Genomic DNA, 137,800 nt, shown 5'->3' with positions numbered 1-137,800 from the left:
CTTCCCAGAGGATAGACATACATACTATGTGAGATTATTACAGTATTTTAAATTATATGAGTACAGTAATCAATTGTTTTAGAAATATGTTCACTAAAATTCACCAAAATTATATTATTGTGTGTCTCTGAATAAAGGCTTTTTTCATCTGTTTGTGACCAATGCTACTTTACGTTTTTCTTACCGTGATTTAATGAATTTGCCTGCTGGACTTTCACTATACATTCAGTTCTGTTCTCCCCATGCATGGCTGGGCAGTGAGAGCCCAGAAAAGAAGCATACAATGAAATGATTACTTCAAATGTCAGTAAAATATATAGCCTACACTGCAAGTAGTCCTGACTGAAACAACCATCGATTAAAACCATTTTATCTCTTAAAATCACCAATGTCACTCAAAGCCAATTAATTAGCAACAACTTATTCAGTTATTTATTGAAATACAATGAGAAACACTGCAAACTGAATTGCTTGTCACATTCTTAAAAAAAGATCCCTCCAATCCAACAGGTCCCAGACTTGCTCAATGGGGTTGAGATCCGGGCTCTTCACTGGCCTTGGCAGAACACTGATATTCCTGTCTTGCAGGAAATCATGCACAGAACAAGCAGCAGAACAAGCTGCAAAGCACAGAGAAGACAGGAAGCTTCAAAATGTTGTTACCCATTTATTTGCATTTCACCTACAGAGCAGAAATATTCTTCTAAAAGTCTTAATTTCTGTTCTACAGAAGAAAGAAAGCCATTCACATAAGGGATGCCAGGAGGGTGAGTAAATTATGAGCAAATTTTCATGGGATGACTCTGTGTTTTTCGAGTCAGAAGAAAGGTCACTTTAGTGTCCTAAGTTTTTATAAATGTGACCTTAATTGTCTACTGTCTGTAAGCTGTAAGCATAGGTGGAAATCGCCCCCCCCCCCCATCTGAGGGTTGTCCCCCCCTAAAATATCATTAAAATATGTGTATTGTAAATAATATAATGATATATTCTTTAAATAATTGTTTAAGAAATAAAATAATACAAATGCAAACGGGGCAACAACAAAAAAAAACCTTGGTGTCCCCTTCAAAAATTGCTCTTGAGAATTGTTATGTTTATTGTCCCCCCCAACATTTTGATGAAATTTTCGCCCCTGGCTGTAAGTGTCTTAACGACCGTTCCACAGGTGCATGTTCAATGTTAAAAGTTATTTGTATTTTTTACAAAATTATCTTTAAAATACAGTGTCCTGAAAAACTGACTTTTGTTTTTGTTGAGTTTACAAATGTCCCACTTATTTGTTGCTGGGAATTATCACAGTACTTTTATATCAGGTCTTATCTCACTTGATATAAAATGAAATATCTAATGAAATATCCAGTTGGAGAAATACTCATACAAACACAGTTTCCTCAAGTTTGCAGGCAAAACTTCAACTGGATGTTGCATTGAAAATGGAGAAGACTTAAATGACAAAAAGCTGGTGGATGACATTTTCTTGTATTGTAGAAAACAACTGCAGCTGAATATCAGGAACACCTGAGTCTGACTATCAATGAGGCACAGAACGCAACAGTACATCTGAGCAGATGACTAAAAATATGTAACGGAAATGATCAGAATGGACAGCTATACTAGCTTTGATATATATTTACTGAAGACAGATATTGAAGCACCATCTCCACAACAGTTATCTGCATATATGAACACCGTGCTCTAGGAAGTGATAGTGGAGATCTCTCTTGGCATCAGCGATCAGACTTTTATTATGCCATCTCTCTTGTTAAGCCTATATTACAGGACGCAGATAGAGTATTAACAGAAATGTATAGAATTGTTTCTATAATAATTGATTACTGTACTCATATTACTATAAATACTGTAATAATCTCCACTGTAGTAAGTCAGTCAATCCTTTGGTAAATTACTACAACCTTTAGAATGTGAAATTATCATTTTTGTGAATATTTTTCTATAATAATTGATTACTGTACTCATATAATTGATCATACTGTAATGATCTCACCTGTAGTAAGTCAGTCAATCATCTGGGAAGTTATCACAACCTTTAGAATGAGAAAATAACATTTTGTTGATTTTTGTCTAAAATAATTGATTACTGTACACATATTATTATAAATACTGTAATAATCTGACCTGTAGTAAATGTGTTTATCCTCTGAGAAATTACTACAACCTTTAGAATGGGAAATTATCATTTTGGTGATTTTTAGCAAATATACTTTTTTTCTTACAATAATTGAGTAGGGGCCTACTGTACTCTCGTCTATCCTCTTGGAAGTTATTACAGCCTTTTAGAATGAGAAACTAACATGTTGGTGAAGTTTATTGTGTGGAGTTTTCAGACGGTCCCTAATTGTGCAACTATCGAATTTAAAACCAACTTTACCTCGCAACAACATCAAGGCAGGCGCCGATCGGTCTGCTACTCGACCAATGACTTCATACTCAAGTCAGCTGACCTGTGCCATGTGATCGAAAAGCTCGCATGCGGAACTACAGACTGATAAACACCACTTTCCTCATTTGATAGACATGATGACACTCCTCGTTTTACACGTTATGTGTTAATGACTGTTGCCCATTTGTCATTAATCTGTGATCATCTTCCAATAATAATCGCTGCGCTGGGAAGTGCCTTCTCTTTTTTTTTTTCTTTTCTTTTTTTTTTTTTTTTTATGACAGCTCTGTTGATCAATATCTGTAAACATTATTGATTACTTATGTAATATCTTAGTAGAACCTTAAGATGAAGGACATTATTTTATTGTTTCTCATAACGCTGATTGTCTGCGCGCGCACGGGGTCTGGTGGTGAGTTCAATGTTTTTACATACAACAATATGGTATCACAAATTGAGGACGAAGAATGGATATTATTAATGCAGTTTCAATGTTTGTAGATGCAGAAGTGTCCATCAAAGCTCCAGCAACCGTTGATCTACAGGAAACATCTTCACAAAACATCACTATTACACTGAGGTATGCCGATAAATCGAGATTTGTTTATTATTTAGAGGGCACAGCAGGAGTCCGCATAAAATTTGAAAGAAAAACGAATATTTAAATTTTTTAGTTTCATTTGTAATCTAAGATATTAATTAAATAAGTTTAAAATGCATTTTTGCACAATTTTACCAACTGTGTTAAAAGTTATTCTATAACAAAATACACAGTCAATGTAATAAAATGCCAAGTTTAAAATATTCTGTATAATATTTTAATGTAATTTAATATGGTTTTGCTTTAAGACAATGGCAAAATATAATGCAATTAATAATTAATTCAGCAAAGACCATGTAATGTCACAGTTGCTGTATTTCTAACTCAGTAAAAATGGGTTATACATTCAAATATATAGCTGCCTGTAAATTTAAGGAAGGATGTCTCCGCAAGAAGATCATCATATTTGGGGGTCCTTGGCATAAAAAAAGTTTAAAATCCCCTGGTTTAAGGGGGCCTGTGTAGCTCAGAGATTAAAGAGTGTGCTGAGTGACTCCAGAAAGGTCTCCTAAGCAACCAAATTGGCCCTGATGCTTGGGAGGGTAGAGTCACATGGAGTAACCTCCTCGTGGTCGCTATAATGTGTGGTTCTCGCTCTTGGTGGGGCGCATGGTGAGTTGTGCGTCGATGCCGCGGAGAATAGTAAGAAGCCTCCATACGTGCTATGTCTCCGCGGTAACACGCTCAACAAGCCACGTGATGAGATTCGCGGACTGACGGTCTCAGACTTGGAGGCAACTGAGATTTGTACTCCGCCACTCAGATTGAGTCACCACACCACCACGAGGTCATTGGGAATTGGACATTCCAAAGTGGGGAGAAAGGGGGTGAAAATAATAATAAAATTAAAAAAACCCTGGTCAAGTGTACCAGGCGTTACTAAGTAAATAGTAAATCTAATTGATGGTCATGTGTATAGATAAATAATTTATGTGGTCTTTTATTTACATTTATTCGTTTGGCTGACGCTTTTATCCAAAGCGACTTACAAAATGAGGAAGGATACAACAAAAGATTCATCGGATTTGTTTTCTTTCACAGCACACCATTGAACACATCCATAACAATCTATTTCAACATCACATATAAATCAAGAAATGTCTCTTCAGTAATTCAACTTCCTAATGAGGTATTTACACATATCACCAGGGATGACTGTAACATGTTTTGTCTAATTACAATTTATTCTGAATTTATAGTCTCAGATATCTCCAATTTTTGCATTGAGCTGTAATAGTTTATACTTGTATGGATACTTGTTGGAGTAATTTGTAATAAAAGTGGAAAAAGCACTAATATCCATATTACACTAGGGATGCACATGATAACATTGACCATCATGTCTCTTATCATCATCCTTAACATAAAAAAAAATGTAGTCAAGAAATTTTCATCATACATTTTCAGTAACTACATTATACTAGTATAATAATATTTGGTTTTAATGAACAATTTTAATGAAGAAACTTTCAAGTTCTACTTTGGCATACCGTCTAAAATATACCTATTATAGGCTATGAGTTACTTTATGTTGACTCCACCCATAAAATCTGAATCCACCTTTACAATTCCTGCAGACTAAAGCCCTTTAAGCTGCTAGTAGCCTAAAGGAGAAACACTTGGCCTACAAGAGGATAACCTAAGTTTAAGATATGAAGGATTAGTTTAAAGAAACACAGAATGATTTGAATGTTTATGTAAATGGGATGAATTATCCCATTAATATTTCTCCATTTAGGCAAAGATTAAGCAACTACATGTGTTCTCTGTCCTGCACAGGTTGTCGTGCCAGCAAAAAACACATCTGTGTCTTTTGAAGTGCATGCAAAGGGGGTTGGTCAGGTGACCGCTTACCTTTACAGCAATGACACTCGCATAAAAAGGTGTGTTGTAAACCAGATTTTGTTAATCTGTCACCATTTGAAAACAACATTTGATAAATATTGCATAAGTGATGTTCTGCTGTAGGTTTCTATTAGTTGGGCATTCTTCATAATGCAAATAAGATGTGGCATCTATTTCACATTTCCATGTTGTTATTTTTTGTTGTCAGTTATGGCATGAAGTCACATGTGTAAATGTGTTACAGCTAGAGATGCTGAAATTTGCGGGGACATCACTGTATGCTCAGTGGAACATATTCTCTTGTCAACAGCATTCTTGCACTTTGTAACAACAATTCTGTCTTTGATTTGTAGATGGTTAACTCGTGTTTTCAAGCAAAATCTTTTTTTTTTCAGCTTTGAAACTCGAATCAGATTCTTGATTGTCAGAAGCAACGTCCTTTTTATCATCAACCAAATCATTGGCTGGATTTACTTCCTGGCCTGGTCTGTGTCGTTCTACCCACAAGCAATTGAGAACTGGAAACGACGCAGGTAAAGCTTATTTTCCTTGAGAAGCGAGTATTTATTGTGAATGAAATGCTGATTCGATGAATTACGTGCATGTTTCGTGTCATACAGTGTTGTGGGCCTCAACTTTGACTTCCTCGCTCTCAACCTGACTGGATTCATTGCTTACAGTGTGTTCAATGTTGGTTTGTTCTGGGTGCCGTATATACAAGTGAGAACACTTGACACAGCTGCAGTTTTAATGTCACATTCATTTGTGTTATATCTGTTGATTATCTTTTGCAAGACAATTGAAATGCACTAAATGTCACAATGTTTATTCATGGCTTGCTCTTGCAAAATGATTTCTTAATCCCAAGTGTTAACTTGAAATCAGGATTGACTCTATTTATTTTTGTAAGCATGTTCCAGATGGGAGACACCTTTGAATTAACTTCACTTTTTGGCTGATGTCACTCAGCCCTCTTACTGTATTTTTCAACCTTGCCCTCCAAACACCTGTCATTTAGAGACTTTTCATGATCCAATCAAATCCCTATGGATAAAATCAAGCCCTGTCCTTCTTTTTTCTTGCTGAAAATCCAGTTTTTTTTTTCTTTAATATGATTTACAAAAACCTATACTGGTCTAAAATAGGTCTCAAAAACTGTTGAGACTTGAGACTAATGCAATTTATTACTAGCTTAATATCTAATTTAGTACCAACCGTACTGAAGTAGAAAACTTGCCATTGTTTGCCGAAAATGTTCTTAATAGATCTATATAAATGGTGTGTCTAAAGGAGGAGTTTTTGACTAAAGATCCAAATGGGGTCATTCCTGTCGACGCCAATGATGTTTTCTTCAGTCTTCATGCTGTCGTTCTCACTCTCGTCTATATCTGCCAGTGTGCCATCTATGAGGTAAATATTAACATGTCATAATTTAGGAATGTGGAACAATATCTCCTAAATATTTTAACTTGAGAGATTATCCTGTTTTGAGGGGGAGAAAAAAAAATCTATTTAGTAGATAAGCAAATTGTATTGTTGTACTTATGTTATATTTATTTATTTTTTTAGAGAGGTGGGCAAAAGGTTTCCAAATTGGCCATTGGGTTATTAGTGATTGGCTGGACCTTTGCGTTTGTCTCCCTGTTTGTTGCTGTGGCACGGAAGATCTCCTGGCTAGAGTATCTGTACTACTTCTCTTATATTAAACTGGGAGTCACACTTGTGAAATACATTCCTCAGGTATATCCCTTCCATCTCATATTGCAACAGCACCAAATGTTAACATTTAAAGACAACATTAAATGTATTTCACGATGCCTTTAACTTCTATAACCTGAAATGTTTCCGAATTAAACCGTTTTCATAAAGATGTAATGTAGGATAGAATTTACATTGTTTGGTGATCTACTCCTTTAAGGATGATAGCTTATCATAGACCATTGTAGTTGACTTTGATGCAATACTAAAAATAGTGATTTCACATTTCCCATATTGTGGTAACAAATTTGTACTAATATTTGTACTTGTGGCTTGTAACAGAAGGTTTGAGGAAGAGCTTCCAATGAGTCAGATATAGTACAGGATAGAATTAAAACTGAAGTGCTTTATATATGCTTTTGCTGCAAATTTTATAATGTTCTTTTATCAAACATTGCAGGTTTATATGAACTACCGCAGGCAGAGCACAGAGGGATGGAGCATTGGTAATGTGCTGCTGGACTTCACAGGGGGCAGTTTTAGTTTACTTCAGATGTTCTTTCAGGCCTATAACAATGGTGAGACCACACAAACATATCTTAAAATATACAGACCTCCAATTATACAATGCATAATACTTAGATTTTTATTCTAAATCTCACTCTGTTTTAATTTGTTTATGTGTTTTTCTTCAGATAAATGGAAGTTTATATTTGGAGATCCAACAAAGTTTGGATTGGGTGTCTGTTCCATCTTTTTTGATGTTGTGTTCATCATACAGCATTATTGTCTGTATAGAAACAGAGAACAACATTACCATGACTTGAATGATGAGCAGATTATCAGACATGGAGTATGATCACCTCACCACTGGCCTTAAAACATGACAGAACATGTTAATAGAGATTCTGGTTTAACATGTGTCGTCTTAGTAAAGGTTTGATGGATCTAAAAGTGTGAACCATAACTCAAAGGGAAATATGTATATCTTACACCAGAACCTTCATTGTTTGAATGCACATCTAGTTTTATATTAATCTATATATATATATATATATATATATATATATATATATATATATATATATATATATATTATATTTATATGGCTGATTGCCATAAATTGTTACTGTCTCGACTAAATAATTGCTCTTACAAAAATTACGGCATACTTGCCACAAATTCGCCACAGATAATTTTCACATGCAAATGAGCTTTGCAGAAGAAGAGCTTCAAACTTATGTCAAACATTTGCGGTGAATAACAAGCTCATTTGCATGTGATTGTAATGAGCGGCAAATTTGTGGCTAGTTTAGTTTTTTCTTTTTTTTTGTTTTCTTTTTTTTTACTGTTTTAAATTAAATTAATAAATTGTTGAATGAAACACTTAAGCAGATTTGTGTGATTTTTTTTTAAATTTTTTTATCATATATCCTGTAGCATGGTACACTAGCAAAGGTCATGGGTTAGATTCCTGAGAAACACACTTAGGCTACTGATAAGAATGTATAGTCCACAAGCAATGGCGTAGATTTGGTCTGAATATTGAGGGGGACCAAATGTGTGTTGGCCTTAAATGTGACAGAAAAAATTGCAAGGGTGTCAAAATGATCACATCTATGTTTTTGTGTCAAAAGGATCACGCTATTATATTTAATCTCGTCCATCTAAATTTAAATAGCAATCATGCATCAAAAAGATCGCATTAGCCTACTATGCTTTTGTGTCCAAATTATTCCAGTCATTTTATGTCTAATGATCCCTCACATTGCAAGATGTCACTTTTGGCACTTTGGATTCTATGAAGAGGAAAAAAGATGCACGATCTGAAATGACATCAAGATGTCAATGACAAGGTCAGCATATATTTCAGAATCAGAATGAGCTTTATTGACAAGTATGCTTACACATACAAGGAATTTGTCTTAGTGACAGAAGCTTCAGTGCACAAACAATACAACGTCAAGACAGATAATAATACAAAAATAGAATAAAAATAAGATGTCAATACAAATTATAAGTATACACAAATTATAAGAATATAGGCTATAGAAATACACAATAAGACTAATACACACACACTGGTATGGAGCCAGAAATATGACAAAACAATTTGAATTTGAATTATAGACATTTGAATTATAAGTGTGATTTTTGCCAAATTTAATATTACGTTGTATTTTAAATAGGTTTGAATTTGAATTTTTTAAACTAATCCTGGACATTTCATATTTAATCAAATTGAATTGTTTTTTTTTTTATGGCACAATTTTATAAATATGTATTTTCAAACAGCACATTTTTTTGTTCTGAATTCTTACACTGTAAATATCCCGTTTTAAAAAATACAGCTTCAAGTTTTCAAGATGAACATTTTTTCAACAATTCAGAACACTAAATTCAATATTCTAAAATTCAGATCTACAGAAAGTGGGTCAGAGATCAAGCTTCCGTGTTCCACAGGGAAGAGTAGAGGGTCTCGGAAAAGCCGAACGGAGCAATTTAGAATATTGAATTTGGTGTTCTGAATTTCTTCTTCATCTAGAAAACTTGAAGCTGTATTTTTTAAAACAGAATATTTACAGTGTAAGAATTCAAAACCAAAAATTTGCTGTTTGAAAATACATATTTATAAAATTGTGCCATAAAAAAAAAAACAATTCAATTTGGTTAAATATGAAATGTCCAGGATTGGAGTTTAAAAAATTCAAACCTATTTAAAATACAACATAATATTTAATTTGGCAAAATCACACTTTTAATTCAAATTCCAAAGTCTATAATTCAAATTTACACAATTCAAATTATATTGTGTATGTAACCATACACTGGCGGCCAAAAGTTTGGTATAATGTACAGATTTTGCTCTTATGGAAAGAAACTGTTACTTTTATTCACCAAAGTGGTATTCAACTGATCACAATGTATAGTCATTAATAATGTGAAAATTTACTATTACAATTTGAAAAAAAAAGTTCAGAACTTAAACTACTTTAAAGAGGTCTCATCAAAAAATACTCCATGTGCATCAATGACAACTTTTTAGATCCTTGGTATTCTAGCTGTCAGTTTGTCCAGATACTCGGGTAACATTTCACCCCGCACTTCCTGTAGCACTCGCCGTAGATGCAGCTGTCTTGTCAGGCACTTCTCACACACCTTACAGTCTAGCTGATCCCACAAAAGCTCAATTTGGTTAAGATCCATAACACTCTTTTCCAATTATCTGTTGTCCAGTGTCGGTGTTTCTTTGTACACTCTAACCTTTTGTTTTTCCTGTTTCAAAAGTGTTTTTTTCACCAATTCTTCCCATAAGTCCTGCACGCCTGAGTCTTCTCTTTACTGTTCAATGAAGCTGTCAGCTGAGGAGATGTATCTATTTCTCAAACTAGAGACTCTGATGTACTTATCCTCTTGTTTAGTTGCATCTGGGCCATCCACATCTCTTTCTGTCCTTGTTAGAGCCTGTTTTCCTTTGTCTTTGAAGACTGTAGTGTACATCTTTGTATGAAATCTTCAGTTTTTTTTTGGCAATTTCAAGCATTGTATAATCTTCAGTCCTCAAAACAATGATTGACTGATGAGTTGATGAGAAATCTGTTTCTTTTTTGCCATTTGTGACCTAATAATGACAATAAGACATGCCAGTCGATTGCATAATGTGGCAACTCAAAACAAACACATAGACAATGTTAAGCTTCATTTAATGAACCAAATAGCTTTCAACTGTGTTTAATATAATGGCAAGTGATTTTTAGTACCAAATTAGCAATTTAGTATAATTAATCAAGGATAGGATGTTGGAGGGATGGCTGCTGGAAATAGGACCTGTCTAGATTTTTTTTTTTTTTTTTTTGAGGAATAGTGATGGTGCTGTTTTTTTACATCAGTAATGTCATTAAAGTACCAATTTCATTCCGAAACAAAAGTTTTTCTTTCTACTCTGCCAGAGCTCTCTCTAAAAAGTGACACCTTACCCTATTGTTGACTTGTGGATTCAAAGTCTGAATAACTTTGGCTGGTGTCCCTCAAGCTTTGTCCTCCAAAAGATGTACACCAATCCAGTGTTTTCACTGTACTTCAAGTGCTTCATGGTCTTGGTTATATACAAGTCCATCAAACTGATGGAAGGATTTTTCTTGCCTTGAACCGCATCTCAAGTTTTTATTTTCTTAACAGAAGTTAACTCTGGAGACTGGTGTTAAGCGGCATCAGTAGATGTGGCCTCTGAGAGCAGAAATGTGTGGACACCTGGCTGTTCTGCCACTGTGTAAATTTTGCAATACATTTTCCCCCAGGAGACTGGCTCAATGTGATGGATGGACTGAGTGCCAGAAACAGCTGTGGTATTGGCCCACCTGTCATCCAGCTTGTGCTGCTCTGTGAAATCGCTGATGTCCATGGATGTGATCAGTTCAATGTTTGGGCAACTTCTGGCAGTCTACAAATGTGCAGCATCTGTAACAAGGATTGCCTGTCTGCAGAGAACATCTGTATTATCTGCCCATTTTACTGTTGCCCCCACACCATCTATAGCACCTTTGCCATGGCTTGTAGCTACACTTAAATTTGAGAACATCTCCTGGAAAGTAGTTGACAAGAAACACCAGATGAACTTATTTTTAAATTGAGAAGCAGCACCATCACTGAATATGTGAAGCTGTCTCATCCCAGGATGTTTCTCTTGAACATGTTCTGTGATCTTGGTGAAGAATGTTGCCACAGTCCTGTTGTCATGTTGCAAGCTGTCACTCACAATGGCATGACTCTGGATCTCCATCAGACCATAGAACAGATATACATTTTGTGAACCATTTCTGATCCCAGTGTGCAGATTGGATTTGACCTTCGTAGGTAGCTGGATAGTTTATTCAGCTTTGCAGCACCACAGTTTCATTGTTTGACTTTGATTGGGATTTATTTGTCTGAAAAGAGGCACTTTGTTTTCTTTTGGTGAAACAGTGCTGCAAAAACTTAGAACAGTCTGCCTTGAAAAAATGAAAAATATCACCCAGTGTGCCATTCTTTTGTACCTAACATGGCAGCTCTCCTGTTGCATCCCATGTATGCCAGGTGACCTTAATTTGTTAGTCTTCTTCAGGGATGTGGCAGAGCATTTCCAAGAGCTCATTATTTTTGCACTCAGCACACTGAACTAACATGCAATTATCTGTTTGGACTACAGCCTTAATAAAATTCTGGGTGCTTTGAAATACTTATCTTGGCATCACATGATGCACACAATCCAGGGCTAATTTTACATTTTGGCGTGTCTGAACATAGGAGTATGCGGGATTGCCGGAGCTCAGCAAACTTTGATTTCCCAATTGCAGACTCTGGATTCTCGCTCTCTTGTCTCTCTCTCTCTCTCTCTCTCTCTCTCTCTCCACCATGTGAAAAAAAAAGGTGATTATCCACATGATTTGATATGAAGCGTCTGTAACGTTCACATCCAATGCATTATTATGAGTGTTTAAAGAAAGGACTGAGACAATTTGTTCATCATACTGATCATTGACAAAGGTTAGCTTTGTACAGGAAGTATAAACTAATTTGAATGAATATTGTTTGAGTGATATAAACTTAACCTCTAAAAGGTTACGGGCGTGACACAGCGCTGAAACAAACTGCGACCTAATAAATGTGGCTCTTTTAAATTAATCAAAAAGCACTGCTATGACAAAATAACTGTTTTATACGTCTTCATATCTTTCTGGAAAATTATATATCCTGATAGCACATGAATGTCACCCAGACTATGTGCTGTGTGTTTCCTCTCGGATGTCAATAAGACATTCAGCAGTTTATGATTAAGATTGTTTGTAAATCTGGTCTTTTTAAGATGTTTAGCAGATGTTAATTAGATTATGATGCTTTCCAGATGAAAAGATATAAAACAGACTTCTCTGAAATGCACCATGTAAAACTTTGTTTGGGCTTGCTGTAAGTAATATGCTATTTTTCATATTCTGTTTATGTTTCATGAAATAATAAGTGATAATGGTTGTCCCCAATAACATACAAACACAGATTTCTTTTGCCCCATGTTCTTAATGAAACACAAAGAGAATATGGGAAATGGCATGTGATTACTTACAGCAGATGCTCTCGATTAAACCCACAAAATAACGTAACAGGTTTAAATAATCCTTACACAGAGACACGTGGTTGGTTTGCAACACTAGTCTGGCCCTAACTGACACACGCTGTGTCTGAAATCGTGGAGTGAATGAATTGAGTGAGTGAATTCGGACGTATAATGCGTACATTGTTGTATTTATTATTATGTTTTAGTGTATTATTATGTTTAACTCCAATCCACCTAGCATTGGTTAACGTTTCTGGGCGCAGAGATGAGAAAACCCTGGGAACATAGCACCCTCATGTGACCATAAAACAGCACAAAATTATCATAAGCTAAATGTGAAAACCGAATTTTTTCATCATCCACTAAATTATAATTTCCACTGTGTGCAGTCTCCTGAGTTACAATAATATCACCTCAGTGAATTATTTAGTAAACCAAGAATTCTTTAGTTTAATGATGAAATAAAACTCCACATCATAACATCATCTATATAAATAAATTGCTAAATGTTCAAATGTATTTGTATGATTTTGGCTCACTATATTTTAGTAACAATACAGTCAGCATGAAATAAAACACTGCAGCGCACACGCTCTCTCCTGGCTCCTCAGTCCTCCCCGCAGTGGATTATGGACAATAAACGGCAGTCGAGTGTACATCCGATGTACACTCTAATTCAGATTGCATTGTGGGTAAGAATGAGTGAACAAATTTAGGGAACGAGATGTAGGGAACGAATTCGGACACCACAACAAAATGGCCGAGACCCGAAATAGTGCACCGTTTAGTGGATGGGGCGGTTTCGGACACAGTTTAAGAATTCTGACGCTACTACAAAATGGCCGACACCTGAAGTAGTGCACTAGATAGTTGATAGGGGTTGATTTTGGCCACAGCGACATGCTGTGTGAGAGTATGGCAGGCACACTGCTGCTTAAGGCCGCCCGAGTCTCTTGCTGAAGGAAAGAAGCTGCAGGCAATCAGAGATTCTCCGCAGCAAGCAAATGAACTGTAACAAATTATCTGCGAAAATATCGGCAGTAATTCCATTATCGGCGCTATAATAATATTACATTTTTTCCGGTTATTGGCCAATAATATATCGGCCGCTGATATATCGTCCATCCTTATTTAAAATGATTTTACATCCAAATGTTTAAGCCTCTATAACTTAGGCAAGTGGATTATTTTCACAACACACATAGTTTCAAAGCAGCTTTACAGAAAATTATGCTATAACAGTAAAGGAAGTTGTAATGTCTTTAATGTCATCATTGGGCGGTTTGATAAAAATGTGATTTTTGGAGGCCTGGGTAGTTCAGCGAGTATTGACGCTGACTAGTACCACCCCTGTAGTCGTGAGTTTGAATCCAGGGTGTGCTGAGTGACTCCTGCCAGGCCTGCTAAGCAACAAAATTGGCAAGGTTGCTAGGGAGGATAGAGTCACATGGGGCAACCTCCTCGTGGTCGCTATAATGTGGTTCTTAGTCTCGATGGAGTGTGTGGTGAGTTGGGCGTGGATGCCACGGAGAATAGCGTGAAGCCTCCACACGCGGTATGTTTCTGCGGTAATGCACTCAACAAGCCATGTGAAAAATGTTATTGTTGATTGTGCCTTAAAAAAAGTTAATATTTTATAGTTTATAATAGTAAATCGCTACAAGTTTAGCCTTGGCATGTCAAAGGAGTTGGCCATTTCCACTACAGAATTCTACTAAACCCAATACAGAATTGAGATGTGTTGGAAATAACAATGTGGTGGCAATTTTCATGCCTTAAAGGAAAATGTTACAAAAATGGCATGAATCTCCTGTGATGCATGTAAAGTATGTACACTGTTGGACATTGTTAGTAGAAAGAAAAACAACACTAGTGAAAGTGTGTAAATGTTTTAACAAGACTTTACTGTCTAGAAATCCACAGTGCTAAAAGTGCCCAAAGTTGAAGAAACACCCATGAATGGGTGTAATATATAATAGCATTAACATTCTTTTGAAACTGATATCTCTAACACTTGCTCGGCACTAACTTCTTTATTAGAATGATAATTGAAAGTGTGTTAAACTATTTGTACATTGGTTTAATTATTATTTTCTTAATTGTAGCTGTGTGGTAAGGTGCTTATCGGCATCGGGCACACCGAGTGTGCTTTGTGATCCATGATAGAAGCTTTTGGATATTTCTGGAATGGAGTTTCCAGGATCTTCAAAGGAATTGACATCCAACTTCTGAGGCTGCTGATAAAGCAGTTTATCTTCTCAGTCATATTTGTTACACCCCTATGAAGTCAAACTTAAGATATGGCAGAAATACTATTCAGAGCTGGATGGAAACAATCATATCAATCACAGTATTTCTTGTACTTGAGATACAGGCAATGATTGTACACTTCAAGTTATCATTCTCCTCCAAAACACTACAGAGATTGTTTTAGTACTGCTAAGTATACAATTTAAATAGTTGTTTATGAAGATTGTTTTTTTTTATGTCATACTGCTGTTTTGAAAGTATTTCTTACATTAGGAATCTTATAAATCAGTCTATAGCTGCACTTCCATGTTATAAAAAAAACAGCAGTGTCATCTCAATATCCTGAATTCTGTCATATTGCATCATGAGTTCCTGCAGGTATCTTGTTAGACCCCATAGACATACATCCAGTACAAGGATATCTGCAGTACATTTGTTAAAATATGTTTTGTGTTTACAGTAGAAGTAATTTTAGGATGTAATGACAGTTGATTATTATTATTTAGTAGTTTAATAATGCAAGCAATTTTTGTCCAATATCTAGCAAATCTTTTCTCCCCCCTGAAAACATTCAGTTATGTCAGCATTGCAGAGCTAACAAGTTACTTTCCAAAGAATAAGTAATATTTATTTGTAAGTTATTTGAGTTACTTTTTTAAATATGATTTTATTTCATAATGCATTTATTTTAATCTGTTATCATACAGGGTCATGTGAATGGTACAACAGAAATTGAATGACATTTGCCATGTTAGTAAAAGAAAGGCAAAACACCCCATTCATTTGGAAACATATCATGGTTTATTATCTAAGGCAAAGCAGATGTAAATAAGCAACACTGATCATTTTCAATACACATCTAGCAGCAGTCTTGTGGACTGCACCATTACAAAAGGTGAACAAACAGCACTTCTAGACAAGTGTCACACATTCATTCTCAGTCCTTTTTGGGGACCAGACATGTTAACAGCATTAAGAGTACAAATATACACTCGCCAAGAACTTTACTATGAACAATATTATCCTAATAAAGTGCCCAACATGGTTTTGTAGCCCATCCACTGAAATGTTCGATGTGTTGTGCATTCTGAGACGCTATTCTGCTCACTGCAATTGTATAGAGCGGTTATCTGAGTTACCATAGCCTTTCTGTCAGCTCAAACCAGTCTGGCCATTTTTTGTTAATAAATAATTTAAGTGGTAGAACACAATGTGTACAGATAGAAGATAAACAATCTGAATCATAGATTGTTAAGGGTGTCCTCCAAGGATCTATGTTGGGGCCCTTTTTTAAAAACTATTTATATAAACAGTCTCGATCACAACATTCAAAATGTAAACTTCCAGTTTTATGCTGATGACACTTTTATGTATTGCAGTGCTTCCTCAAAGCAGTAAGCCTTGCATAAACTACAATCAGCTTTTGATGTCATTCAGTTATGGCTTTACATATGTTATTTTAAAGTTCAAAGATAATAGTAAATAATCTAACTTCTCTTCAGTCTTTCAAAGGCAATGTGATTGGGTCAGTGAAAGAGTACAAATATCTTGGCATTACTATTGACGATACATTATCTTTTAGCTCTTACATTACTCAGCTAAAGAAAAAAATAAAGAAAATAAAGCTAGGGTTTTATTTTAGAAACAAGCTTTTTTTCATTTAATGTAAGAAAGAACTGGTCTCTGCTACTTTTTTTTTATATGGGGATGTTGTTTATCAGTTTGCTCTATCTTAGCTTCTTTCTTCTCTGGATGCTGTGTATCACGGAGCTTTAAGATTCATATCGAATTGCAAACCCTCAACACATCATTGCACTCTGCATAATAGAGTAGCTTGGCCTTCTTTGCCAATAATCCACAATTATTATTATTATTATTATTTGTCGTTTTCACTGTATTTAATTATTCTAGATAACTACGCTTTGCATCTATTTTTCACGTTTTCTTTTTTACATTATTAAAACTTAAAAATGTAATTATGTAAAATGTATTTATGTAATAAAATATTACACCACGTGCGCGCTAGTCAGTCGCGTCAAATATCAGAAGGATTGTGGGTAGATAGCGGAAGAAAAATGGCCGGGTTGTCAGAAGAAGGTAAGTGTCATTTGTGTCAGAAATACCCGTGTAACTTCTCACAGACGTTTAATGTGTGGAATTAAGCATGTTGTGATGAATATAAGAGGTTTTTGAGTTTAAGGACTGTGTGTTTGTTAATGGTGGTATGTTTAGTGAAGCAGGATTAGCGGAGCGTCTAAACGCACTGGCCTTATTCAGAGATATAACAAATGTAACATGCAGGTAGATTTATTTTTATTCATTTACAACTGTGTATAGTATTTTTATATTTATTAACAGTTGTGTGAAATGTCTGCTCTTTAGTTTTGAATTTTGACAGGCGCATATGAATGATTATAGTGTCATATATATTTTAACTCTAGCTGTTTTTTGGTAGTTTCCATCTGTATATTGTAAGATTTTATTCAGGTGGATTGTGGCAGGAGTTGGTGCTCCTGCCCCATATTTAAAACATTTCAAAACTCATTCGCTTTAGAGAACCGCATCAGAGATGCAAACTATACTCACCTTTCAGCTAAAGTCATCTTTTCTGAAGCTTTCTGAATTGTTTCTAATTGTCCTTATTAAAATACATTTAAATGTTACTGTAAGCTTAGAAACTTAAACAAAAAAAATAAAAAATAAATAAATCTGTAAATAACAAATCAACTGAAAATATACATCTGTAACACCTGCTATGACTTTATTAAAATTTTCACCTCTTTATTTAGAGAGTCTGATACCTGTAGCTCTTACCCAATTCACTGCAAAGTTTACACTGAGATTATGCATGCATTTTAAAACCCTTCCTCTTGATCTTTACTGGTAGTGGGACACGTTGAATATTAATAACATATTAACAAACTTTATTGTGTTTTGCAACGGATCATTGGTAAATATGCATTACTTCAGATAGACAGTGACCTTAATATATGTAAATGTAATGACATTTTCATATATTCATATTTAAATTTTCATGACCAACTGATCTGTTAAGTGTTAAATAATGTTTGGTAATGATTTATGGAAGGTATTATAAAGTTGTAATGGATGGAGAATATTAATAATAATAAAAAATCAATTCACTATGGTGCCATATTTTGTTTAGTGTTTTCTCTGTGATGGTCTGGGACAAAGAAGGTTGATTTCATCCTAAAGTGGGACTCAGACAGCAGCATGGAAGATAAGAATGGTGAGTTGTGTTTTGTGTTGGCAAACAAATTAAGGGGGGATCTCTTTGCATCAACTTTAGTTATATGAAAGGAATAGTACAAATTGTTATCTTTTCATTTACTAACCCTCATTCCATCCCAGAGGTGTATGACTTGAAGTATTTTAGAAGAATATCTCAGCTCTGTATGCTAATTCAATACAAGTGAATTTAGGCCAGAACTTTGAAGCTCCAAGAAGCACTTAAATGTAGCATAAAAGCAATCGATGTGACTCTTGTATTTTTATTTGTGTTCTTAAGATGAAAGGAAGTCATCCACATCTGGGATTTCAAAGGGGGGTGTAAATGATGGGAGAATTTTCAGAACTTTTCCCTTAGTGATATGTTATTGGTGATTTAGAAAAGTCTGATTTGCTTTCTCAGAATCATTCAGTAATACTCGGCTGAACGTTTGGTTTAAATAGGTCATTTGGAGCATCAAATCCTGTAACTGGAGGAGATCTGTGAAATATAAATGATGGAAAGTCAGTCATACATCTCGGCAAGAGGAGCTGTCCTCAAGATTAGATAAAAATAGATGGAGGCAAATGAGGGCAGAAGTGTTTCAGTTGGTTTTCAGTCCACTTGTGAGGATGTATAATCAGTTGCTCTGAACTGATTGCTTTCATCTTCTGGCCTTTGTTTATGAAAACAATGAATCTTTTATTCATGCAATGACTGGGCAGAGGCTTACTTATTCTGAAGTATTAAACTAACATATTTATACATCCAGCCCTCAGGTGGATTCACAGAAAGAGCCATTACAAATAAAAGGCTCTTATTGCTAATTTTTTTTAAATGCATCATATATAGTATTGTGGCCACTCAGTGTGATGGAATAAGTCAAAATCTTTTAACTTTCAGAGAAACCTGCTGTTGCTCCTCCGGTTTTTGTGTTCCAAAAAGATACAGCACAAAAGGTAAGACCAGCATATCTGTGCTTACTGCATGATTCAGACCTGATCACTGCTGTCCAATATTGGCTCTAAAACATTGATTCTCTCTCAAGAGGTCAGCAGAGGGATCCAGCACAGAGGATGGAGAGGGTGAGCTTTGAATGTTTTTGCTGTCTATGGAAACATTGATGTAAAGTGTGAGATATGTCTGGACAAAAATGTTACTTACAGCATCTTTATAATGCAATCTATATTGCTCTCTGTTTTCGTCCCAGACTCTGATAAAGAAGATGGCAGTTACTGCCCTGCGTCTAAGAGAGGAAGAACATCGCCTTTCACACAGTCCCCACCCGCCCAATCCGGTAATCCGGAGATTTACATCTAGAAAATAAGTGTGGGATAATATATTTCCACTTTGCGTCAGGGACGTGAGCGCCTTGAGATAATGACCGGCTAACTACATTATCCCGTTTCTTACACGACTGCTTACCAAATAAATAAATAAAAGGACATGAAATATTGATTTGAGTTTGGAGATCGGTTACCTGGGACTGTAATTATACTGTCTAGTAGTCATTATAAACAAATATTTGACTGCAGAATGCTACGATTGACCAATCAGAATCACATATTCTAGAAAGCCATGTTAATGATCACAGATCTGTACAGTTTATTAAGGGTGTTTTCACACTTTCTTTTTTTTGCAGTTTCTAAGAATAATGTTTTCATGCCATCCAGTTCTTGTCAATCACCAACTTCAAACTCCGACTCAGATGCAGAACCTGGTAATATTTGGTTTTTCAAATGTAATTGGAAGTATACTTGTGCATGTCCTCACTTTTTTCATGGTTTTGCCTCTGTTTTTCTTCTTTTGATCAGAGGAGAGGATGGTGGGGTTTTGTCTGAAGCCCCCCACATTGATCCACGGCCAGGCTCCAAGTGCTGGTGAGTCTGTCTTCAAACATCTGTTGTTTTTCACAGATTGTTGATTAATGTCCAGTGTTGATGTTGTCATAAGTTATAAACTCTCTGGGCCTGACAGTTGCATCCAGAGGGGTTCCATTTCTGTTGACCATTCCTGATGTGTTAATAGCAGTCATGTTTGATTTGTTTCAGGTGTCCCGAACCCGAAACCCAAAGAAGCTCAGCGCAGCATCCTGCGACCTCCAGTGCTGCAAGCCCCACCGGCCCGAACTCTCCCTCGGAGTGGTGAGTTCATACAGAATATCAACTCGGATAGATCAAGTGAAAAATATCAGTAAAAATATTTTTTTTCAAGGTTTGAAATATACATTTAATTTTGAAATTGTTTTAATATGCCTAGTTTAAACTTGCAGATGTTTTGTTAAGCAGTGTTTTATGTTCTAAGCCTGGCTTCCAATTAACCCTTACACACTTTAGCAGTTAGAAAAGCTGAAATCATTCAGAATATTCAATCAGTAAAAATTCTATGAAATCAGTTGGATAATTGCAATCACATTTTATACTGGTGTGGAGGAAAACAGATCCATCATACTGAATTTACTTCTGCTGCACATGTTCAGATTTCACATGCGTCTCATATGTTGTCACTAAATTGCTTGAATTTTTCAAAGTGGTCTTCATTTAGCCTTTATTTAAATGGCTAGTGAAAAATATCACTTCTAGAATTTTTGCTTTTATTTGAAGTGCAAAAAAACCCCACATTCAATGTAATGGGTAATAACAGGAACTAGGATTTGCTTTTCCCCACGGTAAACTAGGGGTGTGCGATATAAATTGTGTTTGTTCAGATCGTGATGTTGCACGTTAGATTGCGGTATGACAGAAGTTAAAAATGAGCGAAGAAACGGCGAGAGGAGAAGATCGTCAAACACCCCCGCAACCCACGCTAGATTTAATTGCTAGACGTGGGTCATCATCAATAGCATGGAGGTGGTTTGGTTTTGAAAGGTCAGATCCTAGTCAAAAGACGGCAAACTGCGGAAAGTCAGTTACAGTTAAAAGCAGCTCAACGACCAACCTGTTTCAACATCTTCGAACTACACATCGCACTGAATGTGAGGAATATGAAAAGCTTTGCGAGTCAACTGAACACAACACTCCTGCAGCTGACAGGGTAAAAGCAAAAAAACACACTCGACAAACGTTGGCCGAATCATTTAGCAAAAAAGTTCCTTGCAACAGATGGCAAGAAATGACAAACGATGTCACCAATTACATCGCAAAAGACATGATACCAATTCAAGTGGTTGAGAGAGATGGTTTTAAACAACTTTTGAAGACTTTAGACCCAAGATACACACTGCCTGGGCTTTTTTTTTTTTTTGCATCTTTGACTTTAGGCTAAATTTTACAGAAGGGTGTAATTTGTTTACAAATACAATATTTTTTTTATTTTTTTCTTGTGCTGTGTTTGAAAGAAGTTTGCATTTGGTGACTTATTACAATGTCATATTTTTGCTTCTTGCTTTTATGCTGCACAGTTCACCTTACAGCAGAGCAGTGTTTTGTATTGTTCTTACTTGAATGCTTGAGTTTTAAATAATAAAGACCTCTTTTCCTTCAATATATTGTTTCAATTAATAATATCAACTATCAATATTAAAATTATCTATCTATCAAAATATCATCTGTTTATCGTTATCGGCAAAATTCCAGAAAATATCGCGATAATTCTTTGTCAATATCGCACACCCCTACGGTAAACCACTTCCTGTAGTTAACCGCCGTTGCTGACTGTGATCAAAGTATTAAGTCTAAGCTGTGGGTGTAAAGGAATTCTTGAAACTTAAATTTTTTTAGAGATTGGGCAGTGTTTGAAATCACATAGGATGATCGTTTTGCACTGCATTTTTGTTAAGTAACATTTAGAACTGGATAATATTTAAAGCTTCGAGGTGCAGACATAAAAGATAATTTAGGTACCTCGAAAGTCCTGTAAAAGTGCTTGAATTTCTCTTGTACAAACCCTGAATTATCTGAAACTGCAAAATTCTGTTGTTTAATCTCTTCACAGACACAAGCAACAGAAGTTCAAATGGACTAACAAACTCCTTGGAAGCAGAAGGTGAAAGTATCTCAGTGGTCTCGAATGCTGGCACAGAGGATAATAACATGTCATTGGTAAGGCATGACTGACTCATGCTGTACTTCTAGTTATATTGACTTTTTAGTAAGACATTATTTAAAAAAAAAAAATGTTCTCCTAATTTGGAAGGCCCAATTCCCACTACTTAGTAGGTTCTCGTGGTGGTGCTTTTACTCACCTCAATCCGGGTGGCGGAGAACAAGTCTCAGTTGCCTCCGCTTCTGAGACTGCCAATCCACGCATCTTATCACATGACTCACTGCGTAGACTCCGCGTGTGGAGGCTTATGCTACCCTCCGCGATCCACGCACAATTTACCACGTTCCTCATTGAGAGAGAGAACAACTAATAGTGACCACGAGGAGGTTTCCCCATGTGACTAACCTCCCTATCAACCGAGCCAATTTGGTTGCTTAGGAAACCTGTCTGGAGTCACTCAGCACACCCTGGATTCAATCTTGTGGCTCCAGGGGTGTTAGCAAGTCATTCTTAAAATAATTGTTGTCAAGCACTGTGACAAGAAGCACCAAGTTCAAAAAAAAAAAGACAAAATAATGATAGTACTAGTCACCGCTTTATTAGGAACACATGTACACCTACATATTCATGTGATTTATCACATGAATATGTAGCCAATCGCTTGGTAGCAGTGAAATGCATAAAATCATTCAGATAATTATCACATCAACCATCAGAATGGGGAAAAATGTGATCTCAGTGGTTTCGACCGTGGCATGCTTGTTGGAGCCAGACGGGCTGGTTTGAGGATTTCTGTAACTGCTGATCTCCTGGGATTTTCACACACAACAGTCTCTAGAGTTTACTCAGAATGGTGCCAAAAACATCCAGTGAGAGGCAGTTCTGCGGACAGAAATGCCTTGATGATGAGAGGTCAACGGAGAATGGCCTGACTGGTTTGAACTGACCTGTAAGGCTACGGTAACTCAGATAACCCCTCTGTACAATTGTAGTGAGCAGAATAACATCTCAGAATGCACAATAAGGTGGATGGGCTACAGCAGCAGAAGACCACGTTGGGTTCCACTTCTGTCAGCCAAGAACAGAAAGCTGAGACTGCAATGGGTCTTCCATCTGTGTGCCTCAGCAGAAATCAAGATTCATCAGCTATGTTTTTCCAGTCTTTAACTGTCTAGTTTTAGTGAGCCTGTGCCCACTGCAACCTCAGCTTTCTGTTCTTGGCTGAAACCGACTCAAGGTTCGACTTGTTGTGCATTCTGAGATGCTATTCTGCGCACTACAACACACTACAGGTGTACCTAATAAAGTGGTTGGTGAGTGGATATCATAATGTTTATGTTCTGTGCTTTATAGAATCTATATCAGTGGTACTCAACTGGGATTTCATTTTGTCAGGACACAGACTTTACACCTTTATACCAAAATTGTTTATTGTGCAATAATATACAAAAAAAATGTTCTTTGAGGAACATGGAGGTTTAGTAATATTGCCAGGGCTACAACAGCTAGTGAAATGTGTGAAAAGCACTATATAAAGAAAAATTACGTAACTTCTTTATTAATTAGTTGGATATGCGCACTGTGACTAGAAAAGCCTCCATCAGTGACGTCACTTTACAGTAGTGAAAAATAAATTTCTATTAAAAAAAATACAAATGTGCAAGTTGTCCAAAGCATACTGTATGTGCACTTTATATCAAACACTTTTTTGCACAAAGCACGTTGTCAACCTGTTGAAGTGTTCCCCTTCAATAATCTTGACTGAATTATAGATTAATTAATTATCAAAATATATTAAAGCATGTTATATGCCCTTAATGACAGTGGCCTAATTTGACTAGCTTTTACCAGTTAAAATTGTTGCAAAATTTTGTAGAGTCCGATTGGACACACATTTGACAACCGCAACAAATGATGTTGGAAACATTTGGATGCATTGTATCCACATTAGGTTTGATTTACTTGTTTGCAACTCATGTTTCTATTTTTCTAGCAGATAGCATTGCATGTTTGTAATCTGTTGATTACATCACATAGGAGTCTGATGTAAAAGCAGTTTTAAAGTGACTCTGTATAAGAGCATCTTTAAAGTAAATGTAAATTTCTCCTCCCTTTTAAAATTGATCAGCCTATTTATTTTTCTGACCTAACTATGCACAATTGTATGGTTAGTTGCATTGTATTCATTGTATTTAGGATTGTTTTATGCTATTCGTCATGACCCTATCAAAACAGACCTGCAACCCATCAGTTGAGAACCACTGCAATATGCCAACGTCTGCATGCTTGAACGCAGCATGGGCTACGGTCCAATGGGCAGATGTGTCTTAGTGTTATTTGACAGCTTTGGCTTCCAGAAAACTGACATCTAGTTCTAAATGTCTTAGTTGTTTTGGCTGACCCAGTAACTCTAGTTAAATCTCATGAATGTGATGAGAATACATGCAATCTGGCAACACATTTAAACTTAAATTGCCTTTTGTTCTGTCTCTTGAGGTGAAGAACAGCAGAAACTTTGGTGAAAAAATGTGTGACAAACCCATAGAACATGGTGCCCTGATTGAGTCCATGTTTGTATTTGGACAGAATATGAATGACATAGCGAAGGTTTGATTCAACTGAATCTGACATTCTCTGTGTTATTGACTCATTCATTGAAATTTCTGCAAATCTGATTTTGAAACCCCATGAAGTCAAAATTCAAGTTTTGTAGCTTTTAGTCCATGTTCTTTGGCCTTGAGGTAATCTATGTGTATGCTAGTGTGTGCTTAAAACTATTAGTAATAATACGTATTTAGAAGTGATGGTGTTTCTCTTCCCTGAAAACGTACTAATAATATTGATGACTCCTGTACTCTTGCCTTTTTAAAATACTCTCTGGAATAAGAATGTCCCTCCTCCTAAATCCCAAATCATTCTTCAGTGTTCTGCATTTTGTTGATGGCAAAATTTACGTAATTCGCTTTATATGAAAATGCTTGCATTAGTGTCAAAACCGAAGTATACTTGGTGCACAATACCACTTACATCTGACTAGCATTAGCAAGTAGCAAATCATGGTTCACAACTTAAGTCTGTTGGTCATTAAATAAAGACAAGCCTTTCCCTTTTTTCAGCCCCAACTACCTGTTTAAATAGGAAAAAGTACACAATGGAAAGAAAACCTGGCTTGTCAAGTGATTTCATGGCATCTTTAATGTTTTATTATTGCAGATCTCTTTAATTATCTTAAATGTAAAGAATGGACTGTGGTTGTTTTCCTATTTTAAGTTAGATTTCCATTCTTTATTCTACAGGTGGGTAAAAGTTGTGACTCATCTGAGAGGGAAAATACAGATTGTCCTTCAGAAACTTCAGTGGAAGCAAATTACTTTTTACAGTACATCAATTTCAGGTACTGCGGTTTAAATGTTTATGCTTGTTTAAAGAATTTTTACAGGTCGCCTCCAGCATAAACCTGTAACAGATCTTGGCACCGATATTCTTTCTTGTAGTGAACAGAAAGCTGACAACAGCAGTGCCAACTGTGCGAAGTTTGTTTTTGGACAGAACATGTTGGAACGTGTTTTGGTAAAGCAATAAATTCCTTAGTAAACCTTGAAATGTTTGACAGAATTTGGCTTGCTCAAGCAAATCATAGATCACAGTTCCAGAGCCCATTACTCAGTCACACCCTTATCTCATGGCCACAGGCTCTGCCGAAATGCAGCTCTGATCCGAGAGGGGGCAGCAGCGAGCCACAGCCAGAGATTGGGCTCTTCAGCCAGCTTTCCTCCTCGCAAGATCACAGCCTAGAGAAGAGTACGTATTTCAGACCACAGAAACAAACCTGAGATTGAGGTGTGAAGTCACAAGTTTTCAGCACACAATACATTTTTTCAGTCCTCACTTCAAGTGATGCAACAAAAATCAACAAAAATACAGCCATCCCGAAGATATTTCATGTTTAATATTTAGTTGTGTGGCTTGAGATTCTAGACCAGTGACATTTCACTGTGGGCTAAATCAAATTGTTTTTTTACTTTTGTGATAATTGTGTTCCCTGTCAAAAATGGCTGCCCATTGGAAAATAAGTGATTAGTCTACAAAATGTAGAAATATTAAGTTTTCAGGAGCATTCCAATCCTTTAGATGAGCACATATGTGGATGTGTGTTTGCACACACACAAAGTCCTCAGACATGTTCATACACACACTTACAACTACACACACATACTGTGTTTATCTATCCCTTTAAGGTATACTGTAATTTAAAGTTTGTGCTGCTTTTTCCAAAATATTCTCTAATGCGCTGTAGGTGACAACACAAAAGAGTCTCTTGAAGAGTCTGCAGCACGGCATGAAGCACACAAAACTCAGAAGTGTTTATTAGAGCGAGTTGAGGTCAAGACAGGAGAGGAGTCTGAGAGCAATGTGCTACAGGTAAGAGCAACCCTCAGAACAAATCAATACACATGAGCATGATAAAGACACATGAGAAGATGATGCGGTGGTGTGGTGTGTGTTTTCAGATGCAATGCAAGTTGTTTGTGTTTGAGATGGTGTCTCAGTCTTGGGTGGAGAGAGGATGTGGAGTGCTACGGCTCAATGATATGGCATCTGCTGAATACGGCACCTTACAGTCCAGACTGGGTAATGTAATGCTAATCTGTAACAGGCCTGGGTTATCTATGCCTGCTAACAGTCACTCGTAGCTGTTGTTTTCATGTCTTCGTGAAGTTGTAATTTAACATATTTTAGCAAAATGAACCATTGATTGACCCATTTGGGTTTTCCATTGGCTGTTAATATTATAGTATTATTCTGTCATTTTAGAATTTGGTTGGCGAATGACCAATATACAGGATATTTTATGATAAATAATGTAGACAGATTCTTGCTGAAATTAAATGTGTACACCTTATTTTAAACAATTACTGAACGTTCACAAAAAAACAAACAAACAAACTGAAAACCGATTATCATCCACTGACAAAGCTGTTTGTAAACGTCACAAGGGGGAGCTAATACTCCTGTTAATTGTGCATGTTATCAGACAATTCTGTTAATCTAAAACCTATCAGACAATGCTGTTAATCTCAAAATAGCTCCATATCGACCGGTTGGTCAGCCTGACAAATTAATTTAAGTCTATCATCACATAAAACCTTTATTTTACAAATATTCACAAAGCATTTTGTTTATCACTATGTAAAACATAAGCTTTTCAAATATGTGTTTAAAGACCCCATACAATTACTTGAGAGTTTTCTTTTTTTGTGTTGACATATTTCACTGATCTTGAGAAAGGGGACAAAACATGTCCTACATACAAAAGTCCTCTTATGTTAAAAAGGAAAAATATAATGATATAAATATTGTAACATTTAAATCTTAAGGAAATGTGTACACTTGGGCATTTATTACTTATATTTTTAAATAATTTAATTTGAATTGTTTTAAATGCATGCTGTATACTTGGAAGCAAATGTAACAACCTGTCCTCAGCAAGAGGTCACAATGTTAAACTGCCAAACAAAATGTTTAAAAATGCATCACATTTATGAATATGAAATGAAAGGTATGGATCTGCAAGATATGAAACAATACAAAGAAAACTTTTAAATTATATTTTCCATAAAAAGTTTTATTTTTTTTGGGAATGCCCAATTCCAAACGCGTCCTCGTGTCGGCGTAATGACTCCCCTCAATCCATGTGGATTAGCATTGCACTTGTGGAGGCTTCCTGCTATTCTCCATGTGCCCCACCGAAAGCGAGAACCACATTATGGTGACCATGAAAAGATTACCCCATGTGACTCTACCCTCCCTAGCAACCGTGCCAATTTGGTTGCTTAGGAGACCTGGGTGGAGTCACTCAGCACGCACTGGATTCGAACTCACGACTCCAGGTGTGGTAGTCAGTGTCAATACTCGCTGAGCTACCCAGGCCCCCGATCTAAGTATTGTGTTTTTTCATATTTTAAACAAACAATGTTGAAGTCTATGTGGTTACAGCTTCTACATGTCAACTTCGTCATCCCACTGTCATCATTTCTGTAAAGAATTGTAAAATAATTTTGACATTTGAGTATTTTTTGAGGCAGCTTCGACTGAGGGGGAAAAAACAAAATGGTTCCAGTGTACAACACATGGTTTAGATGGAAAATATTCAATTTTGTCAAAACAGAAAAATAAAATATTAATAGAATGTATTTTTATCACTTAACTCCTTTCCTGAAGACCATTATTAGATAATGAAGACTTTACACTCTTGTTGGATGGATTAAATTAAAATAGTATGCTATTTAGTATGTCGGACAGAGTTGAACCAAATCACAGTAAGATGTGTTGTAAAGTGAATAAATGTCAATTTTAAGAAAAAAGCATTTTTATAAAAACCTGTTCCCTTACATGGTTCGTTAGCTGAGACCTTTGTTGACAAATATATCCATTTCAAATAAATGTTGTATTAAAAAAAATTATAACTAAGGGACAAAACTGGTTTTAAATCTTATCTCAAGAATCAGTGAGGACATATCAAAGGGATCATCTTTTTCAAGAGCCATTCACCTTTAACTGACATCAGAAGCATGAATCATCATGTAGAGAAAAATAAAACATTCTTTGTGTAAACTTGTCTATTTGTATGGCTTTAGCTCTACATGATGGTTGGAAGGGTATTACATTGCATGTAGCATGTTTCGTATAGAAACCGCGTATTCACCGTGCAAGTTACGCAATGCAAATTACGCAGATATATAATAAATAGCGCGTCATTTCGTTCAAGTTCAACTGTTCATTTGCTTCACTTTGCAGTTGTAAATTGTTCCATAAATGTAGTGGATATATTGATTAACCTCACATACTGGAGTAATAGATTAAATGATTCCATATCTATTATCATCTTTATACAGATTCTCAAGATGTTTTTAACTTCTGTTTATATATTACTCTGTTAATATCTTTCAGTATCTTTTTTTATTGTCATATTTTTGTCAACAGTATGATTTGAATAAAATCATTTAATTATCATCAAGATGCGCCTTTTTCTCGTCTGTGTTATCGTAATAAAATAAAAAAAAACTTTTGTCAACGAACGTTTTCGTCAGTGATTTTGTCGATTAGATTAACACTGGCCCAGTAGTGGTAAGCAGTGAGATGGCGAGCAGAGAGCCAATCATAAAAGTGGGTGTTTACTCTCAGGTCTTAAAGCAGAAGAGGCACCAAAAGAGCTGTTTCTGAATGAGGGTGGAAAATGATCATGTTTTACAAAAATATTAAATAAATAAAAAAATACTAATATTATAAGTGAACCCTAAGGAACATATTAAAATAAAAAGGCATGTCATAAGCCTTTAAGTGTATCCTCAGGCTTTGTTCACACTGAAGGGTAAATTTAGATTTTTTTTTTTTTTTAATCTGATTATTATTTTCTGTTCAGACTGCAGTTGCTTTTGCTTGCACATTCACATTAGTCGTCATAGTAATGATGCAAACTTATGTATGTTCACTATACATTAGAGTTTAGCAATGTTTTGCCATTGATTATGTTTTTCATGAGGGCTGTATTAAAATATAAACACATTAATCACAGACAGCTTACGAAATGGGAGAGGTGGCATATGCAATATTTGTTGGTGCATTGATGCATATGGGACGCCTATTGACCTTTATTTGAGCGGGCATCCAAATGTCCCATATTGAAGCATGCTTAAATGGTCGGATGACGAGATGCTTGAAGGGAACCCCCATCCTGTGTTGAAGCCCTCAAAATGCTCAAGTGTTAAGTGATCATGCCTATGCTCTGTTCCTCTCAAAGGCTGTACCTTCCACTGCGTCCCTTTCGAAGAGGTCATTTTGAACTCACTTTTAAGTAATTGTTATTGAAAATTCTGTTTGTAACTATACAGCATGGCCATCATTTTTGGCATTTGGAATGCAGTAAATGTCTTATCATAAAATCTGATGAAGCAATCCGGTGTGCACCACAGATGTAGAAAAAAACACATGAAATACGATCTGACAGTTCAGACTGAGGCACATTTAACAAAAATTTGCAGGCATGTGATTGTACATTTTCCTGCTTTTTTTGTGCTTGGAGCATGTTAATTTCATCATATACATAATTTTATTTATCAAATGTTGTATATGTTAACAGATAATGCACTAGGAACTAACATGACCTTCCAGTTAAAAATTGTATTTAACCAAAGTTATCAAAAATAAAAAAAATGCTGTAAAATATTGTTAATTGTTCATTATATTTTAATGTATTAATAAGTAAAACCTTATTGTACAGTGTTAACAATTATTCTTGACAAACACGGCTATTGTTGATCCGCACAAAACTACCCAAACAGAGCGCAGAAGTTATAAATATATAGCCAACGTTTGAGAAGGGATCATTTTGACAAGCTTTGCGATTTGGATTGAAATACACTTCCTGGCCAAAAAAAGTTGCATACGCTAATATTTAGTTGGGACCACCTTTTAGTTTCTTAGTGGCATTGTTTCGACAACCTTATGCAACGTCACAACATTTATTTCAATCCAGAGTTGCATACATTTTTGGCTGAGATCTTGTATTGATGATGGGAGAGTCAAACCACTCCGTAAAGTCGGAGTTTTTTTATTTATTTTTTTTATTCGTTTTTGGGATTTTCTCCCAGTATCGAATTCCCAATGTGTTCAAGTCCTCGTGGTGTAGTGACGCACCTCAAATCCCCAAATCACAGCTGCCTCTGTGTCTGAGACCGTCAACCCGCGCATCTTATTACGTAGCTTGGCATGTGTTGAGGCTCCATCCCATCCACCATGACATCCACGCACAACTCACCACACGCCCCACTGAGAGCGAACCACATTATAGCGATCACGAGGAGGTTACCCCGTATGACTCTACCCTCCCTAGCAACTGGGCCAATTTGGTTGCTTGGGAGACCTGGCTGGAGCACACCCTGGGATTTGAACTAGTGAACTCCAGGGGTTGTAGCCAGTTTATTTACCACTGAGTTACCCAGGCCCTGATTTGCCCCTTCCTAAACACAGTAACATCTTTTCCACAACCACGGGATACTCGAGATGGATTGATTGAGTCCGAGTCACAAGTCCAATTTTGATGGACTTGTCACAGACTCTGATGCATTTTAATCCCTGATGGGATTTTTTTCAGAGTCCATGGCATTTGATTTGTGATGCAATGAACAAAATGAAGAAATAAAAATAACAAAGCTTTTATTATTTACAAAAATAAATTGACACTGTCTGCAAGCAGTTGTAGCACCCCCCTGATGTCGTCAATATAGCAATATTTTGTTTCACTGTGTTGAGCAAACACACCTGCAGAGCGGCACACTCAGTAACATTCAAGCGTATTGGTTGACTATGGCAACTGCTGTATAACAGATTACCGAGGTGGCTGGCACGGCGAACACAAACACAGGTATGTAGCCAATGTACTAGAAACTACAAGGCAATTTCGCACGGCACGGGACCTGACAACTTGTAAAATCGCATGCTGCGTTTGTGCAGCCATGACGGTACTACGCATCGTGGTTTCATCGTGGTTAGCTTAAGTCAAGTCACCCACATCTCGTCTCTAACAGTTTACTAAAACAACATGCCAAAATATATATATTTTTTAAAATATTATTAATATTGGCCTATTAAATCTTTTTAGGCGTAATGTATCCACACATAGGCATCTGTAGTCTCGTGGTCCACGCAGTAACTTAAACTGTTTCTTGATGATTTAACTGTAACTTTTTAAATAGTCTGGGAAAAAAATTATTGCCAAAGCAGACTGCAACTCAGAAAAACAATAAATAGGTGCCGTTTACCTGTTCTTCAATTTTAAAAGCATTGACGAGCTTCTTAATGTTTGTGGCAGGGTGGAGGGCGGGGCCAGGTCGTGATCCTACACACCCTGTCCCGTATTCGGCTAATTATGCCTCCGTGAGGGGTAAAGGTCGACTGCAGGGGATCTGCGGGAGAGAGAGATCGTTAACGGACATGTCCGTCATGTGTGTGTTTGTGTCTTCTTTTAGGTTTATCATTAAACTATTATTTATATTGAAAAGCCGGTTCTCGCCTCCTCCTTTCCATTGAATAACGTTACAATGTTCTTTTACAGTTTTGCACAATGAAATATGAAGTTATTGTTCATATGTTTTGTTTATAAATGAATTATAGATTGGGTGACCAGACGTCTCTGTTTATTACACAGGACAGTCCTGGTTTTTGGTATATCTAGACTGAACATTTTCAAATATCTGCACCGTATCTACAGGGTTTTATGATTATACAGATGAACGGTTAGATATGTGAAGATAAATTTCACTGCAGATATCACGTCAGTAACGCTGGAATTGCAGCTAGCGATTTTGAACCTGTTAGCAACTGGGGAAACGGTTCAAACCTGTTTTATATCCAACTGTTTTATTTCTCGATGAATTAAAATAAACCTGTCTTGAATGAAGTCCTGATGGGAGCCTATCTATGTTCCTTGGGTCCTAAGTTTCCCAGTTCAATATTCTGTAAACACACATTAACCCTACTATTTCACGTTCAGATATTTCATAAATATTAACCTTAACTCTAACCCAAACCCTATAAATCTGGGGAACATAGGACCCTTTGTCATGTGTTCATTATGTGTCATATAATTTTGGGGAACATAGGATCCTGGGAACATAGGAATCAGAAGAAGCAGCTATGAAGTCTTTGAGTGAAGTTGTTCTGAAGAAAGGTTGAATGACACTTTTTGGGGGGGGGTGAAAAATGCTTATAGAGAATGCACTGGACAGGAAATTGACACCCCCCTGGGAAAAAACGGAATTCAAGATCACATCCTTTAATCGTACTGTAAAATTGGATTTTGTGTTTTTGTCCTATTCAGACTACAGAAACCTAAACGGATTTGAGTCAGCCAAAAAAAATCCGATTTTTTTTTTTTGTGAACATGGCTTTCTGTTTACTGAGAACTGACCCGAGTGTTATTTTTTGTTTGTGTGTTCCAGTCATGAGGACACAGGGAAGTCTTCGAGTGATCCTCAACACAAAGATTTGGTCTCAGATGCAGGTGGATAAAGCCAGTGAGAAGAGTCTAAGAATATCAGCTATGGACAAAGAGGAGCAGGGCATCAAAGTCTTCCTAATTTCTGTAAGATTTGTCAGTTAACTACTTGCCTGACACAGATCTGATTCATAATTTCAGAATGTGAACAGATTCACTCAAGTGTTGTGTTATTATTTGCGTTTTGGTCTTATGTGGTCTCATCTCTTGTCTCAGTCCAGCTCTAAGGATGCTGCCCAGTTGTATGCAGCCTTGCATCATCGTATTCTGGCACTGCGGAACATTGGTGGTAAAGAGTCTAATGCCCCTTCAGCTTTTCCTGCGGGTGAGGTCATCTGCTTCAGCGACGATGACGAGTCCCGCACACCCCCTGCAGTAGCTACACCTGCATCAGGTAATCTTTCATACCAAAGCAAAAGATGAGTGTCTTCAGTGGGGTGTTGTAGCAAATACCTCTAGTTATAAGGTAGTGCAAAACTCTATTTTAAAGTGGTCACGACATGCCTTTTTTATTTATTTTATTAATATGTTCTTTGAGGTTCGTTTTAGAGATGCGCCAATACCTGGATTGTTTCCGATACTGATGTTTTTAGACTGGTTGGTATCGGTCCGACGAGCACAATTCAAATCAATCCATATCACATGTGATAGCTCTGTGAATCACAAAAGGCTGTGTTTAATAAGTTTTGCATGTGTATGCATGTGCAGCGCGTGAGTGAATGGCACGGCTTTGTTGACACACATACATTGCAAATGCAGGCTGTTGATGTGCTCGTGGCCCTCAAAGCCAATAGTATTAACACCAGCATTTATATCATTATACATATTATTTTTTGTATTGGTCTTTTAAGACTTGACAGTAAATACTCACTGTTATGATTGTCTCTACTCTTGACTGACCTGCTCTCTCCTTGCCATCTCACTGCTCACCACTACTGGGCAGGGCAATGGAAGTAATGAGGTAAAGTAGGATGTGAATTTGTAGAGGTGATCAGATGCAAATGTCAGTGGGACATCACAATGTGGAGGAAATGGAGAATGATTCGTTTTGGCAGCTTGGTTTCAACAAATGCTCTTTTTGCAGTAAGAAGGAAGTTTTGAATTCTGAAACTTACAGTATGTTTTTATTATACAATGGCCTGAATTTTTTAAAAGGTCAAGGAAAATTGTAATCTTCATGTCATGATCCCTTAAAGATAAGTTTTGTTTATAAACATTCAGTTATTCAAATTGCGTTTTAGTTTTTTAACAAGTAATGTTTTTTAGTTTATTATTTGAAGTAAAATGTGGAAATTGTTCAGCTGTGTGACTGGATTCTGCATGAACTGTGAAATACAGAAACTCTTGTTTTTAAACATCAAGTAAGACATTTTCAAGCTCTTTAGTTAAGAAGAGAGAGAGAGAGAGAGAGAGAGAGAGAATTTTCAGCAGTAATAAGCATTAAATAACTTAAAGCTTTACTTATTTGTGAGAATGCTAGCATATGGAAGTCTAACCGTAGCTGTATATGCCCCCAATTTTACAATTGTAGCTATACTACATCTAAAACTAATTTATACAGCATTTTGCTAATTATTTTATAATTATTCATGCAGCTTTTATGACCTTGTTAATTGAGAGGCTACATATAATATTTTTTACTTTTAAAAAAGAATCATTTGACACCTAAGGAACAAATGGAAATCTTTTTTTGAAAAATAAAGTTAATTAAAAGTGGGGATCCATTTAAAATAAAAGGTGACTAATTACAGCATATAACTTTTACATGTATATCATATCATCTTGATGTTGGGGAAAAAAGCTTCAAGTCCCAGTCCATTTGTCAGCTACCCAGTTATCTATGCAATCTGTCATGTGCCTATTCTTCATCAGGTAATCCAGAGGCAGGTGTGCATCCATCCACAGGGGACAAATAGTGCTGAATCTGCTGCTGATTCCAAGCCCACAATGCCTCACTGCAGTCCTCTTACTATGCAGGTGTTTATCTCTAAACTTAATCTGTGGGTATACTGTAGTCGTATGCTCCTTAGTTTATTAGATTATTTTTTTATTTATAGAACTGGACATGTAACAATCTCAATGTCATCATATTGATGAGAACAAGCTTTTGTTTTAGTTTGAGTGAACAGTCACATGCAAGCAGTATTTTTTATTTTTTTGTGTGTGTGAGGTTTGATTTCTTTCATACAGTACAAAACATGGCTGTGTATTTTCCCATTTCAACTTCCATCAATGGTCTCAAATGTCTAGAAATGGTTCAGAATCAGAAACCTTTACAATGCAGCCCTGAATTGAGGTATAACCCATTTAGTTCACATTTGTTCAGTCTCTTCATTTAACTTGTGCTGCACATCAGATATTATTTTGCTTTTAATCATCATTAAAGTGTGGTTGTAACTCCAACTTGTACTCTTAGTTTAAATGGTTGTTATTAGAGGAGTGAACCTCATGTTAAGGCCACACCTCTCACACAAAAGAACAGTTGTACATTGTAGTACATTTACAGTACTGTAAATTGTCATACTTGAAACAAGGTCAATGCAAAAGTACTTTTTCCACACACATTATATTTTTATTAATATGTTCTGTATATTAGTTAGTATTGTACATGGTTTAGGAGACCAAATATTATAGTATATAAAATATGTTACTATAGAAATGTATTCTTCTTGTAAAAAATACGTTCCATATTGTCTGTTACAGGTTGGTTTGTGTGGTGGGGATATAATGTTTTTTTTTTTTTTTTTTGAATGAGGAGCTTCCGCCATTAGATCAGCAAAATGTAGATTATATGCATGGTTCTCACTGTATCGAGGGAATTTTGTTAACAACATTACAGATCTGTAGGTTTTCAGGGATTTTTTTTATTTTATTATTATTTTTTTTATATAAAGTTGAGCAATGTTTTCTTTGAAAGAACTGAATCGCATTTGAAAATCTGCAATTTTTTTTTTTATATTTTTTATTTTAAATAAAACATTTGAAAAATGTTATGGCAATTAATCACATTGCCCCCTCCCCCCATTCTAAGTAACCTTGTGATAAGACAACGTAATGTATAGAAAATATGTTGATTCTAAAGTATATATACACATCACAGGAGTATTTGTTGTGCTTCCTTTTAGTTTATGCTGATTTAAAAAAAATATTTAATGATTTTAAAAAAGCCCGGAAAGCTGATTTAAAAAAAAAATATTTAGGGATTTATTTAATTTTTCTTTTGATTCTGTGGTAAAATATGTCTCAAACAATTATTTGTGAGATTCACTCATTATACTTTTTCAAGATTTGTTTGGAAGAAACTAAACCTAGTTCATCTTCATTTATTGAAGGCAGTTGATCATCCAGTGTGGATCAGACTCGTGACTCATGAGGTACATTACTGCCTAACAACTTGTGTGACTCTCACGCAGTTAAGCCAAAAAACGGCTTTCCCCCTCTGAATAATGTATGCTGCTGAACTATTATATGCCCAATACACTGCCAGTGTTTGGTACTCATTTGTAGCATATTTTAATAATACAAAATGTGACTATGGGAAACAGTGTGTAATACAGTTCTCCATGTAAATGGAGGGACTCTTTGTGCAGCTGAAGAGCAGGATGCATAGCAACAGTTTGACTGTTAAGTAATGTGTAGCTGTTTTTCACCTAAATGTGTTTAAACCAGTGGAACAGGTTACTACCCAAGTAGTTTTATAGTAGTATACTCTAAAAAGATGTTCATTTGAAAACATATTTTAATTACAATATTGTACAAAATAAAACTAGAGATATATTTAGATATGTTGGTCAATATGCTAAGAAGACAGATTTAGCAATGAAATTTGAAGTTGTAATTTTTAGTCACATTACCATTTAGATTTTTAGTGTTTAGATTTTACTTTTTACCAACTATAGCACCTAAATTATTGTTGTTTTGTATTCATATGTATGTTGTCCTTTCTCTTCCTCTTTACATTCTGTTTCTCCACTTCAGAATGAATGTGTATATTGGCCCCTAAAATTGTCTAAATTGCTTTGCATTAGAAAACAAGATGAAACAAAGTATGCTAGACATTTAGAATTGAGCTTTTTCCATTTTTCAGTTACTTCAATTTTCCTTGTATTTTAAACCAACTGGTCCCACTGTGATTTTAGTGGATGTATGAAGTCAGTTCACACAAGTGCTCTAGCAGATTAAATAGTTTTGTCTCCATTTTGAACAATCTACATATTGTATTATAATTTTATAAATTCTTTTTGTGAAATGTTTTGCTTGCAAATGTGTTGTGCTATAGTTCTTTACAAAAATGGACCCTTGGTTTGATATTTTGTTATAAATTGCAAAGACTTTAATTTGTTTTTAAGTGTGACCGAAGTGTCCAAATATGTTTGTGGGGCCGCTATATGTCCATAAAAGGTTTCTATTGTTAGATGTTTCCCATCAATATGAAAGCATGTAAATTGGCAGAACTAAAGGTTTACGAAACCGATGTTTGCATAGGAAGAGTTGATTGATGTAAATGTTTATTTACATTGTGTGTTGCAGCACATGTACTGCAGCATACACTCCTGGTCTTTTATTGTTCCATGTTGGGTTGTTTGTGTAAACCTCAGAGAGACTGTGAACACACGGGTGCTATTTCTGGTCCAGAATCACTCAACTGCACTGGTCTTGTGGTTTTAATATACAATTTCACTCTGATGGAAGTGATTTAGAGATGATTTAGAAGGGCTAGGCTGCTATTGGACTTAAGCATCTGTTGACTTCACTGGGATAATTATCATCTTCTTTTTTTTTTATCATAATTTGGAAAAGTGTAATGATTGTCAAATGTTGTTGTCAGTGTGGTCAGTAATAGACATTGCTGTTTTCCATGAACCATGTGGCAAGTTGAACCATTATAAAACATAAACCTGGAATGTTCAAATAATCTTGTCCTTTTTTCTCTAGAAGTTTTCTTTTGGCCATCGAGCATCCTAGTCGTATTTTGTTTAGAAGAATCTCTATAAACACTTCTTTATTCCACCGTCGCATCTAATGGTCTTGCATTGAAATCTGTTGCTGCTTTTAATAGACAAATTCTTCTACCACGTGAAAACCTTCGTATTTAGATCAAACTATTTGTTTCATAAAGTTTTTTTTTTCTTTTTTTTTTTCAAAGAACACGTTTTTGTCCAAAATAACTAATACGAGCGCTTTCAAAAAAATGTAAGTGGTACATTTCTGCTTTTTAACCCTCTGGAATGCCCCCAAAGATTTCCACTGTAAGTGCATTTATACTATAAACACCATTTCTGTTTTTTACAAACTAAGGGAGGAATCTAAAATGTCTGCGGTCATCAACAGCACGTCACAGATACTGTCCATATACTGTGGAGCTTAACTTGTATTGAACACATAGCATTACTATAAAGTTGTTACGGTAGCTATTTGAGCATCCACATTGCATTTATACTTGTTTCTGAAAAACAGATTGTTGTACAAGTCCTGAGGTGGTCTGCCTTGAATGCATCTTGGAGGGCATTAACACTTGCTCTTTTCATATCGGAAAGCTGTACGATTAGTAAAACTGCAACTGCTAAGACATTTGAGCAAAATGTTTTTAGCCCCTCTGTCATCAGGAATTTTCCTCATGATTAATTTGTCCGTGTCTGAGCCCCAGAGGGAAGTGCTAGCTGGATTCGGCCAGTATTCAAATTACATTAAGAAACACCTGAACCTCTTTGGCAATGGACTTTGTTTTCAACAGATTTGTTCTGCATTTGTTGGTTGATCAAGTTACAGATTATGTAAAAGGAATGGAACATTTGTTCATGTTGCATTTTCAGTAAGAATCGTATGTTCAGGACTGAGAAAAATATACTTTTACTGACCTTAAGTTAGTCATGTTATTGTGTCATTTGTGTTTTTGTTATTGGCTTAAACAATTAATAAACTCGTGAGGAGGAGGTAATTTATGATATTTAAACTATTGCTCTTGGCCATTACCATGTAATTAACAAACCATAAATAGCAGTTTTCAGATATTGCATTATAGGTTTAATACATTTAAAGTGTAATCTAATATACTGTAGATCTTTTTGAGAAGTGGCATTCTTAGCCATTCACCTAATGAGGCCAGATCTGAAAAGTGTATTTACAACCACCAGCTGTTTTTCACATAGTATTAAATGATCTGCTGTTTTAGTTCCTTAAGCACCTTCAGCCTAGTGAACTTTATTATGTAATCAAGCAGTTGAACAAAAACTATTAAATAAATCTACATCATTACAATATTATAGAGAAACTTTTATGGATCTTATTTAAAATTTTTGCAACGCAATTAGAGAATAAATATTTACTGAAGGTACTGTAAATAAAATAGAGGTGACTGGGGCTAGTTTTCATAAATTTCATTTAATAGTTATTTTATATTTTTCAAAATCAATTTCTGCATAGGCACAGACCTTCAAGTATGGATACAAGTTGACCTGATGTGACGACTTGCCCCAATAGAACCCACTTTTTAATAGCCTATTATAGGATTTTCAGCAAAGTTTAAACTGTAAAACAATGACAAAAAACTAAATTCATGAAATAAAATGTAAAGGGTAACATACAGAAATTTTGTTTTAACCAGCAAATATTGTATTTAATAAATTGTATACATTTCTAACATTTAAAACACATGTGACAGCTTGCCCCAACCTCTCAGTTAGTAAAGGGATAGTTCACCCAAAAATAAAAATTAGGCTACTCTTTTACTCACCCTCTTGCCATCCCAGATGTGTATGACTTTCTTTCTTCTGCAGAACACATATAATGATTTATAGAAGAATATTTCAGCTCTGTAGGTCCTAACAGTGCAAGTAAATGGTGACCAGAACTCAGAAGTTCCAAAAAGGACATAAAGGCAGCATACAAGTAATCCATAAGACTCCAGTGGTTAAATCCATATATTCACAAGCAATATAATAGGTGTGGGTGAGAAACAGATCAATATTGAAGTCATTTTTTACTATCAAGCTCCACCTTTGACCAGCACCAGCCAGTAGGTGGCTGAATGTGAAAGTGAAAGTGTAGATTTTCAGTAAAAATAAATAAATAATTCTCACACATACCTATCATTTCACTTCCGAAGATAATGATTTTAAACCATTAAAGGTTCTGGACACCATTCAGTTGCATTGTATCGACCTACAGAGCGGAAATATTCTTTTAAAAATCGTTGTGTTTTGCAGAAGAAAGAAAGTCATACACATCTGGGATGGCATGTTGGTGAGTTAATGATAAGAGAATTTTCATTTTTTGGGTCACTGTAAATGCATTAATTTGACATAAAACTTGAGCTGTGAAAGTTTTGGTTCTACCTTTATTGAATAGGTGACCCTTGCCTTAATGTATCCCACTGTGGTTTTATTGTGTTCACTACTTTACCCAAATGTCATAGTAGAAATATTATATTGGAATTTTAGTTGTAGAACAGTATTTACAGAAAATATTCAAATTTAAATGTTTGAAAAGACACACAAAACCAGTGCTAGTGTAAACTGAGATAATGCACTTGTGACAACTTCCCCATGTGACAACTAGCCCAAATCTCACCTATGTAATCATTATATGAGCATATACTGTATATAATTAAGTGATTAAGTGATCTGAGAATCTGCAGGTACAACAACAATACAATATGTTTGACAAACACATTTTAGTGTTTAAAATATTAAACCTATTATAGGAGTTGCACAGAGAAGTTTTACTTCCCAATGAGGCTTTTCTGTAACTTTTCACAGTTTTGAAATTCTTCACTCATTCTGGAAGGCTTCAGTTGAGTTTATTTGAACAGTGAGGTTGTGATATTTTGTTATGGTTTTTGCATGTGTGCAGCCAGATGAATGCTGAAATTTAGGTGAAATGTGAGGAATACTTTCCCTTGAACATTTCAAAAGATATGCAAGTGTCTCATGTTAACAAGTTTAGGACAATAAACATCTAAGTTCCATTTGTAGGAAAGTCTTTACAAATATACAATATTCCACAAAAATCACATCAGTTAAGTGCACAGACAATTATCTCATCAAGAGAAATTTCCCCCCCAAAACTGATGTTATTCCACACCCGTATGACTCTTATTTCCTTGGAACATAAGATCATGTTCAGTCACCATTAATTTCCATTACATGGAAACAAATGCAATGAAAGAGAATGTGACTAAAGCTTGCATGCTGCCTAATGTCTATGACAACAATTTCTATGATATGTGATGACACTTTTAATTTTTGAACTATCCCTTCAAACAAGGCACTGAGCTTAAAGTCATCACATTGTAACTACTATTTTTTGTTACTTATTAACAGACATCAATGCAAATAAGCAAAATCTGTATGCACAAATTGTATGTCCTGTAACTATTGGTTCTCAGAAAGCCGAAAAGTTTACAGGAGTTCAGATGCAAATGTGTTTCCATTATAAATGTAGCTCCTCATTTTTTCTCTTTTAGACAAAACAAGGTGGTTGAAGCCTCCGTGCCATATTTTGCTTCTTTTTAAAATACGTTTGTGTACACTGACTCAATCATGTCCAATGAGCATAATAGGTAAATGAGCAGCATCTCTCACCACTGACTGTGGCTTTCCTCACCGTCCCCACATAAACAAATCCAGTGAACCACAGAAAATGTTCTCTGGATGAATCGCCAAGAGCCATGGATTCAGTTAAATGTTTTTTTTTTTTTTTTGGAGGCATATTATTTAACTCACTGCTGAATATTAAGTTATGGAAATGTTATACAACCCCAATTCTGAAAAAGTTGGAACAATATGAAAAATGCTTATAAAAACAAAACCGAGTGATTTGTATATTATATTCACCCTTTGCTATATTAAAAGCTCTACAACTACACATTATATGATGTTTTACCCTGTTAATTTGAGTCTCTATATATTTTTTTAAATGTACAGTAATTTCAAATCAGATGATTGCAACAGGCTCTAAAAAAGTTGGGACAGTCGAGTGTTTACACAATGGTAAAACATCACCATTTCTTCTAATTACACTTATTAAGCATTTGGGCGCTGAAGACACAAGTTTGTTATGTTTAGAAAGTGGAATTTTTCCACATTCATCCATTGGTAGGTCTTGAGCTGCACATTTGTATGGGATCTTCATTGCCATCTAATGTGCTTCATAATGCACCACACATTCGCAATTTAAGACAGGTCAGGACTTCAAGAAGGCCAATCTAGCACCTGCACTCTCTGTTTACACAGCCATGCAATTGTAATCCAGGCAGTATGTACAAAATGTTTACATATCTGTCTGCATTCATGGTGTTCTCACAGATGTGCAAGTTACCCATGCCATGGGCACTGTCACACCCCTGACCCATACAGACACTGGCTTATAGACCTGATGCTAAAAACAGCTTGGATGATCCTTTTCCTCTTTGGCCCAGATGGCTGTGTTTTTCAAAAACTTTCTGGAAATGTGGACTCTTCGGACCAAAAAACACTTCTACTTTTCATCTTAGATGAGATCGAGCCCAGAGAAGTCGAGCCTAGAGAATTCGGCAGCACTTCTGGACAGTGTTGATGTATGGCTTCTGCTTTGCACAGTTTAACTTGCGTCTCTGGATGCAGCGGTGAGTGGCGTTGACTAACAAAAGTTTAATAAAGATATCCCAAGCCCATGTTCATGATATCCATTACAGATGAATGACATTTTTTAAGACTGTGATGTCTAAGGGATCAGAGATCACAAGCATTCAGAAGTGGTTTTTGTCTTGCTCTTTACGCACCGAGATTTGACCAGATTCCTTGAATCTTTTAATTATATTGTGCACTGTAGAGGGTAAAATGCCCAAAATACATCCAATTTGTCTTTGGGGAACATTATTGTTCCATTATACAATGTGCTGGATTATTTGCTGAAGTATCTCTTTGTAAATTGACAAGTCTCGAACGATCCTTGCTATTGAAGGACTAGGCTGTTTTTTGAGGCTCCTTATACAGAATACAGTACTATGACACAATTGCATATCTGTTTAACATCTTCTGTTTCACATTGCCTTGTTATTTTAACGTGTCAGATTGATGTTAGTCTTAAACTGCCCATCTCAACTTTTTTTGGAGTGTGTTGCAGTCATCTGATTTGAAATTACTTTACATTTAAAAAACGAACAAACAATAACATTCACAAGGTTAAACATAATATTATGTGTAGTTGTGGTGCTTTCAATATAGCAAAGGGTGAATATAAATTACAAATCACTCCTTTTTGTTTTTATTAGCATTTTTCATACAGTCCCAACTTTTTCCGAATTGGGGTTGTAGATACAGTTAGATTACTGCATTTAATGTACCCAAGTGCTTTTAGAAAAGAAACACTGTTATAAATAGCATATCTTAACACAGTTTTATGGGATTTGGCTTCTGTTCCATTAGTCTGGTAACTGGTTGGAAGCCTATTGCTCACATTCCACCACAGTCTCAACCATGATTTATATGCTAAACTGCAATGTGTTTTAATGAGTCACATCCAATTAACAAAGCATTAGCTGGAATGGGAAAAGCTGAGATTTAATATTTGCTGGTGTTTTTTTTCTTTCCAGGAGATAAAACAGCAGTTGTAAGATAAAGAAGGAAAAGGAGACCTCTTTACACCCTCTTTGCATGTGAAATAAATTACAGTGCTGTGCTACACTCACACACAGGCTGCGGGTTTGCTGTCAGGTCCAATATAGTTTATAACACAGCCCTCTATATTGCAAGTAAATTACTTGCATTTGCGAGTACATTTTGCACTATGCGACTAAAATATGTCCATTATTAACACTGGCTATTAAATATTAACATTTCACTTACCTGTGATTTGAGTTGTGTAGTGTCAAAGAACCACAATCCTTTTACTAAATAAAAAGCAGCCGATTAAGAAGCCGCGTTCAGTCTCGTCTTTCCCTGCATGCTGTCTTATGATCGCACAGGAAAATGAATTTGTGTCATTTAGTTGAATTCCAAAATGCACCGTGGATATCACCAGAGTAGCTCTATGAGAGCGTGTGAAGATGTGTCTCAAGTGTTCTGATGGGTGCACCGTCTACCGAAGCTCATGCCAAACTCCCACGAAGATTTAAACAAGGTATAAACTGATTAATTTAACAGTGAACACAAAGCACTCTGGTTTCACTTTAATTGAACGACCATGTAATGGCAAATATTCCTCGTCATTGTGGGTTCAATCACACAGTGTTAATGACACACAGTGACACAAAGGAGAAGCCCACCTACTCAATTTCTGTGGCGATGATAAAATTAATCTCAAAATCTTCCTTCATGTGAAATAAGGGCTTGTGGTTTAAACGGAGTGCTTTAAAATAATGTGTTAAAGTGTGAAGAAGGCCCCTTTCTTTGTTTGCGTAAATCTTTCTCAGTTGCATTATGCTTATATGTCAAAAAGTCTGGCTAGTAAAATAAAAAACATACCAGCCAGTGGTGATTCTTTCTCCAACATGACTGTAGAAGTTTGTAACCGCCTCTTTGCAAATTGGACTGCAAATCACTGAGACTGGACAGGCCAAGTTTCAGAACACTACATAGGCATGTTGACATAGACAGTTGTTAAAGGTCTACTCATTTTTTTCCTCATTAAAAAAGCTTTACATCCAAAGAAATGAATAGTACTTTTGGAAAATATGTTTAAAGTCATGTACACGCACATGGGACAGTCATTTCAGTAGCCTAATAAAAACATGGACCTTTATTATACATGGATCTGTGCTGACTTATGTTGAGATCACATGACCATCCGAATACTAGATTCAGTACCGCAGCTCCCTATACGCATACTACGCAGTCTGCATGGGACATCAACTCCCCAAGGGGCTCCATCTTACTCTAGGATGGCACCAGAAAGTCCACCGGCTGCCCTTACTCACACGGTATACATTATTCAATGACCCGAAAGCAGTTGCAGAACACAGACGATCGCTTCACGCTCATATCACGTGAACCCCTATCACCCCCCACCTGGAACTCTGAGTATGGCATCAATTTGGCAAGCAGGGTCCCTGACTAGATTTATATCAGTAATCCAAAATCCAAATCCTGGACAGCTTTGCTCATGGAATAAATTAATCAAGGCTGATTGTGAAAAGGGCATTTCTTCAGTGGCACTGGTAACCAAAAGATATTGCTTTTGATATTGCAAATGAGAAAAACTCAGAAACGCAGAATTGAGTCAAAATGTTATAATTTGAGCTCAGTGTTATGATTGAAAACCTCTTCATGCAGAGTAGTCACACAGAATGCTTTAAAAAGAAACACAATCAAAGCACAAATAACCTTTAATTACAGGTACTTTAAACTTGATGCGGTACAGGAAATGACTCACAGCATGTTTAGTCTCTCTGGGCTCACCCGAGTGACCAGTTTGATTCAGACATTGTATTATGGTAGAATAGAGTCAAGGCAAACAGACGGCCCTGGCAGTGATAGATTATGTTTGTGTTGAGAAGATAACGTAACACACTCACTGGTCAAAGTAGTTTAACGTCCAAATTACCTAAATCAGTTCCTGGAAGCAGAGTTTTGTTACAGTGTGATCATCCATCAAGCCAAAAAATGGTTATGTACCATGGATATTCATTACAAAGTCTAGAAGGTCTGAAGCCACCTTTTGCACTTCTCTCAATGGACAACCGAGGGCGCTCAGCACATGGCCAATCAGTACCGCACTTTCTGTAGATTCATTAACTTTTGTGTTTGAAATGTTTAAAAATAAGGCCTGGATTGTTTAATTTATATTACAGATTATAGGCCATGCTGCATTAGGCTATAACAACATAACTCTACCTTATCCTTGGATAAGCAATATAAAAATAGAAAAGTCTTTTCCAGTCATAAATGAGACCCAGTGTTAAAAGGCTCTCCCAAAAGGGCTCAACAATAATGATGGCCTTACGGCCCTGGGCCAACGTGAGCGAGATTTGGACCAGTTAAAGGGACAGTTCACCCAAAAATGAAAATTCTCTCCCAGATGTGTATGACTTTCTTTCTTCTGCTGAACACAAAGATATTTAGAAGAATATCACAATGCAAGTGAATGGTGACCAACATTTTGAAGCTCCAAAATCCCAATAAAGCAGCATAAAAGTAATCTGCACAACTCCAGTGGTTAAAACATATCTTCAGAAGTGATATGATGAGTGTGGGCGAGGAACAGATCAATATTAATGTACGTTTTTACCTATACATTTCCACTTTCACATTCTTCTTTTGTTTTTGTCGATTCATAGTCTTTGTACATATCGCCACCTACTGGGCAGGGAGGAGAATATATGGTAAAAAAGGACTTATATTGTCACGGTGCGGGGAAGACAGGACAAAAGGAGAGGAAAACAAATCCCCTGAGAAGCGGGTAGAAATTGAGGAGGACGACTCCACAATCCTGGGCTCCAGTTGTTGATGACACCGCACATCTGGATATATGCCAGGTTATAACGCTCTTCTCCATCATTTGATGATTATTTAATTATATTCTGCTGATATGATCGGTTGAAAATGTTCACAAACATCTCTTTTAAATAAAATGTATTTCACTGCCTACTTTGGCGGTAATAGTGCGATCTAAACTTTTGTGTGCTGAAATACCACACGCAAATGTGGTTCAACTGTTTAGTGAATCTACCCCACTGTGTTTTATTCCCTTTAACTGAAAACATTACTTTTTTGTGAAAATGAGTACAAACTGAGAAAGAAAGGGAATCACAGTGTTATTTGAATGCATCAATCCTTTCACAGTCAGTTTGTAGGAACAGACAACACAATCTAATTGATCTATTTTCATCCTCTAATTGACTTTTCACACTGTAAATTGTTTACCCAGGGTAATTTTTAAACACTGGGTTACTTATATTATCTTGGGGTTTGATTTTTACACTACATTTGTAAACCCTTCTATTTGCATATTTATGAGGTTAATAACATTGATTGGACAAGGAGGCTAAATCATGCGATAAATCATGGCCTCATATTTATTCAAATACCTATTTAATGTAGTATGTACAATAAATAACAGATTTTTTAAAATATAAAAAATCTGATGTATTTTTTAATATTTGTCATTTGTAACAAATGTATTATTTTACAAAATATAGGCAATGCATTTGATTACAGCTAGGACATGTTTACTACAGGGGGTCATCTTAGTGTTTTTCTTGAGTGTGCGTGCGTGCATGTGTGTGCTAAACTAAATTAACAGATGTTTCCTTTTTCCCTCATAATAATATTTAGGATGATACATCATCATCCTGTACTTGCTAAACTCACAGAAATATATTTGAATTTATCAGTAAAACATTCTTAAGGGGAGCATCTTCCCCCATCTTCCCTTATAACATCTGCTTATATTTTAAATGATTGCACAAACTATTCAGTAATGGGTAGCTATTGATTTAATTGTAGTTTAATTGCATTTGTATTTTTCACTTGAGCAACTTAAAAATGTAAACTATAAAAAAAAATCATAAATCACACAGGGTTTCTTTTAAAGCAGTTTATTAAACATTTATATATTGAATATAATACATTTGGCACAAAAATAAAAATAAATAATATGTTCTTGTTAAGTCAGTGATTCTACATTTGAATAAATTAACAAACCATTACTTTAATAAATATACATAAATTGTTATATAGATGCATTGCATCAATGTTTATTGCAGTTGGTCAACCGGGTCCAACAGTGCTCGAAATGAAAGGCTGTGTCAGGTTGTGGGTGGTAACTGAGGTCAGATAAACTCTTTGGTGACTGCAATCACTCCCAAAAATATTGTAATAGTTAAAACATGTTATTTTTTGAATCTATTATTGGAAAGTAGATAGATGTCGTTTTGCACCATGAGTTAATTCCATATGATATTTGATCAAAAACGTGGATAAAGGAGGGTATGATATATCTTCTAGGGTGAAATGACCACTTCATAGCAGTATTTCTATTTCAGCAAGCTAGCCAAATTTTCAACCATATACCATGCATTATGCATTATGTCAAAGTACAGGAGTTTATTGCACAAATCTCTAAATCTGATATATACCTGTGTGTGTGTGTGTATGTATGTATATATAAACAATATAAAAAACAAAATGTGTGTGTTTGCGCGTGTGGGTGGGTTAGGGTGGTTTAGGGTGGACATTTTTTAGGTAACAAACTGGTAATTACAAGGGTATTATGCTATAAATGTGGCTTATGAGGTCATTTCTAGTGTTCCCATAATTCAAGTCACTTAAAAAACATACTAAATTATGTTTTTTTGAAAATGTAAAAATGCAGAACGTTTTTTGTGAGGGTTAGGAGACCCTTTAGGGGATAGGATCTATAGTTTATACAGTATAAAAATCATTATGTCTTTGGAGAGTCCTCATAAGGATAGCCACACCAACATGTGTGTGCATACATTTTTATTACATTTGTTACAGTAGCACAAATTGTATACACCTTTGTAAGCACATAGGTTGATGAGTTTTAAGGCCGGGTGCTTGTGAGAGCTTAAGTCCTCTCCTGTAATTACATCAGTGCTCTAATGATTAGACTTACATGCGGCTTAAAGGGTCAATCATCTGCTTGCTGAGTGCAAAACAGCATCTTTAACTGTCATTTAGATGAGTCGGTCTGCCATAGATGTGAGTTCATTAAAAAACGAATTATTTTCCTGGTCCCAGAGAAAACAATGGTGAAGTGATTGGTGTGTGTCATTTCATCAGATTTGTAGTCTGAAAGTTGACATCATGCCAATGCAAGTGTCTTACTGGAGTTGCAATTCCAATGTAGTACATTTTATATTGTAGTAGCATAATTTTGAAGTCATCACAAACATTATTGGCTAGAGGGCTAAAACATGACAACATGAAGTCACCCTAAACTATGCTTGTCTACTGCCTGATTACAGGAGAGTATTTCAGCCCAGTGTAGGGTTAAAGTCAGGACACAGTTTTATATAAAGTCTCTAGCCTCGTTCAATATTTTTTGCAGGTTGAGGCATGACATGCACATAGGAACATAGAGGTATGTTCTTCCCACTTTAGTTCTCAATATTTTTGGCCATGTGGGATTGACAGAAGCTAAGTGGATTAGATTCATCTGCAATTGGATTTACACAAATAAAGTGGATTTGGTCAGGTTAACTAAGGGACGACATCGTGCAGGGATTTCCTGCCACAACTCTGAGAATACACGCACTCCTTCTGAGAGGTTACCTTTAAACGCCAATATAACTGGTTCTGACTAGTACAACAGCTTATGTCCTGTGCAGAGACATAGACATTTCAGTTTTAGCATGATTGCTGTGAATATTGCTCTAAGCTCTATTACGATGGACCTCAGAGGATGAACTGATGCCAACTCCAACCATAAGACATGGGATACTTCATATGCCATTGCCTGAACCTAGGATTTAGGATAGACCTCACCAAAATTAACGGCTGAATGAACTGCGAAGCACCTCACTGATCTCAGCCTGCATCACCTTTGTCTATTGATGGAAACACTCTTAATAAATTGCCATCAATAGCCTTCATCAGCCAACTATCAAAGGACAATACATCAATGTGAACTTCTGCAGATAATCCAGGATGAACTTCAAAGACATTAGACATTAATCTTACAGTTCATACAAAATATTTGTTTAAACACTGTCCTTTAACACTTACTTAGTTTACTAATTTTAAACCATTGCATATAAATAACTAATATTGGCATAATATTAATGTTGTTAGCCAGAGGGGAACTGGCCACCACAGAGAGTCTGGTTTCTCTCAAGGTTATTTTCTCCATTAACCAACATCTTATGGAGTTTTGTGTTCCTTGCCACAGTTGCCGTCGGTTTGCTCACTGGGTTTCTAAATAAAATTATAATTGAATTACTAATTTTTATAAACACTTCATAATTGTATTTAATCAAACTACACAATGATGACTCTATAGAGACTTTATAGATATTACTGTATCATTTTCTGTTAATGCATGATTTTCTGTAAAGCTGCTTTGAAACGATGTGTGTTGTGAAAGGTGCTATATAAATAAAAATGACTTGACTGTGTCCAAAGTTTCAGCAGTCATTTTCTGTGAAGAACAGAGAGATGACTGAAGTTGGTGTTTGTAGGGATGAAAGCCATCTGACAATGAGAGGACCCTTCAGCTTCTGGAAGGGATGCAGTGAGAGCTGCTGATTTTCTTCCTTCTAGGCCCTTTCCACTGGTGGTACTAAAGACCGTTTTAGATATACTTTTCCCGGGACTAGTACATTGCTTTCGCACCTCAGGACATATAGTTCCTCTAAGCTGTTTTAGGTGACATTTTCTGAGGAACAGCTCAAAGATCTCAGTGCCTTTTTGAAGGCAAAGTATGCCTGTTTTTGCAAAACCATGTTTCAAAATTTTTGGAAAAGGACAATTCAGACATTTCCAACGCATGAAACAAAAAAATACAAAATAAAAACCTGGAGAACCTCGAAATTGTAGTAATGTTTCATAAAGAACTGATGTCTAGCCAAATATATATATATATATATATATCAAATAAATAAATATTGGGATCACTTCCTTAAAGGGGAATGAGGATGTTTACTTGATTGGGTGTGCCATTGTGCCTTTGCTTTGTTTACCAATGCTCTGATGATACACAACTCAGCATCCATCCAACATTTCAAGCTATTTGAAATAGACCTATGAAGACAGTATAAACAAGATAGACAGCAGCATCTCATTTGGAACAATGGATCATGTTTGCTTATTACGTTTTCAGTCTTTCTTCATATGGACTGGCATAAGTCTCTGACAGTCCTAATACAGTGTTAGTTTCTCAATATTTCTCACGAAGGCAAAGACACACATTGTCAGCTCTTTGTGCTTTAAGCACATGTGAGAGAAAGAATTCCAGATGCAACTATGTTTCTGTTGCAGCTTTATGTGCAGAAATAATTCCATAAAAAATGTGTCTGTTTGTTTGAGCATCCCGAGCCTCAGCTGAGCAACTTTTGCTTAACCAATGTTAAGGAAACCTGCTTGAAAACAGTATTTGATCATTATTTTTGCCATTCCGTTTGGTGTTTTTATTTTTTGTCCTTTTATGTCTTCTAAATGTTTGGGTATTTGTTGAGTTTTGACACTCAATGTCAGACACATCCACACTCCTGAGCTGAAAACTCGTGAATTGTGTTGTATCGATAAGAGTTATCGAGGAAGAAGATGTTCTCCTCGTACGCGGTGGGCCGACAGCAGGGGCTGTGGCGAGCCTTCTCCCTCTGTTCCCTGGTGAGCAGCCTTGAGCGTTTCATAAATGCTAACGCAAGGTCATAGTTTCTGCGGCTAGCGGAACACTTCCCGCTGCAGTAATGGAAGACTATAGTCTCGTCACTGACGTAGCCAAGCCCAAGCTGACTGACCGTCACTTCCACTTCCCGAAGCGAGCACGGTTTGGTCTGCTTTTTTGCACGTTTAGTCCTTTTGCTTTGTTGGGCTTCTCTACGGGCTTTTCTCTCCACCAGCGTCCCTATCACCTGCTTCAGCTCACCCTCTGTGAAGCTCTGGAACATCTCCATGACTGAGATTGAAAAAAAAGAAAGAAGAGGAAACCAAGTTTAGAATGTCAAGACAATAAAACTGTTGAATTGATACCTATGTAACTGGCACTTTCATTCACACTGAGAACAGATGAATCAAATATGACAATCTGATGTAAACTGTGAGTTCTGGGTGCCCTAAGTCAGTGGTTCCCAACCTTTGGACATATTTAACAATCCGTGACCCCTCCCCATATATATATATATATATATATATATATATATATATATTAATGCTATGCACATAAACACACACACACACACACACACACACACACACACACACACACACACACACACACACACACTGTGTATAGTAACTCAATTTAGTTTTAAGTTTTTAATGACATTTTATTACATGAATACACAGGAAATGTTCCTTTCAACTTCAAATGTTTCCTTTTAGCCTAATATTTTCATTTTTACACAACTAGTAAAACGCAGTTGTTTCTCTTTTTTTTCAGGATTTTGTGTATAAACATAGAACACTGAATGTTATGACGTAATGTTAAATATGCACGGTAGAATGCTGTATGTAGCCTACTTATATGCATGCATGCACAGATCCTTATTTTTTACAAGGCTAATCATAATGTCTTTTCATCTTGCTTGGTTTCATGCTGTCGTTTGCCAGTTTTTCATCACAAAAGACACATTCTGGCCGAGACTTGTCTTGGCCTTCAATAAAACCAAAATGTATGTAGGTTTTGTCATAGTGTCTTAACTTTTTCTTCGCCTCTGATGAAGAATCACCGCATTTACGTTTCTCTGCCATTTTCCTTTTCATTTTGCCGTTACTATGACAACAAGCACACTGGGCAAGTGACGGTGTGTGCGCAAAATTTAAATAATTATTTTATATAAGAGATAATTTTTGACTGCCTTATCTTGGCATTGTAAGCATATGATTTTTTATTTTTTTTATTTGAAAAAATATTTTTATATAAAATTATTAGTGGAACATTTTATGCATCTTTATTCACCTCAAAGCATATCCGCTCCCGCGCCCCCCCTGTGAACTCTGGCGCCCCCCTGAGGGGGGCGCGGACCCCAGGTTGGGAACCAATGCCCTAAGTCATAAGCACAAAGTCAAGGGGCATGGCCATGAAGTTTTGGTATTTTCATGCAAGCATGCGCTAAGTCTAGGCGCAAGTGGATTTGGTGAAATCGAGCATGCAGATCGCTAATAGGTTGGATCGAGTGCATTTTTATTTCATATCCTATTATATAGACCATTCCCTCAAGCACCAATTATATAAACAAAGACAGCACATTCATAAGAGGTTGGTAGTGTAAATGGATGGTCTGCAATGAAAAAGATGAATTGAAAATTACATTATTTTGTGCATAAACTGCATTCTTGATAAATTTCAGGCATATTTCTATGACAGTGACAGGCTTCTTTTAAATGCATTAAATTTGATTCTCGTCAGGATTTAGATGTACGCTCCATTAAAATATAGAGAATGTAAGTATTATTAATTACTGACACATAAATAATGGCTAGTATTAACAGTGATTGTATCAGTATGCAATTTGCTTCTACCGTTCGATTTAGATTTTTTTTATTTTATTCATTTATTTAAACACACAAAATTAAACCAAAAATTTGTTCTAAATTCGAATTACACTTCCATCTAAATGAAAATATTATCAAAATAACAAAGCAATAAAATCATACCAAATCTAAACATTTCACCCTCTCCATCTTCTTCCACCAGTCACTTTTGCAGTGAAATAAAAATCTCTCTACGACCATAGGTTGAAAAATACCAATATAAATTAGATCATAAATACAACTGTAAATATAACAATAATTATAATTGAAAAATAAACCATGACCCACATCTCACAACTCTCATACATTTTTGTTTAATAAAAATTGGCAGTGATTGCCAGAGACTTATTTTGATGGTCCACAATATTTTCAGAACTTGGACATGAACCACCTGCAGGTGGAATCTCCAAACTGCAAATGCAGGGACTGAGTTTAAACTTTGCGCTGAGATAAGACATGGTTTTGAAACGTCTTAGAGTAACAACCTATTTCTCAGGAAAATGGAAATTGCGCTTTTTGCCACTTCACTACCATACAATACACCCACAGTTTGCACACATACACCCACAGATTGCGCGGACACTTAGCACTTAGAATTAGCGCTCTCACGAAAATTGGATAAGACGTTGCGTACGGTCGTAGCACGTAGCACTGCGCTTTGTGTGCTCACGAAAATAGAGCCCTGCATTTTAACCAAGCAGTTCCCTAACTATGGTGGGAATTTGGGGTGGGGTTGTCTGAACATTGGGAGATGGAGGGAGTGTTTGAGAATGTTTTTTTGTAATTCTGTTTGGTGTCACTAGTGATGCAGAAACTGCTTACATTAGCTTGATACCGTCAAGATAGAAAAATTGAATTCTCTCATGGGATATTCAACAGTTTTTGTAAAAACTACAAGACAAGAGGATAATCTGTCATATTATAAAAACTCTGTCTTACATTCTGAGACAAAAGAGTTTTCTTCTGCAGCTGATCTGACTCTCCGCTGCCTCCCACCTGACCCAGCGGAAGCTGAGGAGTTGGAGGGTGAAAATAAGGACGACGATGATGATAACAGAGATGAGGATGAAGCTCTGTTGTGGGGAGGAAGAGGCGGGGCTCTGGAAGAGCGTGTGGCTTTAAACAGGATAAGGTGGATTGCAGCACCACAGAGAATCAGGGCGATGGCAGCAAACTTCCATAACTTCATCTTAGATTGAGGAAAAGCATTGGGTCCCTGCAAAACAAACATGTGTGAGACCCATGATACATACCACAAAACTAGTTTTGCATTTGCTAATGGATTTACCAGTTCAGCAAAATAATACTATTCAAGTTTTAGGTAAGGTTTCAGGCTTTTTTGTGAAGATGAAATGTTACATGAAAGCCGCTCTGTTTCATGTAGTCAGGAAATTTGGCAATTCAGCATGCAAATGTTACAATGACGTAAGTGGAGAGACAAAAGTGGGGAGATTTTAAATAGTTTTAAAGGGTTACAAAAAACAGATATAGATATAGAGTTGTCATATACTGTAAAGCTACCTCGGCAACCCTGATGTGCTTTTTCAGTTTTTGAAGTCATTAACTCAGCAGGGACTCCCGGCGGTCATGGGATTAACGACCTCCTGCTGGCAGATGCTAGTGCTCGCTTTGTCTCCATCAGCTTGGCTAGCATAAATGTAAATATATTTATGCATTTGGCAGACGCTTTTATCCAAAGCGACTTACAGAGCACTTATTACAGGGACAATCCCCCTGGAGCAACCTGGAGTTAAGTGCCTTGCTCAAGGACACAATGGTGGTGGGTGTGGGACTTGAACCAGCGTCCTTCTGATTAACAGATAGCAGATTACCAGTTATGTGCTTAGACCACTAAGAAGTGTAATACTTTGGGTTTAGAACAAACCCTAATGTTTGAGGAATATATACAGTACTTCCTTGCAAGTACTGCAATAAATAATTCCCAAAAATGCTTTTCCTGGTATTAAATCTACGATTTTGTAATCACACATTTGGGATGTTGTTCAAATCAGCGTTGAGATTCATTATTTTTTTATCTTTTCTATTATTTGGACACATTTTCAACCAGCTGCACCAATAACTGACATTGATGTTTGACACTGCTATTCTCAAAAATGGTTCCAAGGTTAGTAATCTAACAGTTACAGGGCTCAATCGTTCCCTAAAAGTCTGCCAACTAACAAACGCCAAACAAACTTTTAACATCTTTATTGTGTTTTCTAAAACACTCAACTACAAATGAGCAGTCTCGTGCAAACCAAGTTGTTCTTTCAAAGATTTCATTCACAGATGTTTGCACAAGTGGTTTTGCCATCCACAACGTTTTTTGCTCCTCTGTTGATCTCATTCCGGTTGCAGGGCTCCAAGCACTCACAGGTGTGGATTGTCCAAGCAGGCACGATGCCATACAGCCAAAATCATCTGTGTCAAGAACACACAAGTGCTTAAGTTTATTGTTTTACTATTTCAACATTTCAGATGGGGATGAAATAGGGAATTCCAACCAAAACAGAGTGCATGTACGCAATTCATTGTGTTATGCAGATTACAACGTTCTCCTTTGGCTATTTTACAATGCACACATGAAAACTATATCAGTAGATTTTCTTCTGTGATTTCCCTTCATCCACATAAAGATTTATTTTACCTTGTTTGCTCACTCAGACACACTTCAAACAGGTAAGTTTATTTTGTGAGTGAGACATTTTAAGGATTAGAGGCCTTTTAAAGCACTCTGTTACGTTAAATATCAAGAAAATCTCGACCCAATACAAACCATATTTCATGCTAGTGAATAATACTGAATACCATTTTCATTTTCCATGGTTTTCCATTGCACTTCATGGTACTTCAAAGAAGAGGTTGACCTTTTGCCAATACTTAAATAAACCGATTTAAAAACTTTCTTAACATTAAAAAAATTATTTGTCTGTCCGTACTGTGAAGTGCACAGACAGAGGCAACAAATGAATAAAGTTCAAAGTGAACAAAATACCTGATGCAGTTTATAGTGCAACCAAAATCCCAACCAAAAATTAAGATTTGGTGCGTAATATGAGACTTTTACTTTTAACAAGCCTAAAATACACCTTATATTAAAACTTAATATGCACTCTTACAATCATCTACAATGTATTCCAATATAAACTCTATAAAGTAATCATTGTCATATGTCAAATATGAGCAGTAATTAATCAACAGGTGATCATCAGCAATCATAATTGTCTGATTTTACAGGATTCACGTATGATATAAAAACAATTACATAAAAAGGACTTTCTTTTCCCTTTCCTAGAAACACCATCAGTCAAAATGAATAGGAACTTGACAATCAATAAAGGTTATATAGATAAACGTTTAGCAACTTCATTGCTTCAAAGTTGTCTTTTTTTAAATAACATATATTAATAATTGTGCATTGGTTCATAAAAAGTGATGGTGACATAGACTTGGCTCCACTACAATGCTCTAGGGTGAGAAATTGCCACCATAAATACCACAGAAATTCATAATTTTGGGGTAAAAATTTACTCATAATATTTTTATTTCAAAGATCTAATGGCTTTTAATATTCTATTACAGTCCTAGTAATATGGCATAAAACACAAGTTGATGTATTTATGCTTCCCCTGGGAGACATTATCAGGAACCATGGAATTAGTTTTCAATGTTATGCTGATGATACCCAACTTTATTTTTCTTCAAATCCCATTGAAATTTCACAATTTTCCAAACTAGCAGAGTGTATATATATGATATCAAAGATTGAATGGCTAGAAATTTCTACTAATTAATCTTTCTTTAAAAAATTCTCTTAATTACTTACAAAGATTTGAATGGTTTAGCTCCACAGTACTTAAGTGACCTGCTATAATCCATCATGTTCACTATGATCGCAACTTTCCAGCCTGCTAACAATACAGAGAATATCAAAATCCAAAAAAGGAGGGAGATCAATTTCCTAAACTATGGAATAGTCTTCCTAGCAGTGTTCGGGACGCAGACACACTCTCTCAGTTTAAGTCTAGACTAGAGATCTGCACAGGCCTTAAAAAGAAACCCGAACCTGACGCGCCGACACGGCCAATGGCTAAGAACCCAAGAAAGGCTTCAAAGCGCCCCTGAGACGGGCGAGCCAGGAACCCGCTGCACAGCAGCTGGTAAGCACACCACTCCATCTCCCGGTGGAGGGCCAGGCGGACAATAATTATTTACCTATTCTGTTGATTTTGCCTCACCCCCAAGAGGCTACAGTACCCACATTTTCAGCAAAAGGGTGGTTCCCTAACTTCCTGGGTCACACATTCGGTATCCACATCCGTTGTTATCACGACCGCTGGGCACCGTTCCTTTATGGCAGGTTTAGCGCTGTGGCAAAATCATGCCTGCCACAGGATGGTCGCGACAGGCCGCGAGGACAATTTCCCTCCTCCCCCATCCCAGACTGCTCCTACGGTGGGTATATGGAGCCAGGTAAGTGCTTCGATGCCCCCGGACTCAGCACGGCATGAAGGGCACGTACTTCCACATCTTGGTTTTACCTCATCACAGGCCCTTCCTACGGTTAGCTTTTGAGGGCCGGGCATACCAGTACAAAGTCCTCCCCTTCGGTCTGTCCCTGTCACCTCGCGCCATCACGAAGGTTGCCTTACCGTTAAGGGAAGTGGGCCTTAGTGTCCTCAACTATCTCGACGACTGGCTGATTCTAGCTTACTCGTGGGACTTGTTGTGTGCACACAGGGACCTGGTGCTCAGGAACCTCAGCCGATTTGGGCTGTGGGTCAACTAGGATAAGAGCAAGCTCTCCCTGGTTCAGAGGATCTCTTTTCTCAGCGTGGAGTTAGACTCAGTCTCGATGATGGCGTGCCTCACGAGTGAGCGTGTGCAGTCCGTGCTAAACTGTCTGAGAACATTCAGATGGAAAATACCTGTCCCACTGATACAATTTCAGAGGCTTCTGGGGCATATGGCATCCTCGGCGGCAGTCACGCCCCTCAGATTGATGCATATGAGACCATTTCAACACTGGCTTCAGAATCGAGTCCCGAGATGGGCATGGAGCCACGGGGCACACCGCATGCTCGTCACGCCGGTCTGCTGATGTCTGTTCAGCCCTTGGACCGACCAAGCATTTCTACGGACAGGGGTTCCCCTAGAGCAGGTCGGCAGATGCGTCGTGGTTATGATGGAATAAAACTAGTGTTATTAACAACTAATTTTTGTTAGTGCTATTCACCTTGATTTTAACATTAGCCTGATTAAACACATAAAATTGATTAATTTAGGCTTTTTGTATTAAAGGGGTCATGGTATGCCATTTTTTTAATTATTTTAATATGTTCCTTTAGGTTTACTTATAATATTAGTACAGTTTTATGTACAAAAACAGTCATATATTAAAAAAAAAAATCTATATATATATATATATATATATATATATATATATATATATATATATATATATATATATATATCCTTCACCCTCAATTTGACCCTCTGTCAGAAATGCTTGGTTTTGATGCTGCATCTCCTTTAAGACTTGATAGTAAATGTGTACTGTTATGAATGGCTCTCTGCCCTTGACTGAATGCTCACTCTGCTAATCGCTACTGAGCGGGGCTATGGAAGTGAAAAGGCAAAGTATGTGATCGTGGAGGTGGTCAGATGCTAATGTCTGCCAGTGTGACATTACAATGTGGAGAAAGCATTCAACAAATGCTCTTTTTGCAGTGAGGAGGAAGTTATAAGTTCTGAAACTTATAGTACAGTGACCTCTTATGTCAAAAGATCAAGGAAATTTTGAATTCTAATGTCATGACCTCTTTAAATTGAGTGTCTTTTCCTTTGTTGCAAATGTAACATATAGAAACACACAGCTGGTCCTTTTGCTCGTCACATAACAAAACAAGGAACATTCATGCCATATGCTTGTAACTGCTCATGCCAATAGATGTGCCTTTGGTATTCTTGCCTTTAAAACACTGAATTGTTATAGACTTTATTGATCTAGTTTCTGTAAGATCTTGTAAGAATGTCCAATAGGGACTGGGGGTACCAAACAATTCAGAAGGTGAAATCAGGAAATTCCTATATTAAAGAGAATAAGAACTTCAGCAGACAGTACTCTCTCAAAACACTTCACCAGGTGTTACTAGAGTGCACTATACTCTTGGTCTGGCCCAGTAGAACTTGAAAGGAGGAAGATGTGGACCTACAAGGCTTGTGTTTGGACTTTGTCATAATTATCCTGCCAATATTTTGATGTTCTGTTTGTTAATATATGATGTGCCATTATATAAAACATGCAGCTTTTAAGACAGTAGTACCTAACCCCTTTTAAAAAGAAGAGTGTGAAAAAGAAATCAAATAAATTATGCTATGATGATAAATGTGCACTTGTTTCAATATTCTTTTGTGGGCCAATTTTTTTAAAATGTGATTACAAAAAATACTACAACATCTGAGGGACTTGCACATCTAAGGGCTGGCTCCCATTGCCCCAACAAACAGCAAAATTTAAAATATTTTCATGTGAATTTAGAAAGTTGAGGAATAACTATAATTTTCACCAACTGTTGGTGTTTGTTGGGTCATTGTAAACAAGCCTTTACAATGCCAAATGTTTATGGGAGGGGAAAGAGTTGAGAGAATGCTCACACTTGTGGCTAAACATTTCAATTATAGGATGCTTAAATCCTTGAGAAAGCTCTGACATAGCTTTTGCTGGATGGGAATGTGTAAGCTGCATTTTGAGGGTGTGGAAAGTGCCAGTGAAATTTCTGAAAGCACAACTGGATCAGCCTCTGAAAAACATTTTCTCAACTTGGTCTAATGAAGTAACATCCCTTTCATTTACATTTACCTTAATATTTATGCATTTGGCAGATGCAAGTTATCCAAAGCAACTTACAGTGCATTCAGGGTATACAGTTTATCAGATTGTGTTTTCACTGGGAAGCAAACCCATGACCTTGTCATTGCTAGCATCATGTTCTACCAGTTTCACAATCCCTGTGTTTTCACTCAGTGTACTTGCAATGCACCATCCCATTGAAATCATTAGATTTGTATCATTCTCTGATGCAGTGAAAACTCTTTTTTAAAAACTTATCCTGATGCATTATTGCACTCTGAAATGTATCAGAACACAATTTATAATGCAAGTACCACAAGTTACGCAACACAAGTTGGCAATCTCAGGATTGCTATAGCAGGTAGTAGAGTCTTCTTCTAGAGTCAGTTTTCTCTTTCGGACCAACTAATGTCATGGCAGCTGTGTGTGGCAGAAATTCTTGCTGTTAGTTATTTCAATCTTTCCTTTCTTTCTTTCTTTCTTTCTTTCTTTCTTTCTTTCTTTCTTTCTTTCTTTCTTTCTAGGTCAACTAGTAGAGCATGGCTTCAGCAACACCATACTCCTGGGTAAAATTATCAGGAAACGTGTAAAAATGATTCACATGCTGTGACCAAACAGTGATATCAAAGCTTAAAAAAAATGTATCTGGCTTAATTTATTTTTGGAACACATGTATTAATTGTAGTTATTCCTGGAGCAAATGGGAATTGACAAAGGGTTTACATGGATAATTGTTCATGATACTGCTCACAGCAGGGAAGTGTGTTACAGACAGAGGAAGTAGAAAGAGAAGAGAGAAGAAAGAAGCACTCAATAAGTTAAAGACTATTCTTTCAGTCTTGTCTAAACAAAACATAACTAATAGCCCTAAATTAAATTTAGAAAAACTTCTTCTTTGTTTTATTCTCAGACACAGTGAGAACTCCAGCCAGGATACACCCTACACAAATCACACTATTAAGCACAATGTCTCCTTATTAGGAAGCAGAGAATTGTTCTGAGGGTCCTTTTGGAAGCAATGGCATTCTAAATGTATTCTTTTCAAGGGAAGTGGACTTGAGCAGATCTGTGTTTATAGAACAATCAAAAATAAATTGTCTAGTCAAGTGGGCTCTCAGAAATTACAAGATGCTAGAATAGTGTCCTAAGAGCCACTTATCCTATGAGCGAGTTCCTCAGACTTCTGAGAAAATAGAAAACATCCTCTACCTCGCGGTCCCTGTTGTGTATGTCTGTGTGATTGTTGAAGCATGGTTAATGTAATTTCCTTGTTTTCAGCTAAACATTTTACAAGTCTTGACTGCATATGCTCCTTAAACTCAAGGTCTTCAGGGAAACAACTGCTGCCAAGGGTGTTGTTTCATCTTGGGTGGGACTTGAAAAGAAAGGCGCGTTCTGGTGTTCTTCAACTGACATATTTAATATTGATCTTTTCATTACTGTATTAAAGTATAAAATAATGATGACTGGATTTGTAAAGTTCTTCAGTACCAACTTTGATGTTGGCTTGTGAAAGCCTGGCCTGAAACTCAAGACTTTAAAGCAACTTTTCTATGTGCAGTTCTCATGCATTCAGAGCTCCTCTGATCTGGGAGCCAGTTTGATTTGCTGTACTATCTCAAACAGCAAACCAGAAACTTTCTTATAACTTACTTCATACTTTCAAGGTGCATAAATAAATGAATTAATGAATAAATAAATATATGAATGATGAATAAATAAATATATGAAGGATGAATATACACGTTCTTTGTGTTTATTCTGCCTATTGGCTGGAGTTTGTTTTATCGATTTTCTTCTGTTATGTAATTCTGTCTCACAAAATTTGTATAGAGGCACTGGACTTGAGCAATCCGACAGAAAAGTTGTCGCTGGGGCACTTGTAGACGTACATGGACTTTTTGAGTTTAGAGGGATGGACGCCGGTTGGTGCTGTCGTGGTTAATGCGCTTGTTTTTTATTTTTCTGTTTGTTTGGTTTGGGGCGTGGTTCGGGGTTTGACTGTTGCACTAATGTTGGAATGTGGTCTTTATAATCTTGTTTTTGACACAATATAAATTTTTTCTAACATGTAAAAATGTCAAATGTTAACATGAATGGTTAGTCCCAATGTGAATGGGTTGGGGCACCCCATAAAAAGAAGGAAAGTTATTTCTCTTCTTAAACGTAAGAAATATGATATAGTGTTTCTTCAAGAAATGCATATTTCCCCACAGGAAGATGAACAATTTGGAACTGGGGTGGACGTGTTTTCTTTAGTGCTGGCTCAAGTAAGAGCAGGGGAGTCAATACATTGATAAGTAAGCATATACAATTCAAATGTCTCAAACAGATTAAAAATAAATTAGGAGAGTCATTATTGTTTTAGCAGAAATTCAGGGTCAAAGGTTGATTTTGGGATCAAAATTAATCTTGAAGGGATGTTGCAAGCCGCTGGCACCCCTCATGATATAATATTAGGAGGATACTTTAAACTTTTGATGAATCCAGTCCTTGATCATAGTGAAGCAAAAGTGTGCAAGCCCCCTAGAGCAACATCACCCACTTAAGAGGATGTGTAAATATCTTGGTCTTACAGATATTTGGAGACTTTTGAACCCATCTGTTTGGGACTTTATGTTTTTTGATCCATCCATAAGATCTATTCTAGAATAGTTATTAGATATTCATAGTAGATATTCATTTAATCTGTCATGGATTGCTCAATTGGAAATATTTTTGTCTCAGATCATGCCCTGGTGAGTTTAGAGGTGTTGCCACATACAGAGAAAAAGAAATCATATAGTTGGCGCTTTAATGTATCCCTATTGCAAAATCTTGAATTCCAACAAATGTTTAAGGCTGAAATCAATGAGTATATGCAGACCACCTGGTCCTCAGTATCCTCTATTGGCATAGCTTGGGAGGCACTTAAGGTGGTTCATAGGGGTCAGATCATGCAGTATGCCTTATTCATCAAAAAGTCCAAAGCATTAGAACTTGTGGAGTTGAAGGGAATATTAAAGGTGCTGTGGCAGTGCTGAAGTGCAGAATGTCATCTGATGTCCTCAGAGAATTGACCCTATTGAAATACAGATATAATACTATTTTGTTGTGAAAGGTGGGGTTTTGGCTATTCAGGGAAAGACAGTCATTATTTTAGTTAGGGGACAAAGCAGAGAAGCTTTTGGCTACATTTATAAAGCAGAGAGAGTATTTTTCTAACATTTCCTCAGTGAAATCATCTGGTGGTGAAATTTGTACCTTGGCCATTTATAATAATAATGCTTTTAAAGAATTCTGACTTGATCTTTATAGTTCCACATCTTTGTCTACTGATGAAGATATTAGAAACTTTGTGGAACCATTAGAACTCTCTAAACGGATGACTAAGATAACCTTGGAGGAGCCGGGGCCAGATGGCTTTGCCACTGATTATTTTAGATCTTATGCTACAGAATTGGCTCCACTTTTGCTAGAAGTTTATATGGAATCATTAAAGAATGGAAAGCTGCCGCCAATCATGACACATGCATGGATCATTCTGATACTTAAAAATGAAAAAGATCCAAGCGAAGTTACATAAAGTTACCATCCAATTTCCCTGATCCAGTTGGAAGTTAAAATATTGTTAAAAATTCTGGCTAACCGATTGAGTAAAGTTATGACATCTCTAATCCATATAGATCAGGTGGGGTTTATTCGGGGCCGCAGCTCTTCTTATAACGTTAGGCATTTCATTTGTATCACCTCTTTCACCATTATGGTTCTGTCTTGCCCTGGAACCATTAACACCTTCGACAAGAAGGGAAGATGATTTTCCAGGGGTGGTGGTGGGAGCTGTGTCTCATAAGCTTTTGCTTTACGCTGATGATATTTTATTATTTGTCTCCGACCCCACTAGAACTATGCCTTGCCTCCAAAGAATTATTAATTCATTTTCTAAGTTCTCAGGATACAGAGTCAATTGGTGTAAATCTGAAGCTTTGGCACTGGCAGCATTCTGCCCAGAAATGGCGTAACAGCCGGACGCTTTCAGTGGCCCAATAAGGGCATTAAGTATTTGGCCAGTTTATTCTCAGCAAATATGTCTGATTTAGTTAGAGGTAATTTTGACCCCTTAATAAAAAGGTTTTCGAGCGATGTGGGCAGGTGGGCTTCATTATATTTATCTATGATTAGGAATGATAAAGTTATTAAAATGAGTTTGTAAAGGATCTCCTCCAAGGGATGACACTTGAAGCAGTGGCTCGGAGGTGAGGTTCTTTATTTCCACAATTTGCACGTGCCAACAGCACTTTTACAAACATACATATTATTCACACACACACACAGTAATTCTCTCGTCAGTCTCCCTCTCTCGATGGAGGCCCTCTGGCTGCCTTTTATGCCGCTCTCCCCATGCTTGCTGAAATTAGAGACAGGTGTTAGACATAATTTAGCTCAGGTGTAAGCGCCCTTACTGCTTTTCTCTCCCGGACGGGCGCTTGACCACGCCCCCGCTGCCACAGAGTTGTATTCCAAAATAGTATCCCCTCTCTTATTTCAAGCAATTTGATAGGACAGCGAAGTCCTTCATTTGTAATGGTAAGCATCCCAGATTACATTTCAATAAGTTACATAGGCCGATTGACAAAGGTGTTGTTTTATTGTTATGCATTCGGTCTCAGACATTTGACTCATTGGTCTCTTACACCTGAGAGAGCCCCTCCCTGGTTTTGTATTGAACAGGAAGTTCTGGCCCCTATTTCGCCATTGCAAAGCCTTTCTATAAAACTAACCGGAGTAGTTAAGTTGCACCCCGTTGTTTCGCATATGCACTCGGTGCGGACAAAAGTGTCCGGAGTGTTTAATTCAGACTTTTATTTAAATGTTGCCTTGAACATATAGCTGAACCCCAAATAATGTATTAATATGTCCCCTTTCAGCGTGGATTGTGAGGGGGTTTAGTGACCTAGGGTAGCAGCTTTTGAAGAGGTGGCATCCAGAAGACTGGAGAATTTAGACTTGTTTGTGGAGAAATGGGGCAAATATCTGGCTTTTTGGAGGGCTCTCAGGGAGGGACAGTGGTGAGAGAGGTGTAGTGGATGTGTGTGATTATTATATATATATTTTTGTTGTTTTGTTTTTTTGTTTGTTTGTGTGTCTATAATTATGTGACCACTGGGGTGTTGTTGGCAATTGTGAGGGTTAAATCTTGATTCTGTTTGTATAAGTTTTTCTTTTCATTTAATAGATGAAACAATAAAAAATTGGAATCACAAAAGGGTGCTTTCTCCCATCTCTGCACTGGTGCACTGCAGAGATCACCCCTGTGTGCTTCGGCAGAACCAGAGTATATTCTATAATTTTTCAAACCTAAAAGAGTATATTCTAAAAGAACTGCACACAATGGGACGTCTTTTAAAAGACTCATCTTTTTAAAGATGCCCTTCCGTTTGTGTGTTATTCCTGGGTGCGGTCGTTATCTTTCGACTTCAGATGGCCATGATCGCTTTCTTTCGTGCCTGGGTGCTTCCCACATGGCGACATCCTCGTGGATGTGTCATGTCCTCATTGCGAGGACATGACCATGGCAACGTTGCGGTTGTGACTCGCTTTCGTAAGAAATCACACCACCACAGGGGCTTCCTGCCTCAGTCCTTCTAACTACGGGTATGAGGCCAGCGCGGCTAGCACTCGGGGCGATTTGGGGACCCCAATGGGTCCACCTCCACTGGGTAAATCCCCACGGACCTCCCATTCCCCAGAACGCTCGTTTGCTCTGGTTAGGATTCTGGATAAGTGGGCCGGCTTGTCTCAGGTCAGTTCGACCGCTTGTTCAGTGCCCACAAAGGTGATGAGCTTTCGAGTGCAGCATCGGAGAGCGGTCTCATCCAGTCAGCCGCGGAAACCTCTGCTGGGCTTCCCTCTTCAGGCGCGGTCGCCCAGTAACAGGCGGACACGGAGATGATGGACATGCTTTCCCAGGCAGGTGTGAGTTTCAGGATAGAGTGGATCCCTCCGCTCTCCCCTGAACCCTTGTGGCTCGACGATTGGTTTTTGGGCTTGCCGCACCGCTCACAGCCCCGACCCGCCAAGAGAAGCTCCTACTGGCGTCTCTTTTCACGTTTTTGGAGTTCGTCTCATGAATGAGTGTGGACAGTTGGTGCTGAACTGTTTGAAGGCGTTCAGACAGAAGACAGCATTCAGTTCCACTAAAACAGTTTCAGAGGCTCCAGGGGCATATGGCATCCTCAGCGGTGGCCACATTCGTCGGGTTGATGCATATGAGACCACTTCAGCACTGGCTCCAGACTCAAGTCCTGAGATGGGCATTGCACCACGGGACACCACGTGGCCATCACGCCAATCTGTCAGCGCCTTTTAAGCCCTTGGAGTGACCTCACATTTCTACGGGAGGTGTTCCCCTAGAACAGGTCTTCAGGCACATCGTGGTTACAACCGACAGGCATATGGCTATGTTGGCACATCAACTGCCTCGAGTTGTTGGCAATACTGCTCGCCCTGTGGAGGTTCCGGCCATTGATCCAGGGCAAGCATGTGTTGGCTCAGACAGACAACACAACAACGGTAGCATATATAAACCATCAAGGCGGTTTACACTCCTGTCATATGTCACTACTCGTCAGCCGTCTCCTCTAGAGGAGGAGGAGCACCTCATGTCGCTTTGAGCCACTCACATCCCAGGCAATCTCATCACAACAGCGGATGTGCTGTCACGACAGGTTACCCGCAAGGGAGAGTGGAGACTCCACCCTTAGGTGGTCCAGCTGATCTAGAGTCGAATCGGGCAGGCACAGGTAGACCTGTTCGCCGCCCCAGAATCCTCCCACTGCCAACTTTGGTATGCCATGACTGAGGCACCCCTCGGTATAGATGCGCTGGCACGCAGCTAGCCCCCTGGACTGCGCAAATATGCATTTCCCCCAGTGATCCTACTTGCACAGACCTTGTGCAAGGTCAGGAAAGAAGCAGGTCATCCTAGTAGCACCCTACTGGCCCACCCAGACTTGGTTCTTGGACCTCACGCTCCTCGTGTCAGCCCCTCCCTGGCAAATTCCACTGAGGAAGGACCTTCTTTCTCAGGGACGGGGCACCATCTGGCACCCGCAACCAGAGCTCTGGAACCTCCATGCCTGTGCCTTTGAGCAGCTCTTTGTCTGCTTTGGAAGACAGAGAAAGGAAGCGCTGTCTCCAAACAGAGGATCGCCCACTGGATCGTTTATGCCATAGCTATGGCATACCACGCTCAGCACGTACTGCCACCTGCAGGGCTACGAGCCCATTCTACTAGGAGTGTGGCTGCCTCCTGGGCGCTGACCAGTGGTGCCTCTCTAACAGACATTTGCAGAGCAGCAGGCTGGGCAACACCAAACACCTTTGCGAGGTTCTACAATCTCTGGGTTGAGCCGGTTTCGTCCCGTGTCTTAGCAGGAATGAACAGGTAAGGCCGGGACAGTCGGCCGGGTGTATCGCTTGCGTATAGCGACTTTCACCTTAACCGAGCTGAAGCCGTGCGCTCTTGACTCCAAGTAGTGTTCACAAAATGTTTTCCCTGGACGACTTCCTCCTAGCCCTGTGGCAGATGAGTTTACAGAGAAACTCGCTGATGGCTCAGTACACGTCCTATCTAAGCCCTGTACTGGGGTAGGTGCTCCGCATGTGCTGGTTCCCCATGGGTAACCCTTTGTGACATATATCTGCCGCAGTAACCTTTCCCTGTTGGTAAAAAAAATGTCACTCCTTTTGGGGAAAAAAAAGAAGAAAAAAAAGAGGGAAAGGGCACCACTGGGCTAACCTGCCCCTACTGTTTGGGCAGTCCACTTGTCCCCGAATGGTCATTCGATGCTCATAGCAGCGTTGAGGGAGGTTACGGGTCGGCCTGGTACACTGGCTATGGGGCACACAGTAGTCTGCCCGTCTGTGGGCAAACAGTCCAACATCAGTCAGCCTACTGCTGTGGGCCTTGTGTTTTGTTGCCCTGTGATTTTCAGCACTGTGTTTGGTTACTCCACAGATCTAGGGTTAAGCTAAGTGGACTTTCACAGACACTAAACTACAGTAAGACACTGACTTAAAATGAACAGATGCCTCTTAAATTAAATAGACCCAATCTGATGTTTATCAGCTGTATGGTGTATGGCTTAATTTCAGGATGTTGTTTGTTTTTTTGGTTAGGGATGTGAAAGAAACATAAGAGCTCTATACTGATCATGTTTATGAATTACAAATGCATGAAACATTCATGAGACATGCATGCACAAGATGTTTCATACTGCATTGTTTAAACCAGTTAAATGATACTTAAAAATAAAATAAAAAAGAAATCTCTGAAATAGCACCCGAGGGAACCATTTGGTTTAATTAGTCTTCAAGAGGCATCTTGAACATCTTGTTTAAAGTCTCTTAAACATCTTGAAATTTGGGGGAAAATGAAAACTCTCAACAGACACAGGAAAAACTGTAATGACTTTAGTTAATTTGACCAAATCTTATAATATAATACAAAATATAATATTTTAATCAGAAAGAGATTTATTGGCCAAGTGTTTATTCGTACTTGCATTGACAGAACAATTAGACAGAACAATAAAATAGCAATAGATCAATGAAAAATGCTTTTACATTTTTAATAACACTTATTAATCTTGGTTGAAGTTATTTTCTACAGTTACTAATACAAATAGAACCTTATTGAAAGTGTTACCGATATGTGCAAAGGGGAATGTGAGGTCAAGTTACCCAGCTAAAAATTACACATCATCAAAACACTGTCAATCCGATTCCATTGATCCTGCAGACATTGAAATTCACTCTTATTGATTGCTCAAGATGGCCATTTTCCACTCAAAAGAGGTTAGTAGAGTGAAGAATGCCTGAAGATGAATTCATTCTTAAGAACTTTTAAACACAACAACAACAAAACCTCCACTCTATCGGCGATTGAACTCTGAAGAAGTGCCCTCTATGCTGTTCTCATCTCTAAAGGGATGTCCACACAGAATACATTCTTAGTTGAAGCTGTGTTTCTATTGGCAAACTGTCATAAACATCCATGGGCAGATGGTATTTAATCTAGATGGTGATGGATGGATGTGTTGAGGTATGGAATGACTCATTTGGGCTTTTCTGTGTTTAATCAAATGGTCCTTCATTCAAACCATAAGACACTGCAGTCATTTACATATATGAAATCTGAAAACTAAAGCTATGTTCTCACAGCAGCTGAATGTGGTTGTCAGTTGCCTGTTTGAAGTACTAAATGCAGTTCGGTTTGGTTAGTTTTGAGAATGTCAACCACATTCTATAACTTAAACGACATCCTTTTATTATCAAGATTCGCAAGCGAATTTTGAGAACAAGTTTGGTTGATGTGCAACTTGTTGTCTGTTGCATCATTGACATGATGTGACAAGTTTTTACATGAGTGTTTATGAAATATTTTTACCAAACCAGATCGCTTAGTAGTAATAACATACATAGCTGGAGCAATATCAGTTTTCCAACTAAACAAAGGGCAAACAAAAACACAGCTTTTCAGCAGACACTCTGGGCTCTCGCTCTCTCACACTTTGAGTACTGGCCCTTTTATTTCCCCCCTCTCTCACTGCGAACACAGACACAAGCAATTACCAGCAATTAATCTCAGGTGAGAACCCTTACCTCTTACTCTTTTTCCAGACAAACGCTCAATCATGCCCTTGCCTTTGCACCTGTAGTAAATTATTCTCTGATCGCCCCAGTGTGTAGAGTTGCTCTGTGAAGTTCCCTCCTCCCAATTTTCCTTCATGACGTCTAACACACCACGGGGCTTACGCCCATATAATGATTCAAATGGGGAAAACCTAGTGGAGGCTTGCGGGACCTCTCACACTGCAAATAGCAGGGGTTCGAGCCACTTATCCCAGTTCTGAGCATCTTCTTGCATGAACATACAAATCTAATTCTTTAAGGTCTTTTTAAATCGTTTGACCAATCAAATAATTTGTATAGCTTGCGTAGTGTACGTGATATAAAAGCAATGCCCTGATCGGTGAGGATTTCTTTCAGAATCTCCACTCGGGAGATAATTCTGAAGAGTGTCTCCACAACACTACATGCTGACATGTTGCACAGAGGTCCTGCTTCTGGATATCGCGTGGCATAATCCACCAGGACTAATGTATAGCGATGCCCACATGCTGTTCATTCTAATGGTCCGATGAGGGAGTGGCCGGTGTATTCCACAGCTGATATTCACAGCATGCTGCACACCACCGAGGAACATCCCCGTGAATGCCCGGCCAATAGAAACAGAGTTTTCCCCTGTGCCAAGTGACCTGCCACTGTCCTGATTATAATGAGCTGCCTAGAAAAACATTTCCCGATGACTCTTTGGTATCAACAACTGGGTCATATTTTCGTTTTGTCTGAGCATCCTGTGTCACTCTATACAACTGATAATTTACCATTGAAAAATATGGACATGCGAGTGCGATGCACGGCTGAAGGCATGACTATCAATCACTATCACTTGGTCAAATACGTGCTTCAGGGTTTTTTCTCGCAACTGCTCTAAAGGGAAATCCTCTATCGGGAATTCCCTAAGGTTGGGGGAGGATGACACTTCCCCTTCCCTGGCGTCAGCCTGATGCGGATGCAGATGCCCAGGTCACACCTCCCCAGCCAGCGCGTCGCCCATTTTACACCGATTCACTTTCTTACAGGACCCATCCACACACCTTTCAATAATAATTGAAAAACAGGCCAATTAGTTCCCAAAATTAGTGGATGGGTGAAGCAAGGACAAACCACCGCCTCAGCATTATGCTTTTGTCCCAGGAACATTATTGTGACAGTCACAACTAGATAATCCTCAATATCCCTGTGCACAAACCTCACCTTCACCCGATTATTGGCATACAATGCCCCGTTTTGAACCAATCATTGATGAATGGAGTTTTGATTACAACCTGAATCCACCAAGGCTTGGTATGAACCCCCCTTGACACTCACCGGTATCTGGTACGTCCCTGCTTGATCGGGGGCTTCTGTAGATATCCAGAGATACTGATAGCACGAATATCCCCAAATCCCCATTCTGCTTTAAGGCATTTGCAGGCAACCAGGTTATTAATCTATGGGACCAAATAAATAAATAAAGTGGACTTTGAAAAAAATTGAAATAATGTGAAATATAGAATGTCCTTATAATCTGTTATGTGTAGAGTAAGTAGCCTGAAATGGTGACAGCAACTCATTAAGTGTTTTGTGCTCAAGATGTCAGCCAACTTGCAAAGTCAAGCAAAAAAAATTATTACTTTTATCCATTTATTAATTACTTTATTTGTCAGTTATGAATTGTCAAATTTGATTTAGTCTTTTACAAAAATGGGGAAAAAGAAGGAAATATAGAAAGTATATCCTCAAAATCTGTTCTGCGAAGACTAACCAGCCTCTAATGATGAGTACTGTGATATGAAAGCCATTAACTGTTCTTCCAGCCAACATTACAATTACACACAAACACGGGCAATTAAAATATATGTAAGTGAAAACACGTGCAAACTATTACCCCAAAAAACATCAAAGAGGAATGTGGAATTAGCTTTTTCACCTGTTTTCAAAAGCAGCTATTCATGTACAGTCCTTTGAATGTTTACTGTGCAGGTTCTTTTCTAAAATCCTTCAGATACACAACTTTAAAAGAAGTAATCAATGAGAATACCGCTTGAAAAATATGTTTATCCTGCAGATTCCTCCGTAATGATTCAGAAGCGTGAGAGAAATGCTCTCTCTTAGAGAGGCACAGACATTCAACAAAATGCTGCTGCAAGCGAAGGTCCAGGAGGGCCTGGTGTTGGGCCTGGTGGATGCTGGCCAGGGACCTGAAGGCACTCTCCAGTGGCAACGACTCCATGTTAGCATATTCTCTTCCTCTTTTTGTCAGCTTTCGGCACCAGTGTATCAAGTTCAAGGAATGAGGAAGCGGGAGACGGCGATTCCAATGCTGGACACAATTTTTATTTTTAACAAACCAGATCGCTTAATAGCGATAACAAAAAAAGACAGAATAATATCCGTTTTCCAACAAAACAAAGGGCAAACATAAACGCAGCTTTTCATCAGAAACTCTAGCTGGCCAACACACAAACAGCTTTTTGGCTTGGATCTCTCTCTCTCTCACACACACACTCGGAGGAATAGCATTTCATTTCCCCCATCTCTCACTGCAAACACAGAAACAAGCAATTACCAGGAATTAATCTCAGGTGAGAACCCTTACCGCTCACTCTCTTTCCAGATGAACACTCGACCATGCCTTCACCTCCACAACTTAACTTTTGCTCTGTTTCACTCACAATACCATCTTATGACATCAAAACACTTACTATAGAACATGACTTGTATGGCGATCAATATAATGCTTGCATTACATAACCAACTATGTTTACATGCTTATTTGAATGTAATGAAGTTGCACAGTATAGCTCAACTGAGAAGAGATTAGCACTTGCAATGTGATTGACTGGGATACAAGCCTAAGGTGTCATAAAAGCACTGCAGAATTATGTAGCTGCTTTAGCAATTGCATTTTTCATCTCACATTTTCTTTTATGTCACTATCAATTGGGTTTATGTTCAAGGTTTAGGGTAGGGATGTAGGTTTTGTTTATTTAAAACTCAATAGTGCATAAACTTAAAAAACACGTCTGTTTTTCATCTCACATTTGCTTTTATAAAATTATCAGTTAGGTTTAGGTTCAATGTGTAGGGTAGGGAGATAAGTTTTATTATTATAAAACTTGACAGACTGTTAACCTTAAAAACTTAATCTGGGGGGCCCGGGTAGCTCAGTGAGTAAAGACGCTGACTACCATCCCTGGAGTTCGCGAGTTCGAATCCCAGGGCACGCTGAGTGACTCCAGCCAGGTCTCCTAAGCAACCAAATTGGCCTGGTTGCTAAGGAGGATAGAGTCACATTGGGTAACTTCCTCGTGGTCACTATAATGTGGTTTGCTCTTGGTGGGACATGTGGTGAGTTGTGCAAGGATGTCTCCGTGGCAATGCGGTCAACAGGCCATGTGATAAGATGCACAGTTTGACGGTCTCAGACGCGGAGGCATCTGAGATTCATCCTCTGCCACCTGTACTGAGGAAGTCACTACCCCACCACGAGGACAGTGCATTGCTAATTGAGCATTCCAAACTGGGGAGAAAAAGGGGAGAAAATCTGAAAAAAAAACGGCATATGTTCAGGAGAACATTTAACTTGCTTTTGGTGCCACACAGTGGACATTTCCACTTCGGAACAACCGCGTTACATGTAATGAACAACATAATGTCATTTTGCAAAAACATCATCACATGTCATTTTCATGAGATCAATCTGATCACTATGTGCACAAATAATACTCAAGGCTAAAGTAAGTTAGAGAAGAGGATTGACTTGAGTTGCCTGTCCATACAGACATTATTCAAACTGTGAATATAGCCTATGAGATTGTAATTGCCAAAGATAATTTATTTATAATGGGGGTTCCCTCCTAATAGTGAGCAAGGTATCAACAGTGTTCATAGGCAACCTGTGAGCAGCCACAGGAGTTTGTCCTCTAGAGGGAAAGCCTTTCTTCTAGCTGTCTGTTCAGGGACCAAGATGCATCCTACTAGCTTGTGTAGGTGGAATTCAGCCCATGTTCCTCTGGGCTCCTCAGATGGACTGAGTTGTGTTAGAGAGGTTGCTGTCTTTATCTTATGCCATTTAGATTACAGCCCACACAACAGAAACTATCTCTCAGGAAGGACATATAAGACCACACTGGCATGTTTGAATGGCGTTGTTGTTTTAAGTTGTTTTAGAAATGAAGGACAAAGATAGACGATTCATGATGATTCTGGGATGTTCATGACTATGCCATTTTCACAGGAATGATGCACATGACAAATCCTCAATGGTGATTTTATCTGTTATTTCAGATCACCTGATTCCAAAAGATATTCAACCAAGCTTGACTGCAAATTGCTCTTGCAAACAGTAAATTCACAGATTCAGTTAAAGATATTATTTGGAAAAAACTAAATAGAATGAAATCATACTACAACAAATAAACATTCAAAAATGATGTTTGTCCATTTTAGCCCATTACTGTGTGTGAGAAAATCTCAGTTCTTAAGCTGCAGTTAAGCTGAAAGAACAGGATGTGTTCTTACCGTCTGCCCGGCTTATCCAGACTCCACAGCGTGTCTGTTCAGCTGACCTCTGAATAAAAATGGTATTGACCAATATTCCAGCCCTTTCTCTCTGGAAGAGTGAAGGAAAGTTGAAGTTTCTCTTTCTCACTCTAATATGGATGAATTCTGCACTCCAGAGTGTTTATGAAGAATTGGGGGCTCATCCAGAGATGCACTGCATTCCTTACTTACAAGCTTCTGTAGATATCCAGGGATACTGATAGCACGAATATCCCCAAATTCCCATTCTGCTTTAAGGCATTTGCAGGCAGCCAGGTTATTAATCTATGGGACCAAATAAATAAATAAATAAAGTGGACTTTTGAAAAAATGGGAAACAATGTAAAATATAGACTGTCCTTATAATCTGTTATGTGAAGAGTAAGTAGTCTGAAATGGTGACAGCAACTCATTAAGTGTTTTGTGCTCAAGATGTCAGCCAAGTCCAGCAAACACATTTTTAACTTTTATTAATTACTTTATTTGTCAGTTATGTATAGTCACATTTTATTTTATTTTTTACAAAAATTGAGAAAAAGAAGGAAATATAGAAGAATTTACTCAAAATCTCTTTTGCGAAGAGTAACCAGCCTATAATGAGTAATGTGATATGAAAGCCATTAACTACCAGCCGACATTACACTTACACACAAACACGGGCAATTAAAATATATGTCTACCATCTGTAAGTGAAAACACATGCAAAAAATTACCCCAAAAAACATTAAAGAGGAATTTGGATTTAGCTTTTTTACCTGTTTACAAAAGCAGCTATTCATGTACAGTCCTTTGAATGTTTACTGTGCAGGTTCTTTCCTAACACCCTTCTGATACACAACTTTAGAAGATGTAATCACTGAGAATACCGCTTGAAAAAGATGTTTATCCTGCAGATTCCTCTGTAATGATTCAGAATCAGGAGTGAAACTGGTATTGCTGAAGTCCCTATTGAAGCGAAAATTCATCATGCTCTCTCTTAGAGAGGCACAGATATGTTTCCATGAAGCCAAAATTGTCCTTCTTCGAGAAGGACTCTCAAACCCCTCCAGACCTGAATTCCATCACTTTTGCTGTTGTTATCTAAAGCTGAGTCTTCAAGTGTGTGACACAATCCCCACGCCTCATTACAGAAGGAGATTACGAACCCATAGCCATGTACCTGTCCAACGTTTCCTTTTTTCTGGCTGACACTGAACACCACCTTCTCCTTGATCCTTTCCACACCAGAGGATTAGAAGCCTTCAGCAGCTGCTACCTGGTGTGACACATAATGAAGTAGTCCTGACAGCCTAATCAAAGAGACACTATTTATTTCCATTCCACGGCAAGATGACAGTGTCTGACTCTGAGAGCAGCACTGGGACATTCGAGATGGTTTTTGTGTACTGCTGGAGAGGGCTGGGTGTCTAGAAGTGAGGGAGGGAGGAGGAGGAGGAGGGGGTGATGTTAGGGCGAGTGGCATGGGTTTTACCTCTTCGTTACCTCCCCCTCCTAATACCAGATGTATCCATACACATAAGCTCCACCAACTGCCCATTGCAGACTACTCATTTACTTTTACATTTATTGATTTATCAGAAGCTTTTATCTAAAGAGATGTATAAATGAGGAATACATGAATGCATTTTGTCTAATTATCTGAGATCTATACCACCGTTTAGTTTTTTCTTCATTTTCTTTTTCACAATTGTCTTTTTTTCCAGTATATGTTCATTGTTGGTTAATGGGATATCAAGCAATCTAAAGGAGACTATAATGTCCACACTTTTAATCACTTCATCTAAAAAAACAAAATCGTTTGGTTAATATATTGAAACTATGTTTAATTTAAAGAAAAATGTGTTCATGAACAACCATATGAAACCACTTTTTGAATGTAATTTTTTTTCGTAATTTGCCCTTTATTAGATTGAATTTTATTACAAAACATTTAAGCTCTTAAAAATGTTATAAAGGCAGCATAAAAGTAATCCAGATGACTCAAGTGGTCTAATCCATGTCTTCTTAAACAGTACAAGGTTATGCTGCCTTTATGTCCTTTTGAAGCTTGAAAGTATTGGATTCCATTGACTTACATGGCATAATCACATCATGCATCTTCCAATTATCTTGAAAATATGAAAATATAAGAAAGAAAGACATACAAGTTCAAAGAATCAAAAGAGTAAGTAAATGATGAGAGGATTATAATTTTTAGGCAAACTAATCCTTTAATATACAGGGTTTATTCAAACTTTGTGTTGATACTTTCAATCTTATGTGTACTATCTATTGTTTTTGTTGTTGCTTTTTCTCATACACATAACACTTTCAGACATTTAAGATTAAAGGATAGCACTTTATAATGAGACAATATTTGTTAACATTAGATAATGCATTAGGTATCATGGTATGCATTAGGTATGCATTAACTAACAATGAACAATTTTTTACAGTATTATTAATCTTTGTTAATAAAAATACAATTGTTCATTGTTAGGTCATGATAGTTCATAGTGCATTAAATAATGTTAACATATACATCTTTTGATTTAAAACATTTGTTAGTATACGTTAAAATTAACATTAATCACAATGTATACAGTAAATGCTGTAAAAGTATTGTTCATGTTAATTAATGTTGTTAAATAATGTTAACTAATGCAACCTTAACCCTAAGTTAAAGGTTCAAAATCTCCCATTGACTTACATGAATAGAATATTTGATATACAATGCATTAATAAGGTATTCAGTATTCAGATGTTGCAGCCTTATGCTAAAATGCTTTACATTTTTATTTTCACATCAATCTACACCCATACCCCATAATAACAAAGCAAAAAAACTGATTTTCATATATTTGCAAATTTATTGAAAAAGAAAAAACTGAAATATGACATTGACATAATTATTCACTTTGTTATGACACTTGAAATTTAACTCGGGTGCATCCATTTCTCTGGATAATCTATGAGATTTTTCTACACTTTTTTTGGAGTCCACCTGTGGCAAATTCAATTGATTGGACATGATTTGGAAAGGCACACGCAACTCTTTATACATTCCTATCAGAGCAAAAACCAAGCCATGAGCTCTGCTTGCAGAGCTCAGAGACAGGATTGTGTTGAGGCACAGATCTGGGGAAGGTTACAAAAGATTTCGGCTGCATTGAAGGTTCCCAAGAGCGCAGTGGCCTCAATAATTCTTAAATGGAAATTTGGAACAACCAGGACTCTTCCTAGACCTGAACTCAGATGAACAAGAACCAGATGGTCACTCTGGTTTAGCTTCAGATATCATGTGTGGAGATGGGAGAAACTATCAGAAGGACAACCATCACTGCAACACTCCACTGATCTGGGCTTTATGGCAGAGTGGAAGGACGGAAGCCTCTCCTCAGTGCAAGACACATGAAAGCCCACTTTGAATTTGCGAAAAAGCACCTAAAGGACTGTCAGACTGTGAGAAACCAGATTCTCTGGTCTGGTGAAAGGAAGATTGAATTTTTTGGCCTCAATTCCAAGCATCATGACTGGAGGAAACTAGGCACCACTCATTACCTGCAATATCATCCCATGATGATAGTGAAACTTTGTAATATGGCACTTTTTGTACCACTGTCTCCCTAAGATGATTCGCTGATGTTCTTCCTCTTTTGTAAGTCGCTTTGGATAAAAGCGTCTGCCAAATGAATAAATGTAAATGTAAATCCCAACAGTGAAGCATGGTGGTGGTAGCATCATGCTGTGGGGGTGTTTTTCAGCAGCAGGGACTGGGGGACTGGTCAGGGTTGAAGGAAAGTTGAACACTGCAGAATACAGAGATATCTTAATGAAAACCTGGTCCAGAGCAATCAGGACCTCAGACTGGGCCGAAGGTTCACCTTCCAACAGGACAATGACCCTAAGCACACAGCCAAGACAACGCAAGAGTGACTTAGGGACAACTTTGTGAATGTCCTTGAATGGCCCAATCAGAATACCGGACTTTAACCCAATCAAATGTCTCTGGAGAGACCTGAAAATGGCTGTCCACTGACAATCCCCATCCAAACTAATGGGGCTTTTCCACTGCATGGTACAACTCGACTCGACCCTACTTGCTTTTTTTGGGTATTCCACTGTGGATAGTACCTGGTACCTAATACTTTTTTTTAGCACCACCTCGGTCGAGGTTTCAAACGAGCCGAGCCGATACTAAATGTGACGTCAAAATCCTGCAGATCACTGATTGGTCTGGGAGAATTGTCACTACCAGCGTCACTGGATTTCCAACACGCGACATCAACCCACTAGTTTTAAAGATAGCAACAGCGATAACAATATCATTTGTTCAAGTGACTTTCGAATTATGAAAAAATAAATGGCTGTGCGCAAAACCATGCCATTTTTAATAAACGAGGTGCAGACGGTCCACTTGTTAGCAATAAGCAAAACGAAAAAGTCTCTCAGGAAGTGTCTCAGACCTACCAACAGTGTAGGGAAAAGGTAAAAAAAAATGTAAAGTGACTACAGAATCATCAAGGAAAAGTGGAAGTGGTTCGACCAAATGGACGCTATCTAAACCAGTGAGTAATGGGAGGGAGAGTGCCCTGGACTCGATGGCCAAGATGGAGGATGGTATGTTTTGTTATGTTAACGCTATACTCTGCTAGATAGCTTCACTTTATTTAGTTGAGCTTGATTCTAAAACAACCAGGCCAATTTAACTGTTACACTTGTGTAAAATCACCATGCAACAACTACTTTATGAAGCACAATGAGCTAGTAGCTAGTAGCGGTTGTGTTATAGTTTTGGTCAGTTTGTGTCGTTTTAAGATGATGTCACGGCAGTAGAGGCGGCGCAACTATGACGATCAGCCTATAATCCCACCCACGATGAGGGGCACTAAACTACAGTGGAAATGCAAGCTCTGAAAAGTAAAGCGAGTAGAGTTGATGCGAGTCGAGCCATAACGTGCAGTGGAAAAGTGCCTTAACAGAGCTTGAGAGGATCTGCTGGGAAAATTCCCCCAAATTCAGGTGTGCAAAGCTTGTCGCATCATACCAAAAAAGACTTGAGGCTGTAATCGCTACCAAAGGTGCTTCAACTAAGTACTGGGTTAAGGGTCTGAATACTTAAGTCAGTGTGATATTTGAGTTTTTCTTTTAATAATTTTGCAAAGTTATCAAAAATATGTTTTTTTCTTTGTCATTATGGAGTATGGAGTGTAGATTGATGTGAAAATAATAGATAATGTAAAGCACTTTAGCATAAGGCTGCAACAAATCTGAATACTTTATGAATGCACTTGATATAACCAATTATACAATCCTTGCACTGCAAGGTGATTATATGTTGATTCTTTTGTGCAGTCCAGACATGTACTGTGCGTCATGATGGTAAAAGGGGCTCTGATGCGGAACTTAATTTGCCCAGAACCAAAGTCTAAAACCTAAGCTTACCTTAAGTTATTGATATAACAGAGCTGACTGTACTACAATCTTTTTGGTAGATGAAATACATTGTTAGGTTAAAAATACTTAATAAACAATCATGGATGGGCCAGACTGAGGATGTGGAGAACTCTATGAATGACAGGCTTTGCTCTTCTGTGGAAATCCAAGCTTTCGTCAGCAACTATTCAGTCCTTGCAGGCCTATTAATGACTGCAGCCAGTCTTAAACTATCAGGACATCAAAGTGAATGACAGTAGTTCTCAGAAAAGAGCAGAAACTTCTGAGCCTTGAGAAAATGGAACTCAAAGACCAAAGAATGTTTAAGTGCTAAAAAGTAAAAACACAATTGCCAAGGTTAAATACCTAAATTAAATCACCAGTCTCTCCCAGACAAGTCTCGATTCAACATGTTTAGAACATTATTCATCATATGTAGTCTATAAAGAAAGTGATGGTTGTTTATTACTGTTCCCATTGAAGCTAATTCAGCCTGATGGCTGATCTCTGGGGATTGGTGTTAAGCCATTTTGGTAGACAGGGGCCATTGTGGGCATCGTCCATTTATAAATTCCTCTAAAGCCAAGGTATATTGGTTTTGGTATTGGGAGTGCTATGTTTGCTTTCCTTTGGTTTTCCTTTAGACTGAATAATTTACTGAAAAAATCCCTCCTTTAGAATGTTTTAGAGCAGGGACATGCACAGATATTTTGAGGGGCAGGGGCTCTAAACATTTTTGGTTAAACCTTTTCTTCAAATTTGTCCATTGGACTGGTTGGGTGTGCGACCACCATTACTTCTTCGCTATATTTATTTATTTTGTTTGACATTTTAATGCTTAACTACGCCAATTAATGACACTTTTATCAATGGAGTAGGTAGGCCTGTTAATGTACAATTATGATAACATAAATATTAAAATTACATAAATGTTATATAAATATAACTACATTAAATATTATTCTAAATATTAAAATAAAATATTATTAGGTTTCATTCTCTGGTTCAAAAGATTTAATTGTGTATAAGAAATAAATTAGTAATTCATTGTATTAAACAGAAGAATGAGCAACTGTAAGAAGATTCAAAATCTTTTCCAAACATTCTTGGTATTTACAGGGAAGTAATTGGTCTGCACTTATATAGCGCTTTTTAACCTTAACTGTTTTCAAAGCGCTTGAAACTGTGACTCATTCACACACACACACTCACACACCAATGACGACAGAGCTGCCATGCAAGACGCTAGTTTGCCATTGGGACCAAATTGGGGTTCAGTGTCTTGCCCAAAGACACTTCGGCATGTGGAGCCTTGTGGACCAGGAATCGAACCGCCAACCCTGTGATTAGTGGCCAACCCGCTCTACCACCTGAAAAAAAAATAATAAAAAAAAATAATAATAAAATATATATATATATATTAAACAGTATTATATTGTGACAACCGCCAGAGGAAGGGACGGAAACAGGCGTCAGCTTAAGGGGTAAGCTTTTTATTTCTCTATTAATTATACACAATATCGGTGTTGTAGGTTTTTTCCTTGGACGGGTTGTCGGGCCCCTCATGCTCCGTCGCTGCTGCACTTTTATGCCGCTCTCCTCATGTTACTGAAATTAGACACAGGTGTTAGTCATCATTTTAGCTCAGGTGTGAGCGCCCTTACCGCTTTTCTGACCCGGACGGGCGCTTGACCACGCCCGCTGCCACATATATATATATATATATATATATATATATATATATATAATACTGTTGTTAATTTAATTATTGAGAATTATTAAATATCATGTCTGACTTTATGCAAACTGACTCAAACAATACACATTTAATTTTCATAATAAAATTTGTTTAACTAGATTAAATAAATAATACAATAAAACTTCATACAGGGTTTTATTTTATTTATTTATTTTTTAAAGATTACACAATTCAGTTTGATGGAATTTTGTTAAGAAATTCCATCCATCTCTTTAGCCACTTATTCTATTTAGGGTCACGGGTAGAACTGGAACCTATCCCAGCTGTCTTGGGCCAAAAGCGGGGAAACACCCTGGACAGGTGACCAATACATTATAGGGCAACACATACACATCAAACACTTTCACACTCTCACACCTACAGGAAATTCAGAGTCTCCTATTAACCTGCATGTCTTTAGACTGCAGGGTACACCGGAGCATCAGTAGGAAACCCACATGAACACTCAAACTTCACACAGAAAGGCATCGATTGTGCTGGGACTCAAACCGGTGACCTTCTTGCTGGTGAATGGTGAGTCACCGTGCTACCCCTTTCTTCTGTGGAACACAAAAGGATATTCTGCAGAATGTCCTTTTCCATATAATAAAGGTAAATATTGACTGGGACTGTAAAGCTCCCTAAAGGATAAAAAAAAAAGCACCATAAATGATACATGTTTGAATAGGCCAAAATGATTTGAAATAGTCAGCTGTTTAATGTTACAGATTGGCCCCATTCACTTTCATTGACTTAACCCAGATATTTGTGGCGGGTTTTAAGAAAAGGAGGGGCAGGGGGCCTGGGTAGCTCAGTGAGTATTGACGCAGACTACCACCCCTGGGGTCGCGTGTTCAAATCCTGAGTGTGCTGAGTGACTTCGACCAGGTCTCACATGCAACCAAATTAGCCCGGTTGCTAGGAAGGGTAGAGTCACATGGGGTAACCTCCTCGTGGTCACGATTAGAGGTTCTCGCTCTCATACTTGTCCTCCGCCACCCGGATTGAGGGGAGTAACCGTGCCACCACTTGCAAATCGAAAGTAATTTTTGTGTTAATCAGAATTATGCCACAAATGCTGTCAATTGAGCTTAACTTGTATTCAACCCGGAGTATTCACTTCAAGACACACTGCGCCAGGCTTGATGTCAATGATGATAGGTCACCAGAACCAATGTTGAGTCTTCCCCACACAAAGCTATCCTATGCCTTCATTAGACGTATAGTTAACAACAGGGTTGCCAACAGTCCCATATTAGCTGGGACATCCAGAATTCTGGCTGAAATGGAGGTGTCCTGTATGGGATTCTATATGTCTGGCCCAGCCCATCTGCTTGGACAGTGAGCACCCCATATTTGTGTGGCAAAAATTTTGCTACCTTAATTAGCATCCAAGTTGTATGTATTGTTAAGTAAACAATTTCTTTAATTCCCACTTTGGAGAAAGGAAAAACTCGTGCTGTACTACAATAAATACTTACACAAATGCATCTTGCGCTGTGTGCTTGTTTCCGTAAAATGATGTGATCTGGGGGAAAACACACACACACACACACACACACACACACACACACACACACACACACACACACACACACACACACACACACACAAAAAGGGCCACTGTAGCCAGAGGCCCATGGGGAACTGAACACTTTTACATTCCAACACTCTTTATTACCTCCATCAGTTTATCATCCATTATTAAGATGAAGAGACAGACCTCCCTCTCTCTGTCGGGAGGTCAGATTGAGGCTTGGCCACAGAACAGGGACCAGGTGAGGCTGGGAAGGCTGCGGTGGTGTAAACACTAGAGTAAACCATGAGTGCGGTCTCACAGCTGTGCAGGGCGCTAACAACTGAAGTAAAAACAAAAAAATGGAATATTCAGCCACAACCAGGAGTTTGTTTCACTACTATTGCCTAATAATGAAATAACTGTTACCATTAGAGCTTGAAAATATTTGGTAGATGCATTTACAGGAGAAGTAAACCCATAAAGATCTCCACTATCTAGCATTAGCAAGGAAAACTACAAATGTTGGATGGCGTGAATGTTCCAAATATTCCAGTACCCTGGCTTCGGTCCCATCATCAAGATACTGAGAACCATCATCTCCCATCAGACACTTTTGCATCTGTTCAAACATGTTTACCTGCTCCTGTGGCATGGACAGACACCAACTAGGGTTGCCAAATTTCTACCAGCCAAATATGGGACAACTATGGGACAAAAATGCAACACTCATACACAAGATGCTGAGAAAAACAGCAAGATGTACCACAGTGGTCAAAAAGGTCCATCTAGAGCATGCTTTCATAGGAACACAATTGAAAAATAGAGCGGATTGACACTAAACCATGTTCGGCGGCCCCCAGCGTGTAAAATCAAAAACTATTTAAGAGAATTCAATCAGGGAAGTTTCAATCAAACTTCTATCAATCTTCACTTTTAATAAACACAACCATTTGCAAAAAGAACGAAGCTGCAATCAACGGTGACATTATTTTTACCGTTAAGCATTTTCTTCCCCGTAGCCTAATAGCCTTTTCCATTTTAAACGCTCTACAAAACGTGCTTTCCATTTAATATTCATCAGTGTGTAAACAGTATAGGTGATATCACTAAAACATACATTTGCCCTTTCACATTAAGTCTTAGTATGTTTTAAGCAACCATGTGTTATAATCAGAGGTGGACAGTAATGAAATACATTTACTTGTGTACTGTACTTAAGTACACTTTTTGAGTATCTGTACTTTCCACTCCACTACATTTCTATCAAGTTCCTCGAGTAGAAAGTCGTTGCTTTGCAGCAGCTATTTAGCTATGTAAACCTTTAATTTCTTATGAAAGCTCGAAATGATCTGTGCTTTAGAGCTAAAGTTTCAGTATGAAGTAAGGTCGGTCAAATATTTTTTAGGGATTTGCCCGCCAAGTTGCCATAGCCTTGTGGATATACTGCTAACGCATAGGTAAGGTTTGACAATGCGTTAATGTTAGTTAGCATGCAAAAGCGTGAATTCAAATGTAAATGAGCTTAAGATTTAAATAAGTTAATATCTTGTAACTTTTCTAGTTTTTTTGTTGTTGTAGTTGTTACCTTGCATAACTACTATAGAGCTGCACGATTAAATCATAAAAATATCGCAATATCGATTCAAACACCCACACGATCTCTTTCCTAAATGATAAAGTTCCGCCTGTCTATTGTCTTTGTCAAAAATCATACCGGAACATTCAAATCTGCGTTGGTGCTGTCACTGAGCCAGAGAGATGTATAGGTATGAAACAGCTTCATAAACGTCTTTTCTAGTCCTGGACTTACAGCCAAAGTAAGGTCATGTCTGTATTTACATCAATTTCACAAATGTGGATGAATGTATACACACAGATGTGTGCACACTGCCAGAGCTGTGTGAAAACACTACTATGCTGCTTTTGTGGGGGTGGCTAGGAGTGTTAAACAAACAAATTAAGATGACTATGGATTTTTTTGTCAATTCAGTTGTTTCATTTCTATAGGTTTAGTAACATTCTAAAAGCTCTTTATTCCGCAGATACAACAAGCTATTCAGTGTATTCAGTAGGTTGCTTCAGAGCAGGGGCGGATTTAGGCATGGGCGACATGGGCACTCGGCCAGGGTCAGCAACTTTGGGGCGTTCTCTTTTACAATCGCATAACAATCGTAAAAATTACAAATGCAAATGCGCATATACAATAAAATTTCATGTCATGTCATGGAATGTTTTGGAATCACAATGTTGGGAAACAATTATCATGCACTCGAAAGTTATATTTTTGACCAAATTTTCTTGCTTTTAATGGACAAAACGACAGAAGACAAGCGCTGATTTTCATTGATCTTACTTGATCTTTCCCTCGGCTGCCTCTGTCAAGTGTAGCCTCTGCGTAAAGCAGCAGCTGATATCTCACACATCACGTGAAAGATATCTATGTTTTAGGTCAATTTTTCTCATTGTTAGAATTGTTCCCAGCAGTTTGGGTCTGAGACACCAAAATACAGGACAAACGGCATCCTGTATGGATTTATTATGGAACGCAATTTTGTTAGCTTAAATATGGGATGATTCCATATTATAAGGGATGGTTGGCAACCCTATCAGCAGCATGGGAGATCCAGGTTCTCATCCTGCATTTAAACCAGCAAGTTATCGGGATTGTAATTGCAATTTGGAGATTAAATTTCCCTCTAAGATTACATTTTCACTCCATTGGCAGTTAGACTCAGGGTTGGGGTTTGAGTTTGGGGGTAGAGTTAATAAAATAGTAATTTCTCTTCACTGTATTACATTCTTTACAGCTTCAAACAACTCACAAACAACTGGTCAAGCTTGCATTGCTCTGAAGTTTGGAGGAATTTACTTACATTTTTCTTGGCTTACAAAAGCATACATCAACATAATGTAAAACAAAGTCATCAATTATTATTTCCATATTTTTAATTGTGTGAAATAATGCTTCATTTCTGTCATGATGACAAAAAAGCAGCTGGTGTTGTAACAAAATATCCTACACATACAGACAAATAATGAACACTTCAGAACATTGTAGTCAATCTCCAGGTTCTATCAGTGTTGAACCTAATTTTATTGGACCATTAAAATCAAATTAATTTCTCACTTTTTTATTATTATAATTTCAGTGAAATTCCTTTTTACACAACAACCAAAAGCATATTTTCTCTAAGGAAATTATGGTGGGAATGTTATTTCCACCATCATTACCTTAGGGAAAAGATGCAGTCCATTATTCAAATGTTGACCTTTCGTGTGGTCAATATTGGGGCATATTGTCATAGTGGAAAGTTGTCACAATGGGAACCTGTTATTATATCATGTAGGCTTCCGACCAACATTTGAACAGTTATGAAGCAAACACGACTGATGAAACAACAAACATGTAAATGGTAAGATACAAAAAATATGAAACCATTGTTTTGGCTTCAACAGATATTGTAATTAATCAATTGCATAAAATTACAACATATAAATCATGTGCCCTGCTCTGCTCCTGACCTGAAATTTTTTGGAACTATTCCTGACCTAGAAAACTAGATTATGAAACGACTCGCATCTTGCTTTAATGTAAATTCCTTATGTTTATATACCACACTGACAACATCACTGTTCTACTGTACATTTTGAGCAAAAGTGCTTTAATTGGCCTAAAACTGATGTTAAGATCAAGAGTGTATATAATGAGACCTGTTAAAACTAGTGTAGCTCTGTATACATCATTTGGAGTGGGTGCTTCACAACATGTGTTACTGAGAAGATAAACAAGTTAATTTCAGTTTTTTGTTTCTTAGAATTCAGTGTTATGAAATGTATTTTAGATGTTATCACTACATAAGCAGTGATTTCTCAGAGTTTTCTAAAACTTCTCCAAAATATTGTGTTCAAAAGAGAGCTACATGAACATTCTGGGTGCACTATAAAAAGTGTATATGTGCAGTTACCTTAATGGAATATTCCAGATTCAAAACAAGTCAAGCTCAATAGACAGCATTTGTGGCATAATGTTATTTACCACAAAAATGTATATTGACTTGTCCCTAAATTTCTTAAAAAAAAAAAAAGGAGAAATCTGGGTTACATGAGGCACTTACAATGGAAGTGAATGGGGCCAATCTGTAAACAATAAAATAGTCTCTGTTTCAATAGTATAGCCGATGTATTAGATGTAAACAATATGCGTGTTAACCTGATGTTAGTGTGATAAAATCACTTACTAACCTTTTCTGTGTTAAGTTATATCCAATTTTACAACTTTGTTGGCATGGCGACGTAACACCATAAACCTTAAAACAACCGTAAAAAATTATATAAACAACGTTATATCTCAAATAATACATGAGTTTTAACAGAAGAATTAATGTATGTGCTTTTATAAAATAATAAGCTTCCCATTTCTGCCTTTAAACCTTCAAAAAAATTGGCCTAATTCACTTCCATTGTAAGTGCCTCACTGTAAACCATTTTTTAAATAAAGAAAAGTAGGGACAAGTTGAGATTATTTGTTATGGTAATCAACATTATTCCACAAATGCTGTCAATTGAGCTTAACTTCTACTGAACTCGGAATATTCCTTTTAAGGAGTTATTTCTGCTTGATCTGGCCCATAAAATGACTTTCTTTGATTTAACTTCATGAAGTCAGATCGATTCAGTCATATTACATAATATCTTTGACTTGAATAAAATAAATGTATGTATTAATTTAAATTAATGGTCTCTTCTTGAAGCTAATTTGACCAAACTTGACCAAATATTGCTACAGTGTGTTGTGGTTAAAGTTGGAGCTGGGTGGTTTGATTCCTGCCAGGAGTGTGCCATGAACCATTACCATTGACCACTTTCAGATATACAGTTAACCACAGGTTGCACCAGAGGAACTGTCACTGTAATAATTTCCTGGTGATGTACACAAATTACAGAAATGAATTCCACCGGCTCTGGCTGTGAAGCGATAAAACCAAGCTAAAATCTGAAGGTTTCCAATGAATTGTTTGCAAATCTTACAGTGATAATCTCAGTTTCAGCTTTATCACACAAAACCATTAGAACCCTCTCAAGAAATCCTGATTATATCTAAAGGTTTTTGGCTATTCATCTTCAACAGACTTCAGGCTTTTACAGAGATAAAAACAGATTTACAGAGATATTGTGTTGCAAAAAGGGTCAAAGACTCTGCATTAGTCCTATTGTGAACAGCAAAAAACAGATGTTTTTGGTATCAGCGTCAAATCGCTTTGTCATACGAGAATGTGATGACAGATTTATAATTATTTTAACACAAGCCATTATTAATAAAGCAGTTCTTCAGGCAGAGTCTTTAAAAAGCATTTTGTACACCAATATAGCAATGATGAAGAATATATCAAATCGAACATCTGTTCTGCATTAGGAACATTTTGTACCATATTCCCCCTTCTATTAGTTGACAAATATTCAGAGATTTGTGCTTTGTTTCTAAATTCACAGTAATGTTTACATACACTGAAAGGATCCTCTTGGCATTTTTAAAGTATTCACAAGTTCATGCTACCAGGGCAGCCAAAAGAGACAATAATATTGCACTGGCCTAGAAAAATCCCTACACAGGCTGCATGAAGAACAGATGTAATTGTCTTTGGTAGATGTATGCATGGCAAATCTACTCAGCATGACCAAATGCATAAATTATAATAAGCCAAACATTAAGGTAAGTTCTCTTTATTGCATTACTGAATATCATTTTTCCTTGTGTCCTCTCAAGTGATTACAAACTGATCTGAGGGGTTCTGGAAAAGAAGTCTGCTTTCAGTACTGGATATACATATCTACAAAATGGTCTGTGTTTTCGAGACATGAGATTGGGAAGAGAAGCCTTTAAAAGAGCTATAATCTCACCCGTAGGGACATATGCCTCATCACTTTCTGCAGACGTTGCATCCCACATGTTTGTGTGCGGGGATATGTGCGTTCAGATGAGTTTGGATTGTGAGTGCTCAAATTTGAGAAGTTTGGTTTCAGTGTATTGGATTCCCTACACTCAGCACTCTGTAAATTATTCAGCTGTGGAACTGGCATGGTTTAGAGTTTTACCAATTTCATTATTTATCACTCTTGAACTAAACAAACTCTTCTTTTATATCGAGATGTGGATGATGGTTCTTTGGTAGGGTGGTCCCGTTTTCCCCGGGACAGTCCCGTATTTAAGCACTTTTTCTAGTGTTCCATATTTCCCCTCTCCTAAATTTCTCTATCACCATAAGTATTCTAATCAAATGTAGCCAAGGATACGGATTGTAAAACCAATAAAATCACACCGCGATATTTGAAGAACGTGATTGGATTAAACTGTCCAATCACAATCCCCTGTCAACAGATGTCCAGTAAGTGAACTTATTGAAGAGTCAGTTTGTAAGTGTACACAGATGAAATTGCGGCTGGAAAAATGTCAAGGACGCGTGCATGTACATTTAATGAGGATCTTCAAAAAGAGTTTACATTTCTAAAAAATTGGTCACAGACAGAGCCTAGTAAAGTCAGATTTGTGGAGCTTGCATTTCCATCGCCCATGGAGGACACACCGACGTTGTGCAGCATATTCATACAAAAAAGCATGTGGATACTGCTAAAATATGTGTGCCACCCACACCAAATGTTAGCGATTTTTTGGTGTAGCTAAGTTCCGAATCTGACAAGGTGCACGCAAGTGAAGGACATTTTTCTTATCATTCTGTTGTGCACGGTTATAGCTTTGCACATTCATGACCTGAGAAATGTCATGCAGGCCAGGCTAGAGGAATCATTCATACCCTCTGACATTAAAAAGCAGTCGGATGCCCCGGTTGAAGCTGGTGACATGAGAGTGGATGATTTATTTTGTGCAGAGAGAAACTTTTATTCAGCATCGCTCATTGGAGAACACAGAAATACTTGAGTGGGCCCTACTGAGAGACATCCCAGAGTGGAAAGACATTCAGAGCAGCCTCAGACTCTTCTAATCCAGAATCCCCGCTCTCAGTTTGATTGACGAAACCATGCTCTTTGATGAGTTTAAAAAGTTGTCACTTGTTGGATCATTGAGTGGAACATGAACAATACGGCCAAGTCTGTCATGGACAGATGTTTTTTGTGAGCTGGAGAGCAAGACCATTAACATCGGAGTCTTTGCCATGGTTGTGGAGTTTGTTTTATGCCTGCCTATGTCATCTGCATCTGTGGAGCGTGTATTCTCATTAATGATTACAGCATGGACCTAAATAAATCTCAACTCAGTGTAACATTCATGAAGGTAATGCTCTTCGTACATCTTAATTTTGGGCTGGACTGCTCTGCATTTTACGATAAACTCTTGAAAGACAAGCGCACACTGATCAAATTTCTGCCAGTGAAAAGTATAAGGTGACAACAGTCACAGATGCAGATGCACCCTCGACTTTGCATTGATTGAGGTTTGTAGTAATGACATAATATGTTGTCTTCCAGTCAACAGCACTGTCATCTGAATGGGCTTAATCATAGTAGGCTGGCATTTATAGTAACAGTGCCCTAATTTCTTATCTTTCACTGGCCCTTTGAGATGCGCACAGCCATTCATTCTCATTTATTCTGTGAGGGGTATTATTAAATGTTCCAATCAAGTCAAAGTTAGCACTTTACAGCTATCTAGTTCCCATAGGTTCGAAACATACTCTACCCAAGGATATAAACACTTCTAGTTATTCAATCTGAATTGCATATGTTGTTCCATTCCAACATTTTTCAGAAAGCAGTACTTTTTGCTGTTCGTTGTTGCTCACTCAGACAGGTTTTAAGAAATGTGACAATTAATTGAGATTTCCATAAACAGCATTATTGTCAGTCAAATCTGCTAATAAAATAGAAGAATTGAATGTATATTAGACTAATAGTACTTTAGCTTTAGCTTGAATGAATTGTGACATAATCGTTTCTCTTTTCTTCCAGAAATGATTATGCAGTAACATGATTACAAACTGTCCAAAACTGTCAAACACACACTAGACTTCCACAAACTTACATAAGACAAACTTACAAGTACTTGTCTGATAATTTGGAGGATGGCAACAGTTGCTAGGGTAGGATTTGTCAATAATGTTTTTAAGGTAGGGCTTATCGTCATAATGCAACACAAGTGTAACGATGCCGGCAGGCAATGACAGGCAGACGAAGAGACAATGGTAAAGTGACGAGTCAGAGTGCAGTTTCTTTCCAAAACGTGACATCCAAAAAAACCATAACCATGAACAACTAGACTTGAAATGACTTGACTAAAGACTGACATAAACAAAACATGACTCGACTGGACTTGGCTTGTCTACACAAAATACAACTGTGACAGGGTGGAGGGTGGGCCCGGGTCGTGATTATACACACCCGGTCCCTTATCAGGCTAATTAAGCCTCCGAGAGGTATAAAGGCCGATTGCGGACGGTGGTGCGACGAGAGAGAGAGATCGTTTACGGACATGTCTGTCGTGTGTGTGTTTGTCTTCTGTTTAAGTTAATCATTAAAATAATATTTATGTCGTCAAGCCAGTTCTCACCTCCTCCTTTCCATTGAACTGCTTTACAACAACAAAGTTACATACACAATACCTGATGAAGGACAATAGAAAACATGAGGGCTTAAATGCTTGGACATGAGAGAACACATGACAAAGATGACCAATGACAAGTCTAAACTATAAACAAGATAACAATACTAAATGAACTTAAACCAATGAAAAGACAAGAAAGTAATCAAACAATGAACCAATGAAAAGACGACACATGAACAGGGGAAACATATGAAAAGAACACTTGAGGGAACAGGAAATCACATGACATGACAACAGGAACAAATTTTTCCAAATAAGACATGAAAAACATGAACCAACAGAATAAACAGGACAGCAAGTACCCATTGCAGGTAATTCTATCTATACCCTATTAATGTAAAAATGGTCAATGTATTCCTTGAGGTCATATATTTGTAAAATATGATCATTTTCCACCTTCATTCTGACCCACTGTCAGAATTGCTTGGTTTTGGTGCTGCTGCTCCTTTAAGACTTGATATTATACGGCCACTGTTATGAATGCCTCTTGACTCACCTGCTGTCCTTTGCCATTTTACTGCTCACTACAACAATTGATCAATACAACAGTTTCTATTATCTGAAATAACTTTTAATATGTGAAACGTTTTATGTTTCAATGTATTTCGCCCTAATCAGCCTTGCATATCTATAATGGAAAGCAAGGCATTTCCCCTCCCCATCTCATTCGCTCTCACGATCGCACACGCACACGCACACACACACACACACACACACACACACTATCCTCCGTTGCTAGTTCTAAAGTGACATTTTCGAATTAGCAATGAAGGTTTGAGCTGTATCAGAGCAAGACACTGAAACCGAGGTGGAAGAAAGTAGTTCCACTCATAACAGTGTTTTCTGGACAAAAACCAGTAAATGTCTTGAGATAAAACCCTGAACGATGTATTAAGGTGTGGTAACTGTGGTATAAGTGGAATAATAGACTCCAGTCCATTGAATTATTGAAAAATAATACACACCCACATTGCATTACCACCTCGGGTGTGCATTATTTTTCAATAATTCAGTGGCCCGTCATCACTTATGTCTTACAAATATGATGCTTCAAAACAATACATGAAGTAATCCAGCAGTGTAATGCAATTGTTCTGTGTCTCTGAATTGTTTGACATTCAAGATAGGATAGATAAAAATATATATATATATATATTTATTTCATGTTTTACTTATTATATTTAATCTGCAACACATTGCAAACTTCACACATTCAATTGCGATTATGATAGTGAAATATATAATTTTGGCTTACATTAAATAGTCATTACTACATACGCATCATACAGTATACTGTAAAACATCAGTGGATCTCCATACGAAAGACCTGTGATCTTCAACGCCACGCTGCTTCTTCTCTCAAATACAGTAGGAATCATTATGGGGTAGCATAAATCAAATGAAATAATGAATTAATGGAATGAGGAATGTGTATGCCATGACAACTGTAACATGATTGACAGGTTGGTGTGGTCGTGCATGTGACAATGTGACCAAGTGGTCTGTGGTTTCAAGACACAATTTCATGATGTGACAGCATGTCTCAGTACTTGTACACTCTCTGGTTACACACTCAAATGTGTGCACTTTTCCATAACAAATAAGTAGATACTCTAGTAAATAATTACTTGACCGTCGGGACTACAGTTAATGAGTTAATGGTTACAACAAGGGGTGGAAAAGATCCTACATGACATAAAAAATCTTTGTCACCGGGACAGACTATTCAAGTGACCAGTGAGCTTTTTCTTTTACTTAAGATCTGACACCAGGTTTATCTGAACGTTTTCATCTACAATCACACTCAGCTGCATATCATCACAAACGCTGAATGTAATCCATAGTGATTCTGTCACCAAGCGTTTTTCCATTCTAAAATTAGTCAAAACACATCTGAAAGTGGAGGCACAATAGTCTGTTTTTATTTAAATAATTTCTTTGATCACTGAAAGCTACACATGGACATACGTATAATACACAAGTATCGAGGGGATAAATACACTATCACAAGCAGAATCACAATCAGAATCAGAGCCATAGAGAGAGAGAGTGTGTTAAGGTGAGTTGGTATGTCTTTCACCCCCCCACACACAATTCTTAATGGAAAATGTGTCATCACAGTAAAACAGTCTGCATGAGTGACAACCTCAGCCAAAATCAAGTTCATGCCTGCCAGTGTGTTGGGGGTAGTTATGCGACGGCTTGCTGCGCTGGCTACGAGGCACACGGAGGTTTGCCCGTCTCGCACCGCTTGTCTGCGTAACTCGGTTCAGCTCTGTGGCGTTTTCCATGGGACCCCTAGTGTCAACACAGCGACACAACGTCGACTGAGTGACAGACGGGGAACGTCTCGGTTACTGACGTAACCTCCGTTCCCTGATGGAGGGAACGAGACGTTGTGTTCCCGCTAGCCACAATACTGAACCATCCGCTGAAAGCGCCGGGTCTTTGGCTCGGCTCCTCAATGCGATACCTGATGTGTATTTGCAGCGTCACTCTTTTTATACCCGTATGTCCGGGAGAGTGGCATGCAAATTCCACACGCCAATTCTCATTGGCCTTTTCTCAAAATCAGAGATGGCCGTGCTCCGCAGGAGCGACCCCTTGTGTCAACTCAGCGACACAACGTCTCGTTCCCTCCATCAGGGAACGGAGGTTACGTCAGTAACCGAGACGTTTTTGATTGTCTGTCAGTGTAAATTCCAACATTCAACTGTGAGTGTAAATTTCTACTTACAAGTACAAATAAATATTATAGGAATATTCCAGGTTCAATACAAGTTAAGCTCAATCTACTGCATTTGTGGTATAATATTGATTAGCAAAAAAATGTATTTGGACTTCTTTTTTTATTTTTATTTTATAAAGAGCAAAAATTGAGATTGCAGTGAAGCACTTATAATGGACGTGAATGTGGTGCGACTTTTTTTTTACGTTTATAATACTATTTTCTTTCTCAAATGTATAGCCACAAGACATAAACAATATTAGTGCAAACATGTTTTAGAGTGATAAAATCACTTACCTTTTCTGTTATACATGTAATTAAACAGAATATTTAATGTAAGTGCTTTTACAAAATTACAAGCTTCCAGTTTCTGCCTTTTAAATAAAAGGAGAGACAGTCGAAATACTTTTTTTGTGGTAATTAACACAATGCCAAAAATGCTGTCGATAGAACTCAACTTGTATTGAACCCATATGCTTTTTTTTTTTTTTTACCTTCGTAATAGCTTTCTTTTGTGTGTTCATCAATGCCTGATAGAATCACTTAACAGCTCAAGTTGTCTTGTAGACTTCTTCTAAAATACCTCCTTTTGTATTCTGCAGAAGAGAGAAATCATTATGGAATTGGAACTATATGAGTGTAAGTAAATAATGACAGAATTTTCTTTTTTTAAATCTATTTCAAATGTTCTTACATCATTACAATCTATCTTGAAAGGATTCTCCCTTAGAGGGGGTTTCTCTTTTAATTAGGAAGATAATAGTTCATGGTTTCAATAAATGTACACTCTAGATGTCCATTAGGTTAAGTAGATCGAGAACGTCAATAACACTGTCCATCACTCACTCACAGCAAAACATCACCAGTAGACATAAGTAACTGTAAATCTTTATTCTTTGTCAATAAAAGTTTCATTAAAGACAAATCTTGAACCTCTCCGGCTGAATAAATTACTCTTGCTGTAATTATGAGGCCACTAGAGTGGCTTATCAACATGCGAGTCATAATGGAGAGAACGTGCACTGATATCAGAAATACTTCGTTCATCTCCTCCATTAATGCAAAGTGCCTATATCTTGGGTCAGGGTTGAGCAGATTGTTTATGAAGAATAGACAGCCTGAAAGAGCTCTCTCTCTCTCTCTCTCTCTCTCTCTTGTTTTCTCAGAGAGGTTTATTGCAATGAGAAACTGCAGAATTGGACCCTGACACAGAAGAATGATGCTCCTGACGCACAATAGCTCTGGGTCGATGGTAACTGTTTTTGGTCCTCCGCTGAGACAGAAGGAGTTTCTACATTTAAAATGCCGAGTGAGCTGCTCTCTTGCATCTCCTAATGCACCAGAAGACGGATGCAGTCTTTCAGCCAAACCTTGCAACATTTTGATTTGAAATTCAGCACTTCTGACATAGATGAACCATTTCAACTTATGCTTTCTTTAGAAGGGATTTCAAGTCAGTGAGCTAATCAATAAAAGTAGAGTGACAAAAGAAAATTCACATCAGCTTCTTTTTCATGCAAACTCATTAGAATGGAACAAGAGGACACAAGAAACTGCAGGACTGATCCATTATAAAACAGTCAACTGCTTGTGTTAAAGCTGAAGTGTCATTTTTTGCACCACTAGTGGCACCAATTTGAACTGAAAAAATAATGCTTTCATACTGGTTTCATAAACACCTAAAGTACATAAAGACAGCATAAAAGTAATCTAGAGTCTCTAGTGGTTAAACCCATGTCTTCATAAGCAATATGATAGGTGTGGGTAGTATAAATCTCAACCTTTGACCAGCCCAACCAGTAGGTGGTGATATGCACTATTAATGCGAATCGCCAAAAAACAAAAGAATCATGTGTTAGTGAAAGTGGAGATTTATAGTAAAAAAAAAAGGACTAAAATATTGATATGCTTCTTAACCACTCATCATATCACCTCTGAAGATATATAAAGTCAAGTTCTCTCAAAACACTAAATAGCTATAATGTCTATAGGTTGATTTTGATGCTAATTTGATCTATTATTTTTTTAAATTTGAATATTGATGTAGCTAATGAATATCCATGAAATGTACACATTTCTTTTGAGACAAAATACTTATTTATAATTTTCAGTTTTGTGTATGATCATTAAATCAAAAATTGTTCAATTACTGTCCAAGTGAAAGGATAGTATTTGGTGTAAAACGCGTCCTCTGTTGCAGGAGCTAAAGGCCCTTATTAAACACGTTGCTTTTTAAAGTAGGGTAAATAGATTTGTTATGAAAAATGTAAAAAATGGGCTCACATTGACTCTTATAGAATACTTGAGATGTAATAAAATGAAATAGTAGTTTAGTTATTTTGGGTAAGCATCATCTTAATTTACTACTCAAAAAAATCATCTTGCTGTCTCAAAATTATTTGCATTAGATGAAAAATTGTGCCCTATAATTATTGCCCCAGTATCTACATAATATCACTTTAAACCCCCTAGAGGCCTTTTACCCACACATGGGGTAAAAGGCTCCAGCAGCATCTTTTTTTTTTTTTTTTTTTACTGCATTTTAATCAAAACAACCTTCTGTTATTATTTATTTTCATGCAAATTATGTTGCTCCATCAATTTTCAATTAAAAAAACATTATTTAATTTTTTTATGTGCCTCCTTTTAAAATTATTTTTTTAAACTTGATACACTTTGTGACCAGAAAAAGCACAATTTCCTTAAGGGGTGCCTTCAGCCCCGTTGTACCCTACACATCTAGGATGGCCTGAGGGTGAGTAAATGAGAGAATTTTCATTTTTGGGTGAACTATCCTTTAAACTCCTGCTTGATCTTCAGCTCTGTTGAGAAAGTGGTTTGGATTCTTTACATCGTGGCATTGGAGTTGTAATCTGCTCAATAAAAATTGGAATTCTTTAGTTTCCAGCTCATTAGTACAGTCACATGACGTCACGATGTGCCAAATTTCACATAACAACCGTAATTAGCCCCATGAGTGGAGCCATTAACAGAGGGAGGTTGATTTGACAGGACCTTTTACAGCATTTGGATATATTTTTTTCTTTCTTTCTTTTCCAGATCTAACAAATTCAATTCATGTTCACTTTTATTGTCACCTCACATTTCAGAAGTAAGCCTATGCCGAATTCAAACTGCCCAAACGTCTGTTAAGTGATTAGAAATTGCCATTAGTCCTGGAATAAATATTATTATACAGAAGTGGGACTGGCGACCTGTCCAGGGTGTCCCCCGCCTTTCGCCCAATGTTAGCTGGGATAGGCTCCAGCCCCCCGCGACCCTGTAACAGGATAAGCGGTTGACGATGGATGGATGGATGGATGGATGGATACAGAAGTGGTCTATTAGGGGCTGTATATGTTTGCTAAGCTTTCCATAAAAAGTTTTGCTCAGCAACTTCTGCATCATGATCAAATTATGAGCTAATTGTTTTGAAGGGCCAGATGAGGAAACGTCTGCTAATTATTACGCCGTTTGGGTTTTAGCGTGATGGTTGGACACTTCAGTATCCGTGGTTGTCAACAGAGAAATCGCCAAAACAAACAAATCAACCTCCAAGATTCTTGTGTGTTCAAACTGCTGAGACTAAAATAAACTGCAAACAGCTGTTTCTCACATCTCATTAATAATTTTAAAGCCTCCCAGTAACTGCTGTGCTAATCACCTGTAAATACGGTCCAGTGAACTCAACGGTTCTCTAATAAAAATCTAACACCTTGGAACAGTCTTCACTGTGGTGATAATTGAGCTGTGCGGGTCTTTAAACCACATACAGTATATGAGGAGGCTCTCAGACACGGTTTGATTTCCAGCTCCGAGTTCCACTCACACACATCTTCTCTGTGCCAAACAAGACCACCCCAGAAACATGGTGTGTGCATCATTATACATCCTCCATGAAGTGAACCAATTGAAACAGCTAAATCTCTAATGGGAGTCTCAGACCCCTAATATGAACTACATTTTGTGAATCGTGTTTCAGACATTACCAGGTAATGAATAAGTAAGCCAGAGCAGAATACTAGGTCACAGCTTCACCTTGTGGCTGCAATAAGAATTCCCCATGGGGATGCGCTCCATTTAGAAGTGATCATCCCAAAGCCATATTCCTTTCGAAGACTTTACCCTCCATTGTGACAGCTTCGGTAGGCCTACTCCCTTTTTAAGTTATTTTTATTTGCATTTCTGTTTGGTACTACTCTACAGTACTCATGATGTTTCTGGAACTAAAACTTCCAAAAATTGGCCTGCTCATTCAGAATAGACTTTGACACTACCATAACAGACAAGAACAGACTAGTTGAGATCAGAGATGCAAAGTGCAAACACACAAGGGGTGAGAAGTGTTCCAGGGACATGTTTCCTATGGTTTTGAACTAAATTTAAAAGAATAAGCTAATTTCAATTACTTATAATGGTTTAATGTATAAGAAAATAACTGTCAGGATATGAGATTAGTGTGCCAGTAATACAAGTCTCATAAAATAGCTTTATAAAAAAGAAAAGTTCATTTAAATGAGCACTTCTGTTTTACACATGAAAACTGAATGATGTTCAAGAAAAAACAATTCTGGGTATTAAACATGATGTCCGTCCATGTTGAAGTCAGAAGTTTACATACACCTTAGCCAAATACATTTTAACTCCATGTCAATTCCTGACATTTAATCGTAGAAAACATATCCTGTCTTAGGTCAGTTAGGATCACTACTTTATTTTAAGAATGTGAAATGTCAGAATAATAGTAGAGAGAATTACTTATTTCAGCTTTTATTTCTTTCATCACATTCCAGGTGGGTCAGAAGTTTACATACACTTTGTTAGTATTTGGTAGCATTGCCTTTAAATTGTTTAACTTGGGTCATATGTTTTGGGTAGCCTTCCACAAGCTTCTCACAATAAAATGCTGGAATTTTGGCCCATTCTCCAGACAGAACTGGTGTAACTTAGTCAGGTTTATAGTCCTCCTTGCTCGAACACACTTTTTTCAGTTCTGCCCATATATTTTCTATCATACTGAGGTCAGGGCTTTGTGATGGCCACTCCAATACCTTGACTTTGTTGTTCTGAAGCCATTCTGCCACAATATATATATATATATATATATATATATATATATATATATATATATATATATATACACACACACAATATATCCACATCATTTTCCTTCCTCCTGATGCCATCTATTTTGTTAAGGGCACCAGACCCTCCTGCAACAAGAGGGATATAATGCTGCCACCCCCATGCTTCACGGTTGGGATGGTATTCTTTGGCTTGCAAGCCTCACCCTTTTTCCTTCAAACATAACGATGGTCATTATGGCCAGACAGCTACAATTTGTTTCATCAGACCAGAGGAAATTTCTCCAGAAAGTAAGATCTTTGTCCCCATGCAAACTGTACTCTGGCTTTTTTATGTTAGTTTTGGAGCAGTGGCTTCTTCCTTGCTGAGCAGCCTTTCAGGTTATGTCGATATAGGACACGTTTTACTGTGGATATAGATACTTGTTTACCTGTTTCCTCCAGCAACTTCACAAGGTCCTTTGTAGTTGTCCTGGGATTGATTTGAACTTTTTGCACCAAACTACATTCACCTCTAGGAGACAGAATGAGCCCCATTCCTGATCGGTATGATGGCTGAATGGTCCCATGGTGTTTATACTAGCATAGTATTGTTTGTACAGATGAACGTGGAACATTCAGGCATTTGTAAATTGCTCCAAAGGATGAACCAAACTTGTTGAAGTCCACAATTTTTTTCTAAGGTCTTGGCTGATTTCTTTTGATTTTCCCATGTCAAGCAAAGAGGCACAAAGTTTGAAGTTAGGCCCTAAAATACATTCACAGGTATGCCTCCAGTTAGCCTATCAGAAGCTAAATTAGGCTTGACATAATTTTCTGGAATTTTCCGAGCTGCATAAAGGCACAGTTAACTTAGTGTATGTAAACTTCTGACCCACTGGGATTGTGATAAAGTCAATTGAAAGTGAAACAATCTGTCTGTAAACAATTGTTGGAAAAATGACTAGTGTCATGCACAAAGTAGATGTACTAAATGACTTGCCAAAAATAAAGTTTGCTAATATGAAATCTGTGAAGAGGCTAAAAAATTGGTTTGAATGACTTCAACATAAGTGCATGTAAACTTCTGAATTCAGCTGTAGAAATAACAACAGAAGTATGATAAAGAGGGAACGAGTGAACATGAAAACCAAATGTTGTTTTTTTACTAACATTAGATGTATTTTTATTTTAGCTTCCGACTTCACTGTACCTTAGTTGTAGCTTGCTTACATGTACCCGTAGCTTGTTATTTTCATCCATATTCCCAAGTAATTCAGTCATAACAGTTATGTAAAAGCACCATTCCTGCGAACAACAATTGTGGATTAAAAAATTGAAATTTCAACCATTTGACAAAGTTATTGAGAATGATGGTGAAGTGCTTGCCAACATATTGATATTATTCTAAGACTTATAAAGATACTATAAGGTTGTGTGCCAATTGCTTGTTATTCTTTGGTCAAAGAGAGAATATTGAATAAATTAGTGCTGATCCAGGAACAGTTACTACCACTGTTTCTGACACGATGCAATGACTTCTTGAGAAAATACTCCTGGTTGTCTTTGTGTTTAAAAGATTTTAAAGAGCCAGAGGCAGTTTTATTTTTAACTCTTTAATACATTTATTCCAGCAATATACAATATAAACACATCAAATCCAAGGGGACACAGCAATAGCTGGTTGTGCCACATTTAGCAGCAGCAACTGCAACCAAATGCTTCTGATTACTGGAGATCAGTCTATTCAAGTCATTCTATTTTCTGGCGAAGAGCAGAATTACAATTTTCCTCAATTATAGCACGTCGCCCTGGCCCTGAAGCTGCAATGCATTCCTACACCATCACACTACCACCACCATGATTGATCCTAAATATGATGTAAATATGACTTTTTGTGAAATTCTGTGTTTGATTTACGCCAGCTGTAACAGGACCGCCCGTCTTCCAAACAGTTCCACTTTCGACTCATCTGTCCACAGAACATTCTCTCAAAAGATTTGAGGATCATCAAGGTGTTTTTTTGGCAAAATTCAGACAAGCCTTAATGTTCTTCTGGGTTAGCAGTGGTTTCGCCTCACCACACTTCCATGGATGGCATTTTTGGCCAGTGTCTTTCTGATAATGGAGTCATGAACAGTGACATTTATTGATGCGAGAGAGGCCTGCAGTTCCTTGGATGTTGTCCTTGGCTTTTTTGTGATTTCCTTTATGAGTCGAGGAATTTTGAAAGGTCAGTCACTTTTGGAAGGTTCACTAGTGTGCCAAGTTTTCTCCATTTGGAGATAATGGCTCTCACTGTGGTTCATTGGTGTCCCAGAGCCTTTGAAATAGCTTTGAAACCCTACCCAGACTGATGCATTTAAATCATCTGTTTTCTCCTCATTTCTGGCATTTCTTTCGACCTTGGAAAAGTGTGTTACTGGGTGAGACCTTTTAGCTAACTTCATGCTGCTGAAAAAGTTCTATATAGGTGTTGATTTGATTGAACAGAGCTGGCAGTAATCAGGCCTGGGTTTGTCTAGTCCCCATTTGGGTATTTAGTAACTAAAGGGGGTAAATACTTTTTCACACATGCCCAGTTGGTATTGGATAACTTTTTGCTTCAATAAATAACATTATCATTTTAAAACTGTATTTTGTGTTTACTCAGATTGCCTTTGTTTTATGTTAGATTTAGTATGAATTTTAGAAAATTTTGTATGAGATATACACAAAAAAAGAAGAAATCATGATGGGGCAAATATTTTTTTACAGCACTGTAGGTGTCGTTGCAGATATTATATTATATTAACATGCTCTTTTCCAGATTTATTTAAAGATTGTTTTAAAAAATGAAAGAAAAATCTATGTGTATCCTCTCTGGTAACTCATGCCACTATTACAAATGACCATGATAAGTGACAAGTTACAATTGAGAGTATACAACCATATATGTAATATAACTATGAATTTCCAGCTGAGAAGAATTATTAAAAGAATAGATCACCCAAAAATGAAAATTATCATAATTTACTCACCCTAATGCCATCCCAGATATGCATAACATTCTTCAGGAGAACACAAATGAAGATTTTTAGAAGAATATTTCAGCTCTGTAGGTCCATACAAATTCAAGTGAATGGGTGCCATAATTTTGATGCTCCAAAAAGCACTTAAAGGCATCATAAAAGTAATCCATACGACCCAGCGTTGGTGACAGAAAGTCATACACATCTGGGATGGCATGATGGTAAATGATGAATGAATTTTCATTTTTGGGTGAACTATCCCTTTCACATTTCTATTCTGGTGACAACATCACCCTCTGCTGGGCAGATTTTAAGTCCCAACTCCATCCCGACTGATCATTTTACTCTTTAATGAACAGTAAGTATTGTTAAGTTTTACAAGTAAAGGAAAGGAAATGTTTTGCATATATCCTCAAATTAATAATAATTACAAATATTGAATTGTGAATTCAGTACTGTAAATCAAACCAAATCCTTATGCCCTGATTGTTTGTTATTAAATTACAATTAAAAAGTACAGGAAAAAGTACTAACAATTAACAAAGATTAATAAATTATCAACATAATCATTAGTTGCAGCCCTAAATTGAACTTGTTATGATTTTATGACTTTCAAAGTCTTTGTCCTTTTAAATTCCCAGCTATTTCCAAGTTTTCCATGACATGACCTATGGGAATCCTGTGCAGCTTTAAAACGGAGCACCGCAAATACAGGACAACAGTGAACAAACAGCATCTGATATGGCTGAAAATAATGCTTTGTGAAGATATTGATGTCTCAATATAATGTTTTCTCTCATACCCATCCATACAGTGCCTGATGTTGCTCTGCTCAAAGCCTCAACAGCTGTCTCAGGTTGATATGCCACAATGTGGTAGGCAGAACCTACCAACCCTGCAGAACAACAACAGTTTTGAAGACAGCCATTCCTATTCATATCTCGATACCCACTCCTCTTGATCGCTTGACCAAATAAGTTTTAAATATGTATGAATATTCAGATGAGCAAGTATGAGACATAAACAACTGGATTTAAATCAGAGCAGCTCTGAAGTCCTATTTGCAACCTGAAGCCAGAGCAGCTCGTAATGAAACAAACCAGCTATCAGATGTGTTATATTCAGAGACGAGAATATTACAAGACATTAATGATAAAAAACAGTGTTATTATAGTTTACAGGACTAGCTAGCATACATGCTAGCAGCATAGCCTTGTGGGCACACAAGCCGTTCACGTTTCAAACTCCAAAAAAGGGCACGTTAGAAACACGGAATACCAGATATACATCAGGTTGACCGATAGCGGTGGCTACTTTCGTGGTGATCCATGTTTTGGGGATGCAGTCTTTGCCCTCTTCTAGATCCCAGTAGCCCATTTCTGCCGCTGCATCAATGACACGACTGAGATGTCGCGAGAGATCGTGTCTTCCTCGCTGCAATGTTTTGGATGTAGTTAAACAGGGTTCTGTCCCCTCCGGTGTGGAATAGAAATACAACAATTCTTCTTCTTCTTCTTCTTCTTCTTTGGGTTTACCGGCAGCTTGCATCCTTAATTTTGCACTACTGCCATCTTCTGGAGTTATCTAACTCCTAAACTGTCCAGTATGTCATATTCTCCCCATCAATTATGTTCTTATTAGGAAGCTGTTCATGCATCTTCTACCTTGTCCATTCCCACCACACTCCACACTCTACCCTTTACTCATGTTCCTGATATTCCAAATCTTTCCATTTCTTCCATCATGCCATTTCTTTCTGCTTCATATTTCCTGCAATTGACAAGCACATGCCCTGTTTCTGATACCTGACAATGATCACAAAAGCCGGTTGGATGTTTTCCTATGTGAAGTGTAGGCTACTATTCAGATTACTGTGTCCTATTCTTAACCTAGTCTTGATTGTTACTTCTTTTCTGTTTCCTCCTCGACTTTTCACAATATCAACTCTATTTTAATGTCTTCCTTTTATCTCCTGATCTCACTGCTGCTGCCACTCTTTAATTATTTCTCTCTTTCCTTCTGATTTCGAGATATTAATATTTGTGCCTATGTTTTCATTTTTTAACAGCTTGTGTAATATAAAATGATGTAACTGCTCATTTTCCCGACCTTATTCACGCTAGCGCCATCTTTGATTTTGAATGGGTATGACAACGAGGCTGTGAGGGATACACTTTAACAGTCTCTTCAATGGCAGTCTACTGCAGTTTAAAGTGTTTTTGGATCATTCCGCGAACAAAACATTGATAAAATATCTGTCCAAGAACATTCACTATACAAAGAACTCCAGACAACTTAAGTTATGGAAAATCCGATGTGATCTGAGCTTTATACCGTTCGTGCCATTGAATAGATAAGTCTATCCCTCACATCCACGTTGTCATTCCCATTAAAAACCAAAGATGGCGCTAGCGTGAATAAGGCCTTATTATATACAGTCTATATGTAATAAAGGACCATCCTTTATTTCTAAACTAAATACTGCCATGCATGATAATCAATTAAAATTCAGTTTATGGAAATGTTTTAATAGTTTTTATTATGTTAAAATAATTGTGAATTATGGTTGTTTTTAAGAAATTACATTATTTTGTGAAATATTCATAGACAAATTACTGAAATGTAACTATTGATAATGAATTCCATTATTGAAAGCATATACATTGAAAACATTATAACTGTAAGTGAAAGTGTAAGATCATTTTAAATATTCATTGCAAACAAATTATAAATATTGCTGCAAGATGCGATTACGGGTCCAAGTTTGTACAAATACAGTTTATTATCCGCATACCCACAATAAAGTTGTTTTAAAAGAGCAATTTTGAGCTTGAATATTTTTAGTCCAGAAAATCTTTTGAAACCACCGTTTCATAAGCACATTTGTGTGCATGTACCAGAAGAAATGTACAGATTACCCATTTTACACGTACAAAAGTGCAATCTTAGAAATCATTAGTGAGACTAAATAATTGCAGCCTTTTTACAGTTTCCTGAATTAGCAACTTACATTAGTGATTTATTCCCCAAATGTCTTTGTTACCTTTAACTTACCTACAGTAGAGATGTGTATATTTTAAATTAGTTTGAGCTTTGTTTGAAATTATTTTGTTTAATTTGATCCGAACAAGTTCAGGTTATTCTCACTCTTTTATGTGTTTATTAGCATTCATGCTCTAATAATGTATCCATAAACCCTGCTTTGGCCATATTAATAGTGTTTATCTCAGAACCTATTTTATTTTTGCAAATAATTTAATTTAGTGATATTAAATAACACAAAAGTATTGTACACATTACTGTAGACAATTCATTTAGAGTGCATATTTCATAATATCATTTTTTACCTTTGTTTATGTGCTATTACTAAGCTTATTTTATTATTTGCAAGAAAAAGACAAGAAAGACTAATATATAGTTAACTGAGGTACACCAAAATTAGTTTGATAACAATTAAAGGACTATAGATGATAATACTGTTATATCCCTAAAGGGAAAGGAATTTACTGGAATAACACATCTTTCTTAGAATCAGTATTCAGAAATCCCAAATTTTGGAGTTGTCACATTAATCTATTATTATTTGTCAGGGAAGGACCACATTAAAATTTTTTAGTGTTTTTCACATTGTCTTGATTAATTTCTTGCAAGTTAAAACAATCCTGATTTCACTGTTTCTCCATAGATCTACTGTATCTAAAAAAGAAAACACAAATTACATTTACTTTAGTATTGGTTCAAATTATTTTAATTTATATGAAAGCATAACAGCATTTCAGGGGAGCAAGCCATTGCAATTTTACAAATTCCATGCAGCTTTTGCTTTCAAAGCCAGAATGTAAGGTATCAGGTCGAAACAGACATTCCTTGACCTGCTGTTATACAAATGCATGGAAAAGGATGCCAAATTCATAAAAAGGATTCATTGCTTATTTACCATGTCATTTTTTTTTATGAACTATTGAATTGCTGCACACAACATACTTCAATTCAGAAATCAGACAGATATTTTTTTTATTTTAGTGGTGAATGTGAGAAATGTCATAATATAATTACAAAAATAAATTGCACAACAACAGCATATGGAGAACACAATTTCTTGCACTGCTTGTTTAAACACTATACAGCAGTAAATATAATTTTTTCTGTTAGAAGTATGGGATCAATTAAACGTGCCTGGATCAACATAGGCATAAGCCAGGAAATCTCCTATTTTGTTCCCTTTATCATCATAATGAAACATTCGAAAGCACTGGTCACAAAACAAGCAGGGGTCTGTGGGGGCAAGAGGATCACTGACTGTTATCCATCTGCCAAACAAAGATAAAAGACTTCTTGTCAATGTGACAAAATGAATTAAATATTAGAACATTAAAGGATTAGTTCACCCAATAATGAAAATTTACTCACCCTCAAGCCATCCTAGTTGTTTATGACTTTCTTCTTTCAGCCAAACACAATATGAAATAAATATAAAAATATATTAAAAGCTCTTCCAAGCTTTATAATGGAAGCGAATGGTACCTTAGATTTTGAAGCCCAAAACAGCGCATCCGGCTCCAGGGGGTTAATAAAGGCCTTCTGAAGCGAAGCCATGCATTTTTGTAAGAAAAATACCCAGTTATAACTTTATAAACTATAATCACTGGCTTCTGGTGACGGCTGTCCACGGATGCACTTTTTTGATGGATGGATCTTTTTTGGGCTTCAAAATCTAAGGTACCATTCACTACCATAATAAAGCTTGAAAGAGCCAGGAAAGATTGAAAGATTGTGTTTGGCTGAAAGAAGAAAGTCATATACACCTAGAATGGCTTGAGGGTTCATTTTAAGCATCTTAAGCTTACTGTTTACCTGCTGATATAAATATGACACACAGAGCACTTCCGGGTCACAACTCTGTGCTTGTGAGTGATGAGCGGGTAGAGCCTTCTGTCTAAACAATCATCCTGATGGACAAGTCTAGGATGGGAACCGTATAGAATGGAAACAAATCAAGTTAACTCTACTGTTCATTCGCTATTAAATCCATGACAATGACTTTCAAAAATCAGTTACTTTGTTACACAGATTCCCAATTATCTTGAAAGAGAAGCATGAAATGAGAAAGGCCTGACCTGATGTCAGTGAGGATGACAATATGCTCACAATCGCCCTGGTGAGTGTAGAAATACGGGTACCCAATTTTCATCTTCAGGTCGTAGAAAGAAGTGTCCTCCATCTTAGCTGTCTTGAAATCTGGGAAGTCTCTGGTTCTGGCCCACTCACACGTGGTCCTTCAGCAAGTAGACAAATTATATATCTGTAAAAACTGCTACTGGCTGGTTTGAGAGAGCAACTGTGGTCATTTCAAAAGTGGCTTTATTTACAGTCTTATTCATTGTTTCAGTACTGTTAAACTACTTCACACTAGGTCTTACGTGCTGATGTCTCGACATTCTGGGAACCGTGTGTCATTGAAGAACGTTCCATTGAAGAAAAAGAAAGCAGACTTGTAATGATCCTGAAACAGAAAGGTAAATAAATAAATAAATTGCAATACCCTGCTTGTTTTTAATTTATCAGGAACGCGATTATGCTATATGTTTGCAATCCATGCAAATATCCATTTGATCCAATTTTGGTTACGTTAGAATTATATTGAGCAGAGTGTCTTTATGACATTCTTTGTGTATGTATGTGTATGTGTGTCTTTGTCTTTAACCTTGCTGACGAACTGTGGCACCATGTCTGGAGTGTTGCTGAACTCTCCAAACACCTGGAGGTCACTGACACAGCAGATGGCATCTCTAAGTTCGCTGAGCCTCTGAGAGCCTAGCACATGTAGGGTCTGATATGCCCTCACATGCTTAAACTGGCAAAAAAATAAACATAGTCCAATCTGAAACACCTTATCAAAATTAATAATGCATATTGTTACATGAAATTAAACCTGTCTTATATTAATTTGTTATACACATACCCGCTGAAACAGAACAGGATACATGATATTAAAGGTTAGGATGATTTCACCCTCTGGGATCAGGTCTGTGAGATTATCTGGCTTCTTACCCACAGATATCATCTCCTGTATGATTAAGAAATGGAACAGAGGGTAAATGTTATATTCAGTCTGTGTATTTATGTATATCATATATATCATAAAGGAATGTTCCGGGTTCAATACAAGTTTAGCTCAATCGACATTTGACATTTGTGTTATAATGTTGATTAACACAGAAATTAATTTCGACTCGCCCTTCCTTTTCTATAAAAAAGCAATAATCTATTGATGCCGACTACCACCCCTGGAGTCGCAAGTTCGAATTCCGGGGTGTGCTGAGTGACTCCAGCAAGGTCTCCTAAGCAACCAAATTGGCTCGGTTGCTAATACTAATAATTCCTTGCATTTATATAGCGCTTTTCTAGGCACTCAAAGTGCTTTACATAGTATAGGGGGAATCTCCTCAACCACCACCAGTGTGCAGCATCCACCTGGATGATGTGACGGCAGCCATAGTGCGCCAGAACGCCCACCACACACCAGCTATTGGTGGAGAGGAGAGAGTATAGTTATGTAGCCAATTCAGGGATGGAGATTAATACGATGTCATGGTAGATAGGGGCCAATGGGGGTATTTGGCCAGGACACCGGGGTTACACCCCTACTCTTTACGAGAAGTGTCCTGGGATTTTTTTAATGACCACAGAGAGTCAGGACCTCGGTTTAACATCTCATCCGAAGGATGGTGCCTTTTTTTTTTACAGTATAGTGTCCCCATCACTATACTGGGGCATTAGGACCCACACAGACCGTAGGGTGAGCACCCCCTGCTGGCCTCCCTAATACCACTTCCAGCAGCAACCTTGGTTTTTCCCAGGAGTTCTCCCATCCAGGTACTGGCCAGGCTCAACCCTGCTTAGCTTTAGTGGGCAACCAGGAAAGAGATGCAGGGTCCCTTGTGGTCACTATAATGTGGTTCGCTCTCATGTGGTAAGTTGTGCATGGATGCCGAGGAGAATAGCATGAAGACACATGCTATGTCTCCGCGGTAACGTGCTCAACAAGCCATGTGATAAGATGCGCAGATTGACGGTCTCAGACATGCAGGCAACTGAGATTCTTCCTTCGCCACCCGGATTGAGGCGAGTCGCTACACCACCACGAGGACTTAAGAGCGCATTGGGAATTCCAAATTGGGGAGAATTTTTTTTTTAATTACTCCACAAGATGGCTATATTAGAAAGGGGGGTTACTGCCACCTAAACCCACTCTTTCCTGGACTAGCTGGCAGGGACGTCATGAACATGCAGTATTTCAATAGAACCACATCTGTGCACCAAATATGTTTATTGCTTTTTATGTTGCTAGAAAGAAAGCAAAATGGGTCTTATTAATGGATGCTAAATTCTAATATTCCATGTGCTCACTTTTAATTATTCAATAGTATATTAATTTTAAATAGTATTCAATTATATTAAGTTTCTGCTAAACATCAGATCAGATTTACAAACATTCTAAATCATAAACATATCAAAGACATCTGAAGAACGTATTTTTGATATCGGAGTAATATTAAATTACATTTTGTAGATGAGCAAACAGTGTTAATAAATTCGTTTTCCAGATGTAACTGCACCAAATAGACTTCTGGGTGATGAACGTGTGAAAAGACCTAAAACAGACATATTGGATATGTAAATGTGGTATCTGGGTTAGCTTTGGAAGATAACGTGGTTAAAAAAAAAAAATACTTTTCTTGACGACTAGTGTAGTGCCAGGTTGGAAGTAATAAGTACTCTAGGTTACTAAAACATAGCAAAGAGACGTGAAATGAAACATCTGTCGCATTAAGCACTTCGGATAAAAGACGTTATTAAGACCTTTTCATAATATAAAAAAACAAAAACGAATTGTTTTCACAACATAGTTGTGTTAGTTGGGTTCGTGGTACATGGAAGGCAGGTTGAACTCACCATTTCATTGGCATAGACTTCATGTCTGTCAACATTGTATCTGGTCAGAGTTTCTTTATAATCTTGTCTTCTCTTGCGTAATCTGAAGAAGAAGAACAACAACAACACACACACACACACACACACACACACACACACACACACACACACACACACACACACACACACACACACACACACACACACACACACGTGATATTTTAAACAGGTTTAAACCAATTAAATTAAATCAAATAATGGCAGGAGAAACTTTCACCTACTTCATTGTAGAGAGATGAGAATCCAATGGCACGGTGTTTGTGTCTACATGTCCACTTCTGAGAAAATCAACACTGAGAGGACAGAGTACATCAAACAAAAAACAACAAAACCCGATAAAACAAATATAAAATTACATTATCTCTATAATACCTGCAGATGCTCTTGAGTTCCTCCAGCGTCTCAGGATCAATACCCATCTCTTCAATAAATTCCACGTCCTGTATTTCTGGGACTGTGTCACTGAATGAATACACCTCCGGATTCAATACATCCAGCCACAAATCTCTACATCCACCAATGTGAAACTCTTTAGAGTTCACGTCCACGAATTCATAAACGGGCACATTTTCATGTTTTGCTTTAACACCGCCGCCTTCCGCCATTTGTAAAACGTCATTGGCGCAGGTCAGGGATTGTGGGTAATGTTTTTTTAACAGTTAGTGGCGTACTCGAGGGGTGCTGATTTTTATTTATTTATTTTTAAATGCTTTATTACAACATCATAACAATGTTTATCAACACAGCAGTTCACAAAAACAAATGTGAGATCAAACATAAAAAATTTAAGTAAAAAATACAGAAGTAAACAACACATGGTATGCCTATTTGTTTTATTAAACATTTCAAATGTAGAAAACATTTAGACTTTCAAAACAAACAGTACAAATTAAAACAAAGAAATTAAAGGGCATCACAAACTAATCAAATGTATCTGGCTTACTTGTTTCGTGAAATTTTTATAGACTCAAAATAAATGACGGGTTGAATGGAGATTATCAAAAATTGGTTTTAAAGGGATAGTTCATACAATAATTAAAATTCTCTCATCATTTACTAACCCTCATGCCATTCCACATCCCAGATGTGTATAACTTACTTTCTTCTGCTGAACACAAAGATTTTTAGAAGAAATCTCTGAAGGTCGTAAATGTAATCCATACAACTCCAGTGGTCAAATCCATATATTCTCACCCACACCAATTGATATGATAGGTGTTGGGTGAGAAACAGATAAATATTTAACTCCTTTTTTACTATAAATCTCCACGTTTGACCAGTACCGACATGCACTAAGAATACAAATCGGCAAAAAACAAAAGAAGAAGATTGTCAAAGAGAAAATGGAGATTTATTGTAAAAAAAAAAAAAAAATTCATATTGATCTGTTTTTTACCCAAATTATCATAATCCCTTCCGAAGACACTGATTTAACCACTGGAGTCGTATGGATTATTTTAATGTAGACTTCATGTGCTTTTAGGATCTCCACAGTTCTGATCACATTCACTTGCATTGTTTGGACCTACAGATAAATATTCTTCTAAAAATATAATTTGTTTTCTGCAGATGAAAGAAAGTCATACACATCTGAGATGGCATGAGGGTGTGTAAATTATGAGTGAATTTTCATTTTGAGGAGAACAATCCTCTTGTCTCTTGTCTCCACTTATCTATGGCAGCAGGAAGTGCCTGCCAACTCTCCGCTGCTTTCTAGTTTCTGATTGGTCAGCTGCAGAGTTTCATTTCCGGGTCAGCAGCTACAGGTTGCTGTTGAAGTTGGTGCAGATGACACGTCAGCTGGCTAGAAAGCAGCTACAAACTGCCCCACCTGCTAGAATACGAATGACATAAATCAGTGTGCTGCATTTAAACACACCTTCCATATTGTCAATCGATTACAGGCGCGCGGATTTACAGAGTCACGCATGTCGGCACTGTAGCATCATGCATCCTGAGATTAAGAGTTAGAGCCTCATTCAATCCGGACCCAGTCGAACCAACCCAGGCAAGATGAGTTACCGCGGGTGAAAAATTTTACCGGACCGGTGTTTGACATGTCGTCCCCATCGCCTGTGCAGATCAGAGAGGCGAACGCGCATCTGGCTGCGCTGCACAGGCGGGTCACAGACATGGAGCAGAGGCTGCAGGACGCGGAGAAGACCGTGCGGGAGCAGGCGGAGAGTCTCATCCGCAAAGATGAGCAACTGAGAGCCTCCACGCAAGAAATCACAGAGGCCAAAGACAAGTAGGGAAAATAAATTTAAAGTCTTGTCACAGTAGTTTTGATGGGTTGCCATCTTAAAGTGTTATTTGACATGGGAAATAGGAGTGGGGATCACAAAGTAACTTGCGATACGCTATTTTTTATAAAAACAAACACCAATAGAAAATATAAACCTATCTAACAGAACATACATGTCACCAAGTTCTTACAGATGGTGACACCAGCACATAGCAACAGTGGAAAAAATAAATATATTTTTTGTCCTACATTAAAAATAAGTAAATAATTAATTATAGAAACTAATAAAAATAGTGACATTATAGTTTATATTATTTTGCCCTGAAATGTACAGTAGACAGTATTGCATTGATTTTGACGATGCAACAGGAACATCTGTACACATTTTTATTTATATATAGGCCTACCTAATTTATATCGGGCTAAATTGAAATATTCTGCATGCGATCCTACTGATTAAAAAATAATCTCTTTGAATTTCTGAAGGAAAACAAAGACAGTTACATCTTCCTACAATCAAAGAGCAGATTCCAGAACAGATTTTACACAGAAAAACCTGATTGCTTGGTCCATAATAATTATGAAATGTTGCTGTAGTTCCTTAATTGGTGTCCATAGTTTTAAGTGATATTTGTAACTAGATCACAGATAGTCACTGGTTAAACCAAGCATGGCTCCTTACTAAGATAGTAAGTAACTTGGCATTTTTGTAATGAAATGACTTAAACTATAAAAACTAAATAGAAACTTTTTTGAACTGACATAAATGTAACAGAAATTAATTATTTAATAGGACTATATAAATAATATACAAATATTTTGTATGAACATAACATTGCACAAATGCCAAAATACCACCCGTAACACAGTAAGTGTTCCCTTTAACTACCTAGACTGTGGTGGACCGCTGCAGTTTCATATTGAACCGAAAATATGTGTACACTCTCATAATAATGTAAAAGATCTCTAACATTGTGTTTTGCAGCATTGCTTTTTTGGCAATTTCAAGCATTGTATAGTATTCATTGTTCTTGACTGATGAGTTTCTAGAGACAGCTGTTTCTTTTTTGACATTTGAGACCTAATATTGACCTTAAGACAGCCAGTCTATTCCATAATGTGGCAACTCTAAAACAAACACAAAGACAATGTTAAGCTTCATTTAATGAACCAAATAGCTTTCAACAGTGTTTGATATTATGGCAAGTTATTTTCTAGTGGCTACAACAGCAGAAGACCCCACTGGGTACCACTCATCTCCACTACAAATAGGAAAAAGAGGCTACAATTTGCAAGAGCTCACCAAAATTGGACAGTTGAAGACTGGAAAAATGTTGCCTGGTCTGATGAGTCTCGATTTCTGTTGAGACATTCAGATGGTAGAGTCAGAATTTGGCATAAACAGAATGAGAACATGGATCCATCATGCCTTGTTACCACTGTGCAGGCTGGTGGTGGTGGTGTAATTGTGTGGGGGATGTTTTCTTGGCACACTTTAGGCCCCTTAGTGCCAATTGGGCATCGTTTAAATGCCACGGCCTACCTGAGCATTGTTTCTGACCATGTCCATCCCTTTATGGCCACCATGTACCCATCCTCTGATGGCTACTTCCAGCAGGATAATGCACCATGTCACAAAGCTCGAATCATTTCAAATTGGTTTCTTGAACATGACAATGAGTTCACTGTACTAAAATGGCCCCCACAGTCACCAGATCTCAACCCAATAGAGCATCTTTGGGATGTGGTGGAACGGGAGCTTCGTGCCCTGGATGTGCATCCCACAAATCTCCATCAACTGCAAGATGCTATTCTATCAATATGGGCCAACATTTCTAAAGAATGCTTTCAGCACCTTGTTGAATCAATGCCACGTAGAATTAAGGCAGTTCTGAAGGCTGAAAGGGGTCAAACACAGTATTAGTATGGTGTTCCTAATAATCCTTTAGGTGAGTGTGTGTGTGTGTGTGTGTGTGTGTATATATATATATATATATATATATATATATATATATATATATATATATATATATATATATATATTATACACACAGGTGAAACTCGAAAAATTAGAATATCTTGCAAAAGTTCATTAATTTCAGTAATTCAACTTAAAAGGTGAAACTAATATATTATATAGACTCATTACAAGCAAAGTAAGATATTTCAAGCCTTTATTTGATATAATTTTGATGATTATGGCTTACAGCTTATGAAAACCCCAAATTCAGAATCTCAGAAAATTAGAATATTACATGAAATCAATAAAAAAAAGGATTTTAAATACAGAAATGTCGGCCCTCTGAAAAGTATAATCATGCATATGTACTCAGTACTTGGTTTGGGCCCCTTTGCATTAATTACTGCCTCAATGCGGCGTGGCATGGATGCTATCAGCCTGTGGCACTGCTGAGGTGTTATGGAAGACCAAGATGCTTCAATAGCTGCCTTCAGCTCTTCTGCATTGTTTGGTCTCATGTCTCTCATCTTTCTCTTATAATGCCCCATAGATTCTCTATGGGGTTCAGGTCAGGCGAGTTTGCTGGCCAATCAAGCACAGTAATACCATGGTCATTGAACCAGGTTTTGGTACTTTTGGCAGTGTGGGCAGGTGCCAAGTCCTGCTGGAAAATGAAGTCAGCATCTCCATAAAGCTTGTCTGCTGAAGGAAGCATGAAGTGCTCTAAAATGTCCCGGTAGACGGCTGCGTTGACTCTGGACTTAATAAAGCACAGTGGACCAACACCAGCCGATGACATGGCTCCCCAAACCAACACAGACTGTGGAAACTTCACACTGGACTTCAAGCATCTTGGATTGTGTGCCTCTCCATTCTTCCTCCAGACTCTGGGACCTTGGTTTCCAAATGAGATGCAAAATTTGCTCTCATCAGAAAAGAGGACTTTGGACCACTGAGCAACAGACCAGTTCTTTTTTTCTTTAGCCCAGGTAAGACGCTTCTGACGTTGTTTGTTGTTCAGGAGCCGCTTGACAAGAGGAATACTGACATTTGAAGCCTCAGTCCACTCCTTGTGAAGCTCCCCACACATTTGAATGGCCTTTTCCTGACAATCCTCTCCAGGCTACGGTCATCCCTGCTGCTTGTGCACCTTTTTCTTCCACACTTTTCCCTTCCACTTAACTTTCTATTAATGTGCTTTGATACAGCACTTTGAGAACATCCAACTTCTTTTGCAATTACCTTTTGAGGCTTTCCCTCATTGTGGAGGGTGTCAATGATGGTTTTCTGCACAACTGTCAGGTCAGCAGTCTTCCCCATGATTGTGAATTCAACTGAACCAGACTGAGAGGCCATTTAAAGGCTCAGGAACCCTTTGCAGGTGTTTAGCTGATTAGAGTGTGACACTTTGAGCCTACAATACTGAACCTTTTCACAATATTCTAATTCTCTGAGATTCTGAATTTGGGGTTTTCATAAGCTGTAAGCCATAATCATCAAAATTATATCAAATAAAGGCTTGAAATATCTTACTTTGCTTGTAATGAGTCTATATAATATATTAGTTTCACCTTTTAAGTTGAATTACTGAAATTAATGAACTTTTGCACGATATTCTAATTTTTCGAGTTTCACCTGTATATATGTGTGTGTGTATATGTATATATTAGTGCTGCACGATTAATCATATCGCAATTGCGATGTCAGCCTGTGCGATTATATGACGGCAAAATGCTGCGATTATATTAAATAAGTGCATGTGTGGATGTGACCGTCCATTCTCTCTGAGAGCTGTTTGGCCATTTTCTTCACCGCTAATAAAAAGATGACCAGTCATTCTCCGTTTAGGGCGTGGCACATGTTGTCATGTGAGTTTCTGGTGTGCAGCGTGGAAATCAGGTGGAGATAGATGCCCAGCAGACCAACACTGAACTGGAGGCCAGAAAAAATAACACAGAAACACAGATCACGGCTTGCGATATGTCTTTATTTCATCCTTAATTAAAATTCATATAATACGGGAGCGTGCCATGTAAATAAACACAATCTCCAAAACTGTCATTCTCGGTGCGGTCAGAGCCGCTTCAACTAGTCGCGGAAGAGACACAATCTGAGCAGGAGTCGAGACCGGGAGAGATTTAAAGTTCTGCCGGGTGATGCACACTTTAACACTGAGACGCTCGTCTCTCACCCCAGCTGTCTGCATCTTGCAATGTGTAGCATCATTGATGATATCATCATGATAAGATCAACCTTATGTGAAAAATAACACTAAAATGACAACAACATTAAAATGTGTGTGTGTATATATATATTAGTTTTGGATAGACAAGTTTGACAAATGCTTATCAATAATACTCTTATGGCTAAAATGTTTACAGTGTTCAGTGGCTAAAATATCAATATGACTAAATGTTACTAAAATATGACTAAAATGTCAACAGTTTTCATCTACTAAAACTACATAAAAAAAGCCCAGTAAACAAAGAACAATTACAGATGTGTTTGCGAGTGTCACGCCATATGACAAGTCTTCACAGAGATATAAAGAGACATGATGCACCGTTAGCAAAGTGGTATTTCAGAAAATGATCCACACACTGGACAAGAGGTACCAGCGATAAGTAGAACTTTTTAGAAAGAGGATTTGGAAATACCAGTTGGTCATTTAAAACAAAAAACACAACAGCAACAGTTTTATTGGTTTGAGTGAACTACAATTTTATATCCAGTTTCCTTTTCAAAATAGTTTATACAAAGTACGTTACATCCTGATTAAATGTCCCTGTTTGTTTGGACAATCTTATTTTCATGAAAATGTTTATGTTCTTATTTATTGTTCCATTTTATTTAGGTGTAATATTGAGAAAATAACAAGTTTGCAGTAATGCAAAGATATTTAATTTTGTAAAAATATTTTAATTTGAAAACACTGTTAATTTATAGTTGTTGTTGTTGTTAGTTTGCATGTTTGAGTTGAGAAATACACATTTCAGCATTATCAGTTATCTATTTGTGCATTTTCCTTGATAACCAAGCAAGTTAACTCATGTTACCATTTGTTTATTATATCGCTATCGCAATATTAGCCTCAATAATCGCAATATGACATTTTCCCCAAATCGTGCAGCCCTAGTATGTATATATATATATATATGTAAATACATGTATATGATTATTAAAAACAAATGTCATTTCAATTTAACAATTAGAACAAAGGAATGGTTCACCCAAAAAAAAATATTATCTCATCTACTCACACTAATGCCATCCCATATGTGTTTGATTATTATTATTTTTTTAATTTGCAGAACAAAAATGAAGATTTTTAGAAGATTATCTCAGCTCTGTTGGTCCTTACATTATAAGTGAATGGTGACCAGCAATCAAAAGTTCCAAAAAGCACATATGGTAGCACAGAAGTAATCCATAAGACTCCAGTGGTTAAATACATATATTCAGAAGCATTAATATAGGTGTGGGGGAGAAACAGGTCAATATTTAAGTAATTTGTTTTTTTTTTACTGTAAATCTCCACCTTTGACCAGCCCCAACCCATAGGTTGAGTGTGTAAGTGTCCACACCAGAACATGGAAGTGAAAGTTTAGATTAACGGTAGAAAACTGACTTAAAATCGATAGGTTTCTCACCCACACAATCATATCACTTCTGAAGACATTGATTAAAACATTGGAGTCTTGTGGATTAGTTTTATGCTGTGTTTTTGTGCTTTTTGGACCTTTAAAGTTCTGGTCACCATTACTTGCATTGTATGGACCTAAAGAGCTGAAATATTCTTCTATAAATCATTGTTCTGCAGAAGACAAAGTCATACACATCTGGGATGGCATGAGGGTGAGTAAATGATGAAAGAGCGCTGCTGAATGCATATAGGGAAAACACTGTTATTTTATATGATACTAACATTTTTGTCAAAATACATCAGTCAATGTTAATACTGTAAAATCATGATAAGGGAGGGTGATTACGTGTAAAGCATGATAACTGCACCTTCTAAGGGACTGATGTTGAATTCCTTGATCGTTTTGGCAACTCTAATTTTATAATTTATCACCACAATATTAATGTGGAAAAATTAAAATAATAAAATCGATATTTGGCATGCAAATGTCAGTACAATATCACAAGGAAAAATATCAAGATACTTATAAAATATCAATATTTTTCCTCTTAGATGTCAATGAGACATTCAGCAGATGTCATTTATGATTTACAATGAATGTAAATCTGCTCTTTTTAAGATGCTTAGCAGATGTTGGATTGTGATGCTTTCCAAATGAAAAGGTCTAAAACTGACATCTTGGGGACGCACATGCACTAGGTTACGAAACTTGTTTGAAAGACAGTCTTTTGTGGTACTTGCTAAGGCAAGCGTCACAATTACTATTGGGTATTTAGGCGAGTACCACTCCCTTTTTTTTCTTTTCTTTTTTCTTTTATAATATGTTATTTTTGCAATACCATTTGGTGCTACTAGTGGCGCAGAAATTGCTTACTGCAGCTTGAATTAGTTGGGAAATTGGTTCATTAAACAGTATATCTTTCTTTTTCATCTAGAGAGATTTCCTTTCTCCATGAGAAGCTTTGTCAATCAGAGGAATCAATCCATAAACTAAACCAAACCATTAAGGAAAAAGATTCCCTAATCGGACAGTTGCAACATCGATGTCAGCTGCTGGACAACATCTGCAAAAGCCGCCCATTATTGGACAGCATGCTGACTCAGATGGCTGAAGCAGAGAGAATGGGGCCCATCAGTGACTTGGGGAATCCCACAGCAAACATCTCCCTCACGGATGGAGAGTCCAACTGCAGCCCCAGCCACCTCTCCAATCACAAAGAATTTTCTCTCAGTGAGGATGACTCCGATGATCAGGAATTAGATGGGGTTGTGTTTGGGACCACAGTTTGAAAGTCACAACTGAACTGGTCCTTGTCTCAGGTGTAGTGGCCTGCATTTTTTTTATGGTTACAACTAATTCAGTGTCTCGAGACACCATTTGGTAATATATCCATTTTAGAGTAATACAAGTTACAGAAGTGTGGATCTGAATGGAACTTTAGTGTGCAAAGAGAATGCCTATACATTGCACCTCACACAGTGTTTTTATTTGAATTATTATTATTATTTTACTTTAAATTACCAGTTTACAGATCTGTAATTTCAGCCTAAATAGTTTTTATTTTATTTTTTTCTAGTTAACTTGATATACCTCCTTTTTTAAGTTTTTAAAACTAGCATATTTTGCTGTTTTTTTAATTATAACTTACAGATGTCAGAAAAAAAGTTTTTGCAATTTATTGTTACATGCAGTCTGCAGTGGTACAGTGTGATACAGTGGAAGTTTAATGTTTGAGACATTAAACTATTGTAATAATGGAAAAACCATTTGTAAACAATAGCTGTTTTGGACAATGCTCCCTGTTTGGATCAATTCAATGTCATGTACTTTTCAATTTTTGACCATTTATTTAGCTGGTTTGTTTGAGCTTTGTGATACCTAATGACCAATTTTAAGTCATTGATGTAACAAATCACAGCTTACAATTTATGCATGTTGGTTAAACTCTGATATTCTATCATGTGTGTGATTGTTGACTCATCTACTCTTCTGGTCATAGAGCTGGTTATAATTGCATCAAGTGTCACCTGTTGCACGCACGCCATTTATTATTATTATGCTTTGGCAACTGAGCAGCTAGACATTGTTTAACATGATAAGACACATCTGACAATTGTAAAAAAGTACAATGCATACAGTACTGTAAAAATGTTTTAGGCAATGTTGCATAGTGAGGATGTCTTCAAAAATAATGACATAAATAGTTTTCATTTATCACTTAATGTCATACAAAGTCCAGTACACTTAAAAAAGCTAAATCAATATTCGGTGTGACCACCTTTGCTTTTGAAACGGTACCAATTCTCCTATGTACACCTGGACGCAGTTTTTATTGGTTGTTGGCAGATAAGATGTTCCAAGCTTCTTGGAGAATTCACCACAGTTCTTCTATTTCGGATGTCTCAATTGCTGCTTTCTCTTTATGCAATCTCAGACTCAATATTCAGTGGGGGGCTTTGTGGGGACCATGACATCTGTTGCAGGGCTCCCTGTTCTTCTATTCTAATCTTTTCTATTTGCGAAAGTAATGTTTCAGAGTCTAATATATTACCTATTGACCCACTAAAGCTGAAGATATAAATAACCATCTTAAGACAAATGCTTTTGTGAAACATCTTATGTGCCTAAGACTTTTGCACAGTACTGTATGTTTGTCCTGTTGCCTTATTGGACATGTGTGGAAAACTAAGAAAAATATTTTTCTCCCTTGTAGTTATATCATATTTAATGATCTGGGGAAAACATAACATGGCTGAATCATCAGAGCAGTCCATGAAATAAGAGTTCTTGAGATGTCCTACCACCACTGTGAGCAAGCCCATGAGCAATGACCTCCTGACTTCTGAAGTATGACATTTCAGTAGTGGTGTAAACTATAATTTAAGGTGCATTGCATATAATTAAGTGATCTATGCAGTGAAGTGGTTCTCTGAAAACCCTCTTAATAAAACAGTTATCGCTAAAAATAGTGCTCCAACAGATAAACCGGTAGCAATTTGCAGCAAACCTTAAGCTACTGCTAACAAAATTACAGGTCCAGGGTTGAGAAAAGAGTCTAAAAACTTTTGCTTTCATTTTTATTTTGGTCAATAGCGATGTAGCTGTTTGTGTACAGGGAATGGAGAATAAACCATGTTATGTAGGTGTATAAAAACGGTCATTGCTTTTGCTATCAGTTCAATTTTACTTATGGTAATGTGATGCTAATACAGTACATAAAGATATGAATCTCTCAAAGTTCATTTGATTTGTTGTTGTATAATTTGGCTTAGCAAAAATTTCTATGCAATCTGTTGTATTTTGCCATATTTATTCAATTGAGTTAAACTCTGATAATTGTGTAGGGAGCCATAATATATTGAATGACTAGGATTGTACTGATAATGGGCATTTTTTATGCGAGTTTTCATGTAAAGAGTGCCATTTATCCTGTTGGTGTGATGGTTACACAATTTTCATGTTACTTTTTACTGTTAAATGTTGTACTGCATATCAGCATGGTACTAGCATATTGGGGCATGTCATATCTGTCTTGCTAATGCACTGTGAAGTGAGTATGGTCATTTTTTTCTTTACAGATAAAAGTAAAACAGTGCCTAAAATACTAATGGTTATTTGGTCAATGAAATTATTTATTCTGAAAGATTCTAATAAAATATTTTGTTATTCATCAGTGCTAAATCCCAGTTGTGTGCTGCTTCCTCAGAAACACTACTTTAAATTGACAGGGATTAATTTGAACTGTAAACCACAGTATTAAAAGTGATAGTTCACCCAAGAATGAAAATTCATAATTGACTCACCCTCATGCCATCCCATATGTGTGACTTTCTTCTGCTGAACTCAAATTAAGATTTTTTAGAAGAATATCTCAGCTCTATAGGTCCATATAAAGCAAGTGATTGGTAGGGCTGCCCCCTAATAGTCGACCAAACGTTAGTCGATGAGAAGAGGCCTGGTGGACCAAATTTTAATTTGTCAGTTGGTCACAGAAAAAAAAAAACAGTATAGCATCCACTATACTGCGGAGATGACAAGTCAGCATCGTCAACTTCATCTTTGCAGCCGACACTGACTCAGAAAACACTAGTTCATTAATAAATTACTAAAATGTTCAGGCAGTCTTCTTTCTGTTTTTTCCCCGATACATTCATAGTCATTATTTTTAATGATTATGAATGTGTGCTGCAGCAAGCTTTATTTTAAAGGCTCATTATTATGGTTTACTATTTCTCTAATGAACAACAGTGTTAGTAATGTTACATATAATATTCCTTCTCATTCCTGGAACTCAAACCATTTTCCGATGCCACCCACCAAGTATATATTTAAGAATATATATTATAAAAATTTAATATAAACGTGCGACTAGTCGACTAATGGCTTAAATGAACGTGCGACTAGTCGACTAATGGCTTAAATGAACATGCGACTAGTCGACTAATGGCTTAAATGAACGTGCGACTAGTCGACTAATGGCTTAAATGAACATGCGACTAGTCGACTAATGGCTTAAATGAACGTGCGACTAGTCGACTAATGGCTTAAATGAATGACTACTAGTCGACCTTTTCTGAAAGTCAGGACATCAGCATTTCTGTTGCTCCAGTACCATTCAAAGAGCGAGCATATGCTAACATAATTTATAAAAAGAAAGATGGATTTTGTCCAATAGGTCTAATATAAGACAGCCCGATCACAAATACAAAAAATTCCAGATGGAAATAAAGACTTGTGGCCTGAAAAATGACAATCTTCTGCATTCACATAGGGGGAAAATTAAAAAGGTGAGTTATGGACTGTCTTTCTCCTCTTTTTAAATTAGTAACCTATAGGCCACGCAAAATTTCGAAAATTAATATAGGCTGATAATATATCATGCTTGCAAATTCCCTATGGATAATGCACAAACAGGACATAGATTTCTAGAATTGTACCCAATTGTATCTGCTGATTTGGATTAAACAGTGTTTGGTAAATTACTCTAAAAAGTAATTAATTACTAATTACATCTGCAGTGTAATTAGGTTACTGTACTAATTAATCTGTCTGAAAGTGAATTGCATTATTACTAATTCCTTTCTAAAACCTTTGACCATCAACCTTGACCAGATGAAAATACAAGGATATACTGTTGATATACAAGGATATACTGTTGATATACAAGGATATACGTGCTATTTTAATTCTTTCAAATAAATAAAAATCTAATATATTATTCATGAACTGGCCAAATATTTTAAGTGTGCAGCGTTAAATTTGAAAACATATTTTAACACTAGATTTTAAATTCACTATTGTTTTATATAGAATTGTTCTAGAGTCTATACAGGATTTAACACAATTACATCAGAACTAATTAAATTACTGAAATATTAAAAGTGTAATACCTTTACTTTGTTCAATGAAAAAGTAATTTACAGTAATTAATTATTAATGCATTACACCCAACACTGGGATTAAAGTGTCCCATAAATACTTATCAATTTAAACTGTTAAAACAGTAACTAAAATAAAGTTGTAAAGAAAATTCATCATAAATGAAACATGTTAAGAATAATTAATTTGTTTTTGTTTTGTGAGTATTTATTTCATTCTGTATTTAATTCAGGGAATCATGGTTTCATATTGCTGAAGGGTTACACTTTTCTGCTTAGTCCATTCATTTATCAAAACTTATTTAAAATGAAAAGAAAAAACACTGAAAGAGCTTGAGTAGAGATAACTGGGCACAAATGCAAATTATGGTACAGACGCAGAAGTTCAGATGAAAGCGAAACCAATTAAGTTTGTGAACAGCGATCTGTTGTAAATAAACTGAGCTGCACTTCTGGTTGTATCGCATCAGTTCTCTCATGAACATGCCAAAGCGCGGATGCTCGATCCTCTAATGAACATGCATTGGACAGTGACTGGAAGTGATCTCTTTCTCACCCAAGCGATTGTATCACTTTAGAAGACATTAATTTAAACACTGGAGTCATATAGATTAGTTTTACCATTTCCATCTGCATTTTGAAGCTTTAAAGGTTTGTTCACCACTCACTTGCATTGTATGGACCTACAGAGCTGAGATATTCTTCTAATAATCTTTGTGTTCTGGTGAAGAAAGAAATCATACACATCTGGGTTGGCATAAGGGCGAGTAAATGAGAATTTAAATTTATGGGTGAACTATTCCTTTAAGGGTTTATGCTAAAAACCTGCTCGAAACTGTAAAAATGCCACTGGACAAATACAGATATCACATAAGACTACCTAAAAGGGTTATTACAGCACCACTGTAATAACAAACTGCAGCATTCAACAACACTAGGTAATGTCAAACAATCTGTGGAACAGTAAATATTTATGTAGTAAAGCATAAAAACGCAAGAAAGGGGTAATTATTGTTTTAGTGTGGAATACAAATTCATCTTTATTTATTCAATATTTAGTTAGACATTTACATGACATCAATTTATTTCCTTTTTAATTACTAGGTAAAGTAAGGCATATACATGTAAATAAGGAATTATTTTGCATTAAAAAGTGCCATCACCTTGTACTACAGAATATAGTTAAGTTAATTCAACAGGACAACAGACTTCATAAAGCACCCATAGTCGGGGTCACTGGGGTAGCATCACCTTTCCTCTACCAATGCAGTTGTGGAAACCTTTGGTCCCATCGGGTCCAACAGGCTGGCGCACAACCAGGACACTTAAAGATCTAATTATCTGGTTGGGTGACAAAGAATTGCTCATCTCAGGCTGAACGACCTGAGCAGCATGTTTACGTCGCTGGACCCAAGGACTGCTCATGAACCCCATGTCATCTGGAGAGAGATCATCTGCACTTTTGCTCCTACTGAAGGTGGAGGTACCAGCTGCAGTGGGGGTACCACTGTAAGGATGTGTGGCCAATGGAGAGGCCATCTGACTGCAAGGAAAAAGCTTGCGAGGCAAGAGTGGGCTACCCACAGGACTGCCAAGGGGATTCCTGTAAGCGTCAGAGCGGAAAGTCGATATCCGCGGAATAGCAAGGGGGCTGCCATATAGGGCCTGAGGGCGGGAGACACTGCGGTTGGGCCGGGGTGAGGCAGGGGCAAAATCAGACTCAGAAGAGCTGCAAAGGGCAGAATCTTCTAGGGAATAAAGGAACCTTCTAGACTTTCTGTTAGGCTTTTGACAACAGCCAATGTCAATACCTTCTTCTGATTCTTCCACCATTATATCTTGGCTCCATCCTGGCTTACGAGTTCCTCGACTACCCAACAGGGCCACACAAACACCTCTTCCTCCTTGCAGCAGCTCTTCTGCCTTTAGGGCTTCAAAAGCCTTACGCGCACCCTCCAGATAATCGTACTCTACCACAGCGCACACTTTGCGCCCCAGTTCAATGTGTATCTTAGTGTAACGTTTTAGTTCTGCAGGAACCTCTTTTCCTGGGCGTAGAATGCGGAGGGAAGAAATGGTGCCGAAGGGGGCAAACACCCGCATGGCAGCTTCCATGACGTCCAGCTGCTCCACACCAGGTGACCCACTCACCTCGCCCTTGACTGCAGAAACACCATCCAGCAAGTTCCAGGCCAGCAGCAACTTGCTTGTAGGAGTGCACAGGAGCCAATCAGGCACTGGGATCCCACGTCGCACCTTGGTACCGGTCTCGTTCACTTCCAGCTGCTGAGAGATTCGTGCAGCTGCCAGTGTGGTGCGCCAGTCACGAGTGAGATCTTTAATCTATCAAAGAAACACACAGCAAAGTGTCCATAAATGATTGTACTTCAGCTGATCAGATCAAGATGAGTTTAGCATTTCTTCTCACCTTTTTGAAAGAAGTCAATAGTTTCAAACTAACATAACCCATCTTGTTCCTTTGGACATGTTTCAGCAGAAAAGCATCATGAGAGAGATTTTCATCAGAAAAGTAGTTCTCAAGCTGGGCAGCAATTTTTTGTCTCAGATCATCATTTGGTGGGGTCCAGAGTTCATCCTCATAGCATTCTTCCTCAAACACATCAGTCAAACTCCTAAAAAAATGTTTTAATTATTTGATAGGTGGGTAGTTGATGCATAACATATCCATTAACAATTTTTTTTCTCCAAAAGTCAAGATTAAAGGTTAAAATTCTTACAAATTATGGGGAAAAGTGTATTTTACAGCTGCTGTGAATGATCAACATGCAGTTTTTAAATATTCAAAATTGTAATCACCTATTTGCCTTCACAACAAATATTCTATGTAATCATCTAATTAATAGGAGTGCATGTACAATAAATATACAAGAATCAGAAGGTTGCCATTTTAAAAGGGCTTTACATTGTGTACAGCACACTAAACTGCTTGACAAGACAACTTCCCAAAGTATTTCATTTACCTAGATACGTGTGAGGCATTACTTTATTCCTTTTCAGTAAGCACAATTATTATTCATTTTCACAGGTCAAAAGTTTTTAACTACAACAGTTAATTAACCGGTGTCTTACCCATCCAAACTGTCATTTAGCCCATCATCAGTGTATGAGAACGTCCCTTTTGAATGCGGAGAAGCAGCGTCTTCACAATGAAAGATGTCCGTAAAACTGGATGAGGACATGCTGTTGACACATGTGTTTTTAACTTACTAACATGGACAAGGCCTTTTAAAATTGGATTATTCCACAGCAATGCTGAACGTTTCAAGGAATACAAGTTTAATATATACGGGTTTAATACAAGTTAAGCTCAACTGACAGCATTTGTTGCATAATGTTGATTGCCACAAAAAGTAACTGACATCATTTTCTTAAAAAAAAACAAAACATATACATATATATAAATAAAAGCAAAAAGCAGCAAAAATCAAGGTTACAGCAGGCACTTGCAATGGAAGTAAATGGGGCCAAATTATTTGAGGTTTATAAAAAGGCAGAAATATGAAGCTTAGAATTTTATAAAAGCACTTACATTAAGTTACAGCATGTGTATTATTTGAGCTGTAACCGTTTAAATTGTCATTTTTGCAGCAGATTATAGATTTGCAGAGATTATGGTGTTATGTGGGCATTGCAAACAAAGTTTGGATATAAATTTACACAGAAAAGGGTCAACAAGCAATTTTTCATCACACTAAAGTCATGTTAACAAGGATATTGTTTATAACTTTAACATTTACATATTGGCCCCATTCACTTCCACTGTAACCCACACTATTTAAATTGAGAATGTCGAAATACATTTTTCGGTAATCTATATTATGCAAATAATGTCGAATGATCTTAACTTAATTGAAACTGGAATATTCATTGCACAATCTGTCGAAAACACACTTTTCCAATCTGTTTTCCAAAGAAGCAACTAATGGCTGATGCATTGCTTGACATAGAAGCATTGAACTGCAGATGGCGCACCAGAACAGTGAATAGATTCAATTGATTGAATTCATCTGAACGGCTATTGAAAGCAGTTCGACACACAAAAGCGTTTTAGAGATGAAAAACCTGAAACTGTTTTGAGGCAATAACCAGAAAATGTCTTGAGCTGTGGTAACAGTGATATAAGCAGAATAATTGACTCCGGGCTGCTGACTTATTGAAAAATAGACTATTGTACACTCAAAGTGTAGTCGTCTGTGCCTTATTTGATCAATAATCCAAAGGGCCGTCGTCAGTCATTCTGTACTTAAACTTCAGTTGCTGAACTGAGTAGTAAGCAGCCTACCTGACGTCTTCCCTGTCTGTTCACCGGTATACCGCCACACCTGAAGGCAGGTGATTCCTTTTAGGATACTGATTAATACCATTCTACGTCACAATTGAGAAAAGCTGTCTATTGGGTGACACCACACATGTTCTTTAACGAACCCTCCCCAAGTTTAGTAACATATTATTATAATAATCCGAAACTCTTCCACAAGTTCTGTTTTTTTCCCCCTTAAAGAGTTTGAACACTTTCCCGATCTTCCGGAATGAATGGGTCTACAATCCCCCATAAGCATATTTCGTTATATTATTTTATCTTATCTGTGCTAGCATGCAATTTTTATATGAGAATGAAATGTAAAATTGTTGAATTGTTCTGCAATTATTAAATCTCGCCTAATTACTCAATTACACAACGTTTAATGAGCGCGTGTAATGAGCGATTTGATCCATGGATATTTGAGCACTCAGACGTTAGAGCCAATAGACATTAAGCAAACCACCATGGACTCGTCCTGTTTGTGTAATGGGGCGTGAGGTGTCAAGATAAAGTGGAAAGTGTATTCCTAATGAATGAGTACCACAGGGGATCCGTGAGACAGTGTTAATGTCAGTACTACTAGTGAACCCCCTAGTCGGCTTCCTGTATATTAACATCCCCTGTGTTACGGACAAGTTTGTTTCCCACTTGGGTGACATTCTTCAAAGAGCACGATGAAGGTAGTCTGAAGTCCTGCTAATTATCTAACGTTATTCACAGCCAATAAACACACGCAGGATCATGTGTACCCAAACAGTTGCCTGTGTAGACGTGACTGACTCAGTGTGACCGGATTTACAACTGATTACTGATCAGTTGCACGCGGGCACAAAAATCACAATGTTTTGTGAACTGCCAGCAACTACTATTCTGCAGGTGCACAAGCATAAATAGGGTGGTGGTCAGGGTCTTTCCCCAGTCACGTGGGCACATGTTGTTTTACTCATTTGACAGCAAACTAGAGTCAAATTTTGCTTTAAAATACCCAGTAGAAAATTGCAGCACACACACACACATTCATAAAAAAAAAAAAGATAATTTAGTATGTTTAAAAAGCAATTTCCCTTGTGTGGACCGCTGGCTGGGCCCCACAAGGTGATCTAAATTTTTACTATCATTGTGGGGATGTTTGGTCCTCACAATGTATTATAAACATGTAGGCCTACACACACACACAAACACTAACATGCAATTGTGGGGGAAATGGTAACAATAACCCAAGAATAACGGCATGTATTTTTCATTTTACTTAATTTAACTTATTGTAACAATACTCTGCAATTTTATGATGGGATTCAATCAGTCGCCTATTCAAAATGAGGCTCTGTGGTTTCCCACACATGTACTTGTCCTGTAATCATGATTTACATAAGGCAGAGCAATCAAATTAATGAATCAATAATAGACCCTTTAAACATTATATGTACAAAATATGGTAGGTGTATGTGTATTATAACAGGTCTTGCTTGCTTTCTTGGAGCTTTGACACTGACCTCATCTTTCAGAGGAGCACAGTGGTCATGTGACTATTTGGGCCTCTCTTTTAAAAATATTCACATGAAATCAAGACAGTCTGCACTTTTATTTATATTTAACAAAAAATTGTAAAATACATCAACCACTATTTTTAGACCCTTCAAATTAGACCCTTTAAACTAACATTTTTATCACAATTGTAACCGGTAGGATCACATGGGTTTTCACAAATGTACCGCAATATCATTTTTCACCAGTAGGCGGCACTCGTAGATAGAAGTTTGTGCAGCCAAAGTTCTGTTCGCTGAAATTCTTGGATTGAACCTCAAAATACATTCAACGTGACACTCTTATTTGAGGATTAAAGTTGTACTTTTATTGCAACTGATTCAAATTTTACACAAAATTTCACAAAACATTTCAAACCTTTTTTTTAAAAGCAGCAACCGTTGAACTGCAGATGGCGCACAAGAACATTGTATTGAGTCACTTGACTGAAATTGATTTGATTTATTGATATTTTTGAATGATTTCATATTCAGCAATACAATTCCAGATTCTTAAAAGACACATAAATGCACCCACACATGCAAGCCATATTTAAAAGTATTGCTCTTGGGGTAGCCAACACGCACAATTTGGCACTTTTAGCCAGAGCTGATTCTTAAGGTTTTTATTTTATTTATTTATTATATTTTAAATCACACAATTAAGCTCCCCCTAAGATGTTGACCTCAGTGATTATGCAGCGCTGCCCGGCAGTGAGTTTCGTAACTCGAGCACAACACAGATCCCATGACAACATCAACTGCTCCGATCCTGTGACTGTACCTTCTATAAAAAGCCGGTGGAACTGGAACAACCTGGCTGATGAAAGTTCCAGGTAACAAGGAGACAGATAGGCTACTCTACTACCTTCTAGAGCGTCTAGTGCAGACGACTTGTGTTAAGCAAAGCTTAACGATTAAAATACGTCATCCATGTATAATCTTAATGCATTTATTGACACCTGCCCAAATGTGCTTGTGAGAAACATAAGCCAATCACGACTCCTTTCCCATATCACTGGCAATTGCAATTCAAATCTGAGTTGACTGGTTTGCTGTATTAACTCTGCGCATGATGCAATGGATTCGGATATAACGGCAACACGCAAAGAGAAAACAACTGTGGGAAACTCCATCATTTCCATTAGGAAATTCCATCGGACGGACTCCTTAGCCTACAAACAAATTGAAAGCTACCTAGGTGCATGTTGTGCTAGTTGTTTGGACAGGTTCCACGAATGAGCCCACGTGGGGTGTAAACAGGAGTTTCCCCTGTTCACCAATGAGGGACGCTTGCCGAACAATTTTAACCAATGAGAGAGAGAAGAGAGCGGCGAAGCCAATGTTGCAAGGCTATATATAGAGAGTTTCGCCACTCATCGGCAGAAACATCTCCTCTCGTACAGTGAAACAAGCAAAGGAATACAACAAAAACACCAAACAATAACTGGATTATACTTTTGACCACACACGTTAACTGGATTTTACCATTTCGGAGCTTTTCTGGAGACTTGTGGATTACTATTATTTGCAAGCAAAATGACCCTGGAAGAAGTCGTTGGATGCAATATTACTGATAAAAAGTAAGTTATTTTCTTGCATGCCTGCATAACCAATGCTGATCATAGTGGTTCTCACTGTAGAAAATCATAAGCTGGTTGCTTACCAAATTCGCATGTTTTTTTTTTTTAACAGAATGGACACCGTGAGCCAAGCATTAGAGGAGCTGCTGGTAGCAGCACAGAGACAGGACTGTCTTACAGTCGGGGTTTATGAATCGGCAAAACTAATGACTGTGTAAGTATAGAACTTGACTGGCTTTTACACTGCAGACTGGTGCGACTGATGCGCTGCTTGTTATGCACACAGACATGGGGCTGATTGCATTTGTTTTGGATTTACAGAGATCCTGATTGTGTCGTACTGTGCGTTCTGGCCACCGATGAGGAGGACCAGGATGATATTGCGCTGCAGATTCACTTTACGCTTCTTCAGGCGTTCTGCTGCGACAACGACATCAACATCCTGCGGGTGTCCGGTCTGAAACGTCTTGCGCAGGTGCTCGGCGAGCCAACCATCTTAGATAACAGCGAGCCGAGAGACTTCCACTGCATCCTAGTCACTGTAAGTACACTTAAGATAGCATTTGCACAATCCATTGTTCATGCAATATCGAATGCGCTGATCATCGGCTTTGTCTTACGTTGCATTTGATGCTTTTTCGCAGAACTCTCAATGCCAACCACTGAAATGCCAAGCACTGAAGGACGTGGGCAACTACTGCGAAGAGAGCCGTTGCAAAAACCAGTGGATCCCTTATCTGTCCCTACAAGAACGTTGAATAACTCGCGATGCCGTTGCTGCAATATAAGAATGAAGTCATTCTCTACGAATGAAAGCAGATGAGCTCCGCAACAGCCGCCGTTGACTGCTGCGTCATGTAAAGGGGCTGAAAGAGAGAGTGGAGCTCTTGGAACTGTGCGCACGGTACATTCCACCCTGCCCCTGCATCTTATCCTCCGTGGGGAAACAGTGGTTGTCTTGGTAGCGGATGAACAGAGTCGTCCGGTGGCACGAGCTGTGTTGGAAGAACTTGGTTTCATATGTGCGATGGGTTGGAAAGCCAGTGTGCGTCAGCGCAAATCTACATTTAGTTCACTATTCCGTTTATGTGGACATTAGTAACTATGAACTGTAGTAGCCTTTATGTCAAGCTACAATTGGACAGCAATTGCAACTGTTGAGAAGTGTTGTGGATTAAAATCAATATAGTATTTATTTATTTGAGTAATTGACAAATACATACTGTGAATTGAATAGCTGCAAGTTAAATCTAGTAATTTAAATAGGAGTAATATATGTATTTTTTTGCTCTTGTCAAATGCAACCTTGTTTCAATAAATGTTTGAGAATTGGACACATCTGACTTTTGTTTTGTTTTTGGGGGTGAGGGGAGGATGTTTCTAACAGATCACAAATTTACCCTCCAGCTTCAAAACCAGATTAGGCCTACTGGCAGGGGTAGCTCAGAGAGTATTGACACTGACTACCACCCCTGGAGTCGTTAGTTCGAATCCAGCCAGGTCTCCTAAGCAACCAAATTGGCATGGTTGCTAGGGAGGGTAGAGTCACATGGGGTAACCTCCTCATGGTTGCTATAATGTGGTGTTCTCGGTGGGGCACATGGTGAGTTATGCATGGATGCATTACTCCACATGCGATATGTCTCCATGGTAATGTGTGTGATAAGTTGCACGGATTGATAGTGTCCGATGCGGAGGCCACTGAGATTCATCCTCTGCCACCTGGACTGAGCACCATGAGGACTTCTAGTGTATTGGGCATTCCAAATGGGGGTGAAAAAAAATACAATACTATAATATACTCTACACCAGCAGTCAAACGTTTGGGCACACTTGGCTAAATTTGTTCCCATGATCTTAAAAATCTGCTGACATTTGGAGGTTTATACTTAAGCTTTTTAGACAAATATAACTTGTGCCCATGTAGGAATTCCTTTACTTTTAAACTTAAACTTTTAATATTAATGCAGCCAACAAGTATACCCTGATATGTGAACTCCTTTAATGTTATCCCAGGTGAATTCCGTTATGAAGCTTCATGAGAGAAAGCCCAGATTGTGCACCGCTGTAATCAACGCTACTTTGAATAATTAAAATATCAGATAGTTATTTTATTTTTAGTCACTGCATAATTCTCATCAGGGTCAGAAATGAATGGGAGTTTGGTGCATAAATGCCACCGAATTAAATCAAGTATTTTACATAAAAACAAAACACTGTTTTATTTCTCGTAATCCTTATAAGAATTAAAATACCCCCAAAAAATAAATCCCAGGAGCAAATATTGCCCAATAATACAAATTTTAATGTCTAGCCATGATGCTTATAAGTTTGATGATTTTACTATTATTCTAAAATGTGTTCAATTGTAACAATTTAGAATGAGTATATGTATCCAAACCTGCTTTTGTTTACATATTTACTCAAATGATCAAACTACAGGGAATCCTGCTTTCAGTTATAGCACAGAAATCAATAGGCATGAACAATTCTGAACTGAAGAATAATGACTGTACAGTGTTTGAGCAGTGATTGCACCACGTACAGTAGGTGTAAACACATTTAGTGGAAATGTTCAAAAAGATCTAGAGCACTCAGAATGCATAAGTGACTTGCAGGGTAAACATATCACACAGTTTGCCAAAGGATAGTCTTCATATCCTTCTCTCATGGAATCTGCGTCAAATCCTACTGATATAACGTTTATTACGACACTGCACTGACAGGAATGCATGAGTTGTGTGTTGCACCTCTCCATAAAGAGACTGTAATTGAACTTCTCTATTTGATAACAGGATCCATACAACAGCTTTTCATCAAGTGTTAATTATTATTTATTTATTTATTTATTATTGTTATTTTTTGAGATCTCCAAATCACAACCAAATGGAAAAAATGTCTATTAACTATATGTATACACAAACAATTATTGTTATATAGTAGACTTTTTTTTTAATGCAATGCTACTAAAAGTTCACACATTACAGGGTCAGCTCCCCTGAAGCAACCTGGGATTTATCTTGCTCAAGGGCACACAATTGTTCCCTATTTTCTTGTCTTTTTTTTTCAGCTCTCTCCATTTGTTGTTCAAGTCAGGTTTGGTGGCTGAGGTGGTGAACTATTGAGACAGCCCAACAGCAGTTGTTAAAACAATGCATCATTTGAGGGATTCTTCCATTCTGACATTTACATGTCATTAAAATGATTGGAAATATTCATTCAGAATCACATGCAACTTGCTGAGACATCCGCTGAGCATTTTTGTGCATTTGCCCATAATCATCTGAAGCAAGAAAGGCTAACTGTCCCAGACACTGTCAACGTGTAGGCTAATATCATTTATAAAATTAGACTTATTATCAACGGCTCAATTACGATGAAAGGCACCAATTGTTTTTTATGGTCATTCCCTGTGCTGATTGTGCGTCTGACGTAACACGTCTCCGATTACGCATTGGTACTCCGGAAACGTCATTGACCATTTACGGGCAAATCTGAGTTATAATCGAAAGCGCCATGCATTTTATTCACGCGAAATATAACCATTTATTCCCTGTTACCATTGTAAGATTATATAAGCTTCTTTGGAAAAGGCATCTCTTAACTGCTGTGAGTCCAGCCCAGAGCTCTAGCCCCTGGTATGTGAGGAATGCGGAAATAAATGCTCTCTGTTTTCGTAGAAGTGCAGCGTGAACGCACGAGCTGTTTCTCACATGGTGCGAGAATGAATCAGTATGTTTTGCCCATAGTGAGATATTTAAGCAGTTGTTTCAAAATGTATATCCAGTAGCTATGATAGAAATAATTAGTTCTGATATAAAAGTTTAGCCTAGTGCCTTTGAAGCATAACCTTCAACATGAACGTGCAAAAGACACCTGGGGCGGGGGCTCCAAACCTAGATGATGGGCATTCACTTTAAATGTGTCTGGAGACTGTCAGAGGGGGTGGGGGCGGACGATATGTTCTCCGTCGGTTGGTGTGCGTGCGCGCGCGACTGCGCGTGCTGCCAGAGACTCTTTGCACCTTTGAAAAAGTGGCAGTGGATCTCCATAGGAGGGGCGTGTCATCAAAGGGACACTGTCTTGAACCCCCAGACCCCTCCACCCTCATGTACGTACCTGACCTAGAAGAATACAGATATATATATATATATATATTTTTTTCAAATCAGCACTGTAAATTAGGACATAATATAGCCAGGCCTACTGTAAACAGGGTTTGCTTCAGAATGCAGATTTGACATAGGATGATACACACTAAGGTCAACAGCACAAACCATGTTTATCCTCGTTCCAAGTAAATCTGTATTAAATGTAGTCTGGGTCATATTTTCTTTTAGGCTACCTAGTGTAATTTTGCCCATGGTTTTTAGGATGACGCCATGTCACACAGCCCATTTATTGGAATCTGTATAATTTGACAAACTTCTACCACATTACAGATGAAGTTGCAGCAAAATACTTAAGATATTGATTGAACACACAACCTTTGATTAAAGCAACACAATATACTTACGTTATGTGAAGCATTTTTAGAACTGTGCATGATTAAAGGGATAGTTCACCCAAAAAGAAAAAATTCTCACATCATTTACTCACCCTCATACCATGCTAGATGTGTATGACTTTCTTTCTTCTACAGAACGCAAATTTTTTTTTTTTTTTAGAAGAATATCTTAGCTCTTACGGACCTCACAATGTAAGTGAATGGTGACCAAAACTTTGAAGCTCTAAAAATCACATAAAGGCAGCATAAAAGTACACAAATTATTCCAGTGGTTAAACCCATAACTTTAGAAGCAATTTGATAGTTGTGGGTGAAAAACAGATAAATATTTAGGTAATATATATATATATATATATATATATATATATATATATATATATATATATATATATATATATATTATTTTATTTTTTACATTAACTCACTTTCAGAATGTAAAAGTGAAAGTATAGATTTATAGTAAAAAAGGATTCAGTTTGATTACCTACACCTATCATATCCTTTCTGAAGATATGTAACCATTGGAGTCTTATAGATAACTTTTATACTGCCTATATGTGATTTTTGGAGCTTTAAAGGTCTGGTCTTTGTTTTTGTTCTGCCGGATAGAGAAAGTCATACACATCTGGGATGGTGTGAGGGTGAGAAAATGAAGAAAGGAGTTTAATTTTGTTATGTTCATTTTATTTGCATTTAGCATTGTTTAATTTGTTTTAGAAATAAATGTTTTATGATTGCATTTTCTTTATATTCAATCCATAGAAGCAATCTACACTGTGCTCATTGTATAGTGCTTACTGTTGCGACAGGGGTGCCCCCTCCTCCCCAGACCCAACCATGGTACCAAGTGATAAAGTTGCAGTAAAACAAAGGGAATTGCCTAAGGATACACAACTATACTTGTGATTATAAACCTCAAAACTCTTTTGCTGTTTTAAATAGTATGGCCAAAAGTGAACTACATATACAGGAATAGGCTTGAAACACATACACATATTGGCAGAAAAAGCAAGAGAGGGAAACTAGTCCACTATTTTTAGAGAAACTCATAGCCAATGGCTCCATGCCCCTGAAGTTTTCCCTTTCCATAAAGCCTTGATCTGCATATGAGCTGTAATAACTGTATGCCACCCAGTCTGTTTCTTTTTTACTTTCGTCTCTGAGGTCATCAGGTACATGCAGCCTGACAGTACTTCTATAGACCTACACCCACATGAGCAGCCAGCCACAGCAAGACAAAATAAGGCTGGCAAGATGTGATTCTTGCCAAAGTTATGACCCATCCTGCAGAGTGAAACTAATTAAACAGACAGTAAAACCATAGCTTGTGAATGCTCGTATTTTCATTGCACTTTGAGAGTCTTTAATCAGCGCTTTATCTAACCTCTATAAACCCATTGCTCATGCTTAACTAAAGCTACCAATGACTGGGTTACAGCATATGTTGACAGTTTTTTTTCTTTTTAAGAGAGGGGCTTTATAGCTCGTCAGCTTACAAGGAACAAGGATATTGCTAACAAAAGCTCTCAGGAAATGAAGGACAAATAAGAGATAAGTAAAAGGAAGTAAAAAAAGTTAGTTTAAAATGCTTGTGGCAAGCTTTTAAAAATGTAAATTTGTATTAATGTTGGTTTCACATGGTTTTCAAAAACTTTTAATATTCCATATTTAGCCTATACATTATAATTTCTCTAAAAAGGTGCAGTACAGTGCTATAGACACACTGTCATTAGGGTCTACAGGGGTCCTCTCTGTAATGTAATTTTCTATTTTATGAGTTTCTTGCCACTTAACAGCAAAATGCCTTCTTGCATGTTGGTTATACCTCCCTAATTAGATTTGGAAGTCAATAATTATTCAGATATTATTAATATTTTAAAACAATGTTATTTTACTACTTATTAGAAATGTAAACAGACTGATCTCACAGTGAAATCGGAAATGGTAGGTTGACATCTCTTTAACTAAAATCGGTCTGTGCTTACAAAAATTTAAAAACACTGCCCCTAGTGGCCAAAGCAGTAAGTGTTGTTGGACGTATGTTGTGAGAGCTCCACTTTCTGGGTGTAATGTCCACAGAGGGGCACCAAAAGCGAGTTGTGAAGTGAGTTGTTTTCAGCTGTACAGGTTGTAATACAGTAAAGAGGAATGCATATCATATAAACTGTACCCCCCAACCTAAACCTAACCATCAGTTTAGTAAAAATCATGTTTTTACTC

At 37.4% G+C, this 137,800-nt stretch overlaps 7 protein-coding genes across 10 annotated transcripts; 4 read left to right on the top strand and 3 right to left on the bottom strand.

Annotated features, from left to right (window-relative positions):
- The first annotated feature begins 2,485 nt into the window (after positions 1–2,485).
- Positions 2,486–7,924, top strand: LOC127632784 (cystinosin-like). The gene is made up of 10 exons (XM_052111550.1): positions 2,486–2,813; positions 2,903–2,981; positions 4,044–4,131; positions 4,782–4,885; positions 5,243–5,380; positions 5,468–5,567; positions 6,138–6,257; positions 6,417–6,587; positions 7,006–7,123; positions 7,241–7,924. The coding sequence occupies exons 1-10, from the start codon at positions 2,750–2,752 to the stop codon at positions 7,402–7,404; spliced, it is 1,146 nt and encodes a 381-aa protein (XP_051967510.1). The 5' UTR covers positions 2,486–2,749; the 3' UTR covers positions 7,405–7,924.
- A 9,015-nt stretch (positions 7,925–16,939) lies between these two features.
- Positions 16,940–46,678, top strand: LOC127633075 (ran-binding protein 3-like). 3 transcript variants are annotated; one of them, XM_052111950.1, is made up of 17 exons: positions 16,940–16,980; positions 18,050–18,133; positions 19,016–19,071; positions 19,161–19,197; positions 19,323–19,409; positions 19,755–19,832; positions 19,927–19,992; positions 20,164–20,256; positions 22,046–22,152; positions 25,393–25,490; positions 25,591–25,666; positions 25,789–25,897; positions 26,394–26,518; positions 26,608–26,728; positions 33,097–33,239; positions 33,369–33,546; positions 46,408–46,678. In XM_052111950.1, exons 2-17 carry the CDS (start codon positions 18,118–18,120, stop codon positions 46,575–46,577), a joined length of 1,560 nt encoding a protein of 519 aa, XP_051967910.1. In that variant the 5' UTR covers positions 16,940–16,980; positions 18,050–18,117; the 3' UTR covers positions 46,578–46,678. The 3 variants fall into 3 exon arrangements, with proteins under 3 accessions (XP_051967910.1, XP_051967911.1, XP_051967912.1); XM_052111951.1 differs by lacking the exon at positions 46,408–46,678 and adding an exon at positions 35,025–38,119; XM_052111952.1 differs by lacking the exon at positions 46,408–46,678 and having other exon boundaries at positions 33,374–33,497.
- A 999-nt stretch (positions 46,679–47,677) lies between these two features.
- Positions 47,678–75,667, bottom strand: LOC127632899 (neurturin-like). 2 transcript variants are annotated; one of them, XM_052111726.1, is made up of 4 exons: positions 75,089–75,667; positions 74,313–74,618; positions 54,227–54,503; positions 47,678–51,710 (listed from the first exon to the last, which is right to left on the bottom strand). In XM_052111726.1, the coding sequence occupies exons 3-4, from the start codon at positions 54,474–54,476 to the stop codon at positions 51,283–51,285; spliced, it is 678 nt and encodes a 225-aa protein (XP_051967686.1). In that variant the 5' UTR covers positions 54,477–54,503; positions 74,313–74,618; positions 75,089–75,667; the 3' UTR covers positions 47,678–51,282. The 2 variants fall into 2 exon arrangements, with proteins under 2 accessions (XP_051967686.1, XP_051967685.1); XM_052111725.1 differs by lacking the exons at positions 74,313–74,618; positions 75,089–75,667 and adding exons at positions 71,118–71,239; positions 71,719–71,778.
- A 30,491-nt stretch (positions 75,668–106,158) lies between these two features.
- Positions 106,159–111,028, bottom strand: snapc3 (small nuclear RNA activating complex, polypeptide 3). Its single transcript, XM_052111785.1, has 9 exons — positions 110,789–111,028; positions 110,638–110,709; positions 110,378–110,459; positions 108,384–108,488; positions 108,126–108,275; positions 107,842–107,924; positions 107,539–107,697; positions 107,276–107,383; positions 106,159–106,731 (listed from the first exon to the last, which is right to left on the bottom strand). Exons 1-9 carry the CDS (start codon positions 111,019–111,021, stop codon positions 106,584–106,586), a joined length of 1,140 nt encoding a protein of 379 aa, XP_051967745.1. The 5' UTR covers positions 111,022–111,028; the 3' UTR covers positions 106,159–106,583.
- A 1,154-nt stretch (positions 111,029–112,182) lies between these two features.
- vmac (vimentin type intermediate filament associated coiled-coil protein) lies at positions 112,183–121,935 on the top strand. Its single transcript, XM_052111711.1, has 2 exons — positions 112,183–112,664; positions 119,200–121,935. Exons 1-2 carry the CDS (start codon positions 112,474–112,476, stop codon positions 119,552–119,554), a joined length of 546 nt encoding a protein of 181 aa, XP_051967671.1. The 5' UTR covers positions 112,183–112,473; the 3' UTR covers positions 119,555–121,935.
- Positions 121,936–124,876: 2,941 nt separating this feature from the next.
- LOC127632363 (la-related protein 6-like) lies at positions 124,877–126,843 on the bottom strand. Its single transcript, XM_052110914.1, has 3 exons — positions 126,734–126,843; positions 126,072–126,276; positions 124,877–125,986 (listed from the first exon to the last, which is right to left on the bottom strand). The coding sequence occupies exons 1-3, from the start codon at positions 126,841–126,843 to the stop codon at positions 124,877–124,879; spliced, it is 1,425 nt and encodes a 474-aa protein (XP_051966874.1).
- Positions 126,844–130,871: 4,028 nt separating this feature from the next.
- On the top strand, positions 130,872–132,407 carry LOC127632767 (growth arrest and DNA damage-inducible protein GADD45 beta-like). Its single transcript, XM_052111526.1, has 4 exons — positions 130,872–131,073; positions 131,186–131,287; positions 131,395–131,614; positions 131,718–132,407. Exons 1-4 carry the CDS (start codon positions 131,030–131,032, stop codon positions 131,829–131,831), a joined length of 480 nt encoding a protein of 159 aa, XP_051967486.1. The 5' UTR covers positions 130,872–131,029; the 3' UTR covers positions 131,832–132,407.
- The last annotated feature ends 5,393 nt before the right edge of the window (positions 132,408–137,800 follow it).

Source organism: Xyrauchen texanus, chromosome 39, assembly GCF_025860055.1.
Source record: "Xyrauchen texanus isolate HMW12.3.18 chromosome 39, RBS_HiC_50CHRs, whole genome shotgun sequence".
Taxonomy (NCBI): Eukaryota; Metazoa; Chordata; class Actinopteri; order Cypriniformes; family Catostomidae; genus Xyrauchen; species Xyrauchen texanus.
Note: the sequence above shows the minus strand (reverse complement) of the source record. Positions and strands in the feature narration are given on the sequence as shown.

What these genes read in the sequence shown, in the direction of transcription:
- LOC127632784 (XM_052111550.1), top strand. Translation starts at nt 2,750, where the DNA reads ATGAAGGACATTATTTTATTGTTTCTCATAACGCTGATTGTCTGCGCG. An exon ending in CGCGCGCACGGGGTCTGGTG is followed by an intron (nt 2,814 to 2,902) that starts GTGAGTTCAATG and finishes CAATGTTTGTAG; the next exon opens with ATGCAGAAGTGTCCATCAAA. An exon ending in TAATTCAACTTCCTAATGAG is followed by an intron (nt 4,132 to 4,781) that starts GTATTTACACAT and finishes TGTCCTGCACAG; the next exon opens with GTTGTCGTGCCAGCAAAAAA.
- LOC127633075 (XM_052111950.1), top strand. An exon ending in CGGCCAGGCTCCAAGTGCTG is followed by an intron (nt 19,993 to 20,163) that starts GTGAGTCTGTCT and finishes GATTTGTTTCAG; the next exon opens with GTGTCCCGAACCCGAAACCC. An exon ending in ACATGTTGGAACGTGTTTTG is followed by an intron (nt 25,667 to 25,788) that starts GTAAAGCAATAA and finishes TCATGGCCACAG; the next exon opens with GCTCTGCCGAAATGCAGCTC.
- LOC127632899 (XM_052111725.1), bottom strand. Translation starts at nt 71,201, where the DNA reads ATGGGGATTTGGGGATATTCGTGCTATCAGTATCTCTGGATATCTACA. An exon ending in CAGGGACGTACCAGATACCG is followed by an intron (nt 54,504 to 71,117) that starts GTGAGTGTCAAG and finishes TTTGTTTTGCAG; the next exon opens with GGACCCAATGCTTTTCCTCA. An exon ending in AAACTCTTTTGTCTCAGAAT is followed by an intron (nt 51,711 to 54,226) that starts GTAAGACAGAGT and finishes TTTCAATCTCAG; the next exon opens with TCATGGAGATGTTCCAGAGC.
- snapc3 (XM_052111785.1), bottom strand. Translation starts at nt 111,021, where the DNA reads ATGGCGGAAGGCGGCGGTGTTAAAGCAAAACATGAAAATGTGCCCGTT. An exon ending in TCTCATCTCTCTACAATGAA is followed by an intron (nt 110,460 to 110,637) that starts GTAGGTGAAAGT and finishes CTTCTTCTTCAG; the next exon opens with ATTACGCAAGAGAAGACAAG. An exon ending in GTCATCCTCACTGACATCAG is followed by an intron (nt 107,384 to 107,538) that starts GTCAGGCCTTTC and finishes TTCCCATCCTAG; the next exon opens with ACTTGTCCATCAGGATGATT.
- vmac (XM_052111711.1), top strand. Translation starts at nt 112,474, where the DNA reads ATGTCGTCCCCATCGCCTGTGCAGATCAGAGAGGCGAACGCGCATCTG. An exon ending in ATCACAGAGGCCAAAGACAA is followed by an intron (nt 112,665 to 119,199) that starts GTAGGGAAAATA and finishes TTTTTCATCTAG; the next exon opens with AGAGATTTCCTTTCTCCATG.
- LOC127632363 (XM_052110914.1), bottom strand. Translation starts at nt 126,843, where the DNA reads ATGTCCTCATCCAGTTTTACGGACATCTTTCATTGTGAAGACGCTGCT. An exon ending in CTAAATGACAGTTTGGATGG is followed by an intron (nt 126,277 to 126,733) that starts GTAAGACACCGG and finishes ACATTTTTTTAG; the next exon opens with GAGTTTGACTGATGTGTTTG. An exon ending in TATTGACTTCTTTCAAAAAG is followed by an intron (nt 125,987 to 126,071) that starts GTGAGAAGAAAT and finishes TTTCTTTGATAG; the next exon opens with ATTAAAGATCTCACTCGTGA.
- LOC127632767 (XM_052111526.1), top strand. Translation starts at nt 131,030, where the DNA reads ATGACCCTGGAAGAAGTCGTTGGATGCAATATTACTGATAAAAA. An exon ending in TGCAATATTACTGATAAAAA is followed by an intron (nt 131,074 to 131,185) that starts GTAAGTTATTTT and finishes TTTTTTTAACAG; the next exon opens with AATGGACACCGTGAGCCAAG. An exon ending in TCGGCAAAACTAATGACTGT is followed by an intron (nt 131,288 to 131,394) that starts GTAAGTATAGAA and finishes TTGGATTTACAG; the next exon opens with AGATCCTGATTGTGTCGTAC.